Here is a 119,983-nt window from a genome sequence, read left to right as displayed (position 1 = left end):
CTATTATATTTTTATCTGTTTTTAACTCATTGTTGGTTTTATTATTTTGAATGTTTTAAATACCTTTCTAACTGTTTTTGCAAATAATGTTATTGTTTTAATTCCTTCTGTAAACCGCTTTGAGGTTTTTTATTTACAACAAAGCAGCATATACTGTTGTTGTTAATAATAAATAAATAAATAAAATGTATATCCTGCTCTTCCTCCCAGTACAGAGTAAATAAAATACATAAATAAATTTCAGAGTCACTGTAGCCTGTGGGTCTCTTTCCTCTTTTAGGAACAAAAGAATCTGCCTTTGACAGAGGCTATTGGTGCCGTTCTGATGGCATGGACCAGCATTGGCTTTCTAGGATTCCAGGCAATAGTCTTTTCCAGACTTTGGACTTTGGGCCTTTGCATGCAAAGCATGTGCCCTACCACTGAGCTACAGCCCTTCCCATTTAAAAAATATCTTTTAAAATTGTTCTTTTCAATTCACTAATGAAGGCACAGCATACCTAAGGCAGATCCACAACATGCATTTAAAGCACATCCAACACACATTTGAAGCACATGAATCCCACAACAGAATCATGGGAACTGTAGTTTGTTATGGGTGGTGGGAACTATAACTGTGAGGGGGAAACTACACTTCCCAGGATTGTTTGGGGGAAAGACATGCGCTTCAAATGCGAGTTGGATGTGCTTTAAATGTATTGTGTGGGTCTGCAATGCTTCATAAGGTTTGCCAGCATATAAACAGTTTTAATTAATTTTTTAAAATGGAAATCAGCGACAAAGTTTACTGGGTGACCATGGATACTCATCATCTCTCAGCCTAATCTTCCCCTCTGGGTGAAAACAACAGAGAGGCACCTAGTTTCCAAATCGCGTGAAGTATTAGTTCCCCTCCATTCAGCACTGGTTAGGCCTCATCTTGAATACTGCGTCCAGTTCTGGTCTCCACACTTCAAGAAGGATGCAGACAAACTGGAACAGGTTCAGAGGAGGGCAATGAGGACTGGAAACAAAGCCCTATGAGGAGAGACTGAAAGAACTGGGCATGTTTAGCCTTGAGAAGAGTAGACTGAGGGGAGATATGATTGCACTCTTCAAGTACATGAAAGGTTGCCACACAGAGGAGGGCCAGGATCTTTTCTCAATCATCCCAGTGTGCAGGACATGGAATAATGGGCTCAGGTTGCAGGAAGCCAAATTTTGAACGTCAAGAAAAACTTCCTAACTGTTAGAGCCATACGATAATGGAACCAATTACCTAGAGAGGAAGTGGACTCTCCGACACTGGAGGCTTTCAAGAGGCAGCTGGACAGCCATCTGTTGGGAATGCTTTGATTTAGATTCCTGCATTGAGCAGGGGGCTGGACTTGATGGCCTTATAGGCCCCTTCCAACTCTACGATTCCATGATTCTATGATTCTATGACCACCCCAAGGAAGAAGGGCACACTTAAAATGTAGAGGAAGTAATAATGTACAACCGTAGTATGAAATCAGATACATATTGAGACATAGTATAAAGAAATATTTCTATAAGCATGACTATCAAAGATGTTTATTATTTACACAACCCATAAAGATATTTATAGTGCAATCCTATGCATGTTTACTCAGAAGCAAGTCCCAATGTATTCAATGGGGATTACATAAACAGGGAAGTGTGCACATGACTGCAACCTCAAGTGGTAAAGACCTTCACTCACCCAACCCAAAATTCAGAATCATGCCACTTTAAGCTGTTTTGCAACTGTTTTATAATTGTTTTTATGGTTACTGGATTTTGAATGGATGTATTAATGCTTGTGTTTTAATTCAGGGGAAGCTCATAGCTCAGAGGTGGAGCACCTGTGTTGCATGCAGAAGCCCTCGGTTCAATCCCTGACGTCTCCAGGTAGCGCCGGGAGAGTCCCACTGTCTGAAGTCCTGGAGAGTGGCTGCCAGTCAGTGTAGACACTACTGAGCTAGACGGAGAAATGGTCTGACCTGATGTAAAGCAGCTTCCTGGGTTCACAACTATTGTTTATGCTACATGAAGTGTTTATATTATTTTGGAATCTGCCCTGTGATCACTTGACTGATGAAAGGTAGCCCAGAAAGTTTCTAAATAAGTAATAAATCAGCCCTAGCCAGGATGGCCAAATGGTCAGGGATGACGGGTGTTGGCGTCCAACAACTCCGGGAAGGCCACAGGTCCCCCACCCCTGTGCCACCCAATCCCCTCCCCTTAAGGTCCTGAGACCTTTCCGAATGATCCCTCCTGCCTCATTTGCTCCCTCTTCTCTCAGCACAGTTCAATGCACCTCAGGCCACGAGGAAAGTGATTTGTGGGCCTCAAGCAATGTAGCAGTGGCAGATATTCTAGCCTTGTGTTCCCCTTACCCTTTCAGGGGTGCAGAAAAGTCCCCCCTTCCTTTCTTCCTGTCCATTTTCTCCTCTGAATGTTGCTCCTTTTGATCTGTGGCTGGGTGAAGTAGATGAAAATTGATCGTGCTTGCTATGGAAAAATAGATCAAAGCACCAGCCTTAACTCTGGCGTCCAAGTGCTTTCAAACTGGCACTTTCTCTTGTGAGGTGGGGAGAAAGGGCGGAGGGCCTGCTGGAGTGTGCCAACGTGATCCTGTACATTCATCTACGCAAGTGATGACTGCCTGGAAGTGCTTCAGAGGCTGCCGATCATCCTAGCTGAGTTCCTAAGATTACCATCCTAGCAGCTGTGCACAGAGTGTGAAGCCAGGGCCTCTGTGGGGAATGGAACTCCCTTTCCTAGGGCGGATGCCCTCAGCCTGGAAGAGGACTCTTCCTTACACATGCACGTCCGTCGCCATTTCTATAACAGACAGATTTCAGGACCTTACAGGATAAGACATGCAGGTTAATAAAAATGCGAAGTGATTGGTGTCCTTTGTTAAAAATACATTCCTTTACAGAAGCATCCTTGAACCCTTTTAAAGTGTCCAGCCCCATATATTCGCTTGGGATAGGGAGTTAATCACTGTATGCATGCCCAGAGAGCAAGCAACGCAAGACAGGAAAGGAGATACCTTCTGCTGGAGCAACTTCTGTTGGCGACCAAGAATGCCTGGTGTGGCGGCTTTCTGTTGAACTCCAAAGCTTCCCATAATCTTCTGACAACAAAAGTTGGGCCAGTAAACAGTATCACTTTACCTATCCTGTGCCTCTCCAAATTCACAAGTTGCCCCTTGGCCCTGTCATCCTGATTGGCCGTCAGATCTTAAAAGAGGCCAGGTGTGCGTTACCGTGGCCTTTGGGTCTCTAAGCCTTTGGGCCAGATCACGTGCATTATTTTATTTTATTTTTTCCCGAATCTAGAAAGATAAGGGAAAAGGGAGGCAGACAGAATCAAGAGAACTGGACCCACAGTTTTAGAAATGGAAGAGCTTGTAATGGTACGGCCCAGTTCTGTGATTTACTGTGCAGCTGCCTCACTCAGTCTAACAGTAGAGCTGGCCTTGCCATACAGATTATATGAATCTCTCTCTTGGCGATCACTCGTGACCGAGTAAGTTTGTCTTCTAAAACAATGGATCCATCTGAATCTGTATCCGCCGCCAATGTGCCAGTCCATGACTAGGGGCTGCTGGATTTCACAGTACTGCCCTCGTCGCCATTCGCTGATCACCACGGGACTTTTGTTATGAAAGACACCTGTGCATGAATTTGTTTTATGTGGGGAGATCGGCACACAACAGTCAACACACAATCTTGACAGAAAAAGGCTTTGATCCAATGGCATAGGTACCACGACGATTGGAAGTCCTTTATCTGCTGCAGCCTTCATCCGCCTTCACGGCCATTGTAACGTACACATTGTTATCCTCAGCCTGTTCTGCCGTTGAAGACATTCTTGGATCATTCTTTGTCTGGGTCGTCTCCCTTGACCTTACCGCCATGGGTGACCCTGCTGGGAGTACATGATTCCCGACGGCATCGCTCATAGGGTTCATTGGAACACACAAGCCCACTCACCACTGCAAGGGGATTATATGAATAGTGGGAGGTGTATCCACATTGTAACTGAGCATGTGCTGGGGGTCGGGATTATTTGATGAATGGGTTCAGTCTGGCTGCACCATTTCAGACACCAATGCCTGCCTTCATCTATCTCCCCACCCCACCTTATGGTACCGACCAAAGCAGGTCACTTCGCCTAAAACCAGTCCAGCCTCCCCACGCCCAGAAAGAACCCTGGAATTCGGAGTCTTACAATGATGGTGTGTAGATCGCTCTGTTAGAAGTCACTAACCATAGTTCCTTGCAAGGTTTCTTGTTTGGCAGTCAGAGCTCTGGTCATCTGCTTGCCAGCCAGTCTGCATTTCCATCCCACATTTCCTCTGAGGACCTCTTCCCTCTGCTGTCAACCTTACATACTTTTGGTTGGCCAACACCTCACTCCCAAACAGCCAACATATTCAGATTCCAGGAAGCGCCAGCTGCCTTGTGGGATACAGTTTCCAAAACTCGCTGACTCCAATGTGATTAGGGCTGTGAACACACACATTGCCAGATCAAATTGTTTCCATTAGCCACACCTGGAGGGGGAATGGGTTGATCTGCTGATCAGTTGCGAAATCTCTTTGACACTGAATTTAAAACACACCCACCACCAAGCTGCTCCTATCAGGTTTTACTGTAAAAAAGGGTGGGGTTTGACTAGTGTCATGTGCCCCTGTTTTCAGAAGAGAGAGGTGGGGACGCCCAAGAACTGGCAGAACAGTGAGTGCGTTTCTACCCTAGGATTGCAGTCGGTTTGGAAATGGAATAGAGAGAGGGCACTTGCAAATGACCTGCTTATTGAGCATCCTTCCTGGTTTGTTGCAGGGAGATCAGACAAGGTTAGCTATTTAATGAGTATTCATCCTGATTTGTTTGTGGGGAGGTTACACAATGCTGTGTCCAAACAACTTTTATCTTACTCTTGCCTGTGCATTTTCCAGTCACTTTCCTTGTCGCAAAAATTTGAGTTTTTGGGGAAGCGGGTTTGTTGCGCAAGTCCTCCCAATCAGCTCCCATTGCCCAACCTGAATTTGCTGGTATGTGATTGAATCCCAGCTGGAAATCATGACAGTCTGGAAGTGCCCAGAGAGAGAGAGAGAGAATCACTCCTGGCTGGCAAAAAGACCTAGAGAAAAGGTAGATGGAGGGGAAAGGCAATTATTCAGCAGCATTGTTGCCACACTACCTTGGATCAACGCGGTGCACCAGGGAGATCATGCACTAGGGGGGTGGAGGACCTGTGGCCACCCAGAAGCAGCTGGAGAGGCCTGGGTGCAGCACTCAGCGTGGTATAACCCTCTAACTAAATGGCATAAACAGTGTTGAAGATGGCCACCAGCATTCATGCTGAGTGAGCCAGAATTGATTGCCTGGTTGAAATGGAAGAGAACAGCTGGCAGATGGAAACAGGAGTGGGTGGGAGGGCGGGAAACAAGAGGATTGCGGAGGGCACGATAGTCCTGTGGTCCCATTTGGTTGCCTTTCTGTGCAAGGGTTACATTTACATTTTTTTAAAAAATCCTGACTTTCGTGCAAGAAGCACAGAGTAGCAAAGACTGCTTCCCTCTCTTCCAATGTAATCCTCACAACAACCCTGTGAGGTAGATTGGGCTGAAAGGCACTGACTGGCTGAAAGTCACCTAGTCTGCGTCCCAACATCCTAACCGCTCTGCCACATAGAGTCTCTCTCTGTTTTGGGCTAAACTTGCTTCCTTCAAGTCATGTAGACTCAGTTTTGGAGTTCGTTGCTTTGCAAAACTCTTCTCTCTACTTGTATCCTGGATACTCTGCAGGTTAATTTCACAGGAATGGGTAGGGGTGGTTTTCCTTATGTCATGAAGGTGTGACATAGATGGCCTCTTGATTCCACAATTCTACAACTTATTCTATAAAGCTTGGCCTATTTGGTGGGTCGGCTCCAGAAGGTAGTGCTTGGGGAGCATTGCTCGATTCCATGGGTTCTCCAGTATGGGGTCCCGCAGGGGTCAGTTCTGTCCCCCATGTTTTTTAACATCTACATGAAGCCGCTGGGGGTGGTCATCAGGAGTTTTGGAGTGCGTAGTCATCAGTATGCTGATGACACGCAGCTCTACTTCTCCTTTTCATCTTCAGGTGAGGCTGTCAATGTACTAAACCGTTGCCTGGCCGCGATAATGGACTGGATGAGAGCTAATAAACTGAGACTCAATCCTGACAAGACTGAGATGCTGTTAGTGAGTGGCTTCTCTGATCAGATGGTGGATACTCAACCTGTTCTGGACAGGGTTACACTCCCCCTGAAGGAGCAGGTTCGTAGTCTGGGAGTTCTTTTAGATCCTTCGTTGTCACTTGAGGCCCAGGTAGCCTCGGTGGCACGAAATGCGTTCTACCAACTTCGGTTGGTAGCCCAGCTACGTCCCTATCTGGGCAGTGACAACCTCGCCTCAGTTATCTATGCTCTGGTAACCTCAAGATTGGACTACTGCAATGCGCTTTACGTGGGGCTGCCTTTGAAGACGGTTCGGAAACTGCAACTAGTGCAAAACGCAGCGGCTCGACTGTTGACAAGGACCAAACGATCAGAACATATAACACCTGTTCTGGCCCATTTGCACTGGTTGCCTATACGTTTCCGGGCAAGATTCAAAGTGTTGGTTTTGACCTATAAAGTCTTACACGGTGCGGGTACGCAATACCTGGTGGAACGCCTCTCCCGATATGAACCTACCCGTACACTACGTGCAACATCGAAGGCCCTCCTCCGGGTACCAACTCATAAAGAGGCCCGGAGGATGACAACAAGAACTAGGGCCTTCTCAGTGGTCGCCCCCGAACTATGGAATAGTTTTCCCGACGAGGTGCGCCTGGCGCCATCTTTGTTATCCTTTCGGCGCCAGGTTAAAACCTTCCTCTTTTCCCAGGCATTTTAACATATTTTAGCATATTTTAGCATATTTAGCACATTCTGGTATTCTAAATTTAAATTGTGGAATATGTTTTTAGCTCTGGGGAATTTTTGTGGTATGTTTGTATTTACTATGTGATTTTATTATATTACTGTATTTTTATATTTATGTTGTCCACCGCCCAGAGAGCTGTTGGCTGTGGGCGGTATAGAAATTGAATAAAATAATAATAAATAATAATATTTTGCAGCAGAATTAATTCTGTGGGGTCGAAGTAAGTGGAGTGAGGGGGTTGGATGGAGGGTGCTACTTTGAATCCTAAGTGGGAGAGCTTGCTTTAAAAAAAATGCTTCCATGAGCAAAAGTGGTAAAGTAGCATGATTGAGAACAGGCTGGTGCAGAAGCTTTCTCTCTGATGTGCTGGCATTCTCTTGTAGGGAGTTGCTTACATGGAGGTAAGGAGTTGTTTTTAAAATTACATCCCTCAACTATGATGTGGGATGGTACAATCCACTCAACTCCCCCCCCCCCCGTTACTGCTTGTATGCTATGCAAATGTGGTGGCAGACAGAGGTGGCACAATTCCGGACTATACCACTACAGGCCACAGGTGGGTGTATTTTTAAAAATGCTTCCCTCCCATATGAAAACTGAAACAAAAATCTTTTCACATCTTTAAAGAAGCCATCTCCCTGATGGGCTAGTATACTATGTGCAGGGAGCTTTTCACTGGATCAAAAATATGAGCTCATATTGTGAAACTTATAGTCTATAGCTAAATAGCATTTTATAGCTAAATAGCATTTTTAGAGGATTAATTCGATTCCGTGTTGGTCAATATTTTATAATTTTAAGTTGTTTAAGTTTTATGATGTTTCGATGATTGTACTGTACACTGCCTAGATATTTTTAATGATTCAGTGGTTTATAAATACTACAAATAAATAGACTAGCTGAAAGGCTGGAAGCTACTTTGAGATTTCAGGGAGTGGAGTTCCATCCACTGTTTAGTTGCAGATCTCGCATGATTTTACAGAATGAAGCAGTAGATGGAGCCCAGACCATAATACAATCCAACCTATTATCTTGAGATCAGCTTGATAACCTCCCCCACCCCCACTCTCAGAGAAGCCTTGTCTTCTGAGAGTTAAGGCTCTTTTTCTACGTGGCTTTTGAAAGGGGTCTGGCAAATTGACAAGAGGTTTGGCTTATCCAATGCTTATAACTGCTAAATAGAACCTCCCTGTTCAGAGGCAGCGTACCTCTGAATACCTGAAGCTGGGAACATCTGCTGGAAAAGGGGGCAGTTGTCTTTGTCCTCTGCTTGTGGCTTTGCCACTGAGCGCAGCGGGATGTCTGATGCAGATGTGCCCTTTGGCCTGATCCAGCAGGCCTCTTCTGTTAACTTGCTGTTCAACAACCAAGAGGCGAATTGGGCCCGTAGCCAGGGCAGCAACCCTATCTGCCTGGCTTGAGTCACCAGGAGCCATTCTGCTCCTTCTGCGGACTGACTGGGTGACCTGCCCAGCTCCTGAACAAAACCCTTTTGTACCATTCAGGTTTTCTGGTAACCCTGTATCTCTCCTGGGTTTTAGTCTCCCACGAATAGCCAACTGCCTGTATGCTTCTCTTCCCCTCCCCTCCCACCTCCCTTGTATGCAATCTCCCCCCACCCCTTGGAATGAAAAATGTAGTACACCCCTGCTGGGCTGTCTTTAAAATCCACATTGTCCCTCCAAAGAAAGGCTGAGGTGGTGGGGCTCTGAGAAAGCCGGACTCACTCAAATTTGGCAGGGAGAGCCGTGCCGAAAAGGGTCCCTATTTTCTCTCTGAAGGGCCTTGCCGCCTTCTCTTCATGAGAACGTGGAGCAGGGCTTGTCCCCACAGACAGAGGAGCGTGAAAACTGCCAATGAAGGAGCAGATTGGGGAACAATGCCTAGTCCACCCACCAGGCCAGCCTTTTAAAAGACAAAACCCAGAAGGGCCAAACCCTCAAACTCCGTGCAATGGGGCTACGCTTCTCCATGAAGACTTTCAAATTGATGTAACTGAAAGCGGGCTGGGGTGGAGGGTATGTGTGAATCTCCATCATCTACAAATGGCAGAGAAGCAAAGAAAAAAAGTTTTGTTTTGTTTTTTTAATTGAAAATAGATTGCATCCCCCAGCCCTGTACCCTAGACGCTTTGGATTACAACTCCTGCCGGGAGGAAGGACGGGATATAAATCAAATAATAAATATAAATAAATAAATAAATAAATTCTGAACAGCCAGTGCTGGCTGGGCCTGGTGGGAGTTGTAGTCCAAACCATCTGGAAGGTGCCAGGCTGGGGGAGGCTGGCTTAGGGTTGAGTGCCAGGAGGGAAGAGATGGAGCTATTGTCCAAAATCGTGTCATTTCTTCTCGTATTTGTTGGGGTAGTGTTCCCAGAATGCCGCAAGGAGCAGACAGTAGTCAAGTGGGCCTGGAATATAGGGGGGAGGGTGTTCATAGGTGTCCAAGATGGGGATTTTTCCGTGTAAGGTTGCCAACTTATCAGCAAAAAACCTGGCCTGACCTGATCTTATACCTTAACAGCCAACTGATCAGTGGCAAGCAACAGGTGATCCTGTCTCTGCCCATGCCATGAAAGGGCTCTCTTGTTGATTCCTGAAGGTCAGTGCACTGTTATATAAAAAACCAGTGACAGAGGATGGTTTGTCAAAACAGCTGGAAAATTTATTTTGACGTCATACAGAATTAATATTTTATCTAGCCAATATTTGTTCATTTGTTCTCAGAAAGCATTTTCCACCGGGATGATTGTTAAATTGCTTCCTGGCTTTTACTTCATTAAAAAAAGAGAAAAATTTATTTTCTGCATTGTGGTTTGATTTGAGATTTGTTCTGTTTCAATTTGTACACTACTTCAGGTACTGTTTGAAACCATGCAATATGTCTTACCAATATTTTATCATCAGTAAATAATGACCTAAATTCTGAATGTTCAATGTGCTTCACACCGATTGATCTCAGTCATTCTCACAACCCTGTAAGGCCGTTCAGTGTCCTTATCCCATTTTGCAGATGGAGGACTGAGGCTGATAGATTGGCCATTTAGCAAATTCAGTCCAAAGGTGATATGAACTAGGATCTCTGGATGGGAAATCTTCCAGTGCATGTGTACTCATGAAGGGTCCTAGTTTGAAGAAACTTAGCAGCACTTAAGTCCTATTGAGAACAAATGAGTCACAACTCACTGGACCACTCACTTTCATTGGGGCTTAAGCAGATGCTAATTCGGTGCGAGGCTGCTGGAAACATCTGGCTAAGCATTCTTGGGAGCAGCGTGCGGACGTTAAATGGGCCTGCCACCTTCTGACTGAGCAGGGCTGCTGTTAGAGTCTTGCCTTGTCTCACTTCTCCGGATCAGAGTCTTAAAGATGTTTTCTGCATACATGCAAAATAACACCATGTATATGCGGAGAAAGTCAGCATCTGCAATCCTGCTTAGAAAGCTGCCTTATACAGAGTCAAGACCTTTGGTCCACCTAGTTCAGTATTCCCTACATGAACTGGCAGTGGCTCTCCAGGGTTTCAGACCGGGGACAATTCTCAGCTTTGCCTGAAGATGCCCGGGTTTGAACCTGAGACTTTCTGCATGCAAAATGGAAATGGGCTGCCTTCAAGTCGATCCTGACTTATGGCGACCCTACAAATAGTGTTTTCATGATAAGTGGTATTCAGAGGGGGTTTACCATTGCCTCCCTCTGAGAGGCAGTGACTGGCCCAAGGTCACCCAGTGAGCTTCTTTTCTGTGTGGGGATTTGAACCCTGGTCTCCCAGGCCATAAATAGATACATTATCACTGAGCTGTAGCCCTTTCCTATTGAGCCCTGAGCTCCTACTGGGAGGAAGGGTGGGATATAAATTTAATAAATAGATAAATAAAGTAGCTAACTTCATAGGGCATGCTTCTGAGTAAATGTGCGTAGCCTTGGGTTGTAACTAATTATGACTCTTGACTGAAGGAAAAAAGGTGTACTGTGGTGTCCACAAGGCATAGGCTAACCCCTTCTACCTTGGGGCATGCGGCCTGGGGCCAATTTCATCTCCATCTGATGGGGTGGGGTGGGCAAAAGACTGGCATGCCCTCATGACAACTGCTTTGCTGGATCAGACCAAGGGAAGGCCCATCTTGTCCAGTGCTCAAAAGCAGGGCAGGAAGATAGGACCTGGCACTCAGAGAGGTTCAGGGTCTCTGTAGGTAGAATTTGCAGAGGTATCCCTGTCAGTCTGTTGCAGCAAAAGTCTTGTGCCACCTGAAAGGCTGGCACTTTTAGTACAGCATACTTTCATGGACTATAATCCACTTCATCAGATGCAGGAAGCATTATCTTGAATTTCAAGTGTGTGTATGCATATGTATATGAGGGGTTTTTCTGTGTGTCAGCACTCACCAGGGCAAAGGATTGGCACTTTGTTTGCTGCCCTTGGCAGCCATGTTGTGCTGGCACCCACGGCACTTTAGCAAGGTATGAGTACTGGCACCTCCTTTTTTAAAACTAAAGAACCACTCTGTAGTGCATGTGTGTGTGTGTGTCCCTTTATTTAGCTAACCTTGTAATAGCTGCCATTAGGACCTGTCCTTTGAGACGGTGGTTCCCCAAAGTATTTTCCTCCCATGCAGCTCTTGGAAATTCCTGAGGGGTTTGGCAGACCACTGAAATGGCTCTTCTGCCAGTTGTAGTGCGCTGCGCCAGGTGCTCTATCTTTCTAATGGCATCACTTCTTTTACTTCTTGGATCGCATTTCATTGTATGACAACTTGAACTCCACAGAATTAAAACGGCAAGTGTTCTTCACAGACATGCTATGAACCACGTGAACAGAGCTCTTGGACCACAGCTTAGAAACTCCTGCTCTGAGTGTTTACCCGTCTCATCCATCACAAGGCGCGTCTGGCATGGGAACTATGGCTCCGTGCTACACCACCTGCTTTGCACGCAGACGGTTCCAGGTTCAATTCCTGGCAGCATCTCCAGGTAGGGCTGGGAATGTCCCCCCTCTGAAACCTGGAGTGCCACTGCCAATCAGGGTAGACGATACTGAGCGAGATGTGCTTAGAAATATTTCAAAAACCAGACCAATGGCCTGCCAGGAAAGTCAGTGGCTAAGTTCCTCTTCTCTGCCCAAAGGAGTCGCAAGAGGATTCTTTTCTTTTAACTGCTATTTCTCTGGCTTTTTCAGCAGGCCTTCGGGGTATCCGGGGAGGGTGAATCGATATAATTGTAATGCCTCCTACCCAGTTTTAATATTGTTGCTGCAGATCTATTGTTTTTATTGTATTACTGTATTTTATTAATTGTATTTTAATAATTTTGTACGTCGCCTAGAGTGGCCATTGGCCAGATAGGCGACGAAGAAATTAAATTTATTTTATTATTATTATTATTTATTTATTTCTGTATCTTAACTATGTTGACATTTTATTGACTATTTTATTTGAATGTGTCTGTGACCGTATATTAATAAACATAGAAACAAGAGCTAGATGTAGCCCAGGGGTCTGACTTTGAATATACTCCCTGTGCACGCCGTATCTGATCCCTGAAAAAGCTTTGCTTTCCGTGAGTCTCGTATTGTGTCTGGACTCTTGCAGTGAACAGATCTTGGAACTGTGCTGTGGCTGGATGAAACCCAGTCTCCGTGCCTCACCCCCTCATCTTCCCAGCCCATCACAATGCAGAGGCCATCTTGAGAAACCTGTTTTCCCCATCCCTAATTGTATGACACATTCTGAGGGCAGATCAGTTTACTTTGGTAATTCCAAGATTTGGAGGGGCGGGAGGGGGGAGGCAAGGAGAGAGAGAGAGAGAGAGAGAGAGTTGGTTTGTTCGGATAACACGGAAAAACAGCTTTAGTAGAATCTGGCATGAGACAAATACTGCTCTCGGTTTAATTTCTTAGTGACTGCAGAGCTCTCTCTTTTTTCTCCCTCCCCACCTAACTGTAGAAAAAGTGACACATAGATTTTAGTGTCTTCTGATCACAGCGAGGGTGGAGGAAACTTGAGACTGATAAGAAAAAGAATAAAAACACAGTTTTCTTCATCGAGGAGGTAGCTGATAGGGAAGGGCCTCTGTTGTGTGACCAGCTCAAGCCAGCAAAGTGAATGGATGGTTTCAACTTCAGATCCAATCTGAGCTTTTTTAGGCGTTCACACAGATTCCGTTTCATGAATAGAGTTTAAAAGAACTGGGACAAGGAAGACAAACCGGATATCTCCCCCTGCTCTGTTTGGAACATTTGGGTATGCAGCTCTGGAAAAGCTAACCAATAGGCACAACAACTTCATGTTAGCAATGGAAAGAAAATATTAATAACCTGCACAGCACCAGCAAATCTGTAAATACACCAGCAAGGCATGCAAGTTTGTAGGACTCTTTAACAGCAAAGAGATTTGATGTCAAAGATCAGTGACTTATATAGTTCTTGGGAGCCTGTGAAGGGAAACAGAACAATCAGACCCAACACCAACCTTAACTTCTTCTTTGTTTTTGTAACTTTCGTTGTTATTCTGGGGATTACTCTTATGTTTTCATTTTTATTATTTCTATCCTTGTCTTTTTCAAAAACTTATATATACATTTATAGCTCAGAGCTCAGTGACTGGCTTGGGAAAGAGTCAAGGAGGAGGAACTGAGAGGGCTCCCAGTCCCCGGACACTCCACGGTCGCTGGAAGGGGTGGGAATAGACTCAGACACCCGCAAGCTTAATCTTGGCTTGGGCGCGTCTAAATGCAGCCACGGGAGGCAAGGGCAGGAGAAAGAGGTGCTAGGTAGGGCCGGCCCTACCATTAGGCAGGGCAAATGGTTAGTTGTTTAATTGTATCCTTTCTGCATTGTTTGCTGCCAGGGAGCGGGGCTGGTGCTTGTGGGATCTTCTGCCTCATGTGCCAAGGTAACTTGGGTGGCCTTGGGTACTATGCACCTTGCCTTGGGGGGTGGTGTGGGTGGGTCGGGGAGGCATTTGGGCTGCGAACTTTCTTGGGGCAGCCACTGGCCAGGGCACATGCCTGTCCTTTGCTCCGAGAATCCCCAGAAGAGAATCCCTGCTCCTTAAGTCTAAGAAAAACGTGCTTTGTACGCCATCAGGTATTTTTGGTATCATTACATATTGGTTTACATCTGTTTCTTTTGAAAGGGGATTGGCCCCATCATGGGAGGGGTGTGGTTAAACATAGTGGGGAGGGGGGAGGCTTTAAGAGATATTTACACCACTGGTTTCTGGTGTGGGTGTGAAGATGACCAATTACTTTGGATTGTCTGACCTGCCAATCAGAAATCTGCATACCGAAAAGATCTGCACCAGAATCCTTGATTCTCAGACCTTTGACCCAGACATGTTGGGAAGCAAATATGATTGTGAGTACCAGGAAACTCCCCCCTCCACTTTTAATAACAATATGTGTCAAAAAGAAGACTGGCAGAAAACTGCAAATACGACAGAGTTAATAAATAAGGAACAAGACACACCACGGAAAATAATACCCATTTATAATCATGAAGGCATCTGGGCTCTTTAGGTGCTGAGTCAGTGTCACTAACCTCCCAAGGTTGCCATTAGAAAAAAGAGAGAAAGGAGATAAGGATGAGGCCAAATGTGATCTCCCCTCCCCCCTTTAAATGTTGCCAAGAGTACAATTAGTTGAGTTAATAAACTTGGACAAAACAGGCCGCAGCCCTGTAGTGTAGTCCCCTGCATGTGTGTGCAGAAGTAAATCCCAGGTGGTTCAACAAAGCTTACTCAGCAGGTGCCTGTAACCTGAAGGGAAGCCATCCCTTTGCTGAACCTCAGCTGCTCTGGGTCTGGTCGGTGCCTGGATGGGAGGCCTCCTCAGGAGCCACACTTGCCTGGCCTCAGGTCCAAGATGGACGAAATTGGGGGCCTTGAAGGTGAGGGAATAAAAACTAACACAGAATCCCAACAACCCAACGCGACGTTAAGCCGTGTGTGTACGCCTGCGGGCTACAAATCTCGCTGGCCAGGCTAATAAACGCTCCGGTTCTTTCCAGTGACTGTAATGACACTGCTTGGGGCGGCGGGGGGCTGCTCCCCTCTTGCCTGGAAACGAGCCCCCTTGGCTTCGACCGGGGCTCCCGTCGGCATCCGCGCCATCAGGACGCAACCCGCGCCTGCTTTACGGGCTCAGCGGCGCGCGATCCTCTGCCCGGTACGCATCTCCCCCAGCGTAATCCCCCCAGGGTCCCACGGGCCTCGCCCCCCGGGGAGCGAGGCCAAGAGGGCCCCTCCCCCAACCTCCGCCTCCAGCAGGGTACGTGGAGTCCCCGACGGGCTGCTTGCCCGAGAGGATTCCGCGCGAAGCCCGCCGCTCGAGGTGGCCATCCTATGCGCCCGCTTACGTGGCCGCAAGAGTCCCCGTCGGGCTTCAGGGGCTTCTTTCCGCGTCTGGGGGAGCAGGGAGAGGGGCGCGCGGCGGCGGCCGGGCAGGGCAAAGTGAGCGCACGGGGGACGGTGGCAGGCTTTGGAAAGGAGGAGGCAGAGGCGGGCGCGCGGGCGGGCAGGCAGGCAGGCGCACACGAGTCTCTTGGCTGCTTCTTCGCTCGGATCTCATTACACAAATTATTTTAAACGTTGGGGGGGCGGGTTGTAAGGGCGGCGAGGGCGAGGGGTCCTGCTGCCGCCGCCTCCTCCACCTCCAGTCGCTTCCACCCCCCTTGAGAGCGGGGCCAGCCCACTCACTCACTCCCCCCCTCCACTCGCCAGCCGGTGCCCCGCTCGGAGGCGCGCTTGGAGAGGAGGAGGCGGCGGCGGCGAAGGCAGGGCTCCCGCTCTGCTCCGCCCCGCCGGGCGGCTCCTGCTTTTCCTGGGGGCTGCCGCTGCTTGTCCCGGCCCCGCCGCTGCTTGTCCCGGCCCCGCCACCGTTGCTCTTGCCGCCGCGTCCTCCCCCGCCCGGGTGCCCAAAGTTTCTCGCGAGCGGAGTGCAGCGCGGAGGCCCGCCTGGGACTGGGAGCGCCCCGCGGTGGGGAGCCTCGCGGGGCAGGGCGCCCGCCCCGTCCTCTGCCGCCTCGCCCGGGCCGCGTGGCCAGCGGCGCCTCTTCCCTGGCCGGCGCCCGTGCGCCCTCGGTCGCCGCGCCAAACATGCCGGCCCGCCCGCGGCTTGGGCCCCCGGCCACCGTCGCCGCCACTTGGAGCCGGCCGCTCTTCCTGCTGCTCGTCGCCGCCGCGTCCGCGTCCCCCTCCTCGGCCGAGCCCAGCTCGCGAAGTTGCTCGGAAGTCAAGAGGCTCTACGTGGCCAAAGGCTTCAGCCAGAACGAGGCGCCCAGCCATGAAATCAACGGTGAGGGGCGGCGCGGTGATCGGGAGGGGGGAAGGTTATTTTTTTGGGGGGGGGTTGTTGTCTGGCGTCTGTCGCCGGAAGATGAGCAGCAGGAACATCATCGTTGTCGTTACTCTTTCGCCCCTCGGCGAGAAGCGAGCCGGAGCAGGGCAGGGCGCCTCTTGGCTCGCTTTGGGGCGCCGGGGCGCCTTTGCCTCGTTCCCGTTCTCTGCCTGGGCAGGATTGCCAAGAGGCGTAGCCGGCAACTGGTGTCTTGTGAGAGCTGGAGCGGAGGTAGAGTGGCGGGACAAGCGCCCGGGGTTTTGCTCTCCTGCCTCACCTTCCCACCTGGTGCTTCTGCCTCCACGTCTCCCTGCCCGCAGGACAACGGCCTGCTTTGGCACGCGCTGTGTCTGGACCGTCGGGCAAAGGGGGCCTCAACGGGAAATCGGGCCGAAACCCTCGAGCCCCGTCCGCGTTCGAACTTGGACAGACCTTGCAAAGGCGAGCGACCGCGGCGCCGTTTTCGCGTAGTTTTAGGCACAGCTCCGTGGCCTAATCCTAGGCGTGTCTACTCGGAAGTAAGGCCCGTTGAGCACAGTGGGATAACCTGAGCAGCGTTCTTTCTTTCCCCCCAATAAAGAATTGAAGGATGGGAGTTGAGAACCAGTAGAAGATGCCCCCCTCCCTCTCCTCCATTCTTTTTCAAGTTGTTGCTTGCATAAGGCCGGGGGAAGGGGGGAAGGCGGGGGAAATCTCCACTGAACAAACGGACAGAACCCTGTGGGGAGGGGTCCCTCGTGTTTTATTGCAGCCCCCGCCTCAGCTGCTGGAACGCACGCACGGCAGTTGCAGTCGCATCTGAATTCTTCCCAAGGGGCCAGCATAGAGGGTTTCAAGGGAGCCTAGCCGCTCTTGGCCTGCGACCCTTGGAGATCCTCCTTCCTTTTCTTTCCGTCGTCTCTTTGGGAGGAGTTGAGGGATGGAGGAGAGAGATTATTTGAGGAGGAAATAGGCTCCCGTCTCTCTTCTCTGCCCCCTCCCCCTAGGATCTACTAAATGAATTCAGGCAAACCGTGGAGGAATTTGCTGATGGAATTTGCAACAATTGATGCCTCCCAAACCATGTGGCTGCTCTCTGCTCTCCACCCCCCCTCCAGCCCTTTGCAGGGGGGTGGAGTTTCTAGCCGGGGAGCCGAACTCTGGATTGGTGGGAAAGACTCCTGGCGGAGGGGGGGTAGAGGCTCAAATAAGCAGGGCCGAAATTTACATTTCCTTGGGAACCGAGAAGCCTCTGTCATTGAGAAGGCCACACGGGATCCCTTCCCCCCCTGGCTTTTCATAGTAAGGAGGAAAGAGGGAAGAACTCAGTAACTCCCTCATAGTTTTGGGAGGCTCTGGGTTTCAGGTCATTGATGAAAATTTGTAACGGCTTGGGATAGCCAGGATGCCAAAAGGGACAGTCAAAAGAACATAAGGAAAGCCTGGCTGCAGGATTAGGCCACTGGCCACCTAGTCCAGCACTGTGTTCTCGCAGAGGCCAACCAGACAGAAACTCTCCCCACCAGCATTGAGAGGGCATCGTCATCAGGGTTGGTCACTAGCCGTAGTCTTCTCTTCCTCCATCAATTCGTCTAGTCCTTTTTTAAAACCATCCACGTTGGTGGACATCACAGCCTCTTCCATCGCTTAACCCTGTGCTGTGTGAAGGAAGACTTTCTTTTTGTCTGTTCTGAATCTTCCGACATTCAGCTTCATAGTCTCCCATTGATTGATTGAAACAAGTTAACGTGTCTCTTGTACTTTTTTTCTGGATTCTCTTCTCTTTTTTGCTGTTAGCCACATTGTACATTTAGGTCAACCCCCCCCCCCCCAAGCTGTCCATCGCCCTTTTGATGGCATCCTCTTAACTGGCTGATGAGTTTTGGAGCACTTCCTGCAGAAATGTGAGACTCCCACTACAGGAAGCGCTTGGCCTTTCACAGGTCTGCGTTTGGGGCCTTGTGCCTGCCACATTTTATAAATAGGCACCTTGACTTCTGCTTTTCAATCCTCATGCCCTTTGGAAGAGGAGACTTACTTCCTAGGTGGGAGGGGTGGCACAGATGGTGTTGGTTTTCTTAATGCGCCGTGTACAAAGAAGAGGTTGAAGAACTGCAAGCCTGTTTTCTAGTGGATCGAGACCCCTGCCTGTCTTACCCAGGAATTGTCCGTGCCGGCCTTCCTCAACCCGCTGCCCTCCAGAAGATGTTGGACTACAGCTCCTGTCAGCACCAGCCAGCACGGGAGCAAATGATGGGCTGATAGGCGTTGGGAGCCCGGCAACATCTGGACAGGGCTTGGTCAGGGAAGGGTGGTCTCTGCTGATTGGCTGTGGCAGCTGTCAAGATGGCTGGCAGAGAGGGGTCTTCCCTGGCAGAGATGCTGCAAGTTTGACTGTGGGAACATCTCCGTGCAAAGCTGGCCCTCTGCCTCTACCCTAAAGGAGGATGGAGGAGGCTGCCTTATACCAGCTCAGGCTGTTTATGCAACTATCCATCATTGCCCATTTGCTACCCAATGCCTGGGATTGAACTGGGGACCTTTTGCGTGCAGCACTAGTGCCCTGCCATTCAAATATGGCCCATTAAAAAGCAGCAGTGTTTTGTTTTTTTTTAGCACTGTATACATAAGAACATAAGAAGAGCCTGCTGGATCAGGCCAGTGGCCCATCTAGTCCAGCATCCTGTCCTCACAGTGGCCAACCAGGTGCCTGGGGGAAGCCCGCAAGCAGGACCCGAGTGCAAGAACACTCTCCCCTCCTGAGGCTTCCGGCAACTGGTTTTCAGAAGCATGCTGCCTCTGACTAGGGTGGCAGAGCACAGCCATCATGGCTAGTAGCCATTGATAGCCCTGTCCTCCATGAATTTGTCTAATCTTCTTTTAAAGCCATCCAAGCTGGTGGCCATTACTGCATCTGGTGGGAGCAAATTCCATAGTTTAACTATGCGCTGAGTAAAGAAGTACTTCCTTTTGTCTGTCCTGAATCTTCCAACATTCAGCTTCTTTGAATGTCCACGAGTTCTAGTATCATGAGAGAGGGAGAAGAACTTTTCTCTATCCACTTTCTCAATGCCATGCATAATTTTATACACTTCTATCATGTCTCCTCTGACCTGCCTTTTCTCTAAACTAAAAAGCCCCAAATGCTGCAACCTTTCCTCGTAAGGGAGTCGCTCCATCCCCTTGATCATTCTGGTTGCCCTCTTCTGAACCTTTTCCAACTCTAGAATATCCTTTTTGAGATGAGGCGACCAGAACTGTACACAGTATTCCAAATGCGGCCGCACCATAGATTTATACAACGGCATTATGATATCGGCTGTTTTATTTTCAATACCTTTCCTAATTATCCCTAGCATGGAATTTGCCTTTTTCACAGCTGCCGCACACTGGGTCGACATTTTCATCGTGCTGTCCACTACAACCCCAAGGTCTCTCTCCTGGTCGGTCACCGCCAGTTCAGACCCCATGAGTGTATATGTGAAATTAAGATTTTTTGCTCCAATATGCATAATTTTACATTTGTTTATATTGAATTGCATTTGCCATTTTTCTGCCCATTCACTCAGTTTGGAGAGGTCTTTTTGGAGCTCTTCGCAATCCCTTTTTGTTTTAACAACCCTGAACAATTTAGTGTTGTCAGCAAACTTGGCCACTTCACTGCTCACTCCGAATTCTAGGTCATTAATGAACAAGTTGAAAAGTACAGGTCCTAATACCGATCCTTGAGGGACTCCACTTTCTACAGCCCTCCATTGGGGGAACTGTCCGTTTATTCCTACTCTCTGCTTTCTGCTTCTTAACCAATTTCTTATCCACAAGAGGACCTCGCTTATTCCATGACTGCTAAGCTTCCTCAGAAGTCTTTGGAACACAGTCCTCTATATTTATGCAGAGGTTAAATCCTACTGATGTGAATGAGGGTTTCCTTCAGGTGGATTATACATTGGATTTCAGCTTTAGTAAGTTTAGGACATGATCCTCCGTGGCGCAGAGTGGTAAGCGGCAGTAACGCAGCTGAAGCTCTGCTCACGGCCGCAGTTTGATTCCAACGGAAGGAGGAAGTCGAATCTCCGGTAAAAGGGGTCGAGGTCCACTCAGCCTTCCATCCATCCGTGGTTGGTAAAATGAGTACCTGGCATATGCTGGGGGGTAAAGAAAGGCTGGGGAAGGAACTGGCAATCCCACCCCATATATACGGTCTGCGTAGTAAATGTCACAAGACATCACCCTAAGAGTTGGAAACGACTCACACTATAAGTGCGGGGACACTTTTTCTTTTTAACAACTCTCAGCACCCTTAAAAAATTAGTTCCAACGATTCTTTGAGGGAAGCCATGACTGTTAAGGTCATACTACTTTAAATGTATAGTTTAATTCCCCAGTAAATAAATCCAAATAGAGTCCTGTTTAGTTTTAGGGTTCCCCCCCCCAGTTTTGTTTTTTAAAACCAAACCCTGAAAATCTGTCTGTACATGAAATTGTAGGCTGAGTTCCCTACTAACTTTCCTCTGCTGCCATTAGAGAAACTGACAAATCACACACATATCTCTCTTCCCCAATTACCCCAACTCTGCAGATTTCTCTGGACTGTTTTACCATCCTCCAAAGTTTCTTAAAGAAAACTACAACATTGTGCTGGGGTTTAAAAAAAGGTAAAGGTGTCCCTGCACTTGTAGTGCGAGTCGTTTCCGACTCTTAGGGTGACGTCTCCGTGGTGCAGAGTGGTAAGCGGCGGTAACGCAGCCGAAGCTCTGCTCACGGCCAGAGTTCGATTCCAACAGAAGGAGGAAGTCAAATCTCTGGTAAAAGGGGTCGAGGTCCACTCAGCCTTCCATCCATCCGTGGTCAGTAAAATGAGTACCTGGCATACGCTGGGGGGTAAAGAAAGGCCGGGGAAGGAACTGGCAATCCCACCCCATATATATGGTCTGCCTAGTAAACGTCGCAAGACGTCACCCTAAGAGTTGGAAACTACTCGCACTATAAGTGCGGGGACACCTTTACCTTTAAGTTTAGGACAGAGATAAGACTTGAATGGATCCTTCTGAATTCACAGCTCAGTCTCCGTAGGCTGGTTCTCAAGACTAACTGTTAACAGTGCTGGCAAAGGGTTTTTTTATTTCTAGAATTCAGAATTCCTTGGAGCCCTCCAGATGTTAAGGGGCTGCAACTCCTATCATTTTTGTTTTTGAAAAACATTATTTAACAAGGTTTATATACTGCTTGATTGTAATAAAACTTCTAAATGATTTACAAAAAATATGACAATTATCAATAAAACAGTTTTGAAACAAGTAATTGAAAGCATTTAAAAGATAATTAAAATTAATCGTAAGCTTTAAAAAGATAAAACACATCAACATCTATGCATCTGGGTGAGCTTGCTAAATTTATTTATTTGTTAAATTTATTAGTCGCCCATTTGGCTGGCTGTCCAGCCACTCTGGGCGACGTACAAAATAAAAACATACAAATACATTAAAACATTAAAAATCTCAACAATAATAATAAAACCTAACCCATCCCAAAAGCCTGCCTGAAGAGCCAGGTCTTCAAGGCCCGGCGGAAGCTCATCATAGAGGGGGCATGGCAGAGATCATTTGGGAGGGAATTCCACAGAGTGGGGGCCACAATAGAAAAAGCCCTCTCCCTAGTTCTCACCAGTCTAGCTGTTTTAACTGGTGGGATAGAGAGAAGGCCTTTTGAGGCTGATCTTGTTGAGTGGCATCCCTGATGATGCTGGAGGCGCTCCTTCAGATAGACTGGGCCGAAACCGTATAGGGTTTTAAAGGTCAGAACCAACACCTTGAATTGGGCCTGGAAAACAACCGGTGACCAGTGCAACTCCTTCAGCACTGGAGTGATGTGATCTCGCCGGTGGCTGCCTTTAATCAGGCGAGCCGCCGCATTCTGTACCAGTTGCAGCTTCCAGACCATTTTCAAGGGTAACCCCACGTTGAAAATGTTTTAAGCAGGCTCTGAAAAGAGTACTGCCTGCCTGATGTCAGTAGGCAGGGAGTTCCAAAGTGTAGGTGCTGCCACACTCAAATGATTGATTCTTACCAGTGTGGAATGAGCATCATGTGGCGGCTGTAACTGTGCCAGTTCTTCAGATCAGAGTGGTTGAGTGGACATTTATGGGGCAAGGCCATGCTGGTTGGAATTGATAGGAGTTAGAAGTCCCACAACATCTGGAGGACCACAGATGTTCCCTACCCCGCCTTGGAGCTGGTGTCAAAGCCAAGGAGTCCACACAATATGGTGGCCGCATGCAGCAACCTCTCAAAATAGGGAGGTGTCTTGGGTGCCTGGGTTTGGGAAGCAGATCAGCCCTTAACTGAATTTGGTCCTTTTTACACTACCAAAATCTACTGCCAGGAATGTTCAAGGGCGGTATGTGTGGAAACCTATATGCGTACAGGTGATTTTGAACAGGTTCCTCTAGTTGGCTGTATCATGAGTTAAACTCTTTGTGTGTGTGTGTGTGTGTGTGCGTGCAACTTTGCCTTGATGCGCTTGTGTGTACAACGTGCCTTGTGTGTTTTTGGTGAGCAAGATGGTCGCTAATGTAATTGTACCCAAAATATTTTATTCCTCCCCCAGCCTCTTTTCACCAATTATTTGTTTCAACTTTCATCTCTCTCTCTCTCCCCCCCCCCAAGACTCCTGCTTTTATTTTCCCTTCTGAATGACCTACTGGACTGCATTCTCCCATGGAACAAAGGAGATGCCTTTTTAGCCAGGGCCTTTGAGAGACCACCAAGGACTCGCTCTCTGGCCGTGCCATTCCACACTACTTCCAACAATAACAAAAATGCATGACTGAGCATCTCAAAAATGTGGAGGGTTCAAGGCATTCATCTGAGTCTAGGATACTGTCACAACACAGACAGCCCCCTGAGTAAATACCTTCACACTGCTAGCAGAGGGGATAGCAAGTGGGAGTAAATCTTTACAGTTGTGGGTGCCCTCCGGGTAGCTATGGATTACCCCCTTTCCTGCTGTGGAGAAGAATGGTTTTGTTTATTCGGCTCTTCTGCCTTGGGGGGGGGGGAGGCTGCAACGCAGTGACAGCACCTGCTGTTCATGCACAAGGTCCCAGGTCCAATCCCTTTTGGCGTCTCCGCTTAACGGGATCATGTGGCTGGGGAGGGGGTGGAGAAAGCCTGCCTGCCTGAGATCCTGGGGAGACGCTACCAGTCAGTGTCAACAATACTGGGCTAGTTTATTTATTTATTTATTATTATTTGATTTATATCCTGCCCTTCCTCCCAGCAGGAGCCCAGGGGGGCAAACGAAAGCACTAAAAACACTTTAAAACATTTAGATGAGCCATGGTTCAACAGTAGAGCACCTGCCTTGCATGCAGAAGGTCACAGGTTCAGTCCCCGATGGCATCTGCAGGTAGGGTGGGAAAGACCCCTGTTTGAAACCCCGGAGAGCTGCTGCCAGCCTGTGTAGACAGTACTGAGCTAAATGGACCAACTGTCTGACTTGGTGTAAGGCAGCTTCCTATGTCTACAGAAAGATAGCCTCTCAGAAACTATTTGACGGGGAGAGATGTGTGCACCAGAGTAACCAGGTGTATAGACATGTGTTGTAGCATTGCGCAGGTCAGCCTCGATTTCCCTTGAATACAGGAAACTGCTTTATCCTGGCTCCGATCACTGGCCCATCTAGCCCCGGTGGCTCTCAAACTCCCCCCCCCACCGACCCCTTGACAATTGCTGAGGGTCTTGGCTGCTTGTTGTAGCAGTTTTAATGCGCTGCACTAGATGCTGTATGATTTTCAATTGTAATTTTATTTATTTTAGTTTACTGTTCTACAGTTTTGCATTCCATAGCGTTCAGATTGTAATACGGTGAAATCCCACATCAAAAAATAAAATGAAAAGAAGCAATGACAACACAGCGAAAGATCTCTATGGATATTTAATGCAGGCATGCTGCAGACTACCTGAATGAAGGTTGCGGGCCACAGGTTGGAAACCCCTCTTCTGTGCCATGGGTGGGGAACCTGGTCCAACCTGAGAGCCACACTCCCTCCTGGGCAACTCTCTGGGGCCTTTGGGCCAGTGGTGGGTGAGGCGAGAGGTGGAAAGCGGGCAGGGCAATGGGTGGGACTCTGACTACAACCGCGCAACAGCCAGAGGTTTGTTTGTACGTACGCAGGCACAGCTGTCTTCATCCAGGTGAGCAATAGGCGTGATCTCGGTTCAAGCCAGAGTAAGGGTGGTGAGCCTGAGAAGGAATGTGCAGGTCGCGGAAGAGGCATAGCTTAGGAGAGTTCCAGGGGCCGAATGGAGAGAGCTGGAGGGGCCACAATTGGCCCCTGTGCCTGAGGTTCCCACCCTTGATCTATCCTGATGGGCAGCAGCTCTTGGGGGTCTCTGGCAGTGAAGGGAGTTTTCCCGTTACTTGTTTACCTGGTCCTTGTAGCTGGAGATGGAGCCGGGCACCTTCTGTGGGCAAAGCGTGAATTCTGCCACTGAGTTACATCCCTTCCCATCTTACATTCCTCCCCCCCCCCAGTTTTGTTTTCTTGTATTTGCTTCTTTTCTGCTGTTTGGGATCTTCTCCTCTTCCTACTTCCTGAATGTATTGTCACTCCGTGGCAACTCCAGACATAGTACCCTTATTGGTGGTTAATTTGTAGATAAGCGTCTTGGCTTATTTTTCCTTCCTTTTTCTTCCAGGCCCATTGAGTAGGGTAGATCTGTGCTGGTTTCTGTAGCATGAGGTCTGTTTGGTTGCTGGCCATTCAAAAATCAGTCTGACTCCGTTGTTTTCTTAGCCTTATCTGCATTTCATAGATGCTTGGCGGCGGGTAGGGTCAGCCAATATAAAGCTCAGAATCTTTCCTGAAAGGAAATGAAACAAACGCCAGAGAATGTTGTGTCCAGGGAATCCAGTTTTATTTAAGAAATGCCTTTGATTCTTGCTGCTTCAAGGTCAACAGCTGAGGGCCCTGACTACCTGATCTTGAACTACTGCCACTGGCATTTCTGCAGAAGTGCAGAACATAAGGCAGGAGAGTGCTAGTGGGTCAGACCAACAGGCTGTTTGGCCTAGGATCCTATTTCCCACAGTATGCAGCCAAATACCTCTGAGAAGTCCATAAGCAGGCTGTGAGAGCAGTAGTCCTCTCCCGATTCTGTTGCTCACTTATAAGACTCATAAGAAGAACCTGGCTGTTGGATCGGGCCAAAGGGGACTCATCTAGTCCATCCTCCTGTTCTCACAGTGGCCAACCAGATGCCCATTATGGGAAGCCCCAAACAGGATCTGAGTGCAAGAGCACGCTCCCCTCCTGCTGTTCCCAGCAACTGGTATTTGGAAGCATCCTGCCTCTGACCGTGGAAGCCTAGCGTAGCCATTGTGGCTAGTAGCCACTGACAAATTCATGGAGGAATATAAGGCTATTTGTCTAAGCTTTTCAGAGCCTCACTCCCTCTTGTGGTAGCATATTCCATAGTTTCAACGATGGGCTTTGTGAAGAAGTGTTTGGATCCATTTCAACATATTCAAGTTATAAAGCTCTGCTTGGACAGTGCTATTTCAGAGGGGAGGTTGGGCTGTGGGTGAAGATTGCATGTATGAATGGTTGGCTTCCCTTTGGGGTGGGGGGGAAACACCCTGCATGTAGATGGCTAATCCAAACCATTCTCCCTGATGTGCAAAGTCAATATATGAAGAGAGGTATGGGGTGTATGTGTGTGTGTGTTTTAACAAAGGAGCATTTAAAAGTTGGACACCCCATATCTGCAGTCTGAAGTGGAACAGTGCAAGGCCAGATATGAACCAGCCTTCACCTACTTGTTGCCTTCAGATGTTTTGGGTTACAACTCCCATTAGCCCCAGCCGGCACGACGGAGATCCAAAACATCTGGAAGGTGAGAGGTTGGGAAAGGCTGGTAGAAACTGTTTGCAGAATGCTTCTGGTGACATTGGGTGGGTTCTATCGAAGTTCTAGTCAGAACAGACTGAAGTTAGTTGTGTTCGTTGAGTAGGACTTGCAATGGCTACAAACCATTGTTTTAATAATGTGTTTGCCACCTTGGGATCCTTTGGGAGGAAGGGTGAGATATAAATTGAATTTAATAAACTATAAACTGCCTCTGTCTGAGCAGAATGGGATAGGTTGCATCCACAGGGCACAAGATTTGTAGAAATAGAGCACTGGCATTGATAGCCCTTGAACGACACAAATGATGATGACGATGATAATAATATGTGAATACATAAACAGTTGCTTGTTTTTGTAATGGGCAGCAAGGGTTGCCCTGCAACATGAAGGAGCAGAAAGGAATAGATGTCCAATAGGAAAAGGTTGCTGTCTTAATGCCTGTGTGAAATGTGAAAACGAAGTACATGTGCTTAGTTTGCAAATGAGGCTTGTCAGTGGTGACTTGCCTGGTCCCATGCAGTGAATCAGAATGGTCTCCAGGTGCCCTGAAGGAAGTTGGCCTCCTCTCCTCACCCCCTTCCTTTGGCCAGAAATGACTAACAAAAATATATGTTGGCAAGGAGGTTAGCATAGATTCTGGTGCAGCTATTGGTAAAACTGGGCTGGAATCTGTGCAAATGATGATGGGGGATGACTTCATCACCCTGTGCACTTTAACGCATTATCTGATCAGTAAAAACATAAGAAGGGCCTGGCTGCTGGATCAGGCCAGTGACTCGTCTAGTCCAGCATCCCATGCTCACAGTGGCCAACCAGATGCTCCAATGAGAAGCCCAAAAGCAGGACTTGAGTCTCTCCACTTGTGATTCCCAGCAATTGGCCTTCAGAAGCAGTCTGCCTCCAACCAACAGAGGGAGAACATAGCCATCATGGGTAGTAGCCATTGGTAGCCTCATCCTCCATGAATTTGGCTAACCCTCTTTTAAAGCCATCTAAGTTGGTGGCCATCTCTACATCTTGTTTAACTATGGTCTGTGTAAAGAAGTCCTTTCTATGGTCTGGCCTGAATCGTCCCAAAATCCGCTTCATTAGCTGACCCCAGGTTCTAGTATGATGAGAGAGGGAAAAAAACATTTCTCTGCCCGCTTTCTGCACATCATGTGTCTTTGTATACACCTCTGTCACGGTCCCACTTGCTCCCCTTCTCACTAAACTAAAAAGCCCCAAATGTGGTAACGTTTCCTAATCAGAGATTTGCTCCAACCCCTTGATCCACCTACAGAGCCACCAGTGGCCCGCTGGGCGAGGCACACTGGCTTCCCTGCTCTCCTGCAGCTTATGGGCCTTGAACCCGTCGTTTCTGGCTAATAGAGAGCTGCCACTGCTAAGTCATAGGAAGCTGCCTTAGACTGAGTCAGACCATTGGTCCATCTGGCTCAGTACTGTCTACACTGACTAGCAGGGGCTTTTCCAGACCTCTCTGGAGATGCCAAAGATTGAACTCTTTCAACAAGCCTTTTAAGTTGAGACCTGTCCCTGTCTGCGTCTGTGTTAGAATTGCTTGTTAATATGTGTTTTTTAATAATATGTTTTTAACCTTTTTTCAAAGATGTTTTTAAAGCTTTTTAAAAAAAGGTGGTTTTTTTTGTTTTCATGTAGTTTAAGGTCTGTTTTTATGGTGTTTTAAAGTGTTTTTAGCGTTTCTGTTTGCTGCCCTGGGCTCCTGCTGGGAGGAAGGGTGGGATATCAATAAAATAATAAATAAAATAAATAAAAATAAACTTGGGGCCTTCTGCATGTAAGGCAGATGTTCTGCCACTGAGCCACGGCCCCTTCCCTCCCTGTCCACATGAGCAAAGCTTCTCTGGGTGTTTTTTTATACAAAGGGAAGCTTTGCACATGCATTAGCTCAGTATCTGTCTGCGTGGAGTGTTTTTGTGATGCTGAAACAAGCAGGGATATTAGAAACATCAGAGGCTACCTTATACTGAGTCAGACCATTGATGTAGCTAGCTGATTATTGTCCACACTGACTGGTTGCTACTCTCCAGGGTTGCAGACTGCAGCAGTCCTGCGCATGTGAGAGTCCCATGCATGCACGACATTATGCAGCACAAATACATGCTTTGAACTACTGGTTGGAGGACTGAAAGGAGTTAGTGCATTTTTGACAGCAAGGGACTGTGGCAAGACGTTGTAGCGGATCTCTATTCCCCCCACGCTCACGCATGCACACGCTTTCTTTGAACACCCCTAGAGTGCAGGATTCTCACTTTGCACTCCTAGCGTCTTGTCTGCATGCCTCTCAGCTTCGAAAGCTCCAAGAATAAAACAAGAGTTTTGTTCAGCTGCAGCTGAAATGTTGGGTCTCAGCAATCTGCAGCGTTAAGCATGTGGTTAGCCATAACTGCTTAGCGATGGCCCGGTGCGAGTGGGAGGTTCGTTTTGCTTGGCAGCTGCTTCACAGAGAGTCCTGTTCCGCGTGCCAGAATAAGCAGTTATTACATTCCATGTCATTTATAGTCAAATTATTGTTAAAATTGCCTCAATTATCAGATGCTTCCTTCAAAATGCAGAAGACCCCCCCTTCCCCACTCCACTCCACCCAGTTCATCTTGGAAGACTGGAGTCATTATTCCAAAGGCTGAAAGGAATGACCTTTAAAGGAATGTCTGGACAATGAAAGGAATATATAAAATGTTTGCAACTCCTTGCTGCCCCCCTTTTTTAAACCTTTTGAGAGAGAAAAAAGTGTTCTCCCCCTGAAAGTGAGACAGGTCTCCCTGCCATGCAAGCATGTGCGGCTGGCTTCAGGAGTCGAATCTCCTTCCTGATCACACCCTGAGTGGCCGCTGCAGGGAGCGAAGTGTGGCTTCAACCCTCGCTGTTCTGAGCGTCAGCCAAACTGCAGGCCGAGGTTTTGGAGGTGACTTTGACCTTCTCTGGAGGCCTGTTTTTATGACATCAGATAAAGGTGTGTACTCTGAAAGGTGCACTTGTATTTCAGAAGGAAGTCTGTGTGGTTGAACGATTTTGAGCGTGCACAGACCTGGATGCAAGTCCCAAGCGGTGGCTCTAGGATTTGGGAGGTCTTTTGGCAAGAGGGTATTCAGTGGGCCTCCTAAACGTGGAAGAGGCCAGCTGCATAAATGTTGGGGGCTGGGCCCTTTGGCCATTCTTTCTTGAGGTGTGTGTGAATGCCTCGTCTTGCCACCCTCTGGAGCAGGCCTTGAGCTACCTGGGTGACTTTAGGCCGCCATCTGCCTGTTTAGTCTAATCTGCCTCAACAGAGCTGTTAGACAAGTATTTCCATTTTGTCCCCCTCACATATGTTATTTTTTGTTCCTTGGAGGAAGGATATAAATGCAATGGAATCAATTACCTAGAGAGGTAGTGAGCTCTCCGACAATGGAGGCCTTCAAGAGGCAGCTGGACAGCCATCTGTCGGGAACGCTTTGATTTGGATTCCTGCATTGAGCAGGGGGTTGGACTGGATGGCCTTATAGGCCCCTTCCAACTCTACTATTCTATTATTCTAAACCTGTTTTTTTGGGGTGACTGGGTGGACTTTTACCCAAGTGCCAAATGAGTACAAGAGAGAGAGATTCTAGTGTGTTATACAATACATTTAGAAGTCTACCTGGTCTGGGGCACATTTGCTGCTAGCCTTCTAAGCCCACCTTCACCAACCTGTACCAGCTGATGGGAGTTGTAGACCAAAACATCTGGAGGGCACCAGGTTGGCGAAGGCTGTTCTTAGCAATCACATAGCCCTGGGGAAATGGACAAGGGTGTAGGCCTGTCTTTGTGTCTCTTCCACGGCCAGACCCACCGCTTCTATCCACACCTGGCACAAACACAGCATTTGGTTCTCATGGCATGCGTGTCGCGTGTTGGCTGCCCTTGGTATGTGTCCTTGAGCACCACCATTAATCTGAAGACACAATTTGCTCCCAAGTTAAAAGTTGGCTGGAGATGTTTCTAGCCAATTTCCAAGCGGCTATAAACAGTGTGGAAAATAATTCCTGGAATTTTAAGTGTGCCTACAATCTGTTACACTTGTGTGTGTGTTTTAAAACTAGAAGTTTGATTGCAGCTTTCAAACCCAATGTGGCAATAACCCACAATGTCTTTTTGCAACCCATTCTGTTGTGGCAGCCATTTATTATTATTAATTTTAGCCAAATGGTACGTGAATGCTGAGACTAGCAGAAAAGTAGGAGTGAGGTGCCAGTCAGATATTGCCACTTGACTGCTTTGTTATTTGACTCTGCTTAAATATTCCATTATTTGACTGTGGCCTTGAGTTATAAATGAGTTTGGGCTCATCTTGCAGATTCTAATAACAGGATTGAAAAGGGTTCATGGGGATTTTTCCTATTTTGTCACTACTTATGTGTGCTTTTGCAAAATACTTGGGGTTTTCTGAAAATCTGCTTTCCCAGACTGTAAAGATATATATAACAATGTAATCTGAAGAAAAAAATGCACACTTGGAAATGTAATTTCAGTTAAAAGCATGAGAATCTAATTTGAATCTTTAGAATCAATTGCCCAAAAATGTTAGGGGTGGGTGTTGCTAGAAAGCTTCTTTCTTCTCTTCTCTTCTCCTCTACCCCCCACCCCCGTAACTTTATCCTGGAAGATTAACCCTTGTGTAGACATTTCTTCCAGAGAGAGAGAGACTGCTTTGTTAAAAGGGATTAAACATGATCACAATGGAGAAACCATTTGATTAATGGAAAGATCTCACTCTCCCTCCTTCCCTGAAGTTTCTACATTTGAATTCTTTAAACACTTGATGTGGTCTTCACTGTAGCCTTTTAAAAAATAACACTTTTATGATTGTGGGGGAAGTAGAAGAATGTTAAGCTCAGTGCAATGCAGTTAAAAAAAAGTTGCATGCTTAGAACTCCCCCCCCCCTCCAGCTGCAGTGATCATTTGCACAATATTATCGTATTGTACCTGTTACTGATGTTACTACATCAGTATATATATCAGCCCTGGGCTCCTACTGGGAGGAAGGGAGGGATATAATAATAATAATAATAATAATAATAATAATAATAATAATAATAATAATAATAATATGTTTGTGTTTAATTATGGTGCAGAGAAGATAACAAAATGAATATCTCAACATTCTGGAACATGTGTTTGGTAGGAGTGGCAACTAGCCAGCCGACAGCCTTTCCAATAATGGCTTAGTTCTTGTTAAAGTAGTAAACCTATGTTCCTGGGCTGAATCATTCCAGACAGCATGGGGGAATTCAGAGGACTGGGTGCTCTTTGGGGGGAGTAGGGGAAATTAAAATCCTTGCATGTGTTAAAAAGAAGAGTTGCGGCATCTTCTCCATAATATGGTCGTTCTCTATATGCAGAGACGTCTTTTGTTTGTACGGAAGAGCAGTCAAATACCCCCCTCCCAATCCTGTAAGTAGTAGAGCCCAGACATGGGTTTACCATTAACAGTGAAAACATATCATTATTGATTAGACTTGTTACCCAAAGGTCTCCAAGCAACGTATAACACATTTAATGCATGAATATAAATACAATATACCATAAAGACAGAACAGAGCAACCCCTATAACAGCCACGGGAAGCTTTGGTGGCACACCGCTATCATGCCCGTGTCAAGTTACAGCAGGAGTGGGGAACTCGTGGCCGGCCTGATGTTGTGGGACGGCAGTTTTCCTCAGCCCTTTTGGTTAGGGATGTTTGTCATTGTAGCCCAGCAACACCTGTGGGACCCCTACTCCTGAGGACAAGGGTCTCGAGGAGGAGGTTTGGGACCTTGGAGTGCTGCCCAGTGATGATCTCGCCTCGGTTGTTCACGCTTTGGTAACTTCTAGACTGGATTACGGTAACACGCTCTACGTAGGGCTGCCCTTGAAGACTGTTCGGAAACTTCAGCTAGTGCAAACTGCGGCAGCCAGGCTGTTGACGAGGACCAATTGGTCTGCGCATATAACACCTGTCCTGGCTCACTTGCACTGGCTACCTATTTGTTTCCGAGCTAGATTCAAGGTGCTGGTGTTGACCTATAAAGCCTTACACGGTGTGGGACCGCAATACCTTGTGGAACGCCTCTCCCGCTATGAACCTACCCGTTCACTTCGTTCAGTATCTAAGGCCCTCCTCTGGGTACCAACTCACCAGGATGCCCGGAGGACTGTTACTAGATCTAGGGCCTTTTCTGTGGTGGCCCTCGAATTATGGAACAGCTTACCAGAGGAAATACGCCAGGCGCCTACGGTTCTTTCTTTTAGGCGCCAGGTTAAGACCTGGCTATACTCCCAGGCATTTTAATGTTTAATGCTTTATGTTTATGTTTTTAGTTTAATGTGTTCCTTTGTTATTGATTTTATTCTATATTGTATTTTAATCTCATTTTGTACACCGCCCAGAGAGCTATTAGCTATGGGCGGTCTAGAAATGAAAATAAATAAAATAAATAAATAAATAAATAAATATTGCGTTGACTCGGGGAGGGGCAAGCTGTGGCCCTCCAAATGTTGCCAGACTTACCCCTTCATCATCCTTGGCCATTTGCCTTGCTGGCTGAGGCCATTGGGAACTGGAATCAAGCCCCATCTTGAGGGCAACAGGCTCTCCATCCCTGTTGTTGCATGAATTGCTTCTAACTTTAGGGGGAAACGGGAGTATTGATTATTCCATATCATATTGATGGTGCCTTTATAGGTTGTGATGCTAACAGGGGCATGTCTCTTTTGGGCCTCCTGGCCAGTGGGTACATTGCTAGTGGCAGGTAGTATGTGTGAATAAGTCACTGAGGACTGGACTGCTGAGTAATTTTTTTGTATCCTGCTGAGTGAGTAGAAAAGATAGAGCTTTGTTTGCATGCTACATCCCTGGCTCGAAGCAAATGAATTATGTTTCTGGGTGTGTGTAGTTTAAAGAGTGTGCAACCAGATTTAACACACCTGTTACTAGCCTCTGGGCAAAATCTTTGATCCTTGCAATAATGGTATCGCTTCACTTGTGCCGTTTGTCATAGAGTTAATGAGTTGAGGCTTGTAGAATACTTTACACGTTAACAGTTACCATATAAATGGTTAACAACAAGAGGCACTTACCAAGATATCTTATTTCTTTCCATTTCCTTCAGAATAATGCTTGCTTGGTTTTGTTTTGTTTTTAAACTTGCGTTGGTTTCCTTCGTGTCCATAGCTACAGAGCTCTGGCAGTTTCGGACAGTGGTAACCCGTTTTCATTTGAAGTCAGTAGCAAAACTCTCATTGATTTTGTGATTTTGCAGGAATGAATAGATATGAACAAAAATATTGCATTTGGTTTTAAGACTGTGCCTCCCTAAAGGGTTTGCTTGGGCAAATTTCTCCTTGCTTTCCCAACCAACCTCTACACTTGTCCCCAGACGTTTAACTTGGCTAAGAGTTCAACACTTTTAATCCCTTGGAGGAAGTTGGAAGAGGGAAAATGTGATTTCTTTGGATGGCTTGAAAAATAACTCAGTGAGATGGTGATGCAAGGAAAGCAGCGTTGCATTTTGTCCCACACGATGAATCACTCAGTGCTGACTCTTCTTTCTCCCCCCTTCTTCCCAAACAGATGTAGGTTAGCAAGTGGCTGGAAGTACCCCCTTAAAAAAACCCAACACCTCCCATTCTTGATCAGGAGGACATCCTGGAAAATGTAACTTCTAAGTCTGAGTCTTGTGACAGTTAATGCATGTGTTGCCAACCTTTTTGACTAGCTGGAAGTCACTGGGTTAATGATTGCTCTGTAGGCCTCGAGTTGTCATGGTGAGGGTGCTCTCATAAAGGCGGACCCAGGCCACAGCTCCGGAGCTGTTGGACCTCCCATCAACACTCCTTCATTTGCGGCTCAGATGAAGCCTGTGTGGGTCATACTCATGAGCCTTGTATTTATACCAGGTCCGACCAATCTGGAGGCTTCTTAACTATCGACCAATCAAAGGAGCAGAGATATTGCACACACCTGTTTCTTAGGTCACACCCAAGAATGGGGCTGTCCGTTACCAGCCCTTGGACTGGCTGATAGCGTGACGCCTTCAGATTGGCCAGGCCTGGTGCAAATAAAAAGCCAGACTTGGATCCACAGTAGCTCATTAGGCTAGGCCCTGACTGGAGATTGCCAGTGCAAGCCCTAGCAGTCTCAGCAAGAGGAGCTTGGCTGTAGGGGCTCCCTTTATTTATTTTATATTTATTGCACTTTGTTTAGGCACAAGCACCAAGGCCTAGCCTCCTCAGCGCCTACGCTTTTCCTTTCTCTGGCTCATTGAAATTCAGGGCCAAAAGTAGGTGTTACAGGGGAGAGTTGTGATTGAATCTTATGTAAACAAGAGCCTTCCCGAAGGCTCCAATTTGGGTCAGTGCCCTAACACTTTCCTCTGGTACCTTGGCTTTGATCCAAATCCCCTTCCCTGAAGCTGTTTTTAGCTGGATAGGGGCAAACGTACAGGGAAGGAGTGATAAGGGCCATAACAGAATGAGTGAGGAGTTTAATGAGGACTAGTAATTTCTGATTAATCTTGTTTTGTTTGGTGTGTGTTTGTTTTTGCTCACCAAGACTCAGAAGGGCAGCAAGTAACTAAAAGAAGAAGTGAGATATAGGTTGTGGAAATTCACTGCGAGAAGCCTGGAGGATTTATTCAAGGTTGAAAGCTTTCCTAAAAGAGACTAAGCTAGGAGCATGGGTTGGGTTGGTTATCTGTGGCTTATATGATACAGGACCTGAGCTAAGGGCAAAGTTCTTAAAACACAAGGTGTTCCTGTCTACAGCTGCTGTGTGAGTTGCATAGAATTTTGTGAATTTACACAAGTTGCCCATCTCCCTGGTATAGTTTCAACTTTGCTCCTGAATCCTAAATGGTCTTGAGCTCATTCAGACCAATGTTCTTGGGGCTGTGACCTTAATTAGTTAAAATTTAATTTGTTACTTTATTTAATGCTTGATACCTAGTGTAAGTCATACTCAGAATAGACCCACTGAAATAGATTGACTTAAGTCCATTTATTTAATGGGTCTGCTCTGAGTATGACTTACGGCAAATATCTCCCATTATTGTTATAATAAACTTTAAAAGCTGACAGTTTCTGTTAAAAAAGAGCCAAAGCGGTACGCAGTAAAAATAATATAAAACTGTAAGATAAATGATAAAATAAAACATCCATAAAACAATAATAGTTATAACTTCCAAAGCCATCTGGACTGAAATACCAAGAGCAAGCACTATGAAACAACAAACACCTCACCAATTTGAAAGACGACAAAGGACGGAGCCTGGCAAATCCTACTGGGAGGCAGTTCCACATCCATGACACCACCACCGATAAGCTCCTGTCTCTCGTACCCAAAGTGCAACGGCAGGAAGATCTGAGGGATTTCCTGGCAAATGTGGTGCTGGAGGAGTTGCACTGCTGCATGAAGAATTAAACAGAGGGACAGCTTTCTCCAGCCATTATGGACTAGTCATTTGTAAGACTCCATCCTTCCACCTAGAACTTAAACTGTGCTGTAACAACTAGACCCTCTGTCCCATCGGATCCCATTTTTCCTCTTACATCCCTTCCCCCAGCCCACAATGCTTTCAAAGTGCCCTCATCTCAGCTATTTATTTCTGTTTGTACTGTCAGTTTAGAAATCTGAACTGCGTTCATACACACAATTTTGACAGGGGTAAAGTATAATATGATGCCGATTTCCAATTGTTTGCCTAACCTCTGCATCTTGCTAAATATTTGGGGCTTGATTTTTGTATTAGTGCTCCTGATCGCTGGGAACCTGCTAATGGAACTGTTCATAATCTAGGCAGGCTTTATTGTACAAACAAGGTTTTCAATTCACATGAGCTTACCCGTTGGGGGGCGTGAGGCTCGCTTCATGTCTCATTGTCATCAGAGATGCGGTTGGCAGGAGAGGCTTTTGCCATTGTGGTGTCAAGGCTGTTGAACTCCCAGGAGATCAGATTGACCCTTCTTCCTTTGGCTTCTAGACTCCAGACCAAGATGTTTTTATTTTAGCAGACATCTGGCTTAGAGTGGTTCTGAACATATATTTTACTGCTAACTTCTGTGCTGATAATACACCATTTTATTCAGTTCTCCCTTAATAAGTTTTGTGATGTTTAGCTTTTCGTTGCAATTTATTTTGTATCTGTATACTATCAGCTGCCTTGAGCACCTCTTTTATGAGAGAAGTATTTTAATTAATAAATGAATGCCTTGATGAGCTTAGACCAGAAAAGGGGAAAAGGAGGATCTGGATCTACTGGAAGATCTCTGTGGTAGATCAAGGATTTCTGACCCGCCAGTTATTCAACCATAGCAGCAACAAAATGATTCCTCCTACTGTAAACGATACAACCGAAATTAAGGAAGCACTGAACCAGGAATGTGTGTGTGTGTGTGTGTGTGTGTGTGTGTGTGTGTTAGGGATGGCGGAGAAATTCAATCTGGTTCACATTCAGAGCCAAATTTATCAAATTCACACTTTCTGAAACAATCTGAGAACCAAGACATGGCCAACCTTCGAAATCCACACTTAACTGAATTTTGCGATGCAGGTCTTCAACCAACCAATGTTTACAAACATGAATACATTAGGGGAAGTGTACATAAAAATGAATAATTAGTGGAAATATCATACAAAAATGCATTATATTAGGAGAATTTGCTTGTATAAATGTATACATTGGTCAAACCTGCATACAAAAATGTGTTGTTAGGACAAATTTGCACTAAAAAGTTGAAGAATTTTCATGAGGATTTTTTAAAACAAAAATCCACACATTTCTGCAGAAATGTGGAGAACCAAATTTCAGACTGGAAAAATGAAAAACTTGAGAGAACCATAAATGACAGATCCTTCCGTCCCATGCGTATGTGTGTAGAAAACTTGTGGGCACCTTTTTTGTTCTGGTACTCCACCAAACCAATCCCTGGGCTCTCAGAATTCTTGAATTCTAAGTGCATTTCCATTATACTAGGCTCTGGGTGATAGATCTTGGGGTCCTAGAAACAAAACAAAACAGATTCTGCAAGCCTGACGTCCACCAGCTCCTGGCTTAGGCAACTACTGGCAGCTCTAATTGTGGCAACAGGATAGTCACTAGTGCAATGTTCCCTAGCAAAGAAGGGGAGAAGAGGTTAAACAGCTGCAAATGACAAACTTGCCAATTGCGAAGTTTATTCCAGGGTGGGGAACCTTTTTGGCCCACTGGACCAGATCTTTATCGCCTGCCTCCCTTGCGGGCCAGGTATGACAAGTAGGCGGGATCACCCACCTATCAGTCATCTGGTGTCATCATGGTGCCAGGTGCTCAACAGATGGGCTGCCTCGCTCACCTGTTAAAGTTGGCCTACAGGGATGAGGGGAAATAGCGACCAAGCAAGATTGAACTCACCACTCTTCAAGGGATGTGCAGGGAGTTCAGTCCTGCTTTCTGCAGGGATCGGATGTGCGAACCGCCAATTCAGCCGTGACTCCACCTGCCCCATGCCTGATGTTGCCTATGACGTCAGGTGTTGGCAGGTGGGTGTGGTTTCGGGAAAATGGCTTTGTGGCCCAGATGGGGAGGCCCCCCCGGTGTGCCACATTTGTCCCATGGGTTGGAGCAGTGGTTCTCAAACTTTTTTGGTTCGCGGCGCACTGTAAAACATACAAAAATTTTCTGGCCCACTTCGTCTATAAAATTAAAAATCTATTAATATATTTTAAACTATGAATAAAAATAAACTATAGAAAACTATTACTTACCCTATACAAATGGGTTTCTTCTCATTTTTAAAATATACTTTCATAATATTTGAGGCACACCTAGCCACCTCTTAGGGCGCACCAGTGTGCCTGGGCGCACCGTTTGAGAATCACTGGGTTGGAGGCTCCCCACCACTGAAAGCTGTTCCTCTCCCATGAGATGAGGAAAGAAGTGTTTGAAATTCCCCCAGTTCTGTGTAATGAATAATCATGGGTAAAATGTATATTCTTTATTAAAAGATTTAAAGAAATGTTTTGGACAACAACTCCCACCTGCTCCAGCCAGCACGGCCAGTGGTCAGGGATGGTGGGAGCTGTGGTTATCAAAACCAACCAAAACTGGAGGGCTTTGGGTTGGGGACAGTTGGTGTACGCGGCTGCATCAACTGCAGCCCTACAGGAGCAAAATAAGCCTCCTGCCCCTTTCTGTGCGAATCTCCTTGCATATTTTGTAAGCACATTGTTTGCGCTGCAGTGTAAAGATTGCTGAATAGTTTCAGAGCGCATACTTTATTTCCATTACTAAAAGCGGGAGCTGGGCTTTGTAGAGGCCAAAGACACTTCAGCAGCCCTGGGAATAATGAGAGAGCTGACAGACTGGAATGCAGATCTATCAGAGGTCTGGCAGAATTCCTCATTCTCCTTTCAAAAATAGCCCCTTCACACTCAAGCTTGCTGCACTGGGCCAGTGATTTCACTCCTTTGTTTTGTTTGGTTTCAAATAGGCCATTTAATTAGAAATGGCAACACAGTCTAATAGATTTTTACAAATGGTTGCGCTTCTGCAGATTCCCAGTCCAAAAAAATTAAAGCTGTCATTTTCTGAAGATTAGGACTCTCCAACAGATTCCTGTGGTGTTGACTCCTAAATTTCCAAATTGGAATTTTTTCATTGCTTTACAGCCAGTCATTTATCAGCCGTTAAAACAGGACTGTTGTGGCACTGAGTGCTTGCGGAGGTTGGGGTGTGGTGTGTGTGTGTGTGTGTTTTGTTTGCTTCTGAGAGGTCGGTATGTCCGACTTTAATCCTGTGAAGTTACCAGTGCATAATTTAGTGTGCAGTCCTACACACACTTACCTGGGAGTAAGCTCCATTGAGTTCAGTAGCACTTGCTTATGAGTAGACATGTATAGGCATGCACTGTTAGAGGGTAAGGTAGTGTGGTGTAGCGGTTAGAGTGTTGCACTATGACCTGGGAGACCAGGGTTCAAATCCCCACTCAGCCATGAAGCTCACTGGGGTGACCTCGGGCCAGTCACTGTCTCTCAGCCTAGCCTACTTCACAGGGCTGATGTGTGGATAAAATGGAGAGGGAAGAACTATGCGTACCACTTTGAGCTCCTTGCAGGAGAGGCGGGATATAAACGGAATAAATAAATAAATAAGCCTGTGCAAGATTGGCTTTCAAGGCATAAACTCTTTGATTAGTGCAGCCTTCCCCAACCTCATGCCCTCAGGATGATGTTGGACCAGAGCTTGGAAAAGTTACTTTTTTGAACTACAACTCCCATCAGCCCCAGCCAGCATGGCCACTGGATTGGGCTGATGGGAGTTGTAGTTCGAAAAAGTAACTTTTCCAAGCTCTGTGTTGGACTCACATCAGCCGCAGCTAGCATGGCCGCTGCTCAGGGATGACAGATGTCCAGCAGCATCTGCCACAGATTCCCCACCCTGATTTAAAAAGAAGTTTTGATTTGTGCTTTAGAATGATTGTTTTCACTTGCATGGAGATTTAATCGGATTGAAATGTGTCTGATTTAAATTAGTTTAAGATTAAAGTTTCTTTTATTGGCGGACAGCCCGTGTAAGAACGGAAGTGATGGTGTTGGGAGAAGATGATTGGCAGGCAGGAATAGAACCAGAGAGTTGAATCTGGAGATTACCCTGGCGTGTCATGTTGAGTGTCAAGAGCAGGAACAAGGAGACTCAGATTTGAATTCCTCCTTGGCCATGAAGTCCATTTGGGTGAACATTGAGCCAGTTGCCACTTTTCAGCTTAATCTACCTCACAGGGTAGCTGGGGGGATAAACACCTTGTATGTGGCCTTGTCCTCAGGGAGTTAGATCAGCTGCCGACTCTCATCAAATGGTCATGTGGGCCCAAGTGTGGTTAGCTGTTAAAAGTCTGAAGAAAAAGAGGGAGTGGAGATCCAGAAATGCAAGGAGGGGACAGCCTCAGAGCCCACAAAATGCTGTGTTTTGGGTCCTTCACAGTTCAAAGAAAACCTTCCTCATGAAACTGTACAATGCAACAGTCTGTGCTCTCCAAATAACTCTTTTGCAAACAATTCCTAGGAAGGGTTGTGTGTTACAATGCCCTGAGGAAATTTTTGTTTAAACTCTTCAGTTCAAATATACACCTCCCCTTTGTCTTTCGCTGCTAAACTTTGCCCATGGCATTAGCTTCTTTGGTGACTCTATAGAGAGAGAACCAGAGACGCCAGTCCTAGTTCAAAGCTCCCAACAGTTACTAAATTGGGGGTGGGCAGACTTCAGGCTTGTGGGATGTACTTCATTTTTACTAGAACCCCAAGGACCACCAACCAGGGCCAGGTGCAAAATACTGACCTGGTTTGCACATAATGCTAAACCATGGTTTATTAAACTATTGTGTCTTAAACCATGGCTTAGTGTTATGTATGAACTGAGCCCAGCAACTGAACTATGGTTTGCAAACGGGTTAAAAGTTGCTTGCTAACCAGAGTTTGTGGCTGGTTTATAAACCTTAGTTGATGTTCACCATAGCTTAGGTATGGTGTCATCGCCCAAGAGAGACAGAGCGATGTGTGCAGAGCAGCAAAAAATTCAAACTATGCTCATGACTTGGCTGTCCTCACTTGTGCTTTCGGCTGTTTGGTGATGTAGTATACCAAGATTTAAGCATGATAGTCTGCCAGATGCTTCAGCCTTAACTATGATTGATTAATGATAGTTAACGTTAACCATTAACATTAATAATAAAAATAATAATAATGAAAAATATTAGAATTAGAATTTATTACCCACCCTTCACCCAAAGGTCCGAGAGGCGGGGAACAGCAATTTTAAAACATATAATTAAAAACAGTTGAAAACAATCCAAACAACATCACAGAAAATAGGGTGGGTCCTAAAAATGTACATCTCAGGAGTCGAAGGCCAGGGTAAAGAGGTGCGTCTTCAACATTCACTGAACGATGTACAGTGAAGTTGCCAGGCGCACCTTGGTGGGGAGGGAGTTTCACAACTTAGGGGCTGCCATGGAGAATGCCCTCTCCTGGGCCACCCCTGGACTTCCTAGGGGGGTGGAATTACCCAAAGGGCCCCCTCTGTTGATCTCAACACCTGAGAGGGTCTGTAGGGAAGGAGTTGGTCTTTCTGATATGTGGGACTAAAGTCATTTAGGGCTTTACACACTAATGCCAGTACCTTGAACTGGGCCTGAAAATGAACTGGCAACCAACGTAGCTGTTTTAAAACGGGTTATATGAGTTCTAAAGAGAATCCAAGACAGTAATCTGGCAGCTGCATTTTGGATTAATTGAAATTTCTGAGTGATCTTCAAGGGCAGCCCCACGTAGAGTGCATTGCAATAATCCAGTTTGGAAGTTACCAGAGCATCGGGCACTGTGGCCAAGTCTTCTTTGACCAAAAGGGGCTGAAGCTGGCAAATCAGCCAGAGCTGGAAAAAGGCACTCCTAGCCACTGAGGCCACCTGAGCCTCTAGTGACGGTGTTGGATCAAGGAGTATCCCCAGGCTGCGGACCTGCTCCTTCAAGCAAAGAGCAACACCATCCAGAACAGGCCGTCTTCCCATCTCCTGGACATGAGAACTCTGGACACAAAACACCTCTGTCTTTTCAGGATTCAGCTTCAATTGATGTATGTTTAGCATAGAATATATGCTAAGAATTAAGGAACATGCTCAGCCCAGGAATCTGTGATCAATATCAGACCCAGGTCCTTCCTTATTAAGTATCAAATCCTTCCACACAAAAATCCACTCCTGCTTTTCCCAAAATATTCTTTTTCAGCAACCTAATTTAGGGAGGCAGGAAGTCCCCTCCCCCAGTTGTTGCTGTGGTTAGTCAGAAACCCCTTTCCATTTTGGTGCTAATCAGCCTGAGATCCCTGCGTACTCCTGATCTACCTCCTGAGCAGTCCTGAACTAAAGCCAGGGTAGACAACTTGTTCTCCCGCGAGGGAGGCCATGTCCTTGGCCTGCAGAGCTGCTGCTCCTGTGCATGGCTTCATCTGCACATTTCAAGAACCTTGGTGGGAATTTCCTTGGAACCGTGTTGCTTGCATGTGCCGTCTCTTCCTTGTATGGGGCGGCTGGCATTGTTACAAAAGTGCTTCTATGCCGGAGATAACCGGCTCCATCCTGCTGGGTGGTCCTTTGCTGCCTGTTTGGGTGGGAGTTGGCGGAGATAAACACAGTACTGTAAGTACTTCCAGGGATTGACCTTCCAGACAGCCTCTCCAGCTCAAGGCAGTGGGACGCAAATGCTCTTCTGCCGTGATGTTCCTCCTGAATTTCAGGTTCCCGCTGAGAGTTGGATGCTCTGCAGCAGGGAATTTGAAGATCGTTGTGAGACGCAGCGGACGCCTCGAGTGTCTGTTGGACAGATGTGGGGTTAATGGAGACTGGTGGTTCCAAACCTAGAGTAAAATAACCTTCTTTCTCTAATCCCTGTTCGCAGCTTCTCTATCAACTGTGAACGTAAGCTGTGGTACTTGCGAAGCACAGATAAAGTTGCCTTAGAATTACAGCCCCTTCTTTGAGTTCTGTGACACTGGCTAGAAACGTATTTTAAAAGGGGAAAAATAACATTCCAGAAGTAGTTCAGTTTAATACTTTGCATTCTGCATTTTGGTTGAAGAAAATACATCAGAATAAAAACAAACTAAACTAAACTAGACACATCAAAATGAAAACAGGAACAACAAATCAATAACATCACAGAATCCAGCAGCAGTTAAAAATATTAACAGACAACTAAACACTTTATCAGGTAGCGTTAAAAGTTTTAAAATAGCAGACCACATGTTAAAACCAACTAGAATAAAAAGGCAGTCTAAAAATGGGCAAATACGGAACTCATCTCACCAGGAAGGAATTTCACAGTCTTGGAGCCACCAACAAAAAGGCCCCGTCTCTTGAATCTACCCACTTGATTTCACAAAGGAACAAGAGAAAGAGCAGGCTGATCATAAAGGCTAAGTAGGCCACTTCTGAATAGTGTTTGGGAGACTTTCAGTTATCAGCTGATGCTTCAAACCAAATGCTTGCTTGCTTCTTTATACTTGAACATTTGTTAAATGTCAGCAGTTGAGTGTTATGAGGCTCCAACCCACCTTTTCTGGTTTAAGTTTGATGAAGATCGTTGTGAAAATCCCACCCCAGTGTTCCCACATCATACTTCTAAGGTTTCTTCCAGACCCAGATGGTAGTTAGAGGTGGAACGTGGGGAGTGACCTTATACCAAGTCTGCCCGTTGACCCATCTAGCTCAGTACTGTCTGTCTACACTGACTGGCAGCGGCTCTGCAACGGTTCAGAATGGATTCTTTCCCAGTCCCATCTGGAGATGCTGGGGATTGAACCTGGGACCTTCTGCATGCAACACAGATTCTCTACCACTGAGCTACAGCCCTGAGATGGAGAAAGATCCATATTGTCCTTCCTGTCCAGGGCTCCAAATGGAAGATGGGGGGGGGGGAGCCCAGCCAGTTCCTCAGCACTGCTGTTTCTGTGGCTTGAAGGGACAGGCAGCAATCTTTCAGCCCACTGTGGGTTTTTTAAAAATGGATTAATTTAAAAATATTTGTAACCTAGTTTAAAATATTTTTAACCTGCTACATCAATACATGATACCAGGGTGGCATACAATCATCAGATTGTTAAAACCAGGAAATGTAATTAATGCAAACACTGTACCCATCCAGCCTGTGCCCTTCTGTGAGTTGGCTTTCCTCCTGTCACCTCTTGGGTCCCTCTCTCATTTGCAGCTTGGAAAGGCACTGCTTGCCTGTTTGCCTGCCTGCTGGTGAGATTTCGGGGCAAGATGCAAGCATTCCACAGGTGCTGCTTAGTTGCACAAACATGCTAAAATTATTCCCACTGGGGCTGACCTAAACTCCGGCCACATCCCCTTTGGGGTCTTCTGTCTTTCCCAAGTTCCAAAGAAACATTGGAAAGGGTGTCTCCTCTGGAGCCTGCTGAAATATGGTGCATTACAGTACTTCAGCTCTCTGTTGTTGCACAGTAGATTGCGCAATTTGTTGTGCCAATGAGTTTCCGCCAGCACATCTGTAGCGTTGGATTCCTCTGTTATACAGAGTTAAAAACTCACCCATTAGCTTGTGCAAGACCCTTCCGCTAGCAGACAGAGAACACTGGATGCAACTCTCTTTGTTGTTGTTTATAAAAGACTGTTTTATTGAATCCTGCTTTTACCTGTTGCTCAGATTTTATTTTTTTATGTTGTTGACGTTCTTTCTATTTTTATTTGTAAACTGTCCTGAGAATATTTATATTGAAGGGCAGCATATCAGTCCTTAAATGATCAATAAATGCCTGTTCTCTTTGTCCTCCTAAAAACAAACTCTATCTCCCACTGCTTTAGGACCCACTTCCAGATTTCTGGATGAGAGTTTGAGCTGGTTGTGTAAATAAGCCTCCCAAGAGATCTCTCTTCTGCTTCTTCTTAAAAGCTCTCTTAAAGATCATATTTTATTCCGACAGAACTTCGATATGCTTTTAGTCTGCTGCTTTCAGTATGATGCTGTTCCTTAGTGTTGCTGGATTTGTTTTTAGTGTTGCTGTGATTTTTATATTTACTGTCGTAAGTCACGTTGAGATAGATTTTTGTAATAGAAAAATGCAGGATACAAATGTTCAAATAAATAATAGTAAAACAAATATGATGTGTGAATTGCCACAAGGCTGATTTGGGAAGAATTGACAGGAGGTTGGGACGGAGAGAGAGAGAAAGAAGCAATGCTAGTTTTTTTAAGCCTCCAAGGAGCAGCTGTGAGCTGACCCCACCCTGCATCTGTGTAAGGAGTGCTGGCGCGTGCACTAGAGATGCAAGAGGAGGGATGGAAGGAATGGCAGCTGTTTTTCTTTTAGTATTTACAGATGTTCAAAGAGGGCGTAGGAAGCTATGTTATAACCAAGTCAGAACTTTCGCCCATCTAACCCAGTACTTACTGCAATGACTAGTAGGGGCTCAATAGAACAGCGAGGAGATGGGCTCCCATGCTGCTTGAAATAAAATGCTTGATGCGTTTCAGAGTTGAGACTCCTTCATCGAGAGCTGTTGATTTCTTGAACCTGAAAAAACCTTCATCTTGTACACCTGAACTAAAAACAGTTAAAAAAAAAAAAAGCAATGAGGCTGTACGATATAAGATAGCAAATTCTTCTTACTGTGTCTCTGCAATAAATAAACCTTTCCTGGTCATGGCTCTCCAGGATTTCAGACAGGGGGACATTTCCAGCCGACCCCCACCTGGAGATGCCATTGGGGAGTGAAACTGGAACCTTCTGCATGCAAAACAGATGTTCTACTACTGAACTATGGCGCCTTTGGCCCAAGGACATTTGCATAAGTCACGCGCAGGCCAAGGGCCATGCAAATACTGTAGTGTGCTGGATGGTCTGTATGTCGCTGCTTTTTCTTCTTCGTTAGATCTGTTAGTTGCTTGTTGTCCAAAGGCTTCCAAGCGATTTATAACACTTAAGAGTTCTTAAAAAAACAACTAAATACATTATACCAAACAATGACACAACTGCCACCTCCGTTCAGAGTCACAGGAAGCATTGGCAGCATACAAATAACAAACAGTATAATCTCAGTTTGTCAGAAGCCTGGGGGGGAAATAGTCTTTACCTGGCACCGAAGAGATGCCAGTGAAGGCTCAAGGTGGGTCTCTCTGAGGTGTACATTCCACAGATGTGGAGCCACAACTAGAGACATGCCGGCAGTTCACAGCTCAGGGCCCGCAAATGTTGAATTTTATTTATTTATCAGATGTAAGAGAGCCAGTGTGGTGTAGTGGTTAAGGTGCTGGACTACGACCTGGGAGACCCAGGTTCGAATCCCCACATAGCCATGAAGCTCACTGGGCAACCTTGGGCCAGTCACTGCCTCTCAACCTCAGAGGAAGGCAACGGTAAAGCCTCTCTGAATACCGCTTACCATGAAAACCCTATTCATGGGGTCGCCATAAGTTGGAATTGACTTGAAGGCAGTCAATTTCCAAAATTTATCAGATGTAAATCCTGCCCTTCCTCCCAGGAGGATCCCAGGGCAGCATTTTAAGGTTCTTCCATGAAATCTGTCTCCGATCCTGGCTCTTACACATGCACTCCCCTCTTGGTTGCGGCAAGATCACGTCATACCTTGAAAGCATGTGTTTATTGTGAAGTATTTTCTCTAGAGCTCTTCCTCAGCTGAAAAAAGCTCCCAGTCCAACATACACTTATCAATAATACGACAGACTCTACCTTCGGGCTTACAGTATAAAAGACACAGCCCAAAAGGAAAAGGGTATTTGTTTTTTTTGGGGGGTAAGCAAACTTGAGTGCTGGTTCTTACTGACAAGATGACACCGCCACCCCCAGAGCAGATGGGCCTGGTCCTCCCAGTTCAACAAGCGGCCTCAGTGGACCTTCAGGAAATAGCTTTGCACCCCAGCCTTTTTAGACATGGTTGTCACTTGGCCTAAAGTTGTTGGCTTGTAGGGTGGGATCTCAGCCTTCTGGTGTCTTGTCACTTCCCCCACAGCAGGAGGCCCAGAGGTCGCCCTTCACCCCTTGATCAGATAGCCCAGCCACTCTTCCTCGCGGGGTAGTTGCTTCCGACGGCTTCTCTGAGGGGGCAGGAGTGGCCCCACGCTGCAGTGAGTGGCTATGGCAGGGCCATTCAAGATGGCAGCTAATGGCCCATGATGGGCTCAACTTCTTTATGGCAGACTTTTCCTCAAACTCGGAGCCTTTCAGTAGAATTGCTTTGTGAGTCCAGCTTCCGGCCATCACTTGTGAAGAGGTCAAATGATGTATATGTTTGTGTAAGCTGGCTCCTGAGATGAGCTTTCTTGTGTGGCTCTGCGCCCCCTCCCACCAATCTCACGCTTGGGGGTGCGGGTGGGGATAAAACTCTGTGGAGGGATTAGCAAGGGACGTATCCTCCCTTAGAATCATAGAATAGTAGAGTTGGAAGGGGCCTATAAGGCAATCAAGTCCAACCCCCTGCGCAATGCAGGAATCCTTGCTAATTCTCCACCTCCACCCCATGTCTTAGCTCCCTTCTGTGGTCTTAATGGGGACCGTTTGGTAGACTCAGAATCTCTCCCACCTTAACCGCAGCGTAAAGCAACGTTGGGGAACCTGCAGCCCTTTGGGTGTTGTTGGACTCCCAACTCCCATCATCCTTCCTGGCCGTTGGCCACCTTCTCTGGAACTGATGGGCACTGAAGTCAGACATCATCCGGAGGACGATGGGTTCCCCAACCTTGGTGTAAAGCAGTGATGAGGAACCTGTGTCCCTGCAGATGCTGCTGGACTCCAGTGCCCATCATCCCTGACAGCTGGCCATGCTAGCAAGGGCTGATGGGAACTGGAGTCCAGCAATATTTGCAGGGCCAAAGGTTCCCCAACCCTGGTTTACAGGATGCAGCAGCCACTGATGTTAACTGATTGGTGCTTTCCAGGGTGCCCTTGTAACTAGCGTTTGCAACCAGTGCTTGAATGTGGTTAGCAGAACTAGGAAGGACTCATGTTGTTCTGTCTGGTGTGTGCGTGCACGCATGCACACCCCCCCCCTACAGCCCTCCCCCAATGCCAACCTTCAGTTTGAAAACTTCCAGAGCAGGAGTTAAAACAACACACATAAAAGATGAAATCAGATCATCATCAAATCACTTAAAGCAGCAAGGCAGATTAAACAGCAGCCGTAATAAAACTAAGCCACTGACATTATAGTAGCCCAGGCTAATTTTTTTATTTAAAAAAGCCTTTGCCTGGCACCAGAACGAGATGAGATTTGGTGCCAGGCAGGCCTCCCTGGGGAGAGTGTTTGCAGGGAGGGGGCCACCACTCCAAAAGCCTTTTCTCTGGTTGCTACCTGCAAGCAGAAGTGAGGAACCTTCCATTCCCCCACCCCCCTGCTCTTGAGGACAGCTTTCCCATGAGGGTGACGTGTTGGAGACAGTATGCTGGAGGTTGGCAGGACCGAAGCCAGCAGTGGGGCTGAGGGGAGTCACACTTTCTCTCTCCCTCTCTGCCACCCCATTCTCTCTCTCTCCCACTTCCACCCTGCTCAGTAGGCTGCCAGCAAAGGGACAGATCTCCCTTTCTAGAAGCCTGTTTTGGAACCACCAAGATGTGTTTCCCGTCAACAGGATAGTGGCTGTATTTTGCACCAGCTGCTGCTTCTGGCTATTCTTCAATGGCAGCCTCACATACAATGCATTGCAGCAGTCCAGCCTGAATGTGGCCAGAGAGTGGGGAGCAGGGGAGGCTTATCATTGGTGCAACCATCATTTTTCACTGGTGTTGAAGTGGGTAGGGGCTAGCGGCTGTAAGGAAGAGGAAGTGTGCAATGTTGCAGCCTCCTCCTGGTCTTGTTACCTGTGGCTAAGAGATCCATAGGAACGTAGGAAGCGAACTTACACTGAGTCAGACCATTTGGGTCCATCCAGCTGAGTCTTGTTTACACTGAGTGGCAGCAACTCTCCAGAGTTTCAGATGGTCCCAGCTCTACCACCTGGAGTTGCCATTGGGGATTGAACCTGGGTCCTACCCCATAGACGATGATGGCATCGTGAGCTGCGTTGACTTCAACTTTGTTGAACTAAGTCACATTTAAGAAATACACCAAAAGCACTGCAAACTTAAGGAATCTTTACAGGGTCATTGCCAGTTTAAAACACATAACACACATCTAACTTACAGTCATCTGGGTTGAAGAATGAATGTGTATGTAGGCAATATAACTTAACCGGCAATTATACCATTTAGAAAAATTGAAAGTCTCTCAAAGTTGCCGCCAGTGATGCAGGGCAGAAAGTTTCCCAGAATGAAAAACTTTCCAGGACTATATTTTTCCAAAGAAGAATCTCAATTTCTAGGAATGTACGGTTTCATAAAATTAATTCATAACATGATGGATAGGGTACAGTTAAAGTTTGGGCATTTCAAAGTTATAACACCACTTTATTTTAGTTAGGTGACAGCCTGTAGGAAGCACTTCCCCCTTCTCACTCATGCACACAACCTGTGGATTTGTATCCCCAGCATTTCAACTGGGCTGGCCCTGAGCAAGAGAGGCAAGGATAGACGAGCAAGAGTGCGGCATCTTTTGTGCAAGTGAAGTTTGTTGTCCAGCTGTCTAATTCTAGAGCTGAGAGCTCTGTCTGCTCTGAAGGGAATGACAGAGCCTTCAGCCATAGCCTTTGCTCCCACAACTCTGCCTTTTGTGCTGGGCCTTCCCTTGCTCAGTCTGAATAAAGCTGTCCCTCTACTTTTCCAACAGAAATGCTTTTGCTAGGGACCAGAGGGAATTTGTTGCCGAGGAGCGATTGGTCTTTCCGACAGAGGTTATATTATGCGACGGCTCGTACAGTACAGTGAGCAATTTGTGTGCGAGAGTTGGATAACTTGCCAAGCTGATGTGCGGAAGCATCCGTTGGAGCAGCTGGCTGGGTAACTAGTGACCGGCAGGAATTTAAACACAAATAGTCACTTCAGCACAACTCGTGTTAGGGATGATCTGGCTTCTGTCGATAGGAGCTGGCAGATTAAATTAGAGAGCAAGCCTTTTGCAGGCAGGGCTGTGTGTGTGTGTGTGTGTGCTCCTGCCTGCCTGCCTGCTGGGATTTTGTTGCTGTGCAGAAAGAGCACAGAGGGAGCCCCCAGCTGACAAAGCATCAAGGCAGCCTCAAGGCGAGTTAAGCAGCAGAGCGAGTTCGGCAGCAGGGCGAGGAGGCCAGGGCCCCCCACTCTGCCCGTCTAGGGATAATTAGGAAAGGTATTGAAAATAAAACAGCCGACATCATAATGCCGTTGTATAAATCTATGGTGCGGCCGCATTTGGAATACTGTGTACAGTTCTGGTCGCCTCATCTCAAAAAGGATATTCTAGAGTTGGAAAAGGTTCAGAAGAGGGCAACCAGAATGATCAAGGGGATGGAGCGACTCCCTTACGAGGAAAGGTTGCAGCATTTGGGGCTTTTTAGTTTAGAGAAAAGGCGGGTCAGAGGAGACATGATAGAAGTGTATAAAATTATGCATGGCATTGAGAAAGTGGATAGAGAAAAGTTCTTCTCCCTCTCTCATAATACTAGAACTCGTGGACATTCAGAGAAGCTGAATGTTGGAAGATTCAGGACAGACAAAAGGAAGTACTTCTTTACTCAGCGCATAGTTAAACTATGGAATTTGCTCCCACAAGACGCAGTAATGGCCACCGGCTTGGATGGCTTTAAAAGAAGATTAGACAAATTCATGGAGGACAGGGCTATCAATGGCTACTAGCCATGATGGCTGTGCTGTGCCACCCTAGTCAGAGGCAGCATGCTTCTGAAAACCAGTTGCCAGAAGCCTCAGGAGGGAAGAGTGTTCTTGCACTAAGGTCCTGCTTGCGGGCTTCCCCCAGGCACCTGGCTGGCCACTGTGAGAACAGGATGCTGGACTAGATGGGCCACTGGCCTGATCCAGAAGGCTCTTCTTATGTTCTTAGATTGGGTGCAAAATCCAGCCTTTTCAGGAACTCGGCTGGGGTGGAGAACCTTTTGCAGTACGAGGGCAACATTCGCATCTGGGCAGCCTTCTAGGGGCCACATGCAGGGATGGGCGAGACCAGAGGCAAAAGTGGGTGGAGAAACAAATGCAAATTTTATCTTTGTACAGTAGTCTAGTGTCCACATGCACATTCACACACCCCTTTCTGTCCTCTATGCAGACGAGCAAGAGACTTTAAAAGCCTGAGGGCACGTTCCTGCCAGGCAAAGACACTCAAGGAGGGGGCCACTGAGGGGTGTGGCCTGGGGGGAGAGGGGTGTGTTTTCCCATCGTCCAGATAGCGAGGCCTGGAGGGCTGCATTTGACCTGCAGGCATGAGATTCCCCACCCCTGATCTTGGCTTTCAAGGCAACCTAGGAACATGGGGAGCTGCCCGTTCTGGTCACCACTGAACCCCATGCAGCTCTCCAGGGTCTTTGTCAGAGAAGGATCTGCCCCTTCACCTGCTTCTGGAAAGGGCAGGGATGGAACCTGGGAACTTCTGCATCCAAAGCACTTGCTCTGCCACTGAGCTGTGACCCTGCCTAACATTCGCCTCTGAATTTCTAGGGCTTTATGACTGCAGAGAACTGCTTGCGAGCGTGTAGGCAATGCCAGCAGAATACTTTGGAGCCAGACGGGTGGCTATGACAAGAGTTTGCAGTGACCTCTATAGCTCCTTCACTATCAAAACCATGATACATTTATGAAATGGGAATAGACCGCCTTCAAGTCAATCCCAACTTATGGTGACCCTATGCATAGGGTGTTCCTGGTAAGCGGTATTCGGGGGGGGTTACCATTGCCTCCCTCTGAGGCTGAGAGGCAGTGACTGGCCCAAGGTCACCCAGTGAGCTTCATGGCTGTGTGGGGATTCAAATCCTGGTCTCCCAGGTCCTCGTCCAACACTCTAACCACTTTCAATATAATATAATCTGCACCATCCTTTCAGCCCCTAACCTAGCCTTCAGATGGGATGAGGGACGGCATCCTGTTGCCAATGGTTTTTAATAAACAAATAAATGGAAATTGACTGCCTTCAAGTCGATCCCGACTTATGGCGACCCTATGAATAGGGATTTCATGGTATTCAGAGGGGGTTTCCCATTGCCTCCCTCTTGAGGCTAGTCCTCCCCAACTGGCTAGGACCTGCTCGGCTTGCTACAGCTGCACAAGCCGGCCCCTTCCTCGTCCACAACTGCCAGCTGGGGGGCAACTGGGCCCCTTGGGACTAGCTGCTTGCCCACGGCTACACAGGTGGCAGGGCACGTCACCCCTGAGCCACTCACTGTGGGGTGATATTTTGCTGGCCCTTGACACCCAGGAAACATGAGCGGGGATTTGAACTCACAGACTCTGGATTCCCAGCCAGGCTGTCCTCCCCACTCGTTTTGCATTATTTAGGCAGGCTGCAGTATCCAGCAGTTATCAGGGCAGAATTTGCATTGTGCAGACAAATCTTTTTTGAAGTACAGAGCATGTGCTGGCTCCAAATTCTTTGCCCACAGTAGTGCACTTGCTGCTATTTTTCGACTGCAGCATGGAATGTTGTTGCCTAAGAGTCAAGGGTGCTTTCCACTTTCCAGGTTCCATCTGTCACGTAGTCTCCTCTTGGTCCTGGGACTGTGCTATTTTGTAAGCATTTGTGGTTTGTCCCATTTGTTTTACGTCTTGTAGAGGTCCATTTTTAAGAGGCATGAAGGTCTTATCAAATTGAGCATTCATGCCCCTGTGAAATGTCCCTTCCCCGCCAGATAGTCAGGCTGAATCTGGATTCAAGTTGCCTCCAGACTGTCTCTCTTTTTCAGGAGGGATTCAGTCCCATACTGGAAATTTAAGTGTGTTTTTTTTCAATTCATGTGGATTAATGCACTCAGTCACAATAAATTCACTTAAAAACAAACTTTTTGCAGTTAGGAAGATGTTGAGGAATTGCACAAAGAATTGTGTGACAACGATCAGTCGACAGGAAGATGTATAACCTCCCCACAACCAAATCAGGATGAATGTTCAGCGGTCGTAAAACAGGAACAGCCACCTCTGTTTGGCCCTTGGGACTCTTGCCAGGCTCCCCACCCACCCACACTTTCACTTTTCACTGACCCTGCTCTGCCTGTTTGAAATGTGTCCTTGAACTCTGATAAGCCCTCTTGTTTGCCTAGGGGTGAGCGAGGGTGTGTAGAAACAAGCCTGCTATGCAAAGGTACAACTGACATTCCTTTTGGAAGCCTGCTTTGGATGGAGTCATACTCCCCCTGAAAGGACAGGTTTATAGTCTGGGGGTGTTCCTGGATCCATCTCTGTCACTAGAGGCCCAGGCGACCTCACCTCAGTAGCTAGGAGTGCCTTGTATCAGCTTTGGCTGGTAAGACAGCAGTGGCTGTTTCTGGACTGGGATAGCCTGACCACTGTTGTCCACGCACTAGTAACCTCCAGGCTGGATTACTGTAATATGCTCTATGTGGGGTTGCCCTCGAGGTTGGTCTAGAAGCTGCAGCGGGTGCAAAATGCAGCGGTGACTGCTCACTGGGGCAGGGAATTGCCAACATGTCACCCTGCTGCTGAAAGAATTGCTCTGGCTGTGAGTTAGTTACCAGCAGGGCTGTGGAGTCGGTACGCCAAACCTTTGACTCTGACTCCTCTATTTTTCTACTCTCCGACTCCACCCAAAATTGCTTCCAACTCCAGAGCCCTGGAAAGGGCTGTAAATGTCTTTTTAAATTGGAAGCTCTCCTAGGAGCATTTTTATCGCTGCCTGAATATGCGCTGATCTTGGCATCACAGCATTTGTCTTCATCTGGGTCCTGTGTCATACACTGACACACAAAATGTTTTCCATCTTGAGTTATGGTGAAATGCTCAACTACAGCTGACTTCATGGGAAGCTTCTTTGACATTGTGAATTTATATTTTAAAAAATTTGTCAATCAAAATTTATTTTGAAGTCGGTCGGTACATTTCTACCGACTCCACCCAAAATTGCTTCCGACTCCACGACTCTGACTCCACAGCCCTGGTTACCAGGTTAAATTCTAGGTGCTGGTTTTGGTCTGCAAAGCTTGTAAATAGCTTAGGTCCAGGATTCCTGAAGGATCATCTCCCCCCGTGTACATCCAATGGGTCACTGTGCTCTGCAGGTCAGAGCCTCCTGCAGATACCGTCTTTCGGTGTCCCCTTAGAAAAAGCCTTTGCTCCATCCAGGCCCCCTCTCTCCTACATAAGAAGCCTCTCGTGCTGTTGCCTAATTCAAGAAATCTTAGTGGACTAACTGATTAAATCGCTTCTGCTTGCATGTAAGGAGAGCAGGCATTTTAAAAAACATTTTGAATGGTGCATTTGCATGCCGTCTTCCTGCAAGACAGCAAAGCAGGGATGCCTCTTGGAAGATAGCTGGAGCTGCTGCTCACCTGCCATTTTTGTAATTATTTTTATTTTCAACAGTGCTGAGAGGAGACCCCTATTCCCCTCACAGAGCTACAGCGCTTTAACAATCAATCCCTGTTCCCAGGGAACTCTAGAAATTGCAGCGCTGTCAGAGGAATACCGGAGTCTCCTAACAACTCTCAGCACCGCTAACAAACTACAGCTCCCAGGATTCTTTGGGAGAAACCAGGGCTGTTTAAAGTGGTATGACACTGCTTTAAATGCAGACGGCATTTGGGGCCACGTGGAAGATTCTGCAGTGTCTTTGAGCGTGTGTGATTCTGGCAACTCACCTTTTACCACCCACAGCTTTTAGTAATACCAAACGCTGGCTCAGTTTATGACCAAGACTAAGAAGGTCATGGGATTCCGCTTGCTTAATTCTTGCTCCTTTCCCCTCCCTCCTCCCCACCCGCCCCTTCAACCTCATGTGTCTTAATGTAGTGCTTTTGGTACAGGAAATGCTCCCCCCCTCCCGAAACATACATCTTCTCAGAAATATACACATTTAGACTAACAGTTCCCATGGAGTTCATTGTCAAAGGGCCCCATTAACTCAGCCAGTGTTGTATATTGGGGCTGGCTTTCCTTGTTTAGCTGAATGTTGGAAGATTCAGGGCAGACCAAAAAAAAAAAGTCCTTCACACAACACATGGTTAAGCTATGGAATTTGCTCCCGTAAAATGTGATGGCCACCAACCTGGGTGGCTTTAACAGAGGGTTAGAGAAATTCATGGAGAATAAGGCTCTCAGTGGCTAGTAGCCACTGTGTGCTACGTCCGCTGTCAGAGACAGCATGCTTCTGAATAACAGTTGCTGGAAACTGCAGGAGGAGAGAGTTGCTGTTGGCGCTCGTGTCCTGCTTGCAGGTTTCCCATTGGGGCATCTGGTTGGCCACTGTGAGAACAAGAGGATGGACTAGATGGACCACTGGCCTGGTCCACCTGCAGGGCTCTCCTTACGTTTTTGTGTGCTTCAGTGTCAGCTTTGGGATGCATAATTAAACAAGTGGAATTTGCTATTACAAAATGTAGTGATGGTCACCAGCGTGGACGGGTTAGATAAATTCATACAGGATAGCAGACTGTCGATGGCAAATTCATGGAGAATTTTAATCCTCCAATAACTAGCCAGGGAAGGCTGGAATAGAGAATAGTGACTAGATAGTAAACAGTCCAGCCTGATACTACAAGGCACCATCTTGTGCACAGATCCCTTCCTTGCCCTCTCCTTTAATTCCCCCCACAGCCAGCCTTTTGAAGCCTCCTTGTCCCTCACTACTTGGAACATGCTCTTCCACACTGCAGACCAGCAGCGCTACTGGCATTCTCCCCTTGGTTCGCTTAGCATCGACATCAACTGGTTAGCCTAAGACAGTGGTTCTGTAAGAACATAAGAGCCTGCTGGATCAGGCCCGTGGCCTTGGGCCAGTCACCACCTCTCAGGCTAACCTACCTCACAGGATGGTTGTGAGGGTAATATGGAAAGGGGAGAGTCTCTGCGTATGTATGCAGATACATATTTAATTTCCTTTTGATCAGCTAGTGATCTTCTTTCCTTCTTCAGGCTTCGGTGCAAGAGGCTATTTACAAGCTTAATTCCTCCTTCCTGCGGCATAAAGAGAGGGCCTTTGCTCCAGAAGAGTCTCTAAGTGCAGTTTCATTTAAGTTTGAATACAGTTTGCATTTCTTAATTGTAAAATGTATTTGCAAATACATTGCTTCTGTCAAGAAATCCCGAGAAAGTTTATCTACGTGTGTGCAAAGGAAATGAAAAAAAACTGCCCTTTTGCTTGTCATCCCTAATAAAGTTTGCTTAGATCTTAATTTTTCTACTTCACTTCACAAAGTAATGGAAACTTCCTTTTTGCCATGAGCTTCATTTCCCCCTCCCCCCCATGCTGAAAAAGTTTTGTTCAATGAGTTTATGGAATCTCACCAAGAAAGGTAGCTGTGGTTGACAGAAACAGTTTTTGCCCATCAGATTTGCATTCCAGACTTTTTGTTGGAGGTGGGGGAGGTATGCATCAATTGACGAGCAATTCCTTGAAGCTGCAAATCGGCCCAGACTAAAGAGAGCCAAAAAACTGCTTTGTTGTTTTTTTAAACGGGGATGTCTGAGCATGCAAACAAAGCTGTGGGAAGCAAAGTGGATTGTGAGGGAGCCTCCATACCTGCAAATGTAAAACAGGTCAAGCTCAGGTGAACACAGAACCACATCTGGTAGACTGCTTAGACTGGTAGACTGCTTTCATGCTTTCTATCAACGTGGACTGTGAAGCAGGCAAGAAATCCTTGTTTTAGATGCTCTAGAGCAGCACGTGGATTTTTCCTGATGTTAAGTCACCCTTGCGGCTGACCAAAGGCATGCAGGAATCAAAAAGTCTGCCCCAAAATTAACGTCCCGCGTTTTTAAAAAACGGAAGCGGGCATTTCTCATTAGCGGACAAAACCAGCCATTGTTCCCCGTGAAGCTGAACTAAGATGTAAATCTGACTGCTGCTAAGGGCCTTTTGTGCTCGCAGCAAGATTTTAATCTCTTTGATGAAAGTCACGCACCAAGTTAAACATTTTCCTCCGCATAAACTACTTGGGATGTAAGAGGTGTAGGAAATGTAGAGCAAATATTCAAAATAAATGTATAGAACGGATTGTTGATGTAAAACAAAACTTGAGTTAAACACATATTTAAGGGATACGGGAGTGGAATGGTGGTAGTGGGGAAACAAAAATTAAGGAGTTGTCCACTTAACTCGCCCTCACAGTTGAGCTGGTTAATACTAAAATCGTTTTTGTTTGTTCATTTATTTTTAGCATTTGTATAAAATTCTCTGGGTGGCTTACAATAAACATGTTTTTTAAAAACAGCCCAAATGAAATACAAAGTAGATCATGAGATCAAAGTAGAACAAAAACAGAAATGGACAAAACTGAAGTTGCTGCCTCCTCCTCCATTCTAAAGCAGCGGCCCAGATTCCTATTTAAAAGGCCTGGGGAAAAACTACAAAGATGGACCCAGGGGTACGCGGTTCCATAACCAAGGTGCCGCTACTGCAAAGACCCTCTCTCTAGTAGTTACCCACATCACTCCATTCAGTCGGGGCACTCAGAGCAGGAGCTGTAGACCAGGATAGGGAACTGGTGACCTTCCAGTTGTTGCTGGACTACATCTCCCATCTTCCCTGGCAATTGGCCATGCCTGCTGGGGCTGATGGGAGTTGTAGTCCAACAATATCTGGAGGGCCACAGATGTTCCCCATCTCTGGTATTCTTCCAAGCCTTGCTGAGGAGGAATCAGCGGAGTTATCTTCCAACATTTGAAAAATGAAAATAGAAACACTTCTATGTACCTGGTTGAGGGCAGCAGCAGACTTCCATCTGCCCGCAAAGCACGCGCAGGAGTGTGGTTTAGTAGACAATGGCCCAGCAGGGCAACAGAGTCCAGATCACAAATTTAGTGCTAGCAGGAGCTCATAAAGTATTTATTGAAGGCGCAACTCCAGATGGCAAATGACCGTTTAAACACTGTGTATATGCCCACCTGCACATTATGGTGTTAAGAACATAAGCATTTCCAACACACAGAACACATGTGCCCAGATTTACGGCTGAGGAACGCTGAGACCCAGAAGTGCACAAGTAAGAAGAGCCCTGTTGGCTAAGCCATGGGGGTCCATCTAGGCCAGCATCCTGCTTTCCACAGCAGCCAACCTCTTTGGGAGGCACTGAGACAGAGCAAACTCACCTGGGAATGAGCCCCATTGAACACAGTAGGACTTAATTTGGGAAAGGGCTATTCATTCATTCATTGGCGATCACTCGTGGCCCAGTAAGATTGTCTTCCGAGATAAGGTCTTTAACGGTGGGTCCGTAAGTGACTGTGGAGACCAATTCTGGATCCACACAGCCTCCCACAGTGAGGACATAGGTTTCCAGATGGAAGATGGTCATGATGAGGATTTGTTTGATGTGCCTTCCACTTAGCTCTTTTGTCCCGTTCTCCCGTGCTTCTTCAAAGTCCACAGCACCTTTGAAAGTAGCCGACCTCCCTTTGGGACGTTCATGGGCCAAGACTTTCCAGTTGTCAATGTTCATGTTACATTTTTTTAGAGTTGCTTTAAGAACATCTTTAAACCTCTTTTGCTGTCCACCAATGTTCCGTTTTCCATCCGTAAGTTGGGAGTAAAGTAGCTGCTTTGGAAGACGGTGATTAGGCATTCGAGCAACATGGCCAGTCCAGTGAGTTGATGTTAAAGGATCATTGTTTCAACACTGGTAGTCTTTGCTTCTTCCAAAATGCTGATATTAGTCCGTCTATCTTCCCAAGTAATTTGCAGAATTTTCCGGAGGCAGCTTTTATTTATTTATTTATTATCATTATTTTTACCCCGCCCTTTTTCCAAAACTGGAACTCACTCAGCGTTGGTGGAATCTTTCAAGAAGTTGGGAGTGGTGTTTATAAATGGTCCATGTTTCACAGGCATACAGTAAGGTTGGTAGTACAATGGCTTTGTAAATAAGCATTTACAAGTGCTATAGCTCAGTGGTAGAGCACCTGGTTTGCATGCAGACGGTCCCGGGTTCAATCCCCAGCATTTCTAGGTAGGGCTAAGAGAGAGAGAGAGAGAGAGAGAGAGAGAGCCATCTGAAACTTTGGAGAGCCACTGCCAGCCAGTGTAGACAGTAGTGAGCTAGATGGTCCAGCAGTCTGACTCACTTTAAGGCAACTTCCTATGTACTTTTGAGTAGACATGCACTTTTGGAAGATGTGAGTTGTCAGCTGTGGATTTGAAACATTTCTCTCTCTGTGTGTATCAGGGTCTGTGTGTCTTTTCTGTATTGGTCCATCAAGGAAGCTCTTGAGAAATGAAAATAATTTCTATATCCTCGCCCTCCTGAATTTCAAACAGAAGCCTATGATAACAGAAACACTTTGGCCATGCTTTCCAATTTTAAGTAATGATCTGCTGATTATAAATTGGTCTGTTCAGAGGTAAATTTGCCAAACTGGAGGGCACGGACAGGAACCAGAGGTCAGAAGGCCGGAGGCAGAGGAAGGTCATAGCCTTTTGCAAAGAAGACAGGCATGATGGGATGCTGGGATATGTCTCTCTTTTATTTTTTTTATTTTTTTAGAAAAAGCGCAGTTGATTGCATGAAGGAATGTGGTAACAGGATTCAAAGGAAACATACAGAGCTGACGAGGATTATCCTTAATTATTTGGCCTGGTTCTTGGAGAAGAAGCAGGAAGTGGGTTGATGTAGGACACGATGTTGGAGCCGGACAGGGGGGGGAGCAGAATCCAGAATTCACCCCCACCCCTTTACCAGAGTTGTGTGTGGAACGTGGCATTTAAACAGAAAATACCAGTCATTTCTGATTGTAAAAAAAAATAAAATTCTGTGCTTTTGAAGCAGCCAGGCCATTTGGCGCGACCTTGCAAAAGTTCATTTGTTCCAAAAGTGTTCTGTTTCTTCACAAACTACACTTCCCAGGATTCTTTGGGGGAAGCCGTCACTGTTAAGAATGGTATAATAGTGGGATAAATGTATTTGTAGTGTGGATGTGGTCTTAGTTGCTTTGTCCTAAAGATAAATGAAGACAAGTCATGGGTGTGTTGCGTGTCTTTGTGTTGTTTTTAAGAAATAAAATTGCTGGTTGGTCCTTATGGCTCAAAAAATAAGCTTAAAAGTGGGGCGTGGGTGATGCTTGATGATGTTGCAGACACTGCACAGGTGGCATCAGTGCCCTCAACCCTCTTATACCTAAATAAGCCAGGATAAAAATGTACAAAACACATACAAAATGGTTGCAAATTCTGCTGCTTGAAAAGGTAGCAAGCAGATGCAGATTTGGGTTGCAAAGTTTGGGGGAAATGAAAATCTAGCTGTGCATCGTGGCCATAGCTCCATGGCAGAGGATGTGATGGGCATGGAGAAGGTAGGGGGCAGGTCAAGGGATTGGGAACCTTCAGGCCTGTGTGCCAAATGCAAACCTTCAAGCCTCTCTCCCCGCACCACATCTTCTCTCACTGTCCGTGCTTTGCAGCATCCTTGTCTGGCTGGAATAGGTCCTTTAACACAGATAATGGTCCCCTCCGCACCATACATTTAAATCACATGGCTTCCCCCCAAAAAATCTTGGGAACTGTAGTTTGCCCTTCACAGAGATACAGCTCCCAGCACCCTTAACAAACTACTGTTCCCAGGATTCTTTGAGGGAAGCCATGTGCTTTACATGTGTTATGGTGTGGAGGTGACCAATCCTTTTGGCATAGCTGGATAGAGGATAGAGCAAGCTTCGTGAGTGGGTGTAGAAACTAGCCTATGGTACAAAGGCACAGTCCTCATTTGTCGCTTTGCCTGTGGCGTTTCCCACCATTGGAAAGTGGCCCTCGGAAGGCTGCTCAGAAGATAACATGGCCCTTGCACTGAGGTAGTTGGTAATGATCCGCGGCTGGATGGGCGAATGGCCTGATTGAGTGTCAGGCACCTTTCTACATGTGTGGTGGGTTGTTTTAAACTCTCTGATAATTCCAGAAGCCAGTGGGGTCTTCTGATGAAGCTGAGTGGTGGGAGATTCAGGACAGATAAAAGGAAAGACTTCTTCACCAACAGTGCACAGTTAACCTGTGGAACTCACTAGCACAACATGTAGTGATGGCCCCCAATTTGAACAACTCTAAAAGGGAACTAGGCAGTTTAATGGAGGATTAGGCTACCAACTCTTTGCCACAATGGCTGTATTCTGCCTCCACTATCAGAGGCAAGTCTGCCTCGGAATGCCAGTTTCTAGGAACTGCACGTGGGGAGCATGCTGTTCCTCACAGGCTGTCCATAGGCATTTGGTTGGCCTTTGTGAGGACAGGATGCTGACCTGTGATGGGTGTTTGGCCTGATCCAGCAGCCAGGCTCTTCTGATGTCCTAAAGGGGCGGGGAGGGGCTGTTGTGCATGGTCAGAAAAGAGGGCATGCATCACAAAAAAAGGACAGATTTGCACATTCTAATTTATATGACTGCATGGATGTTTAGAAAGAATTACTATAATTTTAAAGAGAAATACAGTGCAGGGAACAAGACTTGTGTGCCTACCTGCTCAGTCTGCTGTCCAGGTGCAGGCTAGCAACAGATGAATCTGTCAGTTTCAGTTCTTTGCGTTTCTCATTTCTCCAACCTTAAATTCAGTTCTCCACATTTCTGCAGCAATGTTGATTTTTTTTGTTTAAAAACTCATGAGTTTTAGTGTGAATTTTTCCTAATTAAAGCATTTTTCTATGCAGTTTTGACCAATAAAATATTTTACAAGCAATTTCCCCTAATATAATGCATTTTTGTATGTTGCTTTTACTAATATGTGCATTCTGTGCACTCTTTACCCAGCATATGCATTGGGGGGGGCAGGCGGGGGGGCTGGAGGCCTGCACTGCAAAATTCAGAGATGTGTGGATTTTGAGGGCTAGTTGTATTTTGGCTCACATTTTGTTTTGGAAAGTGTGAATGAGGCACCTTTGCCTTTAAATGCAAACTGAATTGTATTGCTTCTCCACCTGTAACTGTAGATGAGCAACTTCAAGGCCCCCCCCATTCTCCTTTCTTATGTTTTTTTAATCTTCAAACCAGACTTGGATTGGACAGTAGAGCATGCCTTCACATAGAGCAGGGCTGTGGAATCTCAGTCCCAGGTCTAAAAGTGGCCCTGCCGACCTTATCTGGCCCTCAGGACTCTCCAGACTACAGCCTGTCCTTGGGCTAGGCTCCTTAGTGGCTCTGCTCTGTGCTGTCCTGAGTGCTTTTGCCTGGCCAGGATCTGTCTGTGAACTGTGGTTATTCCTCTGTTTTGCTCGGAGGCGGGGAGGGAGAGATGTGTGGAAACCTCTAGCTTTTGTGTGGTGAGCTGTGCAAAGGTAAGAGTCACATCCATTGTGCTCCACACCTTTAACACTGATCCCAGCCACCTCTGCTATGCGGCCCCCAGAAGGTTCCCCATGAGGGGATGTGGCCCTTGGGATGAAAAGGATTCCCTTCCCCAGAACAGAGGCTGTCAATCTGCCATTCAAATAGAGGACTGTCCTCTGTAAAGTAGAACACATAACCACCCTCGTTCTAACCCACCCCAAGGCTTGGATGGAGGCAGGGTTAACTACATCTGAAGTGTTGCATGATGTTATGTTATGTCTTATTTCTAGGCCGCCTTTCGGCCAAATAGGCCCCCACGGCGGCTTACAAACAAATAAAAATACAAAATACAAAAAACTCCAAAACAATTTACACACACACACACAAAATCAAACTAACGAAGTCCTAACATCTCTAAAAAAACCAGGAGCAGCAAACCAAAAGCATTCATCTTCCTGGTAAAGGGCAGTCCCCAGAAAAATGTCACTAAGAGCAGGGGTGGGGGGCAAAGCAGGTGGAAATGCTTGCCCCTTGATGGTCCCAGCCCAGTCCCACCCCTGCAGCAGCACGACTCAGCCTGCAGCTCCTCCTGATATGGCCCAGGCAGAGGGGTGGGGCAAAGCAGATGGAAAAGCATGCCCCTTGATGGTCCCAGCACAGTCTCATCCCTGCAGCCAGGGATGACCTAATAAAGTGTTGTTGTCTTTGTCCGCCCATTTTGATGAGAATTTCCAACTGGCTCTATCTAGCAGCAGCTATTTTATTAAAAGTCACTCATGTGGTTGCTGCGTTTGCAGGACAGGACCCTGGGGCTGTAAAACAAGTATTTGCAGAGGGAAATTTGGGCATGAATGAATGCGAAGGCAAGCTCTCTCTCTCTCTCTCTCTCTCTCTCTCTCTCTCTTATGTCCAGAACACAATTAAGTTTCCTAATGTGTGTTTTGGCTCCCTGGCTTGCACAGAGGGGCATAAATCTCTTGTCCCTCCCCCCCCCCCCAGTGTCTGTTGTTCGCTCTGTAGTAAATCCACAGGCTCTAAGCTGTCAGCAAGCAAAATGGAAAAAAGGGGGGCGGGAATTGAAATCCAGACAGCCTTTGGTTATGTAGGGTATTTTAAGTACATGCTACAGAAATAATTAGAATTTCTTGTTTTTGTGGCGGGGAGACCTATTGTGGAAGGGAACTGTATATTCTTCACGTCCCAACGACTGACCAGCGGCTGAGGCTCAGGCAGCAAAAGGCTTGCCAAAAATAGCTCCCCCTCTTGTGGAGCCTGGGTGGAACTCATCCAGAAGGCCGCTTTCTTAGCCTTCTGCAAGAATCCGGTTCTACGTTATAGGCAATTGTAGCACATCAGGTAGAATTTTTATTATGAAAACTGCCCAGAGGTCATTTTCTCCACTAAATCTTACCAGCTTAATGGCTGGTTTCCTTCTCCCCCCGCATCTAATTATTGCCAACCCCCAATGAGTATGGCATTAGGGAGTGTATTGGTTGTCCTCAGTCTAGTAAACAGCAACTCAACTAGTCGCCTATGGCAAGCTAAGGATTTCCTCCAGGCGATCAGAGAGAGAAACACTTGTAAATGGGAAGCACAGCTGCTCATTCCCCCCCCCAGGTCATCCTGGGCTGCTTTAAAGGAAGGTACAGGATGTAAATTTAAATAGTAATAATAATAATCCATGCATCTCAAACAACTGCGATAGGGTTATATTCATGGGGCTTGTTAGGGCAGTAGAATTTGGACTGGTGTCCCAGAGCTGTACCTTGAGAGCCGTAGAGTTCAACCAGACTCGTAGAGCAGCATCCTCCATTTAAATTTGGGTAATTGCCTTGTGAATTGGGATGAGTGCTGGTGCAACAGACTGTCCACTTCAGCGGTGGGGGTGGATGGACAGACTAAGGTTCTTCTTTGTTCTGACTGTCTCTTGTACTGACTGACTTAGTTATGCTTGGAAAGTGAGGGTGGTAGAAATATATTGACTAGTAACTTATTTGCAAGTCTGTCCTCTTATTTCTCTCTACTATAATTTGGTACTATTTTTTTTTCTTTTACATATTGACAAAATGCAAATGGACTGCCCTTCAAATCGATCCCGACTTATGGCAACCCTATGAATAGGGATTTCATGGTAAGCGGTATTCAGAGGGGGTTTACCATTGCCTCCCTCTGAGGCTAGTCCTCCCCAGCTGGCTAGGGCTGCTCAGCTTGCCCCAGCTGCACAAGCCAGCCCCTTCCTTGTCTGCAACTGCCAGCTGGGGGGCAACTGGGCTCCTTGGGACTATGGAGCTTGCCCATGGCTGCAAAGGTGGCAGGGCACGTCACCCCTGAGCCACTCACTGTGGGGTGATCTTTAGCTGGCCCTTGACGCCCAGGAGACACGAGCGGGGATTTGAACTCACAGACTCTGGACTCCCAGCCAGGCTCTTCTCCCCACTGTGCTATACCAGCTGTCCCTTACCCCGGCTGAGTGGTTCTCCATCTTGGCGGAGCAGTTGCCTCTTGTTTGTCACTGAGGCTGCTAAGGCGGTCTCGCCCTGCGAGGGAAGCCAGCGGAGGGGCTCCTGAGGGCCAACTTACCCTCAGCTGCTGTGGCCGTGACTCTGCTCTTCGGGGAGTTTTTTCCTTGCGGAGAGGGGGGACGCAAGGGAGACCGGTCTGCAGGTATGCCTTCCCCAGCGTGTGGGGGGAGATGGTGGTGGCGGCGGCGGCTCTCAGTTTGCTCCCCGCGTTGATGTTCTTTGCCTGCTACCCCAGCGCGACTGAGGAGCCTTCCTTGCTTGGCAGACTCGCGAGCAGGACTCTCGCAGAGGCGCGCAGGTGCTGTTGGTCACTTGATGCTGCGTGAGATCAGGCCTCCAGGGAAGAGCTACGGCGGGCGGTTGGTGGAGACTGGTGGAGTTTGAAATGACTTTTTGTTATTAGAACAGTTGGGACTGTGAATAACATCATGGGTGGGGTGGTTCTAGTAGCTGAGTTGAAGTTGAAATTGTGTTCCCTCTTTTCTACTTTTGCCACATTGACTAGTTGTGTAATAGAATTGTTACAATGTGTAGGATGTAATTAGGATTGTTACAATGTATTATGTGACATTTATAGTGTTGGTATGGTTTTCGTGTTGTTGTTATATCTACCATTTGTTACTTTTTCTATTATTGTTGTATTATTTCGCTTGAAATTGTTTTTGCCATTGTTTGACTTGCTGTAAGCTATTTCATATGCAGTGTGTTTTTGTTTTCCTTTTTGTACGTCGCTTTGAGTCCTATTCCTGGGAAGAAGCGACTAACAAATGCTACTAATAAATAAATAAATACATATTGACAACTCTTTCCAAAACATTTTCATTCAGAGCATGCAACAGCAGAGAGACTTGAATTCTGAAAATCAGTCTGTGGGGAAAGAAGGTTTTTTGGGGGGACAGGCATGGCAGAGGTAACAAGGAATTAACGTGAATTAATGCAATTAGATGTGACTAATTTTTGCTTCAGCTGGGTAAGAATTAATGCTTTTTAATTTGGACATGACAATAGATTTTGTGGGTATAGAAAGCAGAACATTTCTGACTTTGCACATAATAATGGTGACTAACAGGATGGACTCTGTACCGGTTGCACTGGGAGTGGAATGTGGTTATGACTAGCGCACACAAGAGAACATGCACGGGCCTCCTTGTGGTAGGAAGCCTCTGAATGACATTAGTAGCTGTTCAGTTCTTAGGACTATACCTGTGGGAGAACCCTCTTCCACCTCCCTCAGCTGCTCACTGTAGCACCATACCCAAAGTGGAATGAGGAAGCGTGATGCAGATTCCCCAGAAAGAGGACTGGAAGATTGCACACTCTGGATATCTGTAGCAATTTCAGAACAAACAACTGCTATTGTCACTTGGAGGCTTCCTCTTCAGTTCCTGCGTTAAACCAGCCCATACTCTGATTGGATCTTGAATTTATCTGTACCCTGAATAAGCTATCTTTTCTGTTTTCTGTATCATTTGGCCCCACTGTGCAAATATTTTTGTTAAGTCTGTGTTCCCGTGCACGTATATACTGACCAATTTCTCATGCATCTGATAAAGCCTATCTAAGCTTGTGGTGCAGTAAAGCTGTCAGTCTCATTTAAGGTGCAGCAGAACTCTTGAGTTCTCTCCCTGCCCACCCCAAACACCAGACTAACAGGGCTTCCATTCTGCAAAAATGTGTTAATTAGCAACGATAAGGGGGACCCGAACATCCTTGATAAGGAGACCACAGGTCTAATTAGCCCCAGATTCTTTTTATAGCTGATTCTAGAGGAAGTCGTAAACCATGAAGGAGGATGATAGGAGCTGGAGTGCTGAGAGAAGAGGACAATATTTTGGGCTGAGAATCCCACAGAGTGTTTCCTGAAAGGAAGGGAGGGAGGAAGGATGGACTGAGGCTTCAGCACCAAGACCATGAACCAGCCGGTCAGTTGGGGCAACAGCTGCCTTGCCTACAGTCGTGTGTGCCACTTGGCCTTCTTCCTGTGCTTAACTGAATCACCTGTTGTATCACCTAACCCAATCGTGCAAACAATTTATGCTCTTCTTTAATAATAATGATGATGATGTAATTTTTACCTACCCTTCACGAGAAGGTCCCAGGGTGGGCTACAGCACATAAAACCACAATGCAGTTAAAACAGTTGATGACAACAACCCCACCCCAAATCCTGGAATGATAGCTCCATATGATGCGTTACAGGGGAGACACCAAAATCAACTTTCAAAGGCCAGGGTGAAGAGGTGTGCCTTCAGTGCCTAATGGAAGCTATAAAGAAGCCTTCGCCAACCTGGTGCCCTGCAGATATTTTGGACCACAGCTGTCAGCATCCCTTAGCGTTAGCTGTGCTGGCTGGGACTGATGGGGATGGTGGTCCAAAACAGGTGGAGGGCACCAGCTGGGTGGAGGGTACTGCAAAGACGAGGATGCAAGTTATTAAGTAAGATGCATCCAAGGCAAGATTTGGAATTAGAGAAGAAGATGGCTAGCAGTGCCTTTGCTGTGGCTGTTGCTGGACTGGGATTGCCTGACCACTGTTGTCCACACGCTGGTAACCTCCAGAGTGGATTACTGTAATGCGCTCTATGTGGGACTGCCCTTGAGATTGGACCGGAAGCTGAAGCTGGTGCAAAATGCAGCGGCATGACTGCTAACTGGGGCAGGGTATCACCAACATGTCACCCTACTGCTGAAAGAATTGCACTGGCTGTCCATTAGCTACTGGGCTAAGGTTAAGGTGCTGGTTTTGGAGTACAAAGCCCTATACAGCTTGGGACTAGGATACCTGAAAGACCGTCTTATCCCTTATATCCCCAGTCGATAACTGCGCTCTGCAGGTGAGGGCCTCCTGCAGATACCATCTTATAAGCAGGTCCACACAACATAGGAAACAGGCCTTTAAGCATAGTGGAACCTGCCCTTTGGAATTCCCTCCCCTTAAATATTAGGCAGGCGCCATCTCTGTTATTTTTTCAGTGCCTACTGATGATCTTCCTCTTTCAACAAGCCTTTTAAGTCGCGGCCATATCTCAGTCTGTGTCTGTGTTGGAATTGTTTTTTAAGATGTTTTTAAAGATGTTTTGTTGTAATATGTTTTAAAGTCTCTTTCTATGATGTTTTAGAGCATTTTTAATACCTTTGTTTGCTGCCCTGGGTTCCTATTGGGAAGAAGGGCGGGATATAAATCTAATAAATAAATGAATAGAAGATGAGTTTGGATGCTCCAGTTTGTGGTCTGGAAAGTGTAGACTTGTATTGTTCTTAATCGAGTTTCAGTTTTGGAGTTCCATTGCTGTCTCTTTCCCCAAACTCATTCTGTACGAAGGCAACAGAGATAGGGATGCCAGACACGCCCCTATAACAAGACAGGAGGGGGTGCAGAGTGGGGATTGAATTTCTAGTGTACACATTGCTAAGTTTGTGATTGGACAGATCAGTGTTTGCCAACCTGGCGCCCTCCAGATGTTTTGGCCTACAGCTCCCATCAGCCCCAGCCAGGACACTGGGGCTGATGGCAGTCCAAACCAGCTGGCATGTGCCAAATTAATGGATCTAAAAAACTATTTAATCAGCTAAAAAGCTATCCCTGATTGATTAGGAAAATCATTAAAATTGTTGGTCTGCGATGGCACCTGCTGTGAGGTACACATACATCACTTAAAAACCAAGTATACACTTTCTTCAAAACTATTCTTTTTGTCACATGCAGATGTATGTAAATATAACAATATAATTAATTGATTTCAATGCTCATTTGATTAATCAACTAGTCTTTCTTTAACTGGGTGACAAGCCTGCCCATTAGTGCTCTTTACCCAAGAGTAACTGCCCCTTTCTGCGCATCTGCACACAAGCAGCAGGCAAGCTTTCCTTTTCTTATTTATTATTTTTTTTACGGTTGTCATAGATTGATGTACGAGTGTGTAACGTTTTCACCTTTGTGTTTTCAGGTGATCACTTGAAAGTCTGCCCTCAAGGCTACACATGCTGCTCTCAAGAAATGGAAGAGAAATATGGCCAACAGAGCAAACACGACTTCAGAAACGCTTACGTGGAACTTAGTAATAACTTGCAAGCCACCTTCAATTCCCGATACAAAAAGTTTGACGGTGAGTCCTAAGCCTTGAGGCTTCCTTCACCCAGTTGGGAAACCCTGAAATATATTTCCCGGCTCTGTTTGTACCAGTCTTTGTCAACCTGGGGGAAGGGCCTCAACTCAGGGGCAGAGCATCTGCCTTGCATGCGGAAGGTCCCAGATTCAATCCCTGTTATCTGCAGGAAGGACCTGGGTAGCTCTCTTCCTGAAACCCTGGAGAGCCACTGCCAGTTAGTGTTGACAGTACTGAGCTAAATGGACCAGTGGTCTGACTCGGGGTGCTTTCACGCTGCACTTTATTCCGTTATTCTGACGATTTCTTACCTGGTAATTTGCGCATTATATTTGAGCTTTCACACGACATTCTGGGTAGCTCCGGAATTCTGGTGGAATGTAGTGCAAGTGTAGCTCTAATTTCCGCAATAAATGATACCAGAAATAATCCGTTAGCAAGGCTGGGAACCCGGAAGGTCGCGGGAGTGTTTCGTTAGCTGCTGCCACTCATGTGACAGGCATCCCAGCATGCAGTGCGTTCCCACCCTTTAGTCACGCAGTTTTTTGGGGTTTTTTTGCCTGACGAACGTTGTACCGGTATTCCAGCATCGGTACAGATAGCAGCAGCATTTCCCACACACACCCGTCTTGATACAACTAAAACAATTTAAAAAGTCAGATCCTAAAGGGAGAGGACTTGCATGGCGACGGGACAAGATCTTGGACAGTGTGCATGGGTGAGGGACGAAAACAAGCCGTGTGAAAGACAGTTGCGCAAAGTGCCGCTATATCGGCTGAAAAAATACTGTTCCTTATCGCAAGAGGTACTGCGGCGTGAAAGGGATTTTAGAAATCGGGACAGAAGCGCTACTGTTTTAAACCGTTAAAGTAGCACTATTAGCCCCATGTGTGAAAGCAGCCTCAATGGAAGGCAGATCTCCTGTATTCCTCAGGAGCACCCGTAATAGCTCAGTGGTAAAGAACACGCTTTGCCTGGTGCAATCCCCAGCGTGTCCAGAAAGGACTGGGAGAGATCCCCTGTCTGAAACCTTGAAAAGCCACTGCCAGTCAGTGTAGACAATACTGAGCTGGATGGAACAGCGGTCTGATGGGTACACAGCAGCATCTTACGTTCTTAACCGAATGGCCTCCTATCCGCCCCAGCCATCTGGAGAGCACCAGGTTGGTTGATGCAGAGAGAGTTCTCTTGTGTCGTCTGGGTGTGTTTGTTTTCTGTAACTCTCTCTATCCCTAGCTTGAACTTGAGGAGGTGGAATGACTTATGAGTTGTGGTACCAAGTTTAGAACGCTGCTTGTTTTGCAAACTGGTTTGATAGAAATATTTGCTGATTGTGCCTCTTTAGCTACCCGCAAGGGGAATGCGTCTGTATGTCCAATTTGATTCATGAACAGCACACTCTGCAAGAAAGACGGGCGCCTGGGTTTTATTTCGCTGCTCCCCGATGGACGTGACTCACAAGAGTCCATTCTGGCTGTTTTCAGATGTTAGTGCTCATTTGCAACTATGATGGAAGCCTCACTGCTAAACTTGCTGCAACGTCTTAATGCAGAATCCCGTTAGTAGTTCTCAGGATTGGGAACAGAGTGGATGTGAAATGCAGTTCTAACTCCACGTATACTCACACTTGTACTGTTTGAGGGGGAATAGGTGGTGAGCAGCATTAAATTCATTGTATGGCTTCCAATCGCCGCAGGTTATATGACCCTTGCAGCTCTTAAAAGTGAACAGAAGGACAAGGTGTTTCTGTGAGGGCCAAAAGGCATCTTCTTCTTCTGATGAGGATTCTTCCCCACTTTTTCTAAATGTACCAAGGATTTTGTCTTGCTTATCTGAAGGCACAGATTTCTGTCCTAGTATACAGGGTGGAAAATATATAAGGTCACTGGTGGAAAATGCTGGATTTGTTGCCAAGAGAAAGGTTCCTGTCTTTTCTTTCTAATCCCCATTTCTGCTGCAGAAACGGACATTCACTCTGGTGAGCACTAAGCTTCTGGGAGAGGTTTGGCCCAGAACACTTGACCCCATTGCTACCCCAATTGGCGCCGGTCCTATCATTGGGTAGGATGGGGCAGTTAATAAAAGGGTAGCAAGTGAGAAATGATGGATTTTACAAGTTGACTTGCAAGAAAATGTTGCAGCATATCCTTCCCAGAGAAGTGAGGCGGACTTAATTTGGTCAGCCGCACTAGATACAAAGTGGATTTCAGATTGTACTCAGGTCATGGCAGATCCCCCTCTGAAAATATAAAAGGCAACATGCTTACCTAGGTTTTGTTTGTTTTTGTAAATTATAGGGCAGCCTTTGGCAAGATGGTATACTCCAGATGTTTTGAACTACAACTCCCATCAACCCCAGCCAGCACAGTGGCTGTGCTGGCTGGGGCTGATGGGAATTGGAGTCCAAAATGGCTGTGCTGGCTGGGGCTGATGGGAGTCCAGAACATCTGGAGGGGGCACCAGGTTGGTGAGCGTTGCTATCGGTTTTTACTAGAGAGCCAGTGTGATGTAGTGCTTTTAGAGTATGAAGACCACAACAGGAGAGACTCAGGTTGAAATCCCCACTTAGCCATGGAAGTTGTCGCTGAGTGACCCTCAGCCAGGCACCATCTCTCAGCTTCACCTCACAGGGCTGTTGAGAGGATAAATCAGAGGATGGGCTCCATATGCCATCTGAGCTCCTTGGAGGACAGACTGGAGAGGTGTAGATGCATGAGTCGCAGTGCTTAAAATCAGGTGAGGGAAGAGGTTGGGAGGAATGTTGCTGCTCCTTCATTTGTTTCTGGGGTTCCCTCTTCATGCTGTTCATAGCCCCGCATCCCAGACGCCCCACAGGAGAGCAATGATGTAGTATGTGCTTCTAGTTTTTTTATTTTATTTTATTTCTGTTCTGCCCTTCCTCCCAAAGGGAGCCCAGGGCAGCAAACAAGAAGTGATAAAACCCTAAAAATATCTTTTCTAAAAAAACTTAAACACAAAACAGCTTTTAAAAAGCATATTTAAAAGCAATTCTAGCACAAACACAGATTGGGATAAGGTCTCTACTTAAAAGGCTTGTTGAAAGAGGAAGGTCTTCAGTAGGTGCTAAAAAGACAACAGAGATGGCACCTGTCTAACATTTAAGGGGGGTGCTATGTTTAATAGCAGCTACCCATTAAAGGGCTCCATTCCTGGCTTTTCATCTCTGAAAATGTTTCTCTTTATTAAACCCATTCAGTTAATAAAAAACATTTAAGGCTGGATCTAACAACGTTATGTTCAGAGTAGACCCATAGTCATGACTAATTTAAGTCCACTGATGTTACTAGTAGATATAAGCCAGTCTGCCACCCATTGTTCACTTGTTTAAAATTTAACACACTTTTCCAGAACACCCAGCTCCTACCATCCCTGCCCATTGGCCATCCTTTTTGGGGCTAGTTGGAGCTGGGCGTCTAGTAACATCTGGAGGGCACCAGGTTGGGGAATCCTGGTCTCCACTGACTGGCCGTGGCTCTCCTTGAAGGAGGGAATGGTGGCCCAGAACGGAATGTTCTAAAGTCTTCCCAGAAAGCTGGTTTTAGAGGAGGGATTTGAAGGAAGTACGAGAAGAGGCACGGTGCAGATGATGTGAGCGGCAGTTCCAAGCATCTGGGGCAGCAGGAGAACAGGGCAGAATCCTCTGGGAGCAGCAGGAGACCCGAGGGTCACAGTACTCAGGAGATCAGCCTAACAGCTGACAGTAGCTGTCGGATTCCCCTCCCTGTCCCCGGCCTGCATTCCAGCTGCAAGGAAGCAGGCACAATGAGGCAGATGGACAGCTCTGAGACCCACCAGCAATGGGAAAGGACGCAGACCCCCCCCAGAGCCCCCTTTTTACACATCAGACAGCCTTCCCCAACCTGGTACCCTCCAGATGTTTTGGTCTGCAACTCCTATCAGCACAACTGTGCTAGCTGGGGCCCATGGGAGCTATAGTCCAAAACATCTGCAAGGTGCCCGGTTGGCAAAGACAGACATTTGACTCTGGTTTTGTTGCCCCCAAGACCTTCTCAGTCATGATGTGAACTCCACTGGGGGTTTTCTCTCTTTTTTTTAAAAAAAAGAACTCTCCCTCTAAATTTTTGGCCGTTTTTAATGGGTCTCTCTCTTTTTCTCCCCTCCCCGGCAAGGGTGGTTGCTCCAATTCAGGGTGTAACGTCTTAGGTTTAAGTTTCTTCACGCTGTGTGAGTGAACTCTTTTTCCTGTGCTGATAAGTGCTAACACATGTTTTGCAAAACCAAACCGCTCAGAAAGCTTTCGGATGCCTCCTTCGCTTCTCCCTCCTCTGCTCAAGATTCTTTAAGCGTGCGAACTTTCTTTGTGCACTCTGGCCTTTCTCAAAGCTTGCTGGTGCTGGGGGAGAGGGAGGTGTATGAACTGCTTTGAAAAAATAAAGTAAATGGGGAAATTTGTATGGTAGAATTGGCCTAGACCAGCCTTCCCCCAATCAAGTGCTTTCCAGTTGTTGGTGAACTCCACAGGGTAAGGCAAGTGTGGGAAGCCCTCTGGATGTTGCTGAACTACAACTCCCATCAGCCCTAGCCTGCATGGCCAAAGTCCAGGGATGACGGGAACTGTAGTTCAGTAACATCTGGAGGGTTTCCCCCACTTGCCTTACCCTGTGGAGTTCCCTCCCCACAGAGCTGTGTCTGGCACCTTCATTGCATAGTTTTTATCGTATGTTGAAGATGCACCTCTTTATCCTTGACCTTACACAAACATAAGGGCTAGGAACTTGTTTTGGCCTTTGATGTTAAAACAATGCTCAGGTTCCAATCTGGATGATCCTTAGTGGTATTGAATGAAATTCAGCTAAAATGAATTCGGAGCAGCTTCCCTCCTGGAAAAAATGGCAGCCGAGCTGTATGAGGATCATGGTGGGGGGCAAACAATTAAAGACTTCCTCCCTATCTGCATTTGGCCCCTGGTGGATGCTCTTTGCTACAGAAAAAAATAAGCATACAAGGGGCAACCACATGATTAACTTCATGTCCAGTTAGGTCCCCCACTGAGTTGTAGACCAGAGATGAGGGACCTGTCACTGGACTGCAGCTCCCATTGTCCCCTAACCATTGGCTATGCTGGCTGGGCCTGATGGGAGTCCCAACAACCTCTGGAGGGCTACAGGTTGTAGATTGTTCCCACTGTCTGGGCTTACTCGAGAGCCCAATCTCAGAGCAGGGGCGCGTTACCTGTCCTTCGTGGCTTTGCAGAGCATCAAAACAGCTTGCGTTTCATTCCTTTAAATGAAACATAAGCATGTAGGACAAGCTGTAAGTAGATTGGGGTATCGATGGAAGTCTGCCTTTTAAGATGCACCAGCAGTGGTTGGCCCTGAAAAATGTTTGGGTTTGACAGGGCTTCTTTCCACCCACCCGTCCCTAAGGGGGCAATAATTTCATGAGCGCCGATTTGTTTGCCTTGCCGCTGTAAAACTCATGCCTCGCTTAAGCGTACAACTTTTGTTGGAGAGCAAGCCCAGCTTCCAAGAGAAACGAAAGGTGTAAATTCATGTTGTCCTTCAAACTGTCAAGATAGCAGGCCAGCCTCCCTCCATTCTTCCCTCTCCCCCCAAGGTCAGAGGGGTTATTCCTGTGCTGCAGAGCAGCTCATTAATCAGCCAACCAGACTGGCTTCTACGAGAGGGAGAATTAATATCTAACTAGAGAAGCAATAGCAATGTCTTGTCTTTTTCTTTCTTTTTAAAAAAAGCAATAGCGTTGGAGCACTGTGGGAAGAAGCAAGGGTGTTTCGGATGCACCTGGCACCCTCCAGATGTTTTGCATTACAACTCCCATTAGCACCAACCAGCATGGCTGTGATCATCAGCAGATCATCAAATTCTGCACCACATCCCAGGAAGCTGCGTTATACAGAGCCAAGCCAGTGGTCTGTGTCGTCACAGGATTGTCTACATCAGCTGTTCCCAAACTTCCCCCCCCCCCACAGGCCACATGAAAATTGCCAAGGGCCTTCGTAGACCACTTAATGATTTGGCTGCCTGTTGTAGCCATTGTAATGCACTGTTTGTTCCTTCTTTTATTCGACAGGATTCAAATGGTAAAACAATAAAATATCATCACAGAAGCAATACAAATCCAATAAAAAATCAATATGAATATTTCATGCAGACATGCCGTGGACCCCCTGAATGAAGCTTGCAGACCACTGTTGGTCCACAGACCACAGTTTGGGCACCCCCAGGCCTATGTGCCTGGTGCTGGCTGTGGAGATGGGAGTTGCGGTTCAAAATATCTGGAGGGCGCCAGGTTGGGGAATTCAAGTCTGGCAGCAGCTGTCCAGGGTTTCAGACAGGAGTCTTTCCCAGACCTACCTGGAGAGGCTGCTGGGGACTGAACCTGGGCCCTTCTGCATGCAAGGCAGGTGCTCTGCCACTGAGCTATCTGATCTGTTGTACTAACACCATCACATTCTGCACCACGAGCTGCAATTGTTCTTTGTGGAGACTCAACGAAGCTTGGCCTTCTCAAGCCCAGGTCAGGCAAACTTTTCTGTACCACATCATGTGTTCAGAACGGTATCGGCACAGCAGTGGCCACATGAATCATAGAACAGTAGATTTGGAAGGGTCCTATAAGGCCATCCAGTCCAACCCCCTGCTCAATGCAGGAATCCAAATCAAAGCATTCCCGACAGGTGCCTGTCCAGCTGCCTCTTGAAGGCCTCTAGTGTCGGAGAGCCCACCACCTCTCTAGGTCATTGGTTCCATTGTCGTATGGCTCTAACATGAGCCATGGCGATGCTACTGTGACACTGCAGCCACTGCACGTTCCTGTTGTCATTGAGGGAAGCCCCGGCCCGGCAGCTTCCATTAGGGATGACGTGCCGCCTCAAGCAAAAGCCTCCCTTTGCTCACAATTCGCTTAGCTGCCACACGGATCCCTTTTCAAACAACCTCCGTGCCACTCAGTGTTGGTGTCAGGCAAAACCCGCTTTTTGGTGGCTGGGATCAAGCCAGAAGATGGGGTGGAAGTGGATTCTTGCATTTGTGTTTATTAACAAGTGCACCCTGGAGGCAGGCGTTTGGCTAGCTGATGGCACAAAAGAAACGTAGCCAGTAGCCCCACCTGCGCAGAGTAACATTGCTCTGAAGAGGGCAGGGAATGTGCCGCTATTTCCAAGTGTCTGTCTTGCTAAAAATGAGTGAGCATTTGCAGTTCGGTGTGGGCATGGGGCAGCTGTCCCCAACTTAGAATCATAGAATAGTCGAGTTGGAAGGGGCCTATAAAGCCATCAAGTCCAACCCCCTGCTCAATGCAGGAATCCAAATCAAAGCATTCCTGACAGATGCCTTCCAGATATTTTAGACTTCCATCCTCCACCGCACCATGCATGTGGACAATCCTGGCCTAGATGGACCTCTGCCCTGGCTGCGTAAGGCAGCTTCCTGGGATCTGGTGCAGAACGTGATGTTCTAGTGGTCCTGTCGTCGCCCTGATCCTTAGGAATCCCTTGCAGTATTGCTGTACTTTTCTAAGCCCATCACCTCCCCGTCTGTCCCCAATGGATCGGCAGCTTTATTCTTTCTGACTAGGTGACGTGTTTTGTTCGCTGCTTGAAATATTCCTTAATACAATTGCAATTAAAAGGGTTCTGTGCGCGACATTCATGAAAGTCTCAAAGTAACCCAGGCTTATGCTCTTTGGGTTAGCAGTTTCAGAGGCATTCTCATGGTGTAATTTCAAAACGAGCTTGATCTTAAACCTTTTCTAGGTATACTTCCAAGGGTGTAACCTATTTGGCCTTTCTGTTGAAAAGTCTTTGGGAGAAGGGTTGGTTAGGAGGAGGAGGGGAAACAGAGGAGGAAAGGAAGTGAGCTTTCAGAATGATTAAGTGAATTAGAAATTAATACATACCACCCAGCTAATCTCTATAGTATGTATTATAAATGCGTGCACGAGAGAGAGAGAATTGTAGACAGGAAATGCCAGTCATGGGAACCAGTGGAGAAGTTCGTGCTGATATTGGACAGAGGATGTGTTTGGGGGGCGAGTGTTGAAATCAGATGCTTTCTCCAGGGTTCGTATTCCTTCTGCGCTCTAAAAGGCTGCATTTTCTGCCGCTCTGTCAACCGCCAAGCCCAGGACTGTGTTAATAAGGAACCTTTTTTAAAAAACACATTTTAAGGGTGTTTTTTTCTTCCTCTGTTTCTCCCTGTTCTCTCCCCCCTCTCCCAAAATGTTCTGAGTTAGACTTTGTTTGTACTGGAGCACTTTGAAGACTTTAAAATTTTGAACTCCAACATACTTCATACATTTTAACAAGGTTTAAATTCAAACCGGGCCAAGGACTTTTTTCTAACAACTTTTGAGTCTAAACACTGCCCCCTTTGAGGATTTGAGCACAGAGGCGTGTTTTATTAAATTTTTATTTATTGAACATGAGTCACAAGAAGGCACAGGAGAGAATCCCAGATACCCGGTGTCCTAGATGAAATAATGTGGGATTTTCTGCCCCCCTGGAGGGTGTATTTTTGGGAGGGGAAGTATGCTATATATTAGGGAACCATCAGGACTGCATCGAAAATGTCTGAATTCCAACGCTATCAACCTTCATTCTCCACCCCACCCTTCCTTTAGAATGCTATTAAATCATAACATCATTACGTACAAGTTGGATGGGAGGAGGCATCTTTGCAAAGACCCTCTGGGGCAAAGCATAATGCTGTAAGTTACAGACATCTGTCCCACATTAGACATTTTTCAAGATTATTACACTGCTGGTATTATGATTGTATAAATGTTTCTTGTCGAGCTTTCTTTAGGTCCCATATGAGCCCCTCCCCAAAATAAACCCTGCTGTATATTCTGACCACAGAGCTGGAACTGTGGTGGAGATCTCTTTGCCTTTCATCTCCTTTTTGGTTTGAGTTTTTCAGCGTTGCATTTTCCAGGCATGAAGTGGGATGCTCTTGGGAGTGATTCATGGGACTGGATCCCTTGATCAATTTGAATCAATGGGCCTTGGTTTTTTCGTGGGTTTCTAAAGGATCAAGTTGCATGTATAAAGCTCTCGCCTGTTAAAGTTTTAAGGGTCCAGGCAGCAGGCATGTGGCATTCTTCAGCATCTTCTTTCACCTCAAACAATACCCACCACTGACATCTGACCTGGGTGCCCCTTTAACAGGCACTGAGATCCACTGAATGCCAAGGAGCTCAGCCTACTGCTGTGCCCAAAATTTCCCGTTTGTTTGTTTGCTTACCCTTCTCCATCAGTTAACGAGAAAAGAAATTGCATTCAAAAATTATCGACAGGGAGAGAAAATGTGTGGTGAAATTTTTATGGGCGGGGTGCAAGGTTTTTGTTGTGCCGGCTTCACCTTTGAGGTGGCCAAGGGTTGTTTTGGACTGCCTTTTCATTTATTCCACCAGTCATCTCCCCAGCGGTCTGCACTCTGCAGCCTTCCCAGGGCCTGCACCCCAGTCAAAGACGAGGAGAAAACCCTGTGGGGCTTTTCCAGACCAGGAAGCGTGGGCAGCTTCAGAGGCTGCAGCATAAGGGTTTACTGGAAAAAAAACCACACACACCACCTTTCAACAATAGGATAGGTTCAAAGTCCTGCACACACCGCAGTTCCTAAGAAATTCTCAAGTTTCCTGAGAATGGGGCAGAAAAACAAAACCTCTTTTGCAGGAGGAGAAACCTTCTGAGATAGTGGAGGGCGGATTTTGGCAGAGCATTAACTGGCTGAGGGATGCTGTGTTGATTTCCCACAATGAGCCTGATGCAGCACTATAGTTTGAACAAAATGCTTCTCCTGCTGCCATCGGGGGCGGACATTGTCAACATCACAACGTTGTGAAAATCAACATGACAGTCTCCCATGCAGGTACTCAGCGGTTTGAGATATATTTAGCTGTAATGTTTTTAATGGCATATCCCCAGGCAGCACTTGGATGTTTATACATTATGTTTATATCCCACATTTCCTCCAAAGAGCTTCAGGGGGTGTATCTGGTTCTTACCCCCCTCCCCCATTTTATCCTCACAACAATCTTGTGAGGTGGGCTAGGCCAAGACTTGGTGGCTGGCTTAAGAGCACCCAGTGACCTTGAGTGGGGATTTGAACCTGGGTCTCCCAGCCCAGTGCTCTAACCATTATACCACATTGGCTCTCATCTCATTACTGCATCCTATACCCCTATATTAATTTCTGGGACTTTTGAGGTCTTCAGGGCAGGCTTTATCCCATATATCTACTGGCCGCGACAATGGACTGGATGAGAGCTAACAAACTGAGGCTCAATCCTGACAAGACTGAGATGCTGCTGGTGGACGGTTTCTCTGATCAGATGGTGGATACATACCCTATCCTGGATGGGGTTACACTCCCCCTAAAGGACCGGGTTTGGAGCTTGGAAGTCGTTCTAGACTCTTCCCTTTCACTTGAGGCTCAAGTAGCCTCGGTGGCACGGAATGCGTTCTACCACCTTCGGTTGGTAGCCCAGCTACGTCCCTATCTGAGTAAGGAGGACCTTACATCGGTGGTACATCCTCTGGTAACCTCGCGTTTGGACTACTGCAATGCGCTCTACGTTGGGCTGCCTTTGAAGACAGTTCGGAAGCTGCAGCTAGTACAAAATGTGGCTGCCAGATTGTTGACAAGGACCAAGCAGTCCGATCACATAACACCTGTTCTGGCACGCTTGCACTGGCTGCCAGTATGCTTCCGGGCCAGATTCAAAGTGTTGGTATTAACCTATAAAGCCTTATACGGCATGGGACCACGATATCTGTTGGAATGCCTCTCCCGATATGAACCCGCCCGCTCACTGGGTTCTGCTTCGAAGGCCCTCCTCCGGGTTCCGACTCATAGAGAGGCCCGGAGGGTGGTGACAAGATCTAGGGCCTTCTCAGTGGTGGCCCCCGAACTGTGGAACAGTCTCCCCGAGGAGGTACGCCTGGCGCCGACACTGCTATCCTTTCGGCGCCAAGTTAAAACCTTCCTCTTTCCCAATGCATTTTAACTTAAGCTATTGATTTTTCATCTGTTGTAATTGATTTTAGACTGTTTTATTGTTATATGCTTTTATTGTATTATATTGTGTATCTTAGTATTTTTGTTGTTCACCGCCCAGAGAGCTTCTGCTAGTCGGGCGGTATAAAATTTTAATAAATAAAAATAAATAAATAAAATACCCTGAAGTCTGTTCTACGGAGGCTGTATGATGTGCCTGGCTGGACCTTGAGATCTTCATCAGAGGTCCTCCAGGCTCTTCCACCTAAAAAAGTGAGGTAGGTGGTTAATAAGGGGAAGGCCCTTCTTGGTGGTGGCACCCCGATTATGCAGCAGCCTCCCCAAAAGGGGCTCGCCTGGTGCTTCTATTCAGATTCCTTCAGCAGCATGTGAAGCCCTTCTTACTTTCCCAGGCCTTTCAGAATAACACATTTTTGCCCTTGGCACTGTTTATTTCTGCTAGGTTTTAAATGCTGTTCTGTTGGTTTTCAGGCAGGAAATGGATTTGATTTTTTAAAAAACGTGTAGAATATATTAATATTTGTCATGCTGATTTGTATGTCACTTCAGTTCCGTGTGAACAATGCAGAGGGCGTTGCTGATTGATCAGCCAAGCAATGTTCTAAATAAACAAATAGGGCAGGATGGGTGCAGGGCCTTCTTCGTGGCAGCCCCGGCTTTAATAGAACACTCACCTAGCTGCGAGATTCCTGTGTTGAACTAGATGACCTCCGCGGTCCCTTCCAACTTTTAAAGTTCTATGACTCTATAACTCTTTCCTGCTTTCGCCTTCTTTCACTTTGGGCAAAGCATTCCCCTTCTCCTTTTCCTCCTTTTGTGAGGCAGCAGACAGGACGGCTCCTAATGGGTCTTGGATGCTTTTAGAACTGCATGTAGTAGCAACTTGCTGCAAAGCATAATGCCTCCCCAGAACGGAAGGAAGCTTCTCTCTCCACCCTGAGGGTCAGGTATGCCTTTTTTTAGAAATCTCGCTCTGTTCCACCATTTGATTTCCAGGCAGAGGGAATGCTGTCTCATTTTGGAGAGAATGTTCATCATCTTACCTCATTGCGGAGTTTGCGTTACTTAAAATCTGTTAAAGAGAAGATGATCAATTCAAACATGTTTGCAGAAACATCATCTTGGGTGCCCTTTTCAGCTATCAATGAAGGTGTAAGAGAAACCTGCCCTGTAATAAACCTGTTTACTCTGGGCAGATGTAATTCTTAACCACATTTAATACAAACTCTGGTTTGTAAATCATGGAAGGAATCATAACCTTGCATGCATCCAATCTTTAACCCATAGCTGAAGCGTTCATTTCATTTCATTTTTAGTTTGTATACATCACTGCACTCAAGGCAGTTGACAACCATAGAAATGACAAAAATATATAGAAGTAATCGGTCCCCAAGTACAGACGGGCTTTCACGTTAGCCCGTTTTAACGTTTTACCATCTAACTTTTTATCTGGCAGGTTTTAAAAAATTCCGAGTATAAATAGGTATTGTTTTTGTAATGACTCAGAAATTGAGACTATTTCTCATGTATTATTTTCCTGCGAATTATATAAGAAAATCAGAAAAGATCTTCTCTGTCCAATCCTGTCAAAATATCCCGGACGTTCAAATGAAGTATTATTAATAACCCTTTTATAGGGTTATAATGAAAATATTACTCTAACTGTGGCCAGATTTATAAACTTGGCCATTCAGCTAAGGAAGAAATTTTGTGGTCCTTAATTTAGTGAACCATTTATAATTATGGGTTTGCAACCCTATTTTATAAACTATTTTAACTATAGCCTAAATTTACCTTACTGTGTATAGGAGTACTGGAGTTGAGTCAAAGAGACAAATAGACTAAACGTATACAATATACATAAGTAAGTTTTATATTTTGATACATTGTATTTTGGTCTTTGTGTTTGTATCTATGTATTTATGAGTTTAAAAGGTCTGTTGACTTCTGAATAAACAATTCTATAGAAGTAATCATCCTATAATACTGCAAAATACAAAATAAACATAAACAACAAATGTTACAAAAATACACAATATTACATATGCAAGTGTACCACCAATACAAATTAGTAATAAATAAAACCCATGTCAATTCCTTCTACTTTTTAACATATACCTCCTCTCAGGCTCCTGGCTCTCACCCAGGACCCAAACACAACTGACCCCCAGAATCTCGCAAGAAAGAAGGGACCTGGGAACTGCTGACATCATCTCACAGGCTCTGGCACAGGGTGTGTTGCTGAAAGCAAGAAACTCCAAGTATTCAGATGCCAAGCTTCTCTGTGCTTGTGGAACCGAAACAGTGGCTAAATATTATGTCTGTGTTGGGCTGTTATTAAGAGAAAATGCCATCTTTATCATTTTCTTGTCATTCATTGTTACAATAACAGATCACATCCTAAACCAGGGCTCACCAGTGTGGCGCCCACATGCACTGGAGTGCTCACCAGTACCTCCTGTGGTGCCCATGGAAGGTCTCAGTAAATAGCGCCTCCAAAATCCACAATGGACAAGAGAGTCTTCCTGCTCAGTTCCTGTTTGCGCTGGCTCAGCCTCTTGCACGTGGAACACTCTCTCTTGAACTTGCCCACATTTCATTGGATGCTGGGACTGGGCACCCACCCTCCGTGAATGACTGTGGCACTGGCTGGTGTAGGTGCCTTCCTTTCCCATTGATGGTGGGCTAACGGAGGGTCTCGCTCACACCATTTAGCAGCCCTGTCTCTTTCTACTTTTTTAGATGTGGCAACCATTTTGTGTCACGTGGTGTCCCCATGGCACCATGGTGTGACTGGTGCCACTGCACTTTCTCAAAACTCCCACTGGCCCAAGAAAACTGGCGACCATTGTCTTAAATAGTCCCCCCCCCCAGTGCTTCAGAATAAAATCCTGTGGCTCTAATTAGCACTCTCCTCAATTATAAGCAATCTTCATCAATTAAATCTGGAGCTTTAGATACATGCTGAAAGTGTGTGTCCTTGCGTGTACTAAGTTTCTTCCCCTCTTTCCTCCAGAATTCTTCAGAGAGCTTCTTGAGAACGCCGAGAAATCCTTGAACGACATGTTTGTAAGGACTTACGGCCTCCTGTACATGCAGAATTCGGAAATGTTTAAGGACCTCTTTGTGGAGCTGAAGCGGTACTACACAGGGGGCAGCGTCAACTTGGAGGAAATGCTGAACGACTTCTGGGCCCGCCTGCTGGAGCGCATGTTCCGCCTGGTGAATCCCCAGTACCACTTCTCCGATGAGTACCTGGAGTGCGTCAGCAAGTACACGGAGCAGCTCAAGCCCTTCGGGGACGTGCCGCGCAAGCTGAAGCTACAGGTGACGCGAGCGTTTGTGGCGGCGCGGACCTTTGCGCAAGGCCTGGCTGCAGCGAGAGATGTTGTTGCCAAAGTATCAGCGGTGAGTTGTGTGCAACTGTTTTGGCCGCTTCTCTCATAGGTGGTGGTGGCTGCAGATGCATGGGCCATGAGAGAAAAGGCTTCAATATGGGGAGAAGGGCTGTCCATTACATCTCCAAAGGGTCCGGCAACAAGTGATGGGAAAGACCCTTCTCTGCCTGATACCCCAGGGAGCCACTGCCAGTCAGAGTAGACAATATTGGGCTAAATGGAGAAATGTTCTGATCATGCTAAGGCAGCTTCCTATTTTCAACTGCCTTGCATGCAGAAGGTCCCACATTCATTCCCCGGCATCTCCAAGTGGGGCTGGGAACATCTCCTGCCGGAAACCCTGGAGAGATGCTGTCTGTCAGCGTCGACAGTACTGAGCTAGATGGTCTGACTCGGTATAAGGCAGCTTCCTATTTTCCTCGGTGCGGTGTTCAGGCACCTGCAGACCGTCCCAGGTCCCATCCCAGACATCTCCAGTGAAAAGGATCTGGTAGCAGTTGATGGGCACAGGCCGTTTTCTGCCAGTGGAGAACCACTGTCGGTCGGTGTATAGAATATAAATCAGAGCACCTGTGGGCGTCGCAGCACCCACAGATGTTATACCTGCCCTTCAGAAATATTACCTTCAATAAATGCTGTGAAAGGAAGCTTTGAGGGCCCTCTTAGTGGGGAAAGATGACTTGGTGGCTGGGTTTCCTCTTAGCATAGGACGTCTGTTCTTGGGAACTACCCAGCAGAAATACCTTTTCCTCTGGCCAATTTTCCCCTTTCGACCTTGATGCTCCCTATGGCTGTGTGTGCCTCCCAGAACACCTGTGTAACCTCATTAAAGGGCACAGGCCAGTAGGTCCTGAGTGGCACACATCTTAGCGGAGTCCATATAGTCTTGCAAGTACAGGTGAAATGTATTAATCTGCAATATGATTTATTCCCCCCCCCTTCAGCCAGTGTGAATTCTTTGATAATGCTTCATGCCTTCTTGGAATTCTTGGAGTATGGGAACTTTCTCTTCCACATTTTCTCTCCCCCCCTCCCTCATTTCCCCCTAGAAACCATGAAAGGGAGAATAGGGAATTGGCTGTTATTGAACCCTTGACAGACATTAAAATCAACGGGTTTAAATTGCTGCCAAACGTGGACATTTCCTGCCTAAATCTCGAAGGCATTTCATTTTTTTTAAAAAAAAAACATAGAAAGTAGGGAGGGGGAATATGTAAGCCAGATCCTGCAGTGACTCAGGGAGGAGTGGAACTTGATATTTTGCAATTCATGGACTTCAGAAATTTCCTTGTAATGAAAAACACATGGCTAAATTATATGTCGCTCAAAATTAGGGCTATGCTGAAAAGCGCGGGGGTGTGTGGCATTTCTGTGAGCAGTTTCTGGTAACATCAAGAGCACACACCTTTTTCAACAATTTATTGCTGATGCTCCAAAAGAGATCAAAATTGTTCGCTTATCCAGGACTCATTCAGTTGATGATGCGGTCACTTTGCCAAGTCTGACTGGCTACCTACCATTACAAGGTTGTCCTGATTACCATGTGAACCCTGATTGGCTAGGATTGTCCCATGTGGCCAAATGAAAGGAGTCAAAGGCGTTTGCCTTTTCAGAAAATTTGTCCTCACTCAGTAATGTTGCCAAAGCTATTTGGCTATATAGCAATTGTGACATCATCCTGATAACTCAGTGAACCCTGATTGGATGGGCTTGCCTCATGTGGCCAAGTGAAAGAGGTTAAAGGCATTTGCCTTTTCAGAAAGTTTGTCCTCACTCAGTAATGTTGCCAAAGCTGATTGGCTATGTAGCAATTGCAACATCATCCTGATAACTGTGAACCCTGATTGGCTGTGACTAAGTAAGAGAGAAAATGGCACAATAATGAGAAGGCGGGGGCAGAGGCGGGGGCAGAGGTGAGGGCGGGGGCAAGAAAGAGAGAGAGAGAATGGCAGAAGTTAGAGTTAGCCACAGAAACAACCTAGATTGAAGCAGAACATTCTTCCAATTTGGTGCTGCAGAAAGTTTTGAACTAAAAATAAGAATGGGAGAGTGTAAGGGCAGCATCTTTTTTGAAACAGCTTTGCTCCGTATGTGCTCTTCTGCCCGTTGGCTCCTTGCCCCCTTCTTAATTTTAGGGGTTATCCACACGGGAAAAAAATATCATAGTAAAAACGCTGCTTTTACCTTCATTTTCTGTTTGCACAGTCCACAGAGGGGGCTCAAAGCCAGATGCTTTTCGTTCACACTGAAGGGAAAGGATCAAACACACAGCTTCCTAATGACCACGCAGGCTTGCAGAACAGGAGCCAGCAGCCAATCAGGAAGTGACATGAGCAAAGGGAGGAGGAGGGAGTGGGCGTGGAGAGGGGAAGCATCGGATTAAAGCATCTACAAGCCCCTAGGTCAGAGCTTGGAAAAGTTACTTTTTTGAACTACAACTCCCATCAGCCCAACCCAGTGGCCATGCTGGCTGGGGCTGATGGGAGTTGTAGTTCAAAAAAGTAACTTTTCCAAGCTCTGACTAGAGATACAGAACTGAAGATGTTTTTTACCTTCCCTTTTCAGATTAAAACAGCATGTTTTTACTTCGGATTTAAAGGAGAAAACTGTGGTTTAGCTGGTGATTGTCAGTCATGTCATGTGGACCATGCAAATTAAAAGGGGCTGTGAGTAGCACCAGACCATACGAAATCTCTGTGTGAACCCTTACTCACAGTTTTCTGGAAGGGAAAGGTATGCAGAAAACGGTTGTGGGATAGGTGAAAAGGTGGCCCTGTGACTTCTCGAGAAGAATGAGGACAGGAAGAACTAGTACTCAAAAGTGCCAGCTACTCGTGTTCGTTTTAGAACAGCAGTCCTGTCTTCAGGAGCTATTTAGAGATGATTAAAAACAGAAAAGTCAACTATTGGCATATATAACAATATACGGTACAACCTGCTGAAAACATCTTGTTATGTGTCTTCAAGTCGACACATCTGCTAATCAAGCGGAATAAAAATGTAGCCATCATTTCAGATTATTAGATCAAACAAAATAATACGAATGCATGTTAGTTCTACTCAGAGTAGATTCTTTGGAATGAATGGACATGAGTAACTTAGGTCCTTTAATTTCAGTGGGTCTACTCTGAGTGGAACTTAGTTGAATACAACCCAATAATATGTTATTATACATAGCATGACCTGTTACATTTTTTTAAAAAAAGCATTATAAGCTAACATGTCAAAGACTAATGCAGCAAATAACTTCTGAATGTTGCTCTCATGTTTTTATTAGCTGATGTTTTCATCTGTCTCTTTAAATTGTATGATTGTGTGTTTTGTTTTTTTCTTTGTAAGCTGCTTTGAGAGACACACACATAGATATATGCACGTCATTGTGATCAACAAAACAGAAGTTTTTATTCTACCAAAGCAATAAAAGCCTTCCACCTTCATCAGCTGCTAACATGCAAATGCTGTTACCAAGGTGTCAGTTATAGAGCTTTGAGGATGGAATGCTCAGAGGGGCTTCCTTTGCACAAGCAAAGTAATGCTGGTACTGTCCTCCAGGTTGAGGCCAGGTGGTGCCAATGTGTCCAGAGAATATATCCAAAAGTTCTCCCTCCCAGTCAGTGCTGCTGGATCTGTTGGCATCTCTAATATAGAAAAGTCCAACAGGCTGGGGCCCCCAGTGTTGAAATGTTTTGCAACTGGTTGCTCCACTTTTTTTGTTAAGATTGCCGATGTGTGGTTTCTGAAGCATGTGCGTAGGTCAGTTGTGATTTTTCCTACATATTGGATATGACATCCTGGTCTTTTGCATTCGATGACATATATTGCAGGACCTGCAGGTGATGTTCTGTTTGATGTAATATGTCCTGCCTGTCCTAGTGCTTGTGAAAGTGGCTGTCTCTCTGAGGTACACAGGTGATACAGCATTTGGAGTGACAAGGATGAGACCAGATTGGTGATAGCTGGCTTAAGCACAGCTCTCTCTAACAGTCTGCGCAAATTAGGCTGGCAATATGCTACAACAGGAGGCCTGCTGATGGCTCTAGCAAGATGTTCAGAGTTTGCCAGCAATGGGTAGCTCTCCCTGATTGCTCGGTGATAGTTAGGAGATACTGGATGGAAACCTACCACAAATGGAATCCATTGCTCTCTGCTCTTTGACACCTCATTATGATGGAGAAGGTTTTCTCTGGACAGAATGTGTATATATGGCTGTGGACACATAGATCCTTTTATAATTGGAAACGACATGGTATGTCACTCTGGGATACTGCAGAGCTAAAAGGGAGTTTCACAGCGGCCTCTGCCACTGGCCAGGAGACACTTGGAGGCTGCACTCTTGGCTCCCAGGAAGAGCACGATGCCAAGGGGGAGAGACCAGTTTAGGCCCATCCATCAGCCAGTGAAGGAGCAGCAGCACTTGCGTTCCTCTTCCCTCCGCATTGGTTGTTCCTCTTATATTGTGTCTATTAGATAGTGAGCCCTGCTGTATTTTTTAAATAACTATATAGTGCTTAGAAAATGTTTGGCACTTTGTAAAGGTTAAAGATGATGATGATGATGATATTTCTGTCTGTGGTTCTTCTCTTCCCCTTCCCCCACCTACCCTGGCTTTATTTTCATTCTCCTCAAAGGTCAACCCTACACCGCAGGGGGTCCAAGCCTTGCTGAAGATGATGTACTGCCCATACTGCCAAGGGTTGGTTGCCGTCAAGCCCTGTTACAACTACTGTTTCAACGTGATGAGAGGCTGCCTCGCCAACCAAGGGGAGCTGGACACTGAGTGGACTAACTTCATAGGTAAGCAGCTGGGGTGACTTCGGAGGTTTCTATTATTTAAACATCAGCCAATGAAGAAAAACAAAATGAGCAAAAGCCACGTAATTTATGCTTCATTTCTTCTATTATGTTGAAAATTTGTCAGCATTTTATGGCATGTTTCTCAGAATATACATTTTTTGTGTATACAGCTCTCCCTAATGCAATGATGCATTGTTGCATTATATATATATATATATATATAAAACACAAATATACATATTTTGATACACCTTTTTTGTTTTGAGGACAGCATTGCAAAATTTTGCAATTTTGAAGGATAGGTGCATTTTGGTGCAAATTAGAGGTTCATAAGAAGAGGTGAACAGAGCTGAATTTCTCCCTCACCCCAATCTGTGAACATGGTAGCATAGATCAGGCTTGCAACTACTCACTCTTCCAAAGAGGAGTTCCTCTGGTTACCAAAGAGGTAACCAGGATACAGTTTCGTGCAAGCAGTGAACCTTTTTATGGGCTAAGAACTTTCCTGCACTTCTTTGCCAGACTGTTCTATGCATAGCTTCAGCTTATTTGGGGGGTTAGTTTGTGTGTGGATTATTTGGCATAGATGTATGAAGTCTCCCACCCTCTGCTAGGGCTTGTTACAGAGATTTACCTTGTCCTGCTACTTTGCACAGAGCCTTCGAAACCCAGTTTAATCAGAGAGGATGTAAGCACACTAGCTAATTCATCCAAGACTGTAACCAGAAGAGCTCAGGGCTGAAAAGAGTTGTAGCAGTAAGGAGGGAATGTTACAGAGGAGAAGGCAGGGAGCCAGGAAGTCGGACAAAGGAGGGGGCAATCTGTTTATTGTAGGAATCTCTGCGCCTCTCACACTGGCTCCAGAGGAAATGCTCCTTGTGAGAAGGGAACATAGGGGCGTTCGCCCAAGCACAAGAGAGCCAGTGGAGTGGAGTGGTTAGAGTGTCTGCCTAGGCCCTGGGAGATCTGGGTTCAAATCTCCACTTGGCCACAAAGCTCACTGGGTGACCTTGGGCCAGTCACCGTCTCTCAGCCTAACCTGCTCCACAGGGTTGTTTTAACAGGGAAACCAAGTAGGCTACCCTGAGCTCCTTGGAGGAAAGCTGGAATATACATGTGACAATACAGGCAGATTTATTTATTTATTATTTATTTGATTCAATTTCTATACCGCCCATAGCAAGCTCTCTGGGCAGTGCACATCAAGTAAAAACACAGCAAATACAATTTAAAACAACCTGGTCATCAGATTACAATTTAACTGTCTGTTAGAACATTAAGTACAAAATACTAAAATTTTAAAAATGTTAATAATAATAATAACAACAACAACAACAACATGTTAAAATGCCTGGGCAAAGAGGAAGGTTTTCACCTGGCGCCGAAAGGATAGTAGTGTAGGCGCCAGGCGAACCTCGTCAGGAAGGGTGTTCCAAAGTTCAGGGGCCACCACCGAGAAGGCCCTCTTTCTTGTAATCACCTTCCGGGCGATCAGTTGTGGGAAGATGTATCCCTTCCAAATTGGGTCTTCTTTGACTCCTGCTGCCAGACCTTAATGTCTAGAAAAATGAAAAGGGTTCTCTGCAATATAACTTTTACCTGGGAGTTATCATGGCCTTTGGAAGGTGAAGCTTGAGGATAAAGGTTAATAAACGGACCTTTAGTGTGGCAGCACCTACCCTGTGGAATTCCCTCACCTTAAATATTAGACAGACACCATCTCTGTTATCTTTTCGGCGCCTACTGAAGACCTTCCTCGTTCAACAAGCCTTTTAAGTAGAGACCTGATCCCAGTTTGCTTCTGTGCTGGAATTGCTTTTTTAATATGTTCTTAAACCTTCTTTTTTAAAAAATGTTTTTAATCTTAGACGATGTTTTGAAAGCTTTTTTTAAGAAACGTTTTTAAAGATTTTTTGTTTTAATGTGTTTTAGGGTTTGTTTTTATGATATTTTAAAGTTTTTAGTGCTTTTGTTTGCTGCCCTGGGCTCCTGCTGGGAGCAAAGGCAGGATATAAATCAAATAATAAATAAATAAATAAATGGCTGGCATGGATCTGGGGCTGGGAGGGCGTCCGCTGCTCTCTGTGTGCATTTGGCCATCCTTTCATTTCCCTTCCTGTGCCCAGGTAGCTCAGTTGATGAGGCTCTTAATGAGATGGTCCAGGGCTTCAGCCCTTTCTAGGGTTGGTGACAGAAGGCAAGCCTCGGGTCTTGCAGGTGCCTCTCTCTGCTTTTGGGGGAGGGACTGTAGCTCAGTGACAGAGCACCAGCTGTGTGTGCAGAAGGTCCCTCGTTCAGTACCTGGCATGGTCTCCAGGTGAGGCTGCTAAAGGCTCCACTCTGCAACCCTGAGGAGAGGCACTTCCAGCCAGATGGACAAATGGTCTGATCTGTCTTCCTGTGGCCAGAGTTCCCCCAGATCAATGCTCTGGACCCAAAGGATGAAATTCCACCGGGTGTATGAATTCTGCAAAAATGAAGCGAGTTTGGTACTGTTTGATTACTTTTTGCCATTTATTTGGCTTCTGCTAATCCCTAGTCAGAGAGCCAGTGTGGCATAGTGGTTAAGGTGTTGGACTAGGACCTGGGAGACCAGGGTTCGAATCCCCACACAGCCATGAAGCTCACTGGGTGACCTTGGGCCAGTCACTGCCTCTCAACCTCAGAGGAAAGCAATGGTAAAACCACCTCTGAATACCACTTACCATGAAAACCTCATTCGTAGGGTCGCCATAAATCGGGATCGACTTGAAGGCAGTCCATTTCTATTTTTCAATCCCTAGTAGAGGCAATGAACTAAAGTTGCAGGAAACTGCGGGAAAAGGCCCATAGCTTACTGCAGCCTTCCCCAGCCTGCTGGCTGGGACTGGTGGGAGTTGTAGTTCAAAGCATATGGAGAGGACCAGGTTAGGGAAGGCTGGTGTAGTTACCAGAGTGCATGCTTTGCATGCAGAAGGGCCCGGGTTCAGATTGTCAGCATCTCAAGGGTTTTTGTTGCTGCTGTTCAGATCTTGGAAGGCTACTACCAGGCTAGATAAACGTAATGGCCTGGGAGGCAGCTTCTTGGACAGCCCAGTGGCCTGGAAGGCAGCATGTTGGATATATCATTGGCAGAATGCATGTCTTGCAAGCAGAAGGTCCTATTTCAATCCCCTGCGTCCTCAGTTAAAGGATTTCAGTAGCAGGTGATGGGAAAGACCTCAGCCTCTGAGATGCTACCAGTCAGAATAGATAACACTGGCTTCAACAGACAAATATTTTGGCTTGCTGCTAGAACACAGCTTCTAATGCTCAGAAGGTCACCTGATTGAAGAGGTGAAATGTTAGTAAATTCAAAGGGAGGAGCCTTGTAGACTATCTCGTGGAGGACATTCCATAGATCTGGTGCCGCAACAAAGAGTGCCCTGCTCCAAGCCACTGCAGAACAGTCTTCTTAAAGGCACCTCCCCCAGCACCAGCATTGCGTTCCCAGATGTAGTTGGGACTGCCAGCCCCCATCATCCCTGAGCACTGGGCGTGCAAGCTGGGGATGATGGGGTCATTGTAGTCCAGCAGTCTCTGGGGGTACAAGGCTGGAGAAGGCTGTCTTAGAGGAATTCAGCAGATGCTAGATCTATGCTGCTGTTGGGCAGAGGGAGAGGAAGGGAATGCACCCATGAGAGAGAGAGAGTGTGAGAGAGAGCATTTCCTGAGGTAAACAAGCATTCAGCCCTTGTTCTTACTGCTATTCCAAGGTGTTGTTAGCTCTGCCCTGGGGCACCTTGGTTCCCCCTGCCTGCCCGCCCATCTCCTTGGTTCTGTGATACATCCGTGAAAGCATCGTCATCTTGAACCGCAGCCAGCATTACTAACGTCAAATGCTGCCGCCGGGGGGAGTTTACTGTTCGTCACAATTTGTTGGCAGGTGTAGTAGCCAGATCTTAGCAGGAGGTAGGAGGCAGGATGTTGCTATTCCCAGCACCCTTTACTTCTCTCCTACCTCTCTCCCTTACCAAATCCTTGAGTTTGAAAAATGAAGGCCTCGGGTTTTTTAAAAAATTGCCTTCACTTCCGCTCCTGATTTCTTGTTGCTTTTTGTGTAATAAAGTTGGTTTCTTCGTGGCCTTCCCTTTTCGGTGCTCAGCCACCGCTGAAGAGTTGCCACCTGAAAATATCCTCCGAGACCTAACAGTGGATTTGCTTACCTTTTAATGCTCTGCTCTGGCGATGTGGATTTTCTCTTCTCTCTCTCTCTCTCCTCACTCCCTTCCCCACCCCGGGCAGTGATGGCACCACAAGTCCCAAAGGCCCCAATTCACACAGACATTCCCAGGACCTTGTGAATGGTCTACCCAGCTCTGAGGTTTCACAAAGTTGCCACAGGGCTGGGAGATGCATTTTCTCCTCTCTCCTTCCCCAATCCCTCCCTGCCTGGCTTTTGGGAAGACATGTCATTGATTAATATTTCTTATTTTGAAAAACAAACCAACAACAAAACCTCTGTGTGTGTGTGTGTGTGTGTGTGTTTAAAACCCTCTTGGCTGCAACATGGACATCATTTTGGGATCACCAAGGCAGCCCTGAGTGTCCGTCTCTGTGCTCTGCTTTCCTGCCTAATGCTTCCATTTTGTTGGCACATCAAAAGCCTTCACCCCCAGTACAATGAAGGATATTCATGGTAGCGATCATTACTCAGAAAGGTTGAAAGCTGAGCGTTATGGGATCTGGCCACAGTCCCCATCTCAGACTACGTCTTTGACGAGTGTTTCTGTTGTTTGCTCTGTGCTTGGTAGAGACATGTTTGCCGCAGGTCTTGGATAGATGGGGCCTTAGAGTTGGGATTGGCATGGTGTACATAAGTGTTTAGTAGGTGCTTCTGTGCAGCGCAGGGGATTTGGGCCTTGCTAACCAGCTTGAACGGGAGTAGCCTTCTTCATCCTTCATCTTCACAGAATTGTCTGGAATCATTCAGGCAGGATCCAGCATGGACATGACTTCAATCTGCCTGCTACCATATTACAACGCCCCAGAGCCCGTCTTTGTAATCTTAAGAACATGAGAAGAGCCTGGCTGTTATATCAGGCCAAGGGGGAGGAGGCATCTGCTCCAACATCCAGATCTCACAGTGGCCCCAAAGCAGCACCTCTCCAGCAACTGGCAATTCAGAGGCATAAAAGGCGTCCTTTCCTTAAGGTTGTCTAGCTGATGCCTGCCACTGATCAGCTAACACTTTAAATAAATGTAACTGATGGAAGCCCTTCAGCAGAAAGTGTGTGTATGTGTGTTCTGATTTTTATTTCATTTTTTTAAACAGGAAAACCTGAAATGCAGCATGAATAAACGATGCAAACAAGGCAGATGGTCTTATTTATTTTAGATAATTTGTTCTGTTTGCAAAATTTCAGGGAAGGGTGCAGTTTGAAAAGCCTGGAATTTTTTCAACCCCCGGGGCTTAGAATGCAAACTGGGAGGGGAGCAGGAAGCCCTTCTGGGTACCAGAGGGGGACGGAGTAGAAAGCTGTGTGAAAAGCAGAAGCCTTAGCCTTTTCCTCTGGTTTCTGTAATAATATCTAGCCAGGGAATGTTCCACATTTCGGTCCTCAGTCCTTGTTTCATCAGCACGAGCAGGAGACTGTTGGGGCAGATTATTATTATTATTAATAATAATAATATTAATATCCTGCTCTTCCTCCCAAAGGATCCCAGGGCAACAAACACAAGAATGATAAAACAATTGAAACATCTGAAAGCAATTCAGATACAGTTGCAGACTGGGATAAGGTCTCTACTTAAAAGGCTGTTGGAAGAGGAAGATCTTCAGTTGAAAAGACAACAGAGATGGTGCCTGTGAATGGGTCACCAGTGACTCCAAAATGCTTGTTTGTTTGTTATTTATTTGTTAAATATTAAATTTATATCCCGCCCTTCCTTCCAGTTAGGAGCCCAGGAAACAATAGAAACACTAATGTGAAAAAGCTCAGCAAGGTTGGCAGAGTAAGCAGGCACTGAGGCAGTTTTGTGACACCAGTAGCCTTCCTCCCTTGAAATAGCCGTGTTGGCTGCAGCTGATGGGAGTTGGAGTCCAAAACATCTGCAGGGTGCCAGGTTGGCGAAGGAGGGCGTGGTGCATCTGTTGCACTCAGCCCTGCACTGACTCTGTTGACCTTCCCTTCTCACGTTCTGTTAGACTCCATGCTGATGGTGGCTGAGCGGCTGGAAGGCCCTTTCAACATAGAATCCGTCATGGACCCAATTGATGTGAAGATCTCGGACGCCATCATGAACATGCAGGAGAACAGCATGCAGGTCTCCCAAAAGGTATGACAAGGGTGTGTTGCATTTGGGGTGGGAAGAGAGAGAGAGAGAGAGAGAGAGAGGCTGCAATAAAAACGGATGCTATTTTCAGTTGGGTCAATAGACCCATGGTTTCCAAGTCACAGGGAACAATGTTTCCACTTCCTTCCACTTGATCTGGACTGCTTTGTCCAGTTCTGGGCACCACACTTCAAGAAGGATGTGGAACTCTCTCCCAGGGGAGTCTCAGCAGGAATTATCCCTGCCTAGTTTCAGACGTCTGTTAAAAACTGTGTTATACAGACAGCCCTTTGAAACATGAAAATGAAAAAATACCAACCAGCTTGTTTTGATGCTTTGACTTTTGCTTTTTATCAAAGTTACTGCAGTTTTGCATGCAATATACTGCCTTGCTGTAATTTTATGAAAAGTGCAGACTATAAATATTTAAATACACAAGTAGACATATTAGAACTGGTAGAGGAGAGGACAGTGATGATGGTCAGCAATACGGAAAACTTGTGTGTGTCTGTGTGTGTGTTTGTTTAGCTGGGCTTCCTATTGCCCCAGACGTTTGGACTAGATTTGTTGACCTTAAGTTGCAAGAGGGTAGATTTCACTTGCAGATGAGGAGAAACGTCTTAACGGTCAAAGCAGTTAGATGGTGGGGCAAATGGTCTACCTGGCTGGGTGGGAACCCCTCACTGAAGGTCTTATGGAACATAGGAAGTTGCCTTATATCAAGTCAAACAATTGGGTCCATCTAGCTCTGTATTTCTCTACAGCCATACTACCCTGAACATGCCAGATCTCATCTGATCTTGGAAGCTAAGCAGGGTCAGGCCTGGTTAGTACTTGGATGGGAGACTGCCTGGGAATACCAGGAACCGTAGGCTTAGAGGAAGGCAATAGTAAACCACCTCTGAATACCTCTTATCATGAAAACCCTATGAATATATCCAAAAAAGATTCATAGGGTCGCCATAAGTCATAATTGACTTGAAGGCATATAGCACAGTGGGGAGGAGAGCCTGGCTGGGAGTCCAGAGTCTGTGAATTCAAATCCCCTCTCGCGTCTCCTGGGTGTAAAGGGCCAGCTAAAGATCACCCGCACAGTGAGTGGCTCAGGGTGACGTGCCCTGCCACCTGTGCAGTTGTGGGCAAGCGGCATAGTCCCAAGGAGCCCAGTTGCCCCCCAGCTGGCAGTTGAGGACAAGGAAGGAGCTGGCTTGTGCAGCTGTGGCAAGCTGAGCAGGCCCTAGCCAGCTGGGGAGGACTAGCCTCAGAGGGAGGCAATGGTAAACCCCCTCTGAATGCCGCTTACCATGAAATCCCTATTCATAGAGTAACCATAAGTCGGGATCGACTTGAAGGCAGTCCATTCCCATTTTCATGCATGCTAAGGAGAGCTAGTGTGGTGTAGTGGTTAGAGTGTTGGACTATGACCTGGGAGACCCGGGTTTGAATCCCCACATAGCCATGAAGCTCACTGGGTGATCTTGGGCCAGTCACTGCCTCTCAGCCTCAGAGGGAGGCAATGGTGAACCCCCTCTGAATACTGCTTACCATGAAATCCCTATTCATAGGGTCGCCATAAGTCTGGATCGACTTGAAGGCAGTCCATTCCATTTTAACAACAACAACTCTCCGTACCTACACTGATTAGCAGGGGCTGTCCAGAGTTCTGGCAGGGAGCTCTTCCCCAGCCCTACCTGGAGATGCTGTTGGGGACTGAGCCTCAGGCCTTCTGCATGTGAGGCAGATGCTCAGCCCCTGAGTTACAGCTCTTCCCCTGAGCAAGCAGAGTCTTCCAGCAGAGGCTAGACAGCCATCTGTTGGGGATGTTCTAGCTGTGGATACCAAGTAGAGAGATGGATGAGATGTGAAGTTCCCTTCCCCCCCTCCCCCCGGCCCGCCAGTGCTCCCAGCTCTGTGTCTCTGCAATCCGGGGGCTAGTCAAGCACATCGGGACAAAAATCCAGGGCTAGAAAAATCCCAGGTGCCTAGTTGCTTGGGCTTCTGGTGGTGTGGTGCCTCTGTCTCTCAACTCTTGGTATCCTCTAGGAATTCCAGGAAGAAGATTAGTTGTTTGTTTGTTTACTTGTTTTTATTATCATCAGGGTGAGTGGGGGACTTTTTTCTTGAAAAGGCAAGGGAAGAAATCAAAAGAAAAAGGGATAAAGATGTCTCCCAAATTGTCTGCCTTTCGCAGGTTAAACTATTATTTTAAGGGTCAGGGTGCTGAGCTTGTCGGGTAGCAATCACTGTGCTACCTCCAAAAACATTTGCTATATATAGAGAGAGAGCGCATAAACACACATACACACATGTACGTAGCCTAGTATGTTAACTGCAAACTCCTGGTATAATAATTGCTGTATGACAAATAATTGCAAAGATGTACAAAATCATGTTTCTGAAGCTGTGTCTGTGCCTCCCATCAACTTAGGTTTTCCAAGGATGTGGGCAGCCGAAGATGCTAGCCCAAAGTCGAACATCTCGCTCAGTCTCAGAAAGTAGCTTCAGTGCCCGTTTTAGACCTTACAACCCAGAAGAGCGGCCAACCACAGCAGCTGGCACAAGCTTAGACAGACTGGTGAGTATGCAGATCTATAGTGTGGTCCATTAGGTCTGAAGATGGGGATAGGTTCTTGCCTCCCTCTCCCAATATATTGTGTATTGCAGGGCGGTGAGCTGCTGGCCCTCTGGCCCAACTAGCCTTTTTTGCTGTTGACCGTTGGCTTCAGCAGCAGCACTGAACAAAACATCTCTCCTCTGCTCCATTCATTGACATTGATCAGAGCAGATTGGAATGCTCCGGAAACAGGAAGGAGCTGTCCAATTTGCTCTCATGTTTCCCATGGCCACCCTTGAGATAGCACTTTCCCCTTTCATGTTTCCCATGGCCACCCTTCAGGTAGCAGTTTTCCCTTTGATGTTTCCCTCAACCACACTTGGGAGTAGCAGTGTTCATTTTTAGGGCAGCATGCATCAAGGACTATAAATGTCCACACGTTTTGGAGCTTTTCTTTGATCCTATGAAATCTAGAAAGCTGCTTTTAAGAAACAGTTGTGGAAAAGGGTAGTAGTTCCCTTCCAGTCCTGCTTGTGGGCTCCCTAGGGATACCTGGCTGACGACTGGGAGGCAATATCCTGGTCTAGGTGGACTGTTGGTCTGATCCAGCAGGCCTATTTTGATGTTCTTAACTTGTAATGGTGAGTTCTGTGAGCGAGCATTGTGTTGAAGGAAAGCTTCCTTTTACAACATAGGAGCCTTAGATGACCCCTGCTGGATCAGGCCAAAAGGCACCCATCTAGTCCAGCACTCTGTTCTCTCATTGGCCAACCAGATGCCTACAGGAAGCCCAAAAGCAGGACCTGAGTGAAATAGCTCCACTTGTGATTCCCAGCAGCCGGTATTCACAGGTATACTGCCTCTGACTATGGAAGTGGAACATAGCCATCCTGGCTAGCAGCCTCCAACCAAGCTGGTGGCCGTTTGTCAGGTCCCAGAGTCTATCCTTGGCAACATCTCCAGGTAGGGCTGGAAAAGAAAGACTCCTGCCTGAAACCCAGGAGAGAGAGGTGCCAGTCTGTGTAGAGATAATACTGAGCTCAAGCTGGACCAATGGGTCTAAGGCAGCTTCCTGTCTGGGAGGGAAAAAAAGATGACTAAGCAAAAGAAGAACAGCTGTGATCACAGTCTTTCCTCTTATTTCACCAACAGGTGACAGATGTGAAGGAAAAGCTGAAGCTAGCAAGGAAATTCTGGTCCTCCCTTCCTGGCAATATCTGTAGCAACGAAAAGATGGCCGCCAACAGCATCAACGAAGAAGAGTGCTGGAACGGGAACGACAAAAGCAGGTTTGGAAGAAGCCAAAATTCTCTGTTCAACTTCCAGACAGATAGCTGTGTTAGTCTGGTGCAACAAAAACAACAAAGGCCAGGTTCTCACATAAAGCTAGGGCACGGTTTGTTTAAGCTGTGGCTTGTTAACAGACCACCAGTTAACCACAAGTTGTCCCACAGACAGTCAAACAAGTCATGGCTTGTTTTTCCAAAACTTAGTTCATTTTCCAGCTGCTCTCGCCTCACGCTTTTGTAGTTTGGTGAGCGCTTGGGGTGTCCAGATGAACCATGATTAAGTAACACCAAGCCATAGTTAAAACAAACCAAGGTTCATAGGCCAACAACAAACCATGATTTCAGATCGTGGGTTGTAGGCAGTAAACAAGCCATAGTTAAAGCTAATCCATGGTTTAGCATTATGTGCAAACCAAGCAAGAGAGACTTGTGGCACCTTAAAGACTAACACAATGTATTGCGACATAAGCTTTCATGGACTGGAGTCCACTTCATCAGATGCATGAAGTGTTATCCTGAGTTACAGGTGTGTGTATGTGCATGTGTGTACATGAACACACGCATACACAGTTTGGGGTAGGGGTGGGGAATTGTAAGCAGTAAGCTAAACGGAAAATGAAATACAGAAAATACAGACAGTGATAATTACATTGGCTGGTATTATAGCGCTACTCCTCTGAGTAAGTGCATTGAAGTTATAGACATTACTAAGGTTCATTAATTTCAATGAGTCTAGTAGGACTTAGTTGAATGCCACCCGTAATTAAGAGTAGCCATTCACAAGCAGTTGCTTTATGGCAGAGATGGGGAACCTGTGACCCTTCCCTCATCCATGATCATTGGCTACGATGGCTGGGGTTGATGGGAGTTGGGATCTCAACAGGTTCCTCATCCCAGTTTTAGGGTGTCAGAATATTTTTGCATTCTGGAAAACAACGTAAGGGGAGCACAGGTCCACCTCAGCCAGTATCCTAGCCAGCCAGGTGCTTCTGGAAATAAACAGGAAGGGCTGTTGCTCAGTGGCAGAGCACCTGCCTTGCATGCAGAAGGTCCCTGGTTCAATCCCCAGTGGCATCTCCACATAGGCTGAGGAAGTCCTCTGTCTGACAACCAGGAGAGCCGCTGGCAGTCAGTGTGGACAGTGCTGAACTAGATGGGCCAATGGTCTGATTCCGTAAGAGACAGCTTCCTGGGTTCCTGTTTAAATCAACCTTTTCATCAGAATCATGAGGACTGGAATCATTATTCTTAGAGGAAGGGCCATAGCTCATGGGTAACCACATGCTTTTCATGTAGAAGGTCCCAGGTTCACACCCCAACATCTCAGGTAGGGTTGGGAGAGAATACCTGTCCGAAACCCTGTAGAGCCGCTGCCAGTCAGAGCAGACGATTCTGACTTAGATGGACCAGTGGTCTGGCTTGGTATACGGCCGCTTCCTTTTTACCTAAATAGACAAGAAGGCCTTGAAAACAACAGCACCTCCCCCATTTTCTGTCCCTAACTAAACATGCCAGGTTCCATTCAGCCATCATGAGCTGTTCATTGAGTGGCTCTTAATGAAGTGGATGGTTTTTGTCAACAGGTATGTCTTCGCTGTGACGGCGAACGGCCTGGCCAACCAGGCGAACAATCCTGAAGTGGCAGTTGACACCGCAAAACCAGACGTGGTGATTCGCCGGCAGATTGTGGCCCTCCGAGTGATGACCAATAAGATGAAGAACGCCTACAATGGGAACGATGTTGACTTTATTGATATAAGTACGTGTGATTGTGTCTTTGTAAGAAGGGATAAGGAGCCTGTGGGCCTCTTGTGGCTGCTGGATTCATAGAATCGTAGAGTTGGAAGGGGCCTATAAGGCCATCCAGTCCAACCCCTGCTCAGTGCAGGAATACAGCTTAAAGCATCCCTGACAGGTGCCTGTCCAGCTGCCTCTTGAAGGCCTCCAGCGTTGGAGAGCCCACCACCTCCCTAGTTCATTGTTTCCATTGTTGTACCTCTCTAACAGTATGGAAGTTTTTCCTTATGTTCAGTCGAAATCTGGCTTCCATCTCTCACCGTCCTAGGCCACTAACCATGGCTGCCTGGGCCCATGGGAGTTGGAGCCCAACAGCATCCACAGCTGTTCCCCACCTAAATGGTTTTACGTATCTGGATGTTCATTACTATATGCAAGGGTTTCTTGGGAGTTGTTTCTGCAATACTGAGTGATGAGGAGAGGTTTTCCCCCCAGATTTTCTCAGGTTTCTGAGCAGGGTGTTGGACGTGTGGTAAGATTTTCCTGCCCCCGTGTGGCAAAATGATGCAGACCTGCCAAGTGGGAATGGGCAGAGAGTGGGAAGGAGCCCTTGAAGTCACCCACAGATCACTGGGGTGCTGGCAGCGGGGAGGTGGAGAAAGTGCGACGAGTATGCACGTGTGGGGGGGTCCCACTTGTAGCTCTGAAATTAGGAATAAGCTCCCCAGGGACCACCCACCTGGCCCTGGATTTGTGCTCTTTTTGAACCCTTATTAAAACCTTCCCATGTTTGCCTTTTGCTGGGGCTGATCCCTTTTTTACATGCCATTTTTTGTTGCTGGCTTTTAAAAAATACTATCTGTACTAGATTAATTTCCTTTATATGTTGCCTTTTGTCCAAGGAGCTCTAGGCAGCACACATGGTTGTCTTTCCCCCACCCCTGCCTCATTTTGTCCTCACAACAACCCTGTGAAGGTAGGCTGAGAAACAGTGAGTGCCTCACGGTCACACAGTAAGCTTCATGGCTGAGAGGAGAATTACACTTCAGTCTCCCAAGCCCTCATCTGACTCTCTTAGCTAGTCTGCCCCAGTGACCTGCCAGTCTCCATATTGCTATTGCTGGGCTTTTTTATTTTTTTATTTTTTTTAAAGGTTTTCATTTTTTGTAAGCCACTTTGATTTTTGGGTTTTGATTTTTTGTTTGCTTGTTTTTTTATGGAAAGTGGGGTACTCTTTACCCCACCCCCAAACTAGGACACAGAACAAAAAAAATTACACTTTGAACCAAACACAAAGGAGCACATGGTATAGTCTCAAGAGGACTGTGCCATGTCTGAATGCCGTTTAAAAAATACCCTCTTTGTAGAAAATCAGGAAGACACAGGGAAAGTCTGGCCATTGGTCCATCTAGCTCAGTATTGTCTACACTGACTGGCAGAGGCTCTCCAGGATGAGTCCCTCCCAGACCTACGGGGATGTGCCGGGACTGAACCTGAGTTGTGCAAAGCTCTACCTCTGAGCTCTGGCACCTTCCATAAAACAGTCCAGAAACCTTGCCCTCAAGATGCTCACTTTTTGCAGGCTGGACTCTTTTGACCGTTGGGTGGGAAGTGTATCCCTCAGGCATCTCCCAGCACCAGCAGCCTTCTGAAATGGTATCTGTATAGATCAGCCCTGGAGTGGATGGGGGGGGGGGGCTGTTGCTGCAATCTGGCTGGAGTTTGCTCTGCATTCCACGTGGCTGCCTGTTGCCTGAATTTGCTTTGCTTTTGCACAGGGAGGAGTTGGTAGAAGGGTCTGAGGTGTGTCCCTCTTCAAGCTCCCCAAACGCACAATCTGGTAAAAACTGATTGCCTGCGCATTCTTCTAGGTGATGAAAGTAGCGGAGAAGGGAGCGGCAGCGGCTGCGAGTTGCAGCAATGTTCCCCTGAATTTGTGTTCAACATAACAGAAGTGAAACGGGATAACAAGCAAATGGACAAAATAGCCGACGACGCGGCCGCCAGCAGAGTGGGTCTTTCGGGAGCCGCCTTCCTTGCCAGCGTCCTCATCTTCCTCGCTGGGCAACGACAGTGGAGATAACTGTGCCACTTTTTGCTTTTTTGTTTTTTTTAAAGAGGGGGGCAAAATGACTCTTATTAAAACAAAACAAAAAATAGTTAAAAGGCACCTGACCTCACTTTTATACCATCTAGTGACTTTTGGGGGTGGGGGTGGGTCATTTGTAAGTTAACGGACAACAGTGTACAGTTTTTACGGTGTTGCCGCTTTTCCAGCCTTTTGGGAAGGGGAAAACGGAACGCAAGGATTTTGGACCAGTTAGTCTGACCTGTTGACTGAGAAACCACAATAAATGTGGTGGACTAAGTTGTATATACAGGCCTGTAAGTTAGCTTTGCTTTTCTTTTTTTTTTAGTTCAGTTCTCTCTCACCTCTCCCTCGCCCCCACCTTTCCTTTATTTTATTTTAGTCTCTATTTCCTGCCAAAAAAAACCAAACTAGAAAAAAACAACCCAGAGTCCTCTCTTGGCATGTATCGAGGGTGATGTCGTTTTCCTGAAATACGAAATTATCTGTACAGAAGCAAAGGTTTCTTTTTTTTTAATTTATCATATTTCGTGGGCAGTGAAAGAAGCTGCCTCTCAAGCAACAGAAGTCGCTTTGTGTAATTAAGTTCCCACATGTCTCCGTTACGCTAGATGGCTTACCTAAGAGAGAAGAGGGGCTTGGTTTTTTTCAGGGGGGGAGGGATTCCAATCTTTAGAACAGAATGTAAATGGTTAGGGTTGCACTCCTTCTTGCCGGCTGCAGAAAGCCCTCATCATCGCCTCCTCCTCCTCCTCCTCCTCTTCCTCTGCCCACCCTTCCCAAGCAAATTATCCAACCACATTTGTGAGATCCCCCCCTTTTACTGGAAGAGATTCCACACTGTTCTAGTGCCCAATTGTTCCTGGTAGCCCTTCCTCTTGATGGGTCTTTGACAAGTGGCCCATCAGCCAAAGCTCTGTTCTGTTGCCTTGGTGTCCTGCTGGAATTGCCTCTCTGCAAGGAATCTTGAAAGGGGATTTGGTGAGAACTGGCCCCAGGTGACATATGTTAGAGCAACCTTTCCTAACTTGGTGCCTCCCAGATGTTGCTGGACCCCAACTCCCATCAGTTCCAGCCAGCATGGCCAATGGTCAGAGATGATGGGAGTCTCAGTACAACAACATCTAGAGGGCACCAGCTTGGGGAGGCTATGGGTTTACCCTGGGTTTCAGGACCAGATTTTGGAGGACAGGTGATGCTGTGAGATTTCATTGGGAGGGAAGGCAGGCTGCTGGCACGGGCAGGATTGGTGGCCTCTCCTTCAAAGTTCCCACTTACCTCTGTCCCCAAATATGAAGCTGTGTCACCATAACTGGCAGCTGTTGAACAAATGTATATTTTTTTAATTGAATTTAAATCACTAGAAATAGAATTACACAAGTTAAGTCTGCAGAAAGACTAAAAACTATTCTGGAAGCTTCTCATGGCTGAGCAGCCGCTGGCATCCAGCTGAGTTCCTCCAGTTCTGAAAACAATTGGCTGAGAGTAAAAAGGAGGATGAATGAGCGAAATGAGAAGGTTTTATTACAGTCCAGAGCTGTATTGCATGGATTGGGAGGAGGGGGCGTGTTTGGGGTGTTCCGTTCTATTTTTATACTGAAACATTTACTTGGTAGATAGGGTCAGGATTGTTGTCATATTCCCTCCCCCCCAAAAAACAATTACCTCTTAAAAGAACTTTTGTATAAAAGATGGAATCATCTTGGCTTAGATACTATAATAAAATCATTCCCCAGAGGCATAATATTTCCAGAAGCAGCCAGTTTATTTATTAAAATGCCATGTTACTAAACTAGACATAATTCTGGCTAGATGCTTGATGTTTCTATTTGTTTCTTCTGTTGTAGAAAGCCGGTCACAAAAGCAGAAGACCTGAGAGAGGTTATAATTTTATGCATTGTACGGGGTGGGAGGTGGAATGGATTGTAAATAACTATATGTTGCTTTCTTGCAAGGAGTTGCAGGGGGAAAATGTCGATGACTAAGAAACTACCTCAGTTCTGAGGAATTTCCCTTCTAGCGTTCTTTTTCTTTTTCTTTTTTTTTAAGTGCTATTACATTGATGATAAAAATGCAAGCAGGGCCTTCAGCACTCAGCCAAAGGAGTGATCCCCTACAGACCTTGCTAGGTTGCTTTTAATTTAGAGCATCAAACTAAGCCCAGCTCTTTTCCTTTCAGATCTCATCCCTGACAAAGGGATTTCAGGCTAACCTTTCTGCCAAAAACTCCTAATCAACTGGATTTGGATGTATAGCTTCCCCCTCCCCTCCTTGTTTTGTCACTTTTTTTTAAGAAAAAAATTTAAGTGGGCTTATTATATGAATTTCAGTTGTGAAATATCACAAATCAACCTTAAGCGTGTGGGTTTCTTGGGTGACTCTTAGTAAGGTCTAACTGGATAACTATTGCTCTTTTATTTTTTGGCTAATGAGCCAATGAGATTTAAATGGGTTGTGGTGAAAATTGGTTTTTTTTGGGGGGGGAGGAGTTGGGAGAAATAAAACTGAGCTGAGAGGACAAAATGGGTTACACAAGAGCCTGGTCTCCAAAAGAATTAGACTTTTCTGGAGTCTCCGCTTGGGGTCTGTGTAGAAGGCTGGCTCACGTAGCATCTCCGTTGCTTGACGATCACGTCATGTGTGAACAGTTGGTCACCAGGGCAACTTCACTGAAAGAACTTGTGATATGCTCTCTCAAGCCCTTGTGAAGTGCCCAGATGTAGAAATGGGGGGGGGCACTTGCAAGAGCCCTGCCCCACAAAGCCCTCCCATGTTATTTTTAAAAGGCTTGTAAATTCTGCTCTTTAAAACAATGACAAAAACACCCCTCCCCCCAAAAAACCTTAATCCTTTTATAACTAACAGCCTACTGATTATTATTCAATAAATTGTATTTTGAGAAGGATGAGGAGAATTGAGCAACTCAAAGCACCAAAGCCGTAACTGGAACGTGTTTATTTGGATGGGCTTTTTCTTTACTTTTTTCCTGACTCCTCCCCCCCCCCCAAAAAAGGTGTCTCCATTTTATAAAAGAACGTGTCATCTCAGAGGCTACAGAATTCAGAGTAAACATAGAATGACAAAATCTGCGCTTTCTGTTTTTCTTTTTAATGCTGTGGTCTATACATGAATTCATGAGTTAAATGTGGGTACATAAACTCAGTGCTTTTGCAGAAGTCTGGTCAGGATTGTTCCACCATAACGGTGGCTAAATGATTTAGAACTGTGAGTCTCCACATTGTTTTTGTTATGCAACTAGAGGAGTTTCTAGTCCTCATGGATCCCGTGGGAAGTTTCAAAGCCATCCAGATTGTGAAACTATCAAGGAACAGAGAAGGCAGTGTGCCTGTGTGTGATTGTTTTGCGCTGCACATAGCACTGAGTTGTGGTTCTAGGATAGAGCAACAATCCATCTAGATTCCCTGCAAGTCATCCAAAGAGCTGAGAGTAGTTCCCAAGCCAAGTCTGGGGGGAGGTGGGTGGTTGAGGCCCTTCAGACTTGGCTGGCGCCTCCAAACTCTCTGCAGATCACAAGGTTTCCTTGGCATCAAAGTGAGCATGGAAGAGGCAGTCCTTCTAGGTAGAAAATCTGAATGCCCCATGCTCTGGGAGGTTGCTTTCTTCAAAGGATCCGAAGAGAACCATGGCCGGGAGTTACTTTCAAGTCTGTTCAAACCCATTGAACTAAACTCTTCCAGCATTGAGGCTGGACTGTCGCAGAACTCATCTGGTGGGCCTTTGGTTCCCTGGAAAAGGTCTCTGATGCCCATTCCTTAAGGGCCCCAAAGGGTTGTTATTGTTCATGACATTTTCACACATGTTCGTCAGCTGCCTAGCCGCAACACATGTTCAAGCGTCTTACTTTTGAAGTTGTGCTTTAGTGCTGTCTTATGCAAGGAGTTATGAAATAGTCAGGCACTCAGGGTGAACAGGGGTCACCGTCGGTCATCTAGCCCAGGAATCTTCAGCCTTTTGAGGATCCACCACCTTTCATTCCAAACTGCAACCGGTGGATAGAGGGGGAGGCCATTCCAGATTTTTCAACTAGATGCATCATTTTCCCTTCTCTCTTTGGGTCTGGGGTGGGGGAAATGGTTTGGGCCAACAGGCTGGATCTAAAACTCCCCCATCCCATGCAGGCCACTTTGACAGTTGGGTGGGTTCACCCACCTTCTGCCCGCATGTCAGGAGATCCAACTTCAAGAAAAGAATCATGATTCAAGCTGTGATTGCAAAGGAAAAATTGATTTTCCCAGGCCTGACAGCATATATGACCTTAGGCCTGGGAAAGGTGGGTGTGGTTAGCCCAAAATAACCTGATAGGCCTAATTAGGCCTGAGAACCACCATTTCCCCTCTAGGGTGACCGTAGGGGCCTTATATTTTTAACCATTTTTTATAGGAAGCAGAAGATTTGCATTGCATCTGCAGCTTCGCAGGGCTTTTAAAAAGCTGCATTGACTGAATAGGTGGGCAGAAGGGGGCAATCAAAATGATCACAGGGTTGGAGCAATTCCCCTGTAAGGAATTTGGGGCTTTGTCGTGTACAGAAAAGGCAATTAAGGGAAGACATGATAGAAGTGTATAAAATTCTGCATGGTGTGGGGAAAGAGGACAGAGAGAAGATTTTCTCCCTGTCCCATTGTTCTAAAACCCTGAGTAATAGCCAAAGCGGCCAAACATTAGGAGATTCTGGACAGGTAAAAGGAAGCACTTTTTCACACAGCACATAGATAAACTATGGAACTCACTCCCACAAGTTGTAATGTTTGCCATCATGTTAGACGCTTTAGATAAATTTATGGAGGACAAGGCTATCAGTGGCGGCTAGTGATGAAGGCTATATTGCCTCCAGTATCAGAGACAGTCTACCTGTGAGTACTAGTTGCTGGGAATCATAAGCACAGAGAGTTGCTGTTGCACTCTGGTGCTGCTTTGGGGCATCTGGTTGACTACTATGAGTACAGGATGCTGGACTAGATGGGCCCTCTTTGGCCTCATAGTTAGGCTCTTAATGTTCTTATGAACAGGGCTGTTGCTTGATTAATGGAATTTTAGCCAATTGAGTTGAAAGGGATAACCCGAACTTTCAAGGAGCTGTCCACAGCCATCACTGGATCAAGACCAAAACTCCCTACCTGTGCAATGTGGAAAGATCCTTTCTGCCCAGTTCATTCCGGATCTTCTAGCATTGACAGGATGCCCTTCCATCAATGATTCTCAGAGTTGTACTTCTCCACTTTGGGCTCCAGTGGAGGCAGGGGAGGTCCAGGGCATGCAGCTTCGGAGTTGCTCCAGCGTGCTAACTGTGCACACAAACTTGGAAGACGAAAACACCTGACCTTTTTTTAATACTGCTCAAATGCAATACGAAAAACACCTTCCTTCTTAATTTTGGGGGTGGGGGTGAGGATCATCGTTAAGCATGAATATAGCATAAGCACGGGCTTTCAAAATTTTAAGAAGTGGAAATGTTACCCAACACCGCTTTATTTTGCGGGCTTTATGCATGCGATGTAAGCAAACATGCGCGTTCTGTGACATGTTTACTGGAGGATGCAGGGCTGGCTGTGCCATTAGTCAAAGTGGGGCAGCTGCCTCAGGCAGTGGGGCTGGGAAATATCGCGTAGCAGTGAGGAGTTGGAGGACAGAGCTGTGTGCCCCATGCACAACCTTCTAAGCTTGCCTCCTGCCCTCAAACATGGGCGATGCTGTCCTGTTGCCAAAGTTGCGGTAAGATCCCACTCCCCATCTGCCTGACTTCTGCAGGTGGAATTGGGGCCGGGGGGGAGGATATTGTCCATCTCAGCCAGCACAAGGTTTGGGGCTGGCCCTGGGTATCTTGCTGAACCCAGTCTAGTTTGGCTAGCCAGTGGGAGTGAGGAACTGCCTTGCTCAAGGTGATGAAGTCCTTTTCCTCATCCCTGCCAACAAAATCCAGCAATTGCTCTGGTGTCTTGAGATTTCAGTATGCATTGTTCACACACTTTGTGCAGTGATAAGGGCAGAAACTTCCCTCCCCTCCCCCCCAACAATGAAAAATGCTGGCATGGAGTTTTTCTGCCCTTCTGCATAACTGCACTATGAACACAGCCCCGGATATTGGGGCCATTCACAGTTTCAGCCGTGACTCTGCTGGAGAACAAGAGGTGGAAGATGAGTCCATGTGTATTAATAGTGCAATCAAGATAATACTTTTTGTCTAGCGGTGCCGTGTCCAATCCCAAAAAACCCAAATGTCTGGTCTCCATCTGGCTTGTGGCTGCTTTCTCAGCACAGGAAGCTTTGAGGAATTGTTTGGGATGAATGCTGTACAGCATGTTCCACAGAGGGGGAAAGAACCAGATAATTACCCACTGGCTTTTCCCCCAGAAAGTTTTCTGCCTTTTTCTTGCAATGTGATGTGGATGTGGGCCAGTTTGTTGCCATGAGTGACCCAGCCCACAGCAATTGCATAGCTGGTGCCCTCCTCCTGTCTTGGCAAAGGGGCTTACTCAGCCTTTTGCATGGCTTTGGGCTGGATTAAACAATCTCTTTCCCCTGTGTGTGTGTTTGTTTTTTCAAGTCCCGGGCTAGAATGTCAGGCTAAGAGTGCTGTAGCATTAAAGGTGATGCTTGTGGAAAGCGGTTCTTTTCAATCTCTTTTCTGGACACCTTGGGTAGGGACACACACTGTTCTGCTGGTTTGAATGCATCTCCACCTCTCTTTTCTGAAAATGGCACATGACAACGCTAGTCACACCCCACACCTTTTCACTGTAAAACCTCATGGGATCAGCTTGAGTGTGTGTGTGTGTTTAAGGGTAGAACCACAGTTGCCTGTTCTGCCAGTCCCAGCACATGACCTCTCTTCTGAAAACGGGGTCACACAACACTAGACAAACTGCCCCCCCCTTTTTATTGTAAAACCTGGTCGGATCAGCATGAGTGTTGTTGGTTGTTTTAAATTCAGCTTCAAAGAGATTTTGCAACCAATTGGCACATCAGCCTGTTGCCCCTCCAGGCGTGGCTAACGGAAATGCTTTGATCTCGTGACTACTGTGTTTCTACCCTAATTTGCTTCAAAGAGATTTTGCAACTGATTGGCAGATCAACCCATTCCCCCTCCAGGTGTGGCCAGTGCTGTAGGTGATCAGTGCACTCCCAGCCCTTGTTGAAGTTGCCCTTAAGGAAAGGCCCATCTCTGAATTAACAGAGGGGCTGGCTTCGTTCTTGTGCAGCTTCCCTTTAAAAAGGGTGTGTGTGTTTGCAACCAAAATCCTTGTGATCCTCTGATCTGTGCTCAGTTTACAAAAATGTAAAAGTGAACATATATCCAGTACTGTAGTAGCAAATTCATAAGTGCAGGGTCTCTTCCTGATAGCCACAGACACCCCTCCCCTTTTTTGCTGCTGGGTTGAGAATGAGATCCTTGCTAATGCCTTCTCCCACAACAACAGATGTCCCTAGGAGTCAATAAGCATGAAAGGGGAGAGTGTTAGCTACTGAAAAAAGTCTTCTCAGTGGCTGACTCACCTCCTTTCACTCTCATTGGCTCTAAACAGCAGGACAAGGAAGCATGTTAGAAGACTCTTCTCAGTGGCTAACACACTCCCTTTGCATGCTGATTGGCTTGTAGGATGCTGGAGACATTGCAACCCTGCTCCCAAAAAAGTAAAGGGTCATCCTGTCAAGACCCTGGACGACTACACCCCTGCATATATCCTAGGGAAGGGGAGGCTGTGACCCTCCAGAGGTTGCTGGACTCCATCACCCTTAACCACTAGCAATGCTGGCTGGGGCTGATGGGAGGTGGAGTCCAGCAACCTCTGGAAGGTTGCAGGTTCCCTATCCCTGGCCTAAAGTTTTCTCAGTCCTGACATCTGGTGATTACACCTGCTCAGGAGTTCCCAAACCGTGGTCCACAAGCTTCCTTCAGGTGGTCCGCAGAGTGTCTGTGCATATGTGTTTGACAATGGGAGGTGGCACGTCCATCACATTAAATAGTCATATTGATATTTAATTATATTCTTATAGCTTGTTTCATTCCTTGTGTTTTATTGTACTACCTTTTTGAAATCTGTGAATACAACATATTACAAGAACTGAAAGGAGCAATAAGGATGCAATTAAAAATCATGCAGCATCTAGATCAGCACTTTATAATTGCTGCAATGGACAGAAAAATCACTATGTGGTCGGTCAAACCCCTCAGCAACTTTTAAGTGGTCCTTGTTTGGGGGCCACTGCTTTAGATGTACTTATTTATTTGCTAATTTGAAATGTGATGTTGGAGGAGAGCTTTGTGCATACCATGGACTGCGAAAAAGACAAATAATTGGGTGTTAGAACAAATTAAACCAGAACTGTCACTAGAAGCTAAAATGATGAAACTGAGGTTATCATACTTTGGACACATAATGAGAAGACATGATTCACTAGAAAAGACAATAATGCTGGGAAAAACAGAAGGGAGTAGAAAAAGAGGAAGGCCAAACAAGAGGTGGATTGATTCCATATAGGAAGCCACAGACCTGAACTTACAAGATCTGAACAGGGTGGTTCACAACAGATGCTCTTGGAGGTCACTGATTCATAGGGTCACCACAAGTCGTAATCGACTTGAAGGCACATAATAACAACAACAATCTATTTGCTCTCATTTCTAGGGAAAACACTTGAGATAGTACTCTGAGGTGAGGAAGACAGACTCTTCTGTCTGTTGAGAGACAGACGAGTTCATTGGCTTCTCATCAGGGGTGTAGTTGTCCAGGATCTTGGGGGGGGGATCTTCATCCCCCTACGTTTTTGGGAGCAGGGTTCCTATATCTCCAGCATCCTGCAAACCAATCAACATGAAAAGGGAGTGTGTTAGCCACTGAGAAGAGTCTTCTAACATGATTCCTTGTCCTTTCCTGCTGATTGGAGCTTGTCAAAGTGAAAGGAGGTGAGTCAGCCAGTGAGAAGACTCTTTTTAGTACCTAACACTCCCCCCTTTCATGATGATTGGTTCCTAGAGATGTCTATTGTTGTGGGAGAAGGCATTAGCAAGGATCTCATTCTCAACCCAGGAGTAAAAAAGGATGTGTGTGGCTGTGACTATCATGAGAGGACTCTGCACTTCTGAATTTGCCACTACACTACTGCTTCTTGTAATATTTCCAAGGCACGCTAATCTCCTGAATTTTTATGAAAATGTTCATTTTGGTTTTCAGATTCCTAGCCCTGACCAATTAATACTGCTTCTCAATAGCCATTTTTTCCCTTCAGAGTTTTTGCCAGACCCTGCGTTTTCTATTCTCAGCTTCCACAGTCATGAGGACTAGTTAGTGTGCTTTCTTTCTCGAAAACAAAAACTGGTATTCTCAGCTATCAGATCACATCTGTGACCCAGAATGTGTGCATTAAGTAGTAAACACAGGGAAATGTTTGCATGCAATCCTTCTGTCTTGCCAATGAAATTGGGGAGGTGGTTTCGGTGCTTTCCTATGGCTATGACTTCAGTCGTCAAACTCTCCATTAAGGGCAAACTGTGGTTCATCAAAGCCTGTATTTTACACAGCCATTTTGGAGTGAGTGAGGCACTCCTTATTCTGCAGTCTTTTCATACTGACTTGGGACTAACATAAATAAATGTACCTACAACTGGAGTTGAGCATCATTTGCCTTGGCTTCCAAGTGGCCAGAGATTTGTGCACTGTTTCTGGGTGCATTCTGAGAACACATTGGCTTAAAGTATCGTCACCAACCAGATGTCCTCTGGATGTTTTGGACTACAAATCCCACCAGCCCCAGTCAGCACAGCTGATGGGAACTATAGTCCAAAGCATCTGAGGGCACTAGCTTAGCAAAGGCTGGTTTAAAATTTTTCTTTTTCTTTTTTCCCAATCTTGAGGGCAGATTCTCTGCCCATCCAGGTTGCTTTTTAACTACACCAGATGTTCATCCCCACATTAAGCCTGACTTGGTGAGTAATCCAAAGGAAATGCTATTAATTTCAAAGGAATGCAGCCAGTTCTTGGAAGATTTATGGCAGGCTCCAGCTGGAATTGTTAACTATTTGCTTTTGAACCAGTGGTTCTGTTGGGTATGAATCAAATGGCTGCAAAAATTGAGTGCCATTTCCAAAGGAGAAGCTGTGTTTGTCTTTTGCAGCAAAAGCAATAGTCTTATGGCAATTTAAAGACTGCCCAATAAGCTTTTGTGGACTATAGTCCACTTCATCAGCTGCATGAAGTGTTATACTGAGTTTCAGGTACGTATGGAAATGTTTATGGGGCTTGGAGCAAAGTTTGCAAAATGCAAGATCAGAGGAAAATAAAATGCATAAAAGTACAGACAGTAATAATTATGTACTTAACTGTGGAAATTTATTTTTTTTATTTATTTTTTTTAATTTTAAATGCCTCGGTTCATCAAGTGATAGCTTTGAACCTCTTGATGTATTTTGATTCAGCAGTTTTGCATTTGTGATCTTCCTTTGAAGTCCAAGGCAAGGTATCCTGAGAGGCTGAAAGGTGACCCCTCACTGGCTTTTGAATTTTGTCACTTCTGATGTCAGATATTATTTATTTAGACAGTTTATATACTGCTTAATTACAATTGTTTCTAAGCGATTGTATTCTGGATGTGTCGAGACTGGCTTGTTTTGTGCTTTGTAGACTGCAGGAGAGCATGGCTGGCAGATCACAGCATCAAGCAAACCAGAAGATGAGCAGGTGAACCAACTCCTGATGTCATGGATAACATTATTCAGGGCAATCGTTCAAAACATTCTGGGCTGCTAGACAGCATTTCTGAGGCTGTTGCCAGAGAACGACAAAATCTTAAGAGGCATTTTTTGCACATAATGATTTACCTTCCTGGGCACAGAGGGGAGAAGCTTGCACACAATGCCTTTCTGCATTGCCTCATGGACCCATGATTTAATGTACACTTGTGAGTACTCAGTCTCTGCTGAAGTCCAGCACTTCTCCTGCCTGGCCTTGCCCAGATTGTTTCCATACCATTGCCAGGGAAGGAAATGTCTTATTGTATGAGTTCCAGTTTGGCCCTGCCCTTCACCATTCCTGAGCTGATCCCCTGGGTGGGTTACAGCATGCAATATTAACAACAAAATACAACATCCGATAGAATGCAACAGCTAAAGCAACTAAAGCCATCACTTAGAATTCAAGCTATCTTTATTAACAGAATGGACATACTCTCCGTTCAGTTTATAGCTGGCCAGATGAAATCAAGGCCCCTGTAAAAGCCTGCAAACATTTTCAACTGGCACACAGAAAGGTAACCAATGATGGTGCCAGCCGTGCACCAAAAGGGAAGGCACCCATCAGTTGCTTTTGTGGGGAGCGGTCAGCAGAGAAAAAGCCTTTCTGGATGATGATCCTGCCATACTTGTACTTCAGCCCCTATCAAGCTTCTCTGCTGGCCCAAGAAGTAGTCAGGAGAAGGACAGTTTATTATTGTTATATATATAATGCAGGGATATAATCCATGACAAATACAGAGATCAATTGCGTAATCATAATCACCATCATTATTATTTTATGATTTGTTACATTTCTATCACTGTGAATAACATCATGGGTGGGGTGGTTCTAGTAGCTGAGTTGAAGTTGAAATTGTGTTCCCTCTTTTCTACTTTTGCCACATTGACTAGTTGTGTAATAGGATTGTTACAAGGTGTTATATTTATAGTGTTGGGATGGTTTTCGTGTTGCTGTTATAGCTGCCATTTGTTACTTTCTCTATTATTGTTGTATTATTTTGCTTGAAAATAATAATAATAATATTCATTGCATTTATATGCCGCCCCATAGCCAAAGCTCTTGTGCAGATGGGGGCCTCAGCCTATAGCTAAGCCTGGAACAACTGCACATTCCTTCCCAGTTTCCTCCCTGACTCACTTCCCTTTACATCAGGAGTAGGGAACCCTTTTCAGGCCAAGGGCCACATTCCCTTCAGGGCAACTCCCCAGGGACCATATGCCAGGGGTGAGCGGCTGGGGCCAGAGGCAAAAGTGAGTGGAGCAATGCATGTAAAGGTTACCTTTCTGCAAGAGGTTAATTTCTGCACATGCTCAGACATACCCCTCTCCATCCAGGAAAGCAAGAGGTATGATCACAGAGTTCAAGGAAAGCACTTGCAGAGGGTGCAAAGCAGGGCTAGTGAGGGGTGCCGTCTGGGAGCGAGTACTGAAGGCCAGAGGGAGAGGCTTGCGGGGGCCACATTCATCACCAGTCTCAGGCTCCCTGCCCTTCCTCTATAGCCTCTTGTTTATCCTGGGCCAGCTTTTACATTGTGAGGTCATTGGGGCAGGGACCTGTTCCCTTCTACTCTGTAATGCAATAATAGCCGACATAGTGCTTTCCATATGTTGTTGGACTCCAGCTCCCATCATCCCTGGCCATTGGCCATGCTGGCTGGGGCTGATGGGAATTGCAGGCCACATAATCTGGAGGCCACCATGTTGGCTACCTCTGCTGCAAAAGGCCATGGACACTGATGGTGCTGCATAAATAACAATAACACTACTACACTGATGCACAATGATGGTGCACAATTTTGCACTAAGAGTTGTGAGCTTGCCTTCCCCAACTTGAGTTTGCTTGTTCCAGGCATCCAACAGCTAATCTTTACCGCTGGGGATATTAGGGGCCTGCAGGGGAGGGGAGAGGAAGTTTGGCTCAGTGGGGCTTCAGATTTCGGAATGTCTTCTGCAAATATTTCAGTACAAATAGTTGGCCATGGAAAAAGGGAGGGGTGGATTTCCTGTTATAAACTAAATAAACATTATGTCACAGACAGTTTAGATTTAATTAATTCTGACTCAATTTAGATGGATTAGATGCAGTTTATCAGGCACAACGATCCTGTGCTGGCATTTTTCTCCTTCCCTTCGGCAATGGGCAAATTGAAAACTTTTTTAAAAATTGCCAAATGATGAGGAGAGGATTTCCTCTAGAGCTTTGATAAATGTTGCAGCAAAGTCTGCCAAAAAAATTCTATTTGAAGATAATTTTTCAGAGAAGAGGTTTTAGGTTTTAATTTGAAAAGCCACTTTAAACTTCTTTGTGACAGGGATTGCATTCGTTCCATAATTTTTCAAAAAAAACATGCCCTTCCCCTCCTTTTCTGCACATTGAAGAGAAGCACATAAACTGAGCTCACACAACTATGTAGCAGGAGAGGAAGAGGAAGATCTACAGGTGCAGACTCCAAACAGCTGTAATGAAAAGAAATGAAGGATTCAGAAGGAAACCAAACCGCTGTCACACTGGAAATGACAACAGTTCAGGACAAGGCTTTGCATTAACCACATAGGGGGCTGCTGTGTAGGATGGGGTGGAAACCTAGGAAACGGTCTTATACTGCCTCAGACCATTGGCCCCCTAGCGCAGTGTTTGTCTGCCAGTGGGATTTCAGGGAGGAGATGCCGGGGACTGAACCTGAGACCTCCTCCATGCAAAGTAGGCAACTGGCATTTTGCTCTTTTAGATCTAGGCTCTGGGCAGTCTTTTTGAAACAGTTCACTGGGATGTACAGTGGTTCCCCCTCTTGTTTTTGTAGTGGGGATGAATCTATGGGTCAGGGGTGGGGCTGCATTTCCCCAATGTTCACATTTCAGGGGCCATATGCAAAAGTTAGAGGTGCGCACACACACACACACACACCCTGTGTCCAGGCAAGCGAAAAAAAGAAAAGGAAAGGCATTATGACAGTTCAAGGGCACATTCCAGTTTTAGGCAAAAGCACTTGAGGAAGGCATCGATCAGGGCCAGTGTGGGGTGTGGCTTGGGATGAGTTGCAAGGGCCACCAAGAAGGGACTGGAGGGCCGCATTCAGAGGCCCAGGCTGAGGTTCCCCACCCCTGCTAAAGGCTGAAGAAATCCCCAGCCACAGGTGCCTACCAAGTGATGGCTTGCTTGTGAAAAGGAGCTGTCGCAGATTATTAATCACGCCCAGCATGCTGGGGAGGCCGTTCTGAATGGGGGCGAAACTGGGACAGCTCTGTCTCTCAGCTGCTGCTGCAGCCATTAACGGACCAGAGACCAAGTGGCGCAAGCCAGGCCTGACATCACACCGCCTTGATTGAGGCTGCATACACACCATACATTGAAAGCACATGACTTCTACCAAAGACTTCTGGGAACTGTCGTTTGTTAAGTGTGCTGGGAAGTGTAGCTCTGGGAGGGGTAAACTAATGTTCCCAGGATTCTTTGGGGGAAAGTTTTAACTGTGTATGGTGTGTAATGCAGTAATCAGTAATGCAGCTGAAGCTGTCTTATGCACAGTTCTGTATGGTAGCCTAACTGGCAGCAATTCCAGAAATTAAATTTGCAAGAATGTTTCATGGAACACAATGGCATCTGAGAAGGATAGGCAATTTATCGTTCTTCTTCTGTAGTTATCTGTAGCTATCATCCATACTGTCCATTTAAGAACATACCCTGAAGTCTAAATTTAGAGAAGAAACTGCCTTTTGTATAGACACCAGACCAGTGGCATCATTAGCAGGTAGAACAGAAACACTTATCTAAATTACAATATGTGTTCCAGTATGTGATAAAAAGCAGCCTAGGAATCTGCCTGATAATGGGTTGCACTCTTTATCCATTTAGCTTGATATTGAGTGGCAGCTGCTCTCTGGAGTCTCAGCAAGAGAAAGGGCGCTTCCCATTGTCTGTTGTTGTTGTTATGTGCCTTCAAGTCGATTTTGACTTATGGCGACCCTCTGAATCAGCGACCTCCAACTGCATCTGTCATGAACCACCCTGTTCAGACCTTGTAAGTTCAGGTCTGTAGCTTCCTTTATGGAATCAATCCATCTCTTGTTTGGCCTTCCTCTTTTTCTACTCCCTTCTGTTTTTCCCAGCGTTATTGTCTTTCCTAGTGAATCATCTCATTATGAGTTCAAAGTATGATAACCTCAGTTCATCTGCTACCAGATCCTTTTGATTGGAGGTGTCAGCTAGAGGGATTGAACTTGAGACATTATGCATGTGAAACAGTTGCTTTACTAGTGAGCTTTTGCACCTTTCATAAAGAAATATTGGCTTGGCAAAGGATGGCTGTTAGAGGAGTCTTTCTGGAGTGTGCCTGTGTGTTCGAAACAGCTATATACACTGAGGCACAAAGGACATGTCCAACCTATGGAAATGTATGCATGCCAGACTGCAATGTGTCACCACCAGGCATTCACCAGGCAAGCCTTAAATTTGCAAAGTGGCACGATCCCTCAGTAACTCCAGATTTCCACCAGGTGGCATTGCACTGCCAAATTAGTTCAGACCAGCAGTTGAAACTGGCCAAGATCCAAAATCTGGGGACACCAATGAAGTGATGTTAGAGGCATTTTTCTCAAATGCCGCATGCAAGACTGCTTTTGAAATGCAGGGGCTTTCAAAAGCAGTTTGAGATGTTCCCTCACTCCAAATCCTGACCGGCTAACACAGGTCTTTTTTTGGTGCACTTGGATCTCTCTACAAGAATCTTCTTCAAGACGTTTGTACAAACAAACTGGGAGGTCTGATCTGCATCTCCTCCTCCTCCCTAGCCCTGATTGCTCTCCCTCAGTATTATTGGTTGATTGATTGATTGATTGATTGCATTTGTATACCACCCCATAGCTGAAGCTCTCTGGGCAGTTTACAACAATTAAAAACATTAAAAACAAATATACAAATTTAAAAACACATTTTTTAAAAAGCAATGTAAAAACACATGCTAGTCTTATTTTATTGACATATTTATTATTATGGCCTTTATGCCCCACCTTTCCTTTAAGGAGCTCAAGGTGATATGTGTGGTTCTCACCTCATATTACCCTCACCTGCTGTGAGACTCCAGATGTTGGTGGATTCCATAATGGAAGCTCATATGTACACGTGTTCATGTAAGTAGATATTACAGTCACCTAATGTCATTTGATTGGTTTAGAAATACCGCAGAAAGGCTTAACCTTTATGTAATGCTTTTAAGGGAATGGTATGATTGGTGAAATAGGATCCCATGCTATTTTGAAACTGTATAAAAGACCCAAGCAGACAGTGGTGCATCGCAATCTTTGCCACGTGTTCTGGTGAGGCTGACCCTGCGTAAGCTTGTATCAAATAAAGGTCTACTTTTTGCCTGAAGACTGTGTTCTCTAAACTCTTCAAGGACCCCCAGTCCAAGAACCCAAAGTTCTCCATCACCGGCACGGCCAGTGGCCAGGGATGATAGGAGTTGTCGGCTGGCAGCAACTGGAGGACCCAAGGGGTTAACCATCATAAGAACCTACGAACAGCCTGCTGGATCAGGCCAAAGGGGGGCATCTGATCCAGCATCCAGTTCTCCCAGTGCCCATCCAGATGGAAGCAAGACCTGAGTGCATGCTCTGAGGGGAAGCCCGAAAGCAGAACCATCCCTGCTCTAATGGCTCAAACTCTTGAATGCCTCATTGGAACTCCAAATTAGCATATGAAGAATTGGAATCACACACACAGGACATAGAACTCATGAGCTGAGGTTCAAGCAGAAATGCTTGTAGGTGATAAGTTATTTTGTCAATTTCAGCCGCGGCAAGTACCTGCCAGGCCATGGCCCTGTGTGGCTTTTGCCTGCTGTTTCCTCTTTAACAGGGTGGATTGAAGAGCGTGCTACGTGCTTTCATACCTGCCATGAATGCAGAAAGTGTTTAAGTGACTGCCTCAAACATGTGAAATATGGGGAGTGTTGAGTTGCACACAGGCCAGTAAAGTCACTGGGTGAAATTTACAGCACTTTGTCAAAATGTTATGAGTGCGTTGGAAGGGGTGTTTATGGAATAAATAAGTAAGAGGAAAAATACTTCTCCCCTTCATGATTTTAAGCCACTTGTCATTTGCTGGCTCCTATCTTACCATATCGCAGAGGAGCTTGCTATTGCTTTGCTCGGGGCTTTCATCTTTTAAAAAATTATATATATATATATATATTTTAAAATCTTTAAAATCTAAGAATATTGCTGGGTTAGGCCATGGACAGATTTAGCCCTGCAGAGGCCAGCCAGATGGGTTTGGGAAGCCTACAAGCGGGTCACATGGGCAGGGTCAGCTGTGGGTTTGGGGAGCTCTTGAGCATGGCATTCTCCAGGGGTCTCTCTCCCTCAGTGATTTACCTCCCCACTATAGCAAGTCCAGGGAGCTCTTGTCAGCAGGCTCCCTTGCTGGGCTGTCTTGCTCAATTATGCTGACCTTTGATGCATGAAGGGAACAGCCCTTCCTTGCAACTTTCCCCCAGCACCAAGTTTTCAAAGGTATACTGCCCCTGTAAAATGGATGCTTCATTAGCTGCCGTGACATATAGCCACTATGATAGACCCATCTTCTTCCTCTAAGAAGCCTGTGCTGTCTGAGTTAGTGGCCATGAGCACATTATGGAGCAGCAAATTCCATTATTTAATTACGAGCCAGGCTTAAGTTTTAGAACTTAATTCAAAAGGGATGTTTTTGAACATTGCACATCACAAGCAGAGCAAAGCTGGTGGGTGTTTGCTGCATTTTCTTTTGTGAAAAGCGCAATTTTTTATTCCTAGAAAGCATCTGGCAGTTTGGATAGAGTTCTTAATGATCTGTATCCTCCAGATTTCAGGAGGGTTTGGAGATTAATGACTGCTGTTCTGGCCCACCCCGCTTTATTTTATTATGTATCTGGTGAGTTAGAGCATGCACATACATTGTATAACAGAGAGAGTCTGCAACACATGCTTGAAAGAGATAGTTTTGGGTGGGGGGAGAGAGGGAGACACCCAAAGCTGAGATCACAGAGAGTTTTAGCCAGAAACAGCCGCCACACCCAAGAATCATGAGTTCCAGAACAAACCACGCAGCAATTGTTTTAGTTTTTTTCTCTAGTTTTTTTTTTTAAAGGCTTTTCTTTCGTAACCCTTTATTTTAATATTCCGGTTTGTAATCAACCCCTATGCTCCATTGTAAGGTTCAATTGCAAGAAAATGGTGTAAGAACAACAGAACAGCCAAAGGTCCATTGGATGCAGCATCCTGTTGTCGCAGTGGCCAACCAGTTGCCCGTTATGGGAAGCCTGCAAGCTATGGGAAGGACCTGAGCGCAACAGCAACTCTCCCCGTTTGTGATTCCCAGCCAGGGGTGTATTTGTCCATGGCCTCAGGGGGGTCTTAGACTCCTTAGTTG

At 46.3% G+C, this 119,983-nt stretch overlaps 1 protein-coding gene, 1 long non-coding RNA gene and 1 pseudogene across 3 annotated transcripts; 2 read left to right on the top strand and 1 right to left on the bottom strand.

Moving 5' to 3' along the window:
• The first annotated feature begins 15,693 nt into the window (after positions 1-15,693).
• Positions 15,694-104,914, top strand: GPC4 (glypican 4). Of its 2 annotated transcripts, none has more exons than XM_061598522.1 (9): positions 15,694-16,242; positions 68,495-68,653; positions 82,691-83,082; positions 87,701-87,866; positions 94,033-94,163; positions 96,589-96,735; positions 97,867-98,003; positions 99,587-99,762; positions 101,612-104,914. In XM_061598522.1, the coding sequence occupies exons 1-9, from the start codon at positions 16,044-16,046 to the stop codon at positions 101,821-101,823; spliced, it is 1,719 nt and encodes a 572-aa protein (XP_061454506.1). In that variant the 5' UTR covers positions 15,694-16,043; the 3' UTR covers positions 101,824-104,914. The 2 variants fall into 2 exon arrangements, with proteins under 2 accessions (XP_061454506.1, XP_061454507.1); XM_061598523.1 differs by lacking the exon at positions 15,694-16,242 and adding an exon at positions 62,013-62,033.
• On the bottom strand, positions 79,708-85,404 carry LOC133371289 (uncharacterized). The gene is made up of 2 exons (XR_009759297.1): positions 85,257-85,404; positions 79,708-80,746 (listed from the first exon to the last, which is right to left on the bottom strand). It is a non-coding gene; the product is annotated as an uncharacterized LOC133371289 (long non-coding RNA).
• LOC133371566 (5S ribosomal RNA) lies at positions 94,917-95,035 on the top strand (annotated as a pseudogene).
• Positions 104,915-119,983: the final 15,069 nt, after the last annotated feature.

This window comes from Rhineura floridana, chromosome 16 (assembly GCF_030035675.1).
Source record: "Rhineura floridana isolate rRhiFlo1 chromosome 16, rRhiFlo1.hap2, whole genome shotgun sequence".
NCBI classification, from domain to species: domain Eukaryota; kingdom Metazoa; phylum Chordata; class Lepidosauria; order Squamata; family Rhineuridae; genus Rhineura; species Rhineura floridana.
Note: the sequence above shows the minus strand (reverse complement) of the source record. Positions and strands in the feature narration are given on the sequence as shown.

Coding starts and splice junctions, on each gene's coding strand:
- GPC4 (XM_061598522.1), top strand. CDS start 16,044: ATGCCGGCCCGCCCGCGGCTTGGGCCCCCGGCCACCGTCGCCGCCACT. Junction 94,164..96,588: donor GCATGCAGGTCTCCCAAAAG/GTATGACAAGGG, acceptor CCATCAACTTAG/GTTTTCCAAGGATGTGGGCA. Junction 96,736..97,866: donor GCACAAGCTTAGACAGACTG/GTGAGTATGCAG, acceptor TTTCACCAACAG/GTGACAGATGTGAAGGAAAA.